The sequence below is a fragment of the Trichomycterus rosablanca genome, chromosome 13 (genome assembly GCF_030014385.1).
Source record: "Trichomycterus rosablanca isolate fTriRos1 chromosome 13, fTriRos1.hap1, whole genome shotgun sequence".
NCBI classification, from domain to species: domain Eukaryota; kingdom Metazoa; phylum Chordata; class Actinopteri; order Siluriformes; family Trichomycteridae; genus Trichomycterus; species Trichomycterus rosablanca.
In genome coordinates, this window is record NC_086000.1 from 5,103,493 (window position 1) to 5,247,671 (window position 144,179).

The window sequence follows — 144,179 nt, forward strand, 5'->3', positions numbered from 1 at the left end:
AGTCATGCTTGGATGCTGAGGTTAACTCCTGCTGAAAGAGAAAGCATTTCACTTGACTTGCTTTTGTTTTTGGAGAGTCAAAACCTATTACAGCATTTGTCAGTCTGTGAACGCACACACGCACAAAGACACACACACACACACACGTAAATTGAAAGTGGCACAATGGAAAACGTGCCTGGATCATCCGAGCCAAGTCATGTTGTATTCTCACATACAGAGCGCTAAAGCAAAGCTGTTTCTGTGGTGTGAACGGGAAGAATTGCTCACACAAAGCTCGTCTTGTAATTTTCTAACAGCATTATTTCTGAAAGTGTCACATTTGTTGCCAAGAAACCTGAACAATTTGAGTATATATTGCCAAAAGTATTTACTCACCCATCCAAATCATTGAATTCAGGTGTTCCAATCACTTCCATGGCCACAGGTGTATAAAACCAAGCACCTAGGCATGCAGACTGCTTCAACAAACATTAGTGAAAGAATGGGTCGCTCTCCGGAGCTCGGTGAATTCCAGCGTGGTACCGTGATAGGATGCCACCTGTGCAACAAGTTCAGTCGTGAAATTTCCTCACTACTAAATATTCCACAGTCGACTGTCAGTGGTATTATAACAAAGTGGAAGTGATTGCAAACAACAGCAACTCAGACACGAAGTAGTAGCCACGTAAAATGACAGAGTGGTGTCAGCGAATGCTAAGGCGCATAGTGCGCAGAGGTCACCAACTTTCTGCAGAGTCAATCGCTACAGACCTCCAAACTTTATGTGGCATTCAGATTAGCTCAAGAACAGAGTGTAGAGCTTCATGGAACGGGTTTTCATGGCCGAGCAGCTGCATCCAAGCCTTACATCACCGAGCGCAATGCAAAGAGTCGGATGCAGTAGTGTAAAGAACGCCACGCCACACTTCTCTGTCTGGCAATCCGATGGACGAGTCTGGGTTTGGTTTGGTTGCCAGAAGAACGGTACCTGTCTGACTGCATTGTGCCAAGTGTAAAGTTTGGTGGAGGGAGGATTATGGTGTGGGTTTGTTTTTTAGGAGTTGGGCTCGGCCCCTTAGTTCCAGTAAAAGGAACTCTTAATGCTTCAGCATACCAGCATAACTTTGGGGATTCCAACATGACTGCGCACCAGTGCACAAACAAGGTCCATAAAGACATGGATGAGCAAGTTTGGTGTGAAAGAACTTGACTGTAGACTGTAGTGATAGAACACCTTTGGGATGAATTAGAGCAGAGACTGAGAGCCAGGCCTTCTCGTCCAACATCAGTGTCTGACCTCACAAATGCGCTTCTGGAAGAATGGTCAAAACGTCCCATAAACACACTCCTAAACCTTGTGGAAAGCCTTCCCAGTGGAGTTGAAGCTGTTATAGCTGCAAAGGGTGGGCCGACATCATATTAAAGCCTATGGATTAAGAATGGGACGTCACTCAAGTTTATATGCGTGTGAAGGCAGACGAGTGAAAACTTTTGGCAATATAGTGTACCACCAGATTCCTTTAGAAGGCTGATGGTTCTAATGTATTGGCTTATCAGCGCACTGTAAAGCGATTCCCATTTACATAACCCCCACATAGGCATAAAAGTAACAACATTCTATGAAAAACAAACTTCCATCAGATGCGGTTCCTTATTTAGGTCACCGGCAAGTAATCTGTCATTTCAAAGCGTCTAAAAATGCTGCTGACTGACAGCCAAAGCGAGAGCGTATGCCTAATGGGAAGCTCCTGCCATTTAAAACCGTAAGGTCAGAGAGAGACATTTCTAGAAATGTCAGAGCCTAAAAACAGACAGTAATAACCAACAGTAAGACTCTAAATTAAAGGTCTAAGAATCAAATTATTATTGAATATATTTTCACTGGATATATGCAGCTCAAATGTACACACGCTGTCTCTCAGCTTTGCCTCTAAAAGTGTAAAATATACATTAAATACAACCCCAAATTAGAAAAAGTTGGGACAGTATGGAAAATGCAAATAAGATAAAAATGCAGTGTTCCTTACATTGACTTTGATTTTTATTTGATTGCAGACAGAATGAACCTGAGATATTTCATGTTGTGTCTGCTCAGCTTCATTTCATTTATTAATAAACATCCATTCCTGCATTTCAGACCTGCAACACATTCCAAAAAAAGTGATTGTAATCATGGTTTGGTACAAAAGCAGCATCCAGGAAAGGCTGAGTCATTGATGAGTAAAGATGATCAGAGGATCTCCAGTTTGTCCACAAATGTGTGAGAAAATGATTGACATGTTTAAAAACAATGAAGAAAGATTGGAAGGGTTTTGCATATTTCTCCCTCTACAGTGCATAATATCATTACACAATTCAAGGACTCAAGATGAATTTTTGTGCATAAAGACCAAGGGTGCAAGCTTAAGCTGAACGCCTGTGATCTTCGATCCCTCAGACGGCACTGCATCAAGAACCACCACTCAACAATAGCTGACATAACCACATGGGTGAGGGATTACTTTGGCAAACCTTTGTCCAGCTCTACAATACAGAGTTACATGCACAAACACCACTTAAAACCTTACTGTGCAAAAAAGAAGCCTTATGTTAACCATGTCCAGAACCAGCGTCTACTTCTCTGGGCTCGAAGGCATCTAGGATGGACCATCACACAGTGGAAACGTGTATTGTGGTCAGATGAATTAGCATTTCAGCACACAGTGTTCTTTGGACCAAAGACAAAAAGGACCATCCAGACTGTTATCAGGAAAAGCCAGGGTCTGTCATGGTATGGCGCTGTGTCAGTGCTTTTGGCAAAGGTCATTTACACTTGATGGCAGCATTGATGCAGAAAAGTACATTGAGATCTTAGAGCAACATGTGCTGCCTTCAAGTCCTCATCTTTTCCAGGGACGTTCATGCATTTTTCAACAAGACGATGCAAAACCACATGCTGCACACATTACAAAGGCATGGCTGTGGAAGAAGAGGGTACGGGTACTGGACTGGCCTGCCTGCAGTCCTGACCTGTCCCCAATAGAGAATGTGTGGAGGATTTTGAAACTGTTTTGTGTACTGCTGCACATCTTAAGACGTGTTTACAGAAAGAATGAGACAAAATAAAAGCTGAAACGCTAAATCACTTGGTCTCCTTGGTGCCAAAACGTCTTTTAAGTGTGGTGAAAAGGAATAGCAACATTACAAAGTGGTAAATGCTTTACTGTCCCAACTTTTTTTGGAATGTGTTGTAGGCCTGAAATGCAGGAATTGATGTTTATTAATACAGTAATCCCTCCTCGATCGCGGGGGTTGCGTTCCAGAACCCCCCGCGAAAGGTGAAAATCCGCGAAGTAAAAACCATGTGTTTATATGGTTATTTTTATATATTTGAAGCCCTTATAAACCCTCCCACACTCTTATAAACATTTCCCGCACAGTAATACAGCATAAAGTGGAATCTAACGCGTCTTTCCTTCGCTGAGCCAATCAGCACCCAGGATACTTAACCGCGTGCTCTGATTGGGTAGCTTCTCAGCCATCCGCCAATAGCGTCCCATGTATGAAATCAACTGGGCAAACCAACTGAGGAAATCCGCGAACCAGCGAAAAATCCGCGATTTATATTTAGATATGCTTGCATATAAAATCCGCGATAGAGTGAAGCCGCGAAAGTCGAAGCGCGATATAGCGAGGGATTACTGTAAATGAAATAAAGTTGAGCAGATAAAACATGAAATATCTCATCCTGTCTACATTTAAATAAAAGTCAAAGTAAATGTAAGGAACACTGCATTTTTATTGTTTGCATTTTCCATGCTGTCCCAACTTTTTCTGATTTGGGGTTGTATATAATCAACTATATATAAATAAATATATATATATATATATATATATATTAGTAAATATATTGTATATGTATTTTTATTGTTTTATTACCCCTCGCAAAGCTACCACAAACCCCTCTTTGGGTAACCCTGCACTGCACCGTGGGGAATCGGCCAGGTCATCTTGATTTTACTTCACATAAACAAGGGCATCGGTTGTGCAATACACAGCAGCGCTAATTCCACTCTTCCGCTATTATCGCCACCCGTTTACTACCACTCCAGGGCCAATTATAAGCACAGTTAATGAAGCGGAAAGACGAAAATACCCCGTGCAACGCGAATGATGACTGAAGCGTTAATTAAAACAGACTTGTGGATGACCTTTGTGTATAAAAACTCGAGAGGAGCGCTATGCTAACTGCGCTTTAAGGAGGAGGATGGACACAGTTTGTTGAGATTTGAATGTGACTCACCAGTAACGGTCTGGATGCTCAGTTTTGTCTTGGGCAGTGACAGCTAGGTATCCGTTTTTACTGTCTTTCGATCCATCAAAGATGAGCTCAAGCCCAGAAAACGCTGCAGCTTTTTAATAGTTTCAGGTTGTATTTCTTGTTGCAGCGGCGGACTGACACGATAACAATGATTTTCCGAAGTTAAATCTTTTCACTATATTATGTACAGTAAATGGTAAAAGATATACACTGATCAGCCATAACACCTCCTTATTTCTACACTCACTGTCCATTTTATCAGCTCCACTTACCATATAGAAGCACTTTGTAGTTCTACAATTACTGACTGTAGTCCATCAGTTTCTCTGCATGCTTTTTACCCCCTTTCATGCTGTTCTTTAATGGTCAGAACCCCCACAGGACCACCAAAGAGCAGGTATTATTTAGGTGGTGAATCATTCTCACCACTGCAGTGACACTGACATGGTGGTGGTGTGTTAGTGTGTGTTGTGCTGGTATGAGTGGATCAGTTGGTCCACCTTGTAGATGTAAAGTCAGAGACGATCGCTCATCTATTGCTGCTGTTTGAGTTGGTCATCTTCTGAATCTAGACCTTCATCAGTGGTCACAGGACGCTGCCCATTGGGCGCTGTTGGCTGGATATTTTTGGTTTGAGGACTATTCTCAGTCCATCAGTGACAGTGAGGTGTTTAAAAACACCATCCACTCAAACCAGCACAACACACACTGCAGTGCTGAGAATAATACCACCACCCAAATAATACCTGCTTTGTGGTGGTCCTGTGGGGGTCCTGACCATTAAAGAACAGCATGAAATTACAGTCAGTAACTGTAGAACTACAAAGTGCTTCTATATGGTAAGTGGAGCTGATAAAATGGACAGTGAGTGTAGAAACAAGGAGGTGATTTTAATGTTATGGTTGATCGTGTATATACTTGCACTCGTGCATTCACAGCCTACACCACACCTCTTTCTCCATGCTTACCTGTGTGAGAGGCGTTCACTGTCGTATTTCTCACCAGGTCTTCGAAGACGCCTCTCTGGAACATCAGATTCATGATTCATGACTTGATGTTTTTCTTAGACAGCAATGACTAACAGACAAATATCAATGTATCGATTAAGCAACATCTCGTTATTACTGAAGATCTTGAACTTACACGTGGACACTTAAACAGCAGCTGATTTGACCATGGAGAGCAATGCAAAATATAGTCTTCACTTGGATCTTTAAGGTTGTAAGCTCAGACCCCTTGTTGATGGACTGATTAGGATTGTTTTTCCTAGTATGTACGCCATTTTTCTTTATTGACAGTTATTATTATTATAATACTCCATATTTGCATATAGCTGAGTCCCTGTACAGCCCTCCCATCTATCTATCTAGCTCTCCATCCATCCATCCATCCATCTAGCCATTGCTCCGTGGTCCAGTTCCGATGCTCACGTGCCCATTGTTGGTGCTTTCGGCAGTGGACAGGGGTCAGCATAGGCACCCTGACTGGTCTGCGGCTATGTAGCCCCATACACAACAAGATGTGATGCTCTGTGTATTCTGACACCTTTCTATCAGAACCAGCATTAACCTCTTCAGCAGTTTGAGCTACAGTAGCTCGTCTGTTGGAGCCTTCGCTCCATATGTGTATCAATGAGCCTTGGCTGCCCATGATCCTGTCACCAGTTTACTACTGTTCCTTCCTTGGACTACTTTTGATAGATACTGACCACTGCAGACCGGGGATACCCCACACATCAACTTTGAGGATAAAATGTTCACTTGCTGCCTAATATATCCCACCCACTAACAGGTGCCGTGATGAAGAGATAATCAGTGTTATTCACTTCTGGTAGACACTACCTGCAGTTCGCTACCTACCTACCTACCTAAGTGCTGAGCCATGACCCCTCTTTGCTTGTAAAGGCTTAGGTGGACCCTCCTTTTCTACTCAGCCAAGATACCCTGACCTGTTCCCAATTTAACCATTTAACCATATAGTGGAAAAAGAAAAATACGTACATCCAGAGGTTCATGAGAGCCGATCAGGTTTATTCGATCTGCTTCCTAAAGGCAATGCCCGCGTGAACATAAAAAGTGAGATTCTTCCACAGAGTAACGGCGTTAAATTAATACTCCATCGTCAGCACCGTCCTTAATGTTGCCGTAATATTAGTATCATAATGCTCAGATTTATTTCAGAATTATTGACTCATCCCACCCCCTCCCCCCACCCCCCGTTTTAACCCCGAGAATGTACATCGAACGTTGAAGCGTCCGTTAAAAACACAAGTTGTGGAATCGCCAATACGGAGCAGCGTAAGGCCTTGGAGTGGTGGAGGAGTGATGGTTGCGCAACCTTGAGAGACGTCGGCTGTTCTTCTAGGGGCACTCGACACACACGCACACACACACACACACAGAGAAACATACACACACACACACACACACACACACACAATGTCATGTGACATAGCACGTTAAAAAAAGGCATGGTTTTTTAAGCATGGACGGCAGGTAGAGGGAGTAAAAGCGAAGAAGCGGGTGGTGGAGTGTGCCCGTGCGCCACACACGTGGCACGTCCGTATTCAGAGCGTAAAAAATGAGGACTGGAGTGCGAGGCTACTTAAAGGATACGTACAGAAGTAAAAGCGCGTGAGTTCGAGTCGGGAGTTCAAGTTTGAGAGGCAGTCTGGAGTGTTTCCTTTTTTTCCATTTTTTAAATCTTAAATAAAACAAAAGGTTCTTTGTTCAATTCCCCTTTTGAAAAAGTTCAGTCGGACTTTCCATAGGGAGGTACCTGCAGTTCCTGTTTGCTCCTGTCCGTATTTAGCTTGTCGGGTCTCTCCTGCGAGCCGCGTTATGTTCAAGTGCCAGGGTTAGGTTGCCAGACCCTGTAAATAATGCCCCCTTTCCAGACACACACAATGCACACACATTAACACACACACACACACACACACACACACAAAGTGCATTTCAATCCAGGAGGTCCAGGCGTCCTTCTCGCCTCTCGCCGGGTCGTCCTCTCTACTCCTTGTTGAGCAGCTTGTCGGCCTCCTGGTACGTTGGATACTTCACGGTCTCGATCTTCTCCTTCACCTTGTACGACGGATACAGCCCCGTCTGGCCGCTCTTGCGGTTCATGCCTTTGGAGTAGCCGTCCCAGTGGTTCCCGGCCACGCCCACGACGTCCCCGGGCTCCAGCGCGATCTCTCCCTGGCCTCGCGGACGGTGGGCGTAGATGGCCACCTGGTTGTGCGCGTTCTGGCCGCCGAAGTAGTAGATGTCGTCCAGCGAGTGGAAGTAGGAGGAGGCGTCCGGGTGCAGGGTCTGCATGATCTCGTAGGCCACGCGGCACACCTGTTCGGGAGGGAGAGTTTGAGGTCAGTTCTTGGGGTCAATACATTGGTTATAATATCACAACACTGTCGCGTTTGGCACAAAGTGATGAGCTTGTACAGACTCTCTGTCTCTGTCCCTATGTGTTTATTCTACAACGACTGCTTCTTTTCACCCGCACGAGGAAGGTTCGTCACGCACCCATCTCCATTATCCCCGTCTCATCGCGCAGGCGCCATCGATCAGCCGGTGGAGTCTGTAATCGTTATGAGGAATCCCTACGGCGCTCCCATCCCCGGACCCGAGCGCCCCAATACGCTTCTTTAAATGAATCATTTCACATTGTTTATTCTTATTTCGTTCACCAGCTTCATATCACAAGCAGAAATAATGAAGCTTTGTTTTCTCTTTTGCATGAGCAGCTTTGGTGATTAAAAATTCAGACAAATCGTTTGAACAGTAGTACTGCTAATATAAAACATTATTTTCAGTAAACAAATAAAAAAGCAGCTTCTTATTCCTTTTGAGGATTTTTTTTTATATAGGAGTGTTTAGTCGTTGTGGCCTTTAGCACAGTTGAGGTACTAAATACAACAACAACAAACTTCTTTTTTTTACAACCCCAAATCAGAAAAAGTTGGGACAGTATGGAAAGCACAAATAATAAAAAACACAGTTTCTTACATTTACTTTGACATTTATTTGATTGCAGACAGTTTGAACCTGAGATATTTCAAGTTTCAGAAATAAACCTCCGTTCCTGCATTTCAGGCCTGCAACACATTCCAAAAAAGTTGGGACGGGGGGCAACTAAATAATGATGTGATTTCAAACAGGTGATTATAATCAAGGTTTGGTACGAAAGCAGCATCCAGGAAAGGCTGAGACCTTGATGAGCAAAGATGATCAGAGGATCTCCAGTTTGTCAACAAATGTGTGAGAAAATGCTTGATCTGAACTCAATCCCTCAGACGGCACTGCATCAAGAACCGCCACACTCAACAATAGCTGATATAACCACATGGGTGAGGGATTACTTTGGCAAACCTTTGTCCAGCACTACAATACAGAGTTACATGCACAAACACCACTTAAAACTTTACTGTGCAATAAAGAAGCCTTATGTTAACCAGGTCCAGAAGCGGCGTCGACTTCTCTGGGCTCGAAGGCATCTAGGATGGACCATCACACAGTGGAAACGTGTATTGTGGTCAGATGAATCAGCATTCCAGGTCTTTTTTGGAAAAAATGGACGCTGTGTGCTCTGAACCAAAGACAAAAAGGACCATCCAGACTGTTATCAGGAACGAGTCCAAAAGCCAGGGTCTGTCATGGTATGGGGCTGTGTCAGTGCCCTTGGCAAAGGTCATTTACACTTCAGTGGTGGTGGCATTAATGTAGACACCTTAGAGCAACATATGCTGCATTCAGGGACGTCAGGCATTTTTCAACAAGACGATGCAAAACCACATGCTGCACACATTACAAAGGCATGGCTGCGGAAGAAGAGGGTATGGGTACAATGTGCCTTATTGGTCAGTAGCTAACTGGGGCAACGTTCAATCATCTAGAAGTTTGAGCGATGTGACAAGCAGGGAAATCAAAAGCAAATGTGGCAAATTGGCCCCAAGGAAGCAACAAAATTAATGGCACTGCATCACTCCACAGGTAACAATGGCACTGGCCAAAAAGCGCCAAAGGGGGCTGACAAAGCATGCAGAGAAACAGATGGACTACAGTCAGTAATTGTAGAGCTACAAAGCACTCCTATCTGGTAAGTGGAGCTGATAAAATGGACAGTGAGTGTAGAAACAAGGAGGTGGTTTAGAAGCTGGGGTCAGAGCACATGGTCAGCTGTTGTACGACATCCCTGGAGCCAAGAGGGTTAATGTGTCTTGCTCAAGGACCCAAATGTGGCTAGCGCACCATCCAAGTGGTGGCTCGAACATATATGAGTCGTTTTATCATGATATCAGTTTCTATAGTATAGTATAGTATAGTAATTAATTAGTAAAAGTATATTAATACTATACTTACATGTATGTGTTTTTGCTGCGTACCATGTAAATACAGCCTGAACCTAAATGAACCTAAATCTGGACAATTCAACAAGACAACAACCCTAAAACAGTCAAAAACAACAAAACTAGTTTTATAAGAAGCTTTAAATGCTGTTTAAAATGTCAGTCAAAGGAACCTTGTAACCTCAGAGCATTAAAGCCAATTTGCTGAACGCCAATTATTCCTCATCACAGACGTCTAAAAGCTTCAACTGCATCAAGGCGCTAACGTTGTTTGTTTATGGAGTCGAAACACTTTTCTTTCCTCAATTATCTGTTTACAAATGCAGGTACAAAGTCAAAGGGATCGTGTGTCATTTTAAAGTGGACACACGCAATAAAAACATATTAAATAACTAATAAAACAACCTAACACACATTTTTATCGACTGTATGCATTTTAGTATCAAAATGGTCTATCACGGAGCTTTGGCCACGCCTCCCCCTTTAGACACAGCCAATCACGTCCATGTAAATAGATAGAAGTCACATATATATATACACTGATCAGCCCTAACATTAAAACCACCTCCTTGTTTCTACACTCACTGTCCATTTTATCAGCTTTGTCAGCTGTTGTACGGCACCCCTGGAGCCAAGAGGGTTAAATGTGTCTTGCTCAAGGGCCCAAATGTGGCTAGCGCACCATCCAAGTGGATGCTCGAATATATATGAATCGTTTTATCATGATATCAGTTTCTATAGTATAGTATAGTATTAATACTATACTAACATGTACAGTACAGGCCAAAAGTTTGGACACACCTTCTCATTCAATGCGTTTTCTGTATTTTCATGACTATTTACATTGTAGATTCTCACTGAAGGCATCAAAACTATGAATGAACACATGTGGAATTATGTACTTAACAAAAAAAGGTGAAATAACTGAAAACATGTTTTATATTCTAGTTTCTTCAAAATAGCCACCCTTTGCTCTGATTACTGCTTTGCACACTCTTGGCATTCTCTCAATGAGCTTTAAGAGGTAGTCACCTGAAATGGTTTTCAGGTGTGCCTTATCAGGGTTAATTAGTGGAATTTCTTGCTTTATCAATGGGGTTGGGACCATCAGTTGTGTTGTGCAGAAGACAGGTTACTACACAGCCGACAGCCCTATTGGACAACTGTTAAAATTCATATTATGGCAAGAACCAATCAGCTAACTAAAGAAAAACGAGTGGCCATCATTACTTTAAGAAATGAAGGTCAGTCAGTCCGGAAAATTGCAAAAACTTTAAATGTGTCCCCAAGTGGAGTCACAAAAACCATCAAACGCTACAGCGAAACTGGCACACACGAGGACCGACCCAGGAAAGGAAGACCAAGAGTCACCTCTGCTTCTCAGGACAAGTTCATCCGAGTCACCAGCCTCAGAAATCGCAAGTTAACAGCAGCTCAGATCACAGACCAGTTGAATGCCACACAGAGTTCTAGCAGCAGACCCATCTCTAGAACAACTGTTAAGAGGAGACTGTGCAAATCAGGCCTTCATGGTCAAATAGCTGCTAGGAAACCACTGCTAAGGAGAGGCAACAAGCAGAAGAGATTTGTTTGGGCCAAAAAACACAAGGAATGGACATTAGACCAGTGGAAATCTGTGCTTTGGTCTGATGAGTCCAAATTTGAGATCTTTGGTTCCAACCGCCGTGTCTTTGTGAGACGCAGAAAAGGTGAACGGATGGATTCCACATGCCTGGTTCCCACTGTGAAGCATGGAGGAGGAGCTGTGATGGTGTGGGGGTGTTTTGCTGGTGACACTGTTGGGGATTTATTCAAAATTGAAGGCACACTGAACCAGCATGGCTACCACAGCATCCTGCAGCGACATGCCATCCCATCTGGTTTGCGTTTAGTTGGACCATCGTTTATTTTTCAACAGGACAATGACCCCAAACACACCTCCAGGCTGTGTAAGGGCTATTTGACCAAGAAGGAGAGTGATGGAGTGCTGCGGCAGATGACTTGGCCTCCACAGTCACCGGACCTGAACCCAATCGAGATGGTTTGGGGTGAGCTGGACCGCAGAGTGAAGGCAAAGGGGCCAACAAGTGCTAAACACCTCTGGGAACTCCTTCAAGACTGTTGGAAAACCATTTCAGGTGACTACCTCTTAAAGCTCATTGAGAGAATGCCAAGAGTGTGCAAAGCAGTAATCAGAGCAAAGGGTGGCTATTTTGAAGAAACTAGAATATAAAACATGTTTTCAGTTATTTCACCTTTTTTTGTTAAGTACATAATTCCACATGTGTTCATTCATAGTTTTGATGCCTTCAGTGAGAATCTACAATGTAAATAGTCATGAAAATACAGAAAACGCATTGAATGAGAAGGTGTGTCCAAACTTTTGGCCTGTACTGTATGTGTTTTGAATAGAAATACAGTATGTATGTAGGTGGGATACCTGCGAGGAGAAGGTGCAGACCAGGTAGTTGGTCCGGGACAGGAAATGGATGTCGAGGATGACTCCTCTTAGCGAGTTCTCGGTGTAGCGGTTGTGCAGACCGGCCGACCAGGAGATGGAGTTATCGCTGATGAACTCGTAATCGGGGTACCTGACGAACACACAAGGGAGAAAAAATAATGTATATTAAAAATAATCAATCACTGACATTTATTATCTTTTATTTATTATTTATTATCATTTTTTGTCAGGTTTTCAGACATTTGTGCTAATGTATTAAAATATCATATGTACACAAGTGTGCACACCCTTTGATATGACACCCAAAAGTGAGCTGAGGTGCATTTTGTGTTCACTGATACTGCTTGAGATGTTTCTACAAGATGTTTGGAGTCCACATGTGGTAAATTCAATTAATTGGACATGATTGGTGATTGCCAACACCTGCCTATATAAGGTCCCACAGTTGACAGTGTATATCAGAGCAAACTCCAAGCCATGGGGTCAAAGGAAATATCTGCAGACCTCAGAAACAGGACTGTATCAGGGCATAGATCTGGAGACGGGTACAGAAAAATTGCTGCAGCTTTACACGCCCCAAAGAGCACAGTGGCCTCCATCATTCATAAATGGAAGAAGTCTGGAACCACCGACTATCTTCCTTGGCCAGGGAGATGAGCAGGAACCTGAGGGTCACTCTGACAGAGCTCTGGGGTATCCTTGTGGAGATGGGAGAACCTATCAGAAGATCAACCATCCAGGCAGCACTCCACAAATCGCGCCTTTATTGGTAGAGCGACCAGACGGAAGTCACTCCTTAGTAAAAGGCACATGACGGCACCTAGAGGACTCTCAAACCATGAGAAACCAGATTCTCTGAACACCAAGCATCACCGTACAGTGAAGCATGGCGGTGGCAGCATCATGATGTGGGGATGTTTATCAGCAGCGGGACCGCGGCGACTAGTCCTGATAGAGGGAAAGATGAATGCAGTACAGAAATAAACTGTACATGGACAAACTATCGGAAGCTTAATACTGTACTGGCTTGTTCACGTGATGATCACGTGTGTAGAGAAGCACACTTTTACACTGACGGAATTATGGAATCCTCAAAAAGACAAAATGCACTCAATGTGTGAACACATACATCAAACATTGTAAGCACAGTTAGCATTCAGTTAGCAAACGCTCACTTGGACTTGGCCTCCTGCAGCAGCGAGGGGTCATCGGTGGCCAGGTAGACGCGCTTCTTGTCCACGTGCGTGCGGCGTGCCAGGATCTGGAACTGGTCCTCCACGTGCTGCATGTACTCCTCTATGGGGTGGAACGCCGCCTCGGTGCCCACCTTATCCGTCCGGCGCACGTGCACTCTGCGGAGAAGAGGAGAAGAACCTGAATCAGACGTGAATCAGTGCGCTAGGGCTGGAAGAGTGATATGGATTCTGAATATGGATTCTGAACTTAAGCTCTCAGGTTCGAATCCCAGACTGTGCTATCGACCTGGCCAGGTGGCCACACAGGCATGACTGGTTTTGCCTGGTCGAATTTATTGCTGCTGAGGCATTTAGCCAACACAGCTAAAATACAACTGAGGGTTAAGGGTGTTGCTGAGGGGCCCAACAGGGCAACTCGCTGGCTGTGGGGCTTGAACCGGCAACCTTCTGATTACTAGTCCAGTACTTTAACTACTTTAACAACACACTGTGACAGTATACAGTCTAAGCAATTAAGGTTTAAGGGCCTTGCTTGGGGGCCCAACAGGGCAACTTGATGGCTGTGGGACTTAAACCAATGACCTTCTGATTACTAGTCCAGTACTTTAACAACACACTGTGACAGTATACAGTCTAAGCAATTATGGTTTAAGGGCCTTGCTCAGAGGCCCACCAGTGACAGCCTGGCAGTGGTGGGGCTTGAACCGGTGACCTTCTGATTACTAGTCAAGTATCGTAACCACTAGCTTACAACTGCCCTACCTGTCCGATAGAGGCGCCTGCAAAAGTGACGTATGACCTGGAACGATTAGCGTGTCTCTCTGTACGCTATGCAGCTCTCTATGAGATTCCACCACTGACAGGTGAAAAGATGCAGCTGATGATCAGCCACCAGTGAGACGGGGGTGAGACGAGTCTGCGTCCCCCCCTCGGCCAGCGCCGGTGTTGTGCATTCCTTCTTTCTTACCCTATGATGGGATGTTTGAAGCCCAGCCTGCTGGTGGCCTCCTGCATCTCCTTCTCCAGCCAGGCCTGCGGTCGCACCAGGTACTTGACGAACTGGGAGACCCACCAGACGGAGGGGTCTCCGTGCAGACGCTGCAGGCGCTCGGACAGATCCTCGGGGATGGCCAGCGGCAGGTAGGGAGGACGCGGGTGCAGGCTGTCTACGATGGGCAGCTCGATCACTTGCACGTCCTTGTCGTTAGCTTCGCCTGCTCCAACGTACACACACACACACACACACACACACACACACACACACACACACACACACACACACACACACACACACACACACATTCAGCGCTACATCAATATAGTTGATTGCTGAAGTGCCCAATGTAAATGACTATTTTTTTCAGGATCAAGGTCGGACAGTAACAGAATCAATTACATTAATAAAAAAATGCCTACAGGGTCGAGACGTCCGCTAGAGTCAAACAAGTCATTTAATAGACATATTTTTAGGAACTTAATTGGAAAGGTTTTAATCAGCTGTTTGATTGCAGGAATTCATTCCTGTATTTCAAGCCTGCAAAACATTCCAAAAAAAAGGTTGGACGGGGGTAATTTAGGGCTAGTAATGAGGTTCATCCATCCGTCCGTCCGTCCGTCCATCCATCCATCCACCCACCACATATCTATCTATCATCCGTCCATCCATCCATCCATCGTCTGTCCATCCATCCATCCATCCATCCATCCATCTATCTATCGTCTGTCCATCCGTCTATCTATCCAATTACCTATCCATCCATCCATCCATCCATCCATCCATCTACTTATCCATCTATCCATCCATCCATCTATCTATCCATCCATCCATCCAAGTATCTATCCATCCATCCATCCATCCATCTATCTATCCAATTATCCATCCATCCATCTATCTATCTATCCATGCATCAATCCATCCATGCATCCATCATCCGTCTATCCATTTATCTGTATATCTCTGCCAGGCGCTACAGAGCCCTGCACACAAAAACCAGTAACAGTTTTTTCCCCCGAGTGCCATCAAACTATAACTGGCAAACAAGATTGGAAGGGATTTGCATGTTTCTCCCTCTACAGTGCATAATATCATTAAACCATTCAAGGAATCAGGAGGAATTTCAGTGCATAAAGGCCAAGGGCGCAAGTTTAAGCTGAACACCTGTGATCTTCCATCCCTTAGATGGCACTGAATCAAGAACCACCACTCAACAATAGCTGATATAACCACATGGGTGAGGGATTACTTTGGCAAACCTTTGTCAAGCACTACAATACAGAGTTACATGCACAAATGTCACTTAATATATACTGAACAAAAAAGCAGCGTTGAGTTCTCCAGGCTCTTGGATGGACCATCACACAGTGGAAGTGTGTATTGTGGTCAGATTAATCAGCATTCCAGGTCTTTTTTGGAAGAAATGAACCTCATGTGTTCTGTACCAAAGAAACGGGCCATCCGGACTGTCATCAGCGACACGTCCAACAGCCAGGGTCTGTCATGATATGTGGTTGTGTAATTTACACTTCTGTGATGGTGACATTAATGCAGAAAAGATTCAGATTTCAGAGCAACATATGCTGCCTTTTCCGGGGACGTCCCGGAAGGTGTGGCAGTGGATGGCTTAAATAATGTAATTATTATTTATGACACTTATGGCACTAAATGGTTTAAAAGCAGCTCTTCGGGAGGACTTTATTAAAAAATTCTCCTTCATACTTACATAAAGAAAGGTTTAGGAATGTAATTAATGAGCATACTGACCTTTCTCGTTTGCTCTCCGTGTGGAGAGGTGGTATTGAATTTCAAAGTGATATCAGAATGAATAATGCTGTACTGGTTAAAGAGGGGAAAATATTGAATCGTTTTGAATATATATATATATATATATATAAACACACTGATTAGCCATAACATTAAAACAACCTCCTTGTTTCTACACTCACTGTCCATTTTATCAGCTCCACTTACCATATAGAAGCACTTTGTAGTTCTAGAATTACTGACTGTAGTCCATCTGTTTCTCTACATACTTTTTAACCTGCTTTCACCCTGTTCTTCAATGGTCAGGACCCCCACAGGACCACCACAGAGCAGGTATTATTTAGGTGGTGGATGATTCTCAGCACTGCAGTGACACTGACATGGTGGTGGTGTGTTAGTGTGTGTTGTGCTGGTATGAGTGGATCAGACACAGCAGTGCTGCTGGAGTTTTTAAATACGGTGTCCACTCACTGTCCACTCTATTAGACACGCCTACCTAGTTGGTTCACCTTGTAGATGTAAAGTCAGAGACGATCGCTCATCTATTGCTGCTGTTTGAGTTGGTCATCTTCCAGACCTTCATCAGTGGTCACAGGACGCTGCCCACTGGGCGCTGTTGGCTGGATATATTTGGTTGGTGGACAATTCTCAGTCCAGCAGTGACAGTGAGGTGCTTAAAAACTCCAGCAGCGCTGCTGTGTCTTATCCACTCATACCAGCACAACACACACTAACACACCACCACCATGTCAGTGTCACTGCAGTGCTGAGAATGATCCACCACCTAAATAATACCTGCTCTGTGGTGGTCCTGTGGGGGTCCTGACCATTGAAGAACAGCATGAAAGGGGGCTAACAAAGCATGCAGAGAAACAGATGGACTACAGTCAGTAATTGTAGAACTACAAAGTGCTTCTATATGGTAAGTGGAGGTGATAAAATGGACAGTGAGTGTAGAAACAAGGAGGTGGTTTTAATGTTATGGCTGATCGGCGTGTACACATGTGCAGGATCACTGGATGCTTGCTTAAAAAAACCTGAGCATAGTAGTAAAGCGGTGCTTAATGTTTCTATTACCCAATCATGAATTTCCGCCCTTGTGGCTAAGACAGCCTCTACTACTCTGGAAAGGCTTTCCATAAAGGTGTCTGTTGGAATTTGTGGCCATTCAAGTCAAAGGAGTGTTGATGAGGTCAACACCTGACTCTAAATCAACGTTCCAATTCATCAAGGTCTTCAATAGGGCTATAACATGTCTTTAAGGATGTTGCTTTGAGGACAAGACCACAGGTCCTGAACCCTCCGCAAACTGTCGCCAAATTTAATAAACAGTGTAACACACTGTACAATACACACCTTGTAACTCAACGTCCTACTTGACTTATCGTGTGTGCGACTGCCGCATCATCAAAGTGTGAATATTCGTGTGGAATGACCGTCAGATCTACTCTCAAAGCGTCCACATGTATCTGTGTTTAGCTGGATTTCCCTCCTGTTTCACTTTTAAACTTGTGTTACAGCTCGGGATGTTGAGCAATTGTAAGAATCAGAAGAGAGAGTCTAAAAACAACCCCATTATTTTACACTAGCCTAAAATATATGCAGTTCTACAGGACCATGAAACGCATTAACAGGTTTCCCATACATCCTTATGGGAAAAAAAACCTTGGAACTGAACACCTTGTAAACTTGATGCCACTCCCAGAACCGACTGACGTTGAGTTTCAAGTTACAACTGTAATTCCATGGGTGTAGCTGAAGCACCTGAACTGAATGATGAATAATGAGAAGTGTTGTACACTTTACTGTTTTCTTTTACTTGCCCTTGTTTACTGGCCCATATAGAGCGGAGGCTCCAGACTTCAGAACAGAAGTGGTGGGAACTCCTGTCCTGTGGGAGCGAATGAAGAAAAAAGCCTTTCTCTGTTTTAAGGTCACCTCTTTTATGTTTAGAAGGCGTTCTCTCCTTGCCCCGGGCATCTTTGTTGAAACACACAGCCTGCTTTCTACTGGGAATTTGATTGAAAGATGCTAATTCTAATAAACCAATTAACAAAACAAATACTGTTGGTGTATTTTCCTATTATATTTTTACAACCCCAAATCAGAAAAAGTTGGGACAGTATGGACAATGCAAAAAAAGTTGGGACGGGGCAAATTAGGGCTAGTATGCGTGAGAAAATGATTGAAATGTTTAAAAGCAAAGAAAGATTGGAAGGGATTTGCATATTTCTCCCTCTACAGTGCATAATATCATTAAACTATTCAAGGAATCAGGAGGAATTTCAGTGCGTAAAGGCCAAGGGTGCAAGCTTAATCAAGAACCTCCACTCAACAATAGCTGATATAACCACATGGGTGAGGGATTACTTTGGCAAACCTTTGTCAAGCACTACAATACAGAGTTACATGCACAAATACCACTTACAACTTTACTGTACAAAAAAGAAGCCTTATGTTAAGCGTCGTCGACTTCTCTGGGCTGGGAGGAATCTAGGATGGACCATCACACAGTGGAAACGTTTATTGTGATCAGATGAATCAGCATTCCAGCACACCGTGTGCTCCGGAACAAAGACGAAAAGGACCATCCAGACTGTCCAAAAGCCAGGGTGTGTCATGGTATGTGGGTGTGTCAGTGCCCTTGGCAAAGGTAATGTACACTTTTGTGACGGCAGCATTAATGCATAAAAGTACATTGAGATCTTAGAGCAACATGTGCTGCCTTCAAGACGTCATCTTTTCCAGGGACGTCCGTGCATTTATCAACAAGCTGCACACACGAGGAAGAAGAGGGTACGGGTACTGGACTGGCCTGCCTGCAGTCCTGACCTGTCCCCAATAGAGAATGTGTGGAGAACCCGACCCCGTACTGTTGCACTGAAAACTAAATCACTTGGTCTCCTCGGTGCCAAAACATCTTATGAGAATAGAAACATTACAAAGTGGTAAATGCTTTACCGTCCCAACTTTTTTTGGAATGTGTTGCAGGCCTGAAATGCAGGAAGTAAATGTAAGAAACTTCATGTGTTTTTTTATTATTATTTGCATTTTCCACGCTGTCCCAACGTTTTCTGATTTGGGGTTGTATTTACTTTATTTAATTCAATAAACTCAGTTCTGTTACTTTCAGTTTCCTGGGATGGACCAAAACACATTCTGAGTAGTTACGTACGTGTGTGTGTTACTGGATTAAGTATTGAACTAAGATAAAAATGTCACCCGTTCGGTGGAACGGCCCCAGTGCTGTTGAAACTTGCTGATCCAACCAGTTTTAACCAGTTTAAATTTACACTTTCCCATTTCACAAGAGCTAACATTCCAACTGTAACTGCAGGTCATGCCTCGGAAACGTACCCTTGCCGCCTCTTGTTGGTTTCACTCTGTTTAGGCTCATTGATCCAACAGACGAGCTGCTGTAACTCAGATTGCTGAAGACGTTAATGCTGGTTCTGATAGAAAGGTGTCAGAATACACAGTGCATCACAGTTTGTTGTGTATGGGGCAGCATAGCCACAGTCCAGTCAGGGTGCCCATGCTGACCCCTGTCAACCGCTAAAAGCGCCAACAATGGGCACATCGGGACTGGACCACAGAGCAATGGAAGAAGGCGGCCTGGTCTGATGAATCAAGTCCGATCCATGGAGGCCCCACCTCACAACTTTAACTTAGAGGAGTTAAAGGATCTGCTGACATCATGGTGTCGGACACCACAGCACACCTTCAGGGGTCTAGTGGAGTCCATGCCTCGATGGGTCAGGGCTGTTTTGGTAGCAGGTGATCATGACAATAAAGGCGTGTTTTCAATATGTCGTGTTTTCAATATTTCCAGGTGTACGGTACGTACCTGACCAGTGTCCGGTGGAGGCCCCGGTCCGGTCGGTGCAGGTCTCGCTGACGGGTTTGAACACCGTCTCCCAGCCGCCGGTGGCGTAGCGCCAGTTCTGCGATTCCAGGATGAGCGTGCGCTGGGTGCCGTAGGCGATCATGAAGCAGTAGACCACGTGATGCAGCTGGCATCCGTAACCGCAGCCCTTATTGATGTTGCACACCAGCTTCCGGGCCTTGCTGCAGTCTGGCGGGTTCTATAAGGATAGCAAAGATATAAATACAAAGCTCTTCTGAAAAGACTTTTGAAGTGCATCTGTAGATATTAGTGTCTGTTAAGTCGAAAAAGCATTTGTGACCTGCATTGCGAGGAAACCGGTCCCACCGACACCGCCAACAAAGACGCAAGCACCTCTGAAAGCTCTAAAATCCCTTCACAACATACTCTTACCGGACACTTTATTAGGAACACCTAGACACCTGTAGATGCCCTAAACCTTTTCAAACCTTGGAATCAAGCACATAAGAGCCAATTATATATATACACACACACTGATCAGCCATAACCTGTCCACTCTATTAGACACGCCTACCTAGTTGATCCACCTTGTAGATGTAAAGTCAGAGACGATCGCTCATCTATTGCTGCTGTTTGAGTCGGTCGTCTTCTAGACCTTCATCGGCGGTCACAGGACGCTGCCCATGGGGTGCTGTTGGGTGGATGTTTTTGGTTGGTGGACTATTCTCAGTCCAGCAGTGACAGTGAGGTGTTTAAAAACTCCATCAGTGCTGCTGTGTCTGATCCACTCATACCGGCACAACACACACTAACACACCACCACCATGTCAGAGTCACTGCAGTGCTGAGAATGATCCACCACCTAAATAATACCTGCTCTGTGGTGGTCCTGTGGGGGTCCTGACCATTGAAGAACAGCATGAAAGGGGGCTAACAAAGCATGTAGAGAAACAGATGGACTACAGTCAGTAATTGTAGAACTTCAAAGTGCTTCTATATGGTAAGTGGAGCTGATAAATTGGACGGTGGGGTTCAATTCCCAGGTGGAGCAGCCCAGGTCTTTTGAGTGATGGACTGGCGATCTGCCCAGCGTGTTTCCAACCTATCGCCCAGTCAATTGGACCCACCGCAACTCTGAATAGGATAAAGCGGTGGTAAAACCAACAATGAATGAATAGAAAGACTCTTCATGAATAGAAGATTGTGGAATTCGATCCATTTTTTGTGTGTATCACTGTGATCAAATGAGCGATGCTCGGGACTTCTAGGTACAAATAGGTCAACCAGGCGTGGCACTTCTAGGAAAATGTCACAGCGCTCAAATGTCCGGTGTGTGTTTAATGTTGGTGAATAAGCGGTTATGCTATACATGAATTGATCAGCATGATTCTGCTGTGTAGCTACAAGTGGGTAGTGAAAAAAAAAACATCCAGTGAACGGCAGTCCTGCTATGAGAAATGGCCGGACTGATTTGAGCTGACAGTATAGGTAGAGTATCTGCAAATGACCACACTGTATGACTGTGGTGAACAAAATCGAATCTCTGAGTGCACATCGTTACAAACCTTGAAGCGAATGAGCTAGAACGGTAGAAGATCACATCAGGTTCTACTCCTGCCAGACAAGAACTTGCTGTTAACACCGAACTCTGATCCTATCATCTCTGAGATTCATCCGAACAGAGAGCTAGTGCTGAACGTAGCCTGTCGGAAGCAGAACCCGCTGAGGTCATTCGCTTCGAGACGCTTCTTCGCATTTCAGATTTAAGTTAGACGATTCCTTGAACGTTCTCATCAACGAAGCGATTCCGTCTGGAGAATCGCCACTTTCTTTGTTCTCAATGCAGCCTGTATGGCATCAACACCCAGCCAAGTCGCTCAGATCCTTATTTTGATGTCTGATGGAAACGTTACCAAGTTCTCAACCAGAGTCTATATGACTAAGCAGGTATACCGGTCCTCCAAACCCTCTCAGATACCAATTTAGAGAAACGAAAGCAGATTTTGCATGTAGCCATGTACATATACACCGATCAGCCATAACATTAAAACCACCATTTTATCAGCTCCACTTACCATATAGAAGCACTTTGTAGTTCTACAATTACTGACTGTAGTCCATCTGATTCTCTGCATGCTTTATTTTAACCTGCTTTCACCCTGTTCTTCAATGGTCAGGACCCCCAAAGGACCACCACAGAGCAGGTATTATTTAGGTGGTGGATCATTCTCAGCACTGCAGTGACACTGACATGGTGGTGGTGTGTTAGTGTGTGTTGTGCTGGTATGAGTGGATCAGACACAGCAGCTCTGCTGAAGTTTTTAAATACCGTGTCCACTCACTGTCCACTCTATTAGACACGCCTACCTAGTCGGTCCACCTTGTAGATGTAAAGTCAGAGACGATCGCTCATCTATTGCTGCTGGTTGAGTCGGTCATCTTCTAGACCTTCACCAGTGGTCACAGGACGCTGCCCACAAAGAGCTGTTGGCTGGATATTTTTGGTTGGTGGACTATTCTCAGTCCAGCAGTGACAGTGAGGTGTTTAAAAACTCCATCAGCGCTCCATGCAGCACAACACACACTAACACACCACCACCATGTCAGTGTCACTGCAGTGCTGAGAATCATCCACCACCTAAATAATACCTGCTCTGTGGGGGTGCTGACCATTAAAGAACAGCATGAAAGGGGGCTAACAAAGCATGCAGAGAAACAGATGGACTACAGTCAGTAATTGTAGAACTACAAAGTGCTTCTATATGGTAAGTGGAGCTGATAAAATGGACAGTGTGTGTAGAAACAAGGAGGTGGTTTTAATGTTATGGCTGATCGTGTATATACACTCGACATGAGGGGGTCTCAGCAAGCCTAGATGGGGGATCTATTTTAACCTGACTGTAGCCTACCTGGGTCTTTAAGACACATATGGACAGATATTTGATTTGCCCACCACAAATGTGCAAAGGTCAACGGACGACAACTATTCGGTGGTTGATGCAGATGCAGACATTGGGTCTGTCCGAAAACCTAGTGAGCTGCCTTGCTGCCTACTGCCTACCTAGACAGGATCATCAGTCAGATTATCACTTTGAAATAAGGCACCTCAGTAGGCAGCATTTTTAGGCATCCAAGAATTTAGACATGCCTTCTTCTCTATGTAGAGAGATCACTAGGTTTTCGGACAGACCCTATACCCTGAGAACTGAATTGCCCCTGTACTATTATATAAGATGAAGTCCATCTGGACACCTGATTATTTAATTCCATTCCTCGCTTAATCCTGATTGATATGAAACCGCTTGCCTGCGTCGCATTAATTACAGCCTCTACTTCTCTGACAGGGGTTTTCACAAGATTTTGAAGTGCGGCTGTTTTGTGCCCATTCAGTAAAAAGACCGAAATTGCACTTCATCATTAATCGCGTCTCTAAAGAAATGAATTCTTTATAAATATTACAAGCTGTTCGCTTTCAATACAGACATTCACTTCAACTCAATGCTATTGAAATGCTGCTTTGAATGCAGGGAGCGCAGATGAGCCAAACCTTTAAGACTACCCGTCTAATATGCCGTCAAAGCAGGTCTGACCCACTATGGACTCCACTAGACATTTAAAGAAAAGACTTCTGTGGTATCTGGTACCAGGACATTCTGGGGTGGATCGTCCTACAGTGCACGTGCAGGACTACATGGTCTTTATCAGACCAGCTGCTCTGTCTCCGAGATCCGTTGGCGCTTTGAATGACCTATGCGACTATACAGCCCCTTCCATAATAGAATTTGATGCAGTGTGTATTGTTACACCTCAGGATTACAATGATCTGCATTTTTTTGTAAACTTCATGTCCTCTGTAATTAATGAGTCTTGGTCGCCCAACAACCTGTCGGTGGTATGTGGCTTTTCACTCCTTAGAATTTCTGTGGAGATCTAATCAGTCGTTTGGCTGTACGATTTGGTCCTTTCCTCCCAATTTAGAGTAGTCAATCTGCTGCTGGGGACCCCTAGTGGTGCCCAAGGAGGGGGTGACTTGACTGACACACACTCCCTCCGATGTGAGCCACGCCCCGACCTCTGCGCTCCTCCACCGCTGTGCAGGCGGCCTGGGCAACCAGGATCCTTTCACATCCCCACCCCTCTGTTTAAACCGGTCATTTCCCACCCTAGCTGACTGGAGGCCAATTTGGTCTGCCGACCGGCGGCACAGCCGAGACTTGAACCCGGGAGTTCAGAATCTCGGCGCTGGTGTGCGACTTATCACGCTGCGCCATCTGCTGAGTTTGCACGTTCTCCCCGTGTCTGCGTGGGTTTCCTCCTGGAGCTCCGGTTTCCTCCCACAGTCCATAACCGTGCAGTCAGGTTAATTGGAGACACTGAATTGCCCTGTAGGTGAATGTGTGTGTGTCTATGTGTGTCTGCCCTGCGATGGGTTGGCACCCCATCCAGGGTGTTACTGTGTGCCTTGCGCCCATTGAAAAGCTGGGATAGGCTCCGGCACCAAAGCCCCGTGTAACAGCGGATACTTGTGTATCAGGCTTACTGTTCTAGAAAGACTTGAGCTGAGTACTTGTGAGCTCACACACTGGGTCTGTCTGAAATCCTAGTGAGCTGCCTTGCTGCCTACTGCCTATCTAGACAGCCTCCTAAGTAGAGATGATTCTAATAAGACATCGAACTCATAAGGCAGCGATTGCGTCACCACAGTTTGCCCTCGTGCCATTCAAATCAATAAGCAAGCCAGCTAACATCGCCCTGCGTGTACCAAAAACGGTTACTCTGGTGACTCTTCTCAATCAGAGCGGGGGTGACACAAGCGGCAAAGGGGTTGCTAACGGGAACTGGAAGGGACTAGACTGGGAGAACAGGACGAGCCGATTCAAGCTCTGAGCTGAACCTACACACACACACACACACACACACACACACACACACACACACTAATCACTAATTACTCTTTACCACTCATTAAATAACCACAGCCTATTATACCATTATTTGCTCACTCTCTCTCCACACACACACACACACACACACACACACACACACACACACACACACACACACACACACACACACACAGTGACAATGATGCTAATGGGATATGTTTAGAGAACTCAGCAGAACTCAGCCTGCGGCCCTAATGCATCCTGAACGCCGAAGAATCCGCTCGTCCCAAGCGACCGTCTCGTCCTAACCCGTCTTAACCCTGATCGAGTACACGCCCCCACACACACTAACGCACACTCTGTTTTCAGGAGGAAAGTCGTACTGACCGTGCAGTCGTGTTGTGCGTTATTGCCTGAAGTAGTGGAAATTTCTAACATGGACAGTCTGTCACGGAGCATTAATGTTACTCCTGGATGTTACGCAATCGAACAGAAAAGACGGTTCGAAGCAGCTGGAGAATGAAACACATTGGTATGTAGTGTACGTTCCAGATGTGCCTAATCGAGAGCTCGGTGAGTGTCTCAAGGAAGGCTCAGGAAAAGGGGGGTCTTATAAATATATATGAATATAAAAACCATTATACCCATAATCTAAAGCATCAGCTCACTTTGAGTTTTGTCTATACACCATAGGACTGTGTGTGTGTGTGTGTGTGTGTGTGTGTGTGTGTGTGTGTGTGTGTGTGTGTGTGTGTATTATACCTGGAGATAAGTGATCCTGTTTTGTACCAGGTTCGTGAGGTCGTTGGCCTCTTTCTCTCTCCAGTCTCCAGCTCCGTCTGCCTGGCTCAGATGGTACAAATCTGTCATGATGGACCTACAAGTAAAAATAAGGAATATTTTAATAATGATAATAATAAAACATTAACAATAAAACAATAATAATTAATTCATAATGAAATAGTAATTATAATAATAATGATGATAATTATATCAATAGTATAAACAATAATAATAATAATAATGGTAAAAATAACAATTACAATGATGATGATAATTATATAATAATAATTATAATAACATCAGGGACACACAAAATAAAAAATGTGTATAGAACTACACACACACACACACAGACACTGCACAAACACACTGACACCACACAAAAAGCACACACAGACACTTTATAAACATACACGGAAACTACACAAACACACAAATACACGACACAAACACACAGACACTATATAAACAGATACACTATACAAACACACACATACACTATGCAAACACACACAGACACTACACAAATACAGACACTACACAAAAGCACACAGACACTACACAAAAGCACACGCATACACTAAACACACATACAGACACTACACGAAAAACACACAGATACTACACAGAAGCACACACACTAAACAAACACAAACACTACACAAACATATACACTATATAAACACACAAACACCACACAAACACATACGCTATACAAACACACACAGACACTACACAGACACTATACAAAAGCAGACAGTACACACACACACAGACACTTCACAAGCACATAAACTACACAAACACACACAGACATTACACAAACACACATGGACACTACACTGACACCACACACAGACACTACACAAACACACAGAGACACTACACAAACACACACAGAGACACTACACAAACACACACATATACAGACACTATACAAACTCACACATATAGACACTATACAAACACACACACAGACACTACACAAACACACACAGAGACACTACACAAACACACACAGAGACAGACACTACACAAACACACACATATACAGACACTATACAAACTCACACATATACAGACACTATACAAACACACACACAGACACTACACAAACACACACAGAGACACTACACAAACACACACAGAGACACTACACAAACACACACAGAGACACTACACAAACACACACAGAGACACTACACAAACACACACATATACAGACACTATACAAACTCACACATATACAGACACTACACAAACACACACAGAGACACTACACAAACACACACAGAGACACTACACAAACACACACAGAGACACTACACAAACACACACAGAGACACTACACAAACACACACAGAGACACTACACAAACACACACAGAGACACTACACAAACACACACATATACAGACACTACACAAACACACACAGACACTACACATGATTTAGCGAGGGAGAGAGATTAAAAGAGAGAGAGAGAGAGGGAGAGCAACACCTTTCCTGGTGGCCCAGGTCCTGCAGCAGCACGTCGATGTGTTTTTGCAGCTCTACGGTCTCCACGTGACCCAATTTCTTCACCTCACTGCGCACAAAGTACCACAGCTCCCGCACCCCATTCTCAATCTTCCTCCGGAGTTCCTCCTGGTTCCTTCCAGGGCCTGAACACACACACACACACACACACACTTAGACATATTATAAATGCATAGATGGCATGAACGTGCTGCAATTTAACAGTGTCAGCACTACAGTCGGTAGCCCTCCATTTTTCACCCATGCTTTCTGCACAGGCACCTCTCTATCTGCCAATCAGGGTCCTTACACAGCGTTTGAAGACCCCGTCCACATGGTCCGGTCATCCCGCCCTAGCAGAAACGTGTCCATTTATGCCCGCTAGATGGCGCCCAGCCGACCGGTGGCAACAACGAGTTTCGAACCGAGGAGTTCAGAATCTCGGCGCTGGTGTGCTAGCGGAACGTCCCGCTGCGCCACCTGGGCACGGACCCGGACCTTCTTGCTGTGGGGCGACCATTGTTTTTAAATATGACAACACACCTCATTAGAAACCTGTTCGGCCTTCTCTCTCTCAGACACAGCCAGTCATATCCGTGAGGAGGTCCATACGATCGATAGCACAGCTAAGGTACTCAGCCTAAAACTGGAGCCTATCCCAGCTTTTCAATGGGCGCAAGGCACAGTAACACCCTGAACGGGGCGCCAGTCCATCGCAGGGCACACACACGTACACACCCATTCACCTATAGGGCAATTCAGTGTCTCTAATTAACCTGACTGCATGTTTTTGGACTGTGGGAGGAAACCGAAGCTCCCGGAGGAAACCCACATAGACATGGGGAGAACATGCAAACTCCGCACAGTAAGGACCCAGACCGCCCCGCCTGGGGATCGAACCCAGGACCTTCTTGTTGTGAGGTGACAGTGCTACTGTGCTGCCCACCATGCAATACTGTGTGTGTGTGTGTGTGTGTGTGTTGGTTCTCACCATCACCGGGCAGGCTTCGGTACGAGTTGATCTGCTCCTTGGCTCGGACTAGCTGCTCTTCCAGGCGGCGCAGCTTCCCTGCCGCTCCGGCGCCGACGTCCGCCTGACCCTCCGGCAACCTGGGAGAGGGGCGGAAACGAGAGGAACAATGACCCCAGGTGCTAAAAAGCTTCTCGGAGGATTACCCAGAAGGCTTTGCTTCTAGTTGTTTAATGTGGTGATCAGTTAAGATAATGGCGTTCAGCTCGGATATTCAGTTATCTACTCACAATTGCGCAGGGAATTTAGGAATGCGCCTGTGGGAATTAGTGCTGTGCAAAAGTATTTGGACATACCCGATTCCTTCTATTCTATTATTTCATACTAAATTTAATATGAAATCTAAATCTCCATGAAGAAAAAAGTAATTGCCCCCACCCCAGTCCTAATAACTTGTGATGGGTAGCTGTTGCAACGTCCTTTATTCCAACATCCAGTTATAAAGCTGGTGCAATGCAGGTGCATTGTGGGTGCTTTCAATAATGGACAGGAGTTAGCAGTTAGCATGTGCACTCGGATTGCATACACGAAAAGGCTCGATGCACCTCATCACCTGTGTTTAAATGATCAGCCGTTTGAGTCCTGGCCGCCCAACAACCTGTCGGCGGTTTACAACTCGTCCCTCTATAGACCCCTGGTTATAATAAATGGGTTTTGATCACAGTCCATCAGGCTGCATTCAAGGCCTACCTTGCTGTAAAAATATGAATTGCCCCCTAGTGGGGGTGGTCCTAATGTTTTGGCTCATCACTGCTTGATATATGACTTGATATACAACTTTAAAATTTGACAGATGGGCCGGGTTCGATTAGCGGCTGATATTGTATTGTATGATACACCGACCAGGCATAACATTATGACCACTGACAGGTGAAGTGAATAACACTGATTATCACATGGCACCGGGATACATTATGGGCAGAAGACAAGCCGATGGAGGCAGTGTCCTGCTGGGAAACCTTGGGTCCTGCCATCCATGTGGACGTTACTTTGACACGTACCACCTACCTAAGCACTGTTTTGAGACGCCTGGTCCTGGCACGTATGCATCACGTATGTATCTCCCCTCAGATGGCTGGGGTGGTGGGGGTTCACTGAGGTCAGGGCTATTTCCTCCAGACCTCCAGGCTTTGTGTACGCCAGCATGCAGAAACTAGAGGCATCAGGCTTACTGTGTACTGTTACCAATCAGTGTGACACAACGGCAATAATTTGGAAGGGCGGCTACATACTTCTGACTACACAGAAAATATAAATAAAAGGAGTCTGTGTATTAAGTAGCATTACTGTAGAAGTGTCTTGTAAATGGCTACTCATACATAATAGCGGCTGCTTGGGTGTATTTTGGTAATTAGCGATGAACAATTAGCCAGATTTGTGTGTGTGTGTGTGTGTGTGTTGCTAGTTTAATTCACTGTTAATTACTCTGTGATGCTTTCACTCCGAACGGCACAGCCAAGTAAATGCCTCGCTTTTTGCCCACCCCTAATTACTCACGTTCGGGTGCCGCTAATGGCTAGCGCGCGTTATCTGGGCGAGATAATTGCTGTGTGATTTGGCTTTTCGTTTACGTCCGTGCTGCTCTGAGCTGTGCTTATTGACTGTCTGATCGAACGTTAAAAATGGCTGGCGGTGCAGGGAAATAATGGGTGCGGAGAGAACATGATAAACAAATAAAATTAGCCACCCCTGAGCGCCCTGCTCGCTAAGACTGCTTATTTCCACCAGCCAGCAGTGGACTTTGGGGCACCATTCGATTGACTATTAACCCCAATCGACCGACACTCCCACAGGCACAGCCGACTATGCCTGCTGGACACTCGACTAGGCTGGTAGCAAGAGATACTGAGACTACATATACACCAATCAGCCATAACATTTAAACCACCTCCTTGTTTCTACACTCACTGTCCATTTTATCAGCTCCACTTACCATATAGGAGCACTTTGTAGTTCTACAATTACTGACTGTAGTCCATCTGTTTCTCTACATATCTTTTTAGCCTGCTTTCACCCTGTTCTTCAATGGTCAGGACCCCCACAGGACCCCCACAGAGCAGGTATTATTTAGGTGGTGGATCATTCTCAGCACTGCAGTGACACTGACATGGTGGTGGTGTGTTAGTGTGTGTTGTGCTGGTATGAGTGGATCAGACACAGCAGCACTGCTGGAGTTTTTATATACCGTGTCCACTCACTTTCCAGTCTATTAGACACTCCTACCTGGTTGGTCCACCTTGTAGATGTAAAGTCAGAGACGATCGCTCATCTATTGCTGCTGTTTGAGTCGGTCATCTTCTAGACCTTCATCAGTGGTCACAGGACGCTGCCCACGGTGCGCTGTTGGCTGGATATTTTTGGTTGGTGGACTATTCTCAGTCCAGCAGTGACAGTGAGCTGCTGTGTCTGATCCACTCATACCAGCACAACACACACTAACACACCACCACCATATCAGTGTCACTGCAGTGCTGAGAATGATCCACCACCCAAATAATGCCTGCTCTATAGTGGTCCTGTGGGGGTCCTGACCATTGAAGAACAGGGTGAAAGCAGGCTTAAAAGTATGTAGAGAAACAGATGGGCCTACAGTCAGTAATTGTACATAGAAGAGTTACATAGAAGCTGCATAGAAGAAAACAATGGACACTAGGTAGATGAAACAAAATTGGCCCTAACTCATCAATTAATATAAAAATCCCCAAAAACAGCATATGAACAATGAAGTATGGTGGCGGGAGCATCATAATATGGTAGTAAGGAAACCACATAGTGAGGATCTTGAAATCAGAAGAGCCTAGCGTAGCATCAAAAGCTAACTAAACTAAATAATTCTATTTGTAATCATAACTGTAAACAATGGATTAGCAACAATTGTTAATGGTTAAATCCCTAGTCGACCGTTACTCCCGCAGGCACAGCCAACTAGGCCTGCTGACACCTGGCTAGGCCGGTTGCAAGAGATGCTGAGATTGGAACTCAAACGCTGGAGCTTGCAGAGGCTAGAAATAGGAGAGTCTGGAATGCGGAATGCAGTCCTGCTAAAATGCAGTCGCTATCAGAAGGTAATCGTAGCCTTCATGATTAGCCAGAATTGAGCGTGGCGTGTCGGGCGTATCCGATTTGTGTGGGCCATAATGAAGCCAGAAGACTATCGTGGCATTCTGGAAGCTGTGCCTCAAACGTAGGTTATGGTTCTTTCATTACTACTCACTATACCATATTTTTAATTGCAGCTCAGTGGCGAGCTGTAAAAACCGTGTGGTAAAGCAGTGCATCAGCAAGTCAGCACAGCAGAAAGGAGCCGGGTATCATGTGAAGGCAGCCTTAGCAGCTACGTTCATAGTCTGCATCTGTAATTAAATGAACCAAAATGAATTCAGGCTCGGAAACCACGTAGCGGACGTCAACCAGGCCGGTTTCTAATATGAGGTGATCCTAATGCAGGCAGGAGTTCAGATTTGCATCTCTGCGCCTGCACAATTTGCCAACTCGCTGTTGTAATACGCCTTACTAGCCAAAAAAAGGACTGTGGGGATTGGGGACCTGTGTAGCACAGATGGCAGCGTGCTCCGTCTTCACAGGTTCAAATCACAAATGAAAGGCTGCTCTGAATTCTGAAATACACCTTAGTGCCACCTCATACCATAGCCACCTGAAGAACACAGTGAAATCGTTCTTTTGGGAGCTGGCACAGCTGGCACCAATCCACCACACATGCTCGATACCTGCAGGCAAGCCAGACTAGCACCCGTCCCTCAAACCTGGTCTTTCCACCAACCAGCGGTGGATTCTTACTGTGAGTCGAACTATGCCCTACGTGATCAGCAATAAGGGGAGACCCCATGAGACACCATTTGTGCCAGTTGTGTCTGTTGGGGTGCCCTGCCAGGTCGATAACAACGCTAAGATTCAAACTCCAGAGCTGGAATGTAGATTTTACTGGACCTTCTGCCACCCTCCGTACCCCTAAAACCTCCCCCATTCTGGAGACGTAGCCCATCAAGTCCGTATGTAGACGCCCGACCGGCTAATAGCACCGTTTGGGATTCAAACCCTGGATCTCAGCAGTACCCGTAATGGAAACAAGTCCATTGAGGAGCCTCTGGCCTATCCCTTACCCCTCAAACCCCCCTATTCCAGAGACGTAGCCAATCATGTCTACACATAGACGCCAGAACGGCTGATAGCACGGCCAGATTCAAAACCTGGATCCCAGCAGTATCCATAATGGATTGGTGTCCTTTTTTGGACAGGACACCAATCTATCATAGAGCCTTTGCCACCCTCCTTACCTCTCAAAACACCCCCATTCCAGAAATGTAGCCCATCATGTCTGCACATAGACGGCCTCCATACCCTTCCAACCACCCCATTCCGATGACGTGTATTAAGACGCCCAACTGGCTGATAGCACCGCTGGGGATTTGAACCCTGGATCTCAGCAGTATCCGTAATGGATTGTTGTCCTGTTTTTGGACAGGACACCAATACACCACAAAGCCTTTGCTACCCTCCTTACCCCCAAACCACCCCCATTCCTGAGACATGTCTGTGCCCAACCGGTGGGGATTCGAACCCTAGATCTCAGAAGTAACGGGCTAGTGTAATTTACCCCTGTGCCACCCGAGTGTGCTTATTTTTATTTAAGATATGCCTTTTAGATCATCGTACCTATAAGTATAATGAATTCAATGCTATAACAGTCCCAAATAAAAACCTTCACAAATGGGTAGTCATGCATGTGTCTGGTTTTGAACTTGCAAATACAAGTGCAGGATGTATACGAACTTTCTATGTGGTTAAAACCTCAACCAGATGTTCAAGTTCCAATGTTTTCAGTATGAATTCACACTCTGGTACCTTCAAGAAACAGCTTATGAGGAGCCACTCAAAAGTACCCAGTAGATAAATATTTGCGTGCCGTTTCCCGGGCGGCGAGACCCTAGAGACGCTCGCTTTTCTTCTGCTTGGCTTTGTAGCATCTCAGGTAATCACTGTACTGTATTATCCTTCCAGTCAAAGAGCAATATATTAGGAACACCCATCATTGTGTGGTTTATAATGAGAAGGTCCACCTAGCGTACAGATGATCTCTCTATACTGACACGTTTTACGTCATCATACTCACTCCTGAGAAGAAGGCATGTCTAAATTATTAGATGCATTAAAATGCTGCCTACTGAGGTGCCTTAATTCTGAGCGATAATCTGACTGATTAACGATGAAGCATCCGATGCTTACTTTGAAGGCTGTGAAGGCAATCCCAGCATTCTCAGCAAAAAATGACAAATATGGCGGACGAATGCGGAGCAACTAACGGAGTTCTTTTATTTATGCACGTGCACAGTCCTAGCGGACCACTTCTTTTCACCCATGCATTCTGCACAGGCGCCTCTATCTGCTAACCAGGGTCTTTACACAGCGTTTGAAGACCCCGCCCACATAGTCCGGGTATCCCGCCCTAGCAGACACAGTGGCCAATTTGTGTCTATGCTGCCAATTATGCCCGCTATATGGCGCCCAGCCGTCCGGTGGCAACCGAGGAGTTCAGAATCTCGGCACTGGTGTGCTAGTGGAATATTCCGCTGCGCCACCTGGGCGCCAAGTTCAATTTATTTGCAAATTTGGGCTTGTCAGCAACAGTTTAACCGTTTTCGGGACACAGAGGGAGATGTTAGCTGGCATGCTAGGGGTTGTGCCGCCTCAGCCCATTGGTTTGAATGGCCTGAGGCTAAATGTGTTAGCTTGGTACCTTATGTCTGCCTTATGAATTCAATGTCTTATTAGAATCATCTCTACTTAGGGAGCTCACTAGGTAGGCAGTAGGCAGCAAGGCAGCTCACGAGGTTTTCAGACAGACCCACTCTTGAAAATCCCAACAACACTGCTGCACCTGCTACACTTCCACCAAAGCAACTGAAAATGGTCCAGAACCCTAGTCAGGTCATGTCTTTCGACTGATAAATAGAGTACAGGGGGTATTAAAGTGTACAGAGCAAGAGATAGGCTACAGTCAGTACTTGTATACCCAAAAATGTATCTGTATAGTAGGTGTGGGTTAAAATCATCACAGAAACTGTAATACCCACCTGAGCGTCTCGGCCATCCGCCGCAGCTCCTCGTTCTGCTGCTTGAGCCGTTCGAGCTTAGCCAGGATTTTGGAGAGCTCGCGGCTGGAACGCTCCGGCTGCTCGCTGTCTCGCACCAGGTGCCCGCCGATGTAGAACAGCAGGGTGCCCCATGCCAGCAGCACCAGCGTGATCCAGCGCCACGAGCCCGTCCACGGCCGCATCTCTCTCTCTCCTCAGAGCGCGCCGAGCTCGCTCATTCTCTGTCCGGCCGCCGAGCCTCGCCGAAGGGGGTGAGGGGAGGAGACGGATCGGGACGCGGCCCCTTACGGAGATGCCCTGACTGCCGAAGTCTTTTCCGGCTGGGAGAAGAAGGTTGGTCTCTGGAGATCTTTCGGTGGGTGTTCCCTCACATTTAGCCTCCCTGATGTCGCCAAGTGATGAAGTCCGTCACACATCTGGACCTGCTGGAACAAAGCTGCGTTAGTGGGAAGTTAATAAAAAACATCCCATTCTGCACAAAATAGTTCCACACAAATGAGAGGAGGGGTCTGATCTGCTACATCCGACCGTTCAGAAAAGCTGTAAAAATTCCCCATGATCCTTCATTCTAAATATTACCAAAGATCTACTGTTTAACAGAAGCACAATAATAGAAAAAATTGGCAACCCTTATTATATATATTAAAATATTATATATTTTATATTATATATAATGTATTATATATTTATTATATATTATAATTTATATATATATTACATACAATTTATTATATATTGATATTTATTATATATAATATTTTATATATGAATATATTAATTATTATACATTTTATATATCATGTATTATTTACTATATATTTATTTATTATTACTGTATATAATATTTAATTTATTATATATTTATTCATTTTATATTATATATAATTTATTACATATTTATTATTTATTATATATTATATTATATATATAATTTATTATATATATAATTTATTATATATTTACTTATTATTTATTTTATATATATTATATACAATTTATTATATATTTATTTATTATTTAAAAATAATTAAAAATGATTTTGGTCGCATACTGAATACTGCATACTGATTTGGGGCCCTAGCAGTACGCAAGTAGTATGTATGAGGCTATTTTAAACACAGCCATCGTCTGTGTAGGCACCCAGCCTGGTTGTAAATGAATTTAAATGCCATTTTTAACCAATAGCGTTGACTTCTTTGTCAGTTATAAGTTAATCCTTAATAATATTGGCTGTGTTTGGATTATAAAGTATAATTTAAGGTCAATTTCTTTTGGATACATACAGCAAAGCTCTTGTATTTCTGGACTGTGTATTGAGTGCAATTAAATGTTTCACGTATTTAATTATCTAATGTAAACACCCATGTACATTATTAATTACAGGGCTTTGTACTGTGTCAATACATCTGAAAGAAACTCATCAGACCGGTGTCAGATGGGTCAGTCCTCAGAGCTTCCGCGAAAACGATTGGCTGCTCCATCGGAAAAAGAACATCTCTAGCCGAGCTTTACTAGAAATCAATGCTTATAATTGATGGCACATAATTTAATTATCGATCAGCCTGTCTATTGTTTATTTAATACTAACGCGGCTAATTATGAAAGCGCTGACCGGTTCTCTTGGGCACGCTGGCGTAAACAGAATCCCGAGTCCCCTGCCAATTAGTCCTTCGGTGCGCCACATACAGCAGAGCAAACAGTACAACCGAAGTCCTTTGTGATCATTTATTTGAGGTAAACACGAGTGTGCAAGCCACGATCACTACATCAGGGTATTGTGTTTATATAAATATATATACAGTGTATCACAAAAGTGAGTACACCCCTCACATTTCTGCAAATATTTCATTATATCTTTTCATGGGACAACACTATAGACATGAAACTTGGATATAACTTAGAGTAGTCAGTGTACAGCTTGTATAGCAGTGTAGATTTACTGTCTTCTGAAAATAACTCAACACACAGCCATTAATGTCTAAATAGCTGGCAACATAAGTGAGTACACCCCACAGTGAACATGTCCAAATTGTGCCCAAAGTGTCAATATTTTGTGTGACCACCATTATTATCCAGCACTGCCTTAACCCTCCTGGGCATGGAATTCACCAGAGCTGCACAGGTGCTACTGGAATCCTCTTCCACTCCTCCATGATGACATCACGGAGCTGGTGGATGTTAGACACCTTGAACTCCTCCACCTTCCACTTGAGGATGTGCCACAGGTGCTCAATTGGGTTTAGTCCATCACCTTTACCTTCAGCTTCCTCAGCAAGGCAGTTGTCATCTTGGAGGTTGTGTTTGGGGTCGTTATCCTGTTGGAAAACTGCCATGAGGCCCAGTTTTCAAAGGGAGGGGATCATGCTCTGTTTCGGAATGTCACAGTACATGTTGGAATTCATGTTTCCCTCAATGAACTTCAGCTCCCCAGTGCCAGCAACACTCATGCAGCCCAAGACCATGATGCTACCACCACCATGCTTGACTGTAGGCAAGATACAGTTGTCTTGGTACTTCTCACCAGGGCGCCGCCACACATGCTGGACACCATCTGAGCCAAACAAGTTTATCTTGGTCTCGTCAGACCACAGGGCATTCCAGTAATCCATGTTCTTGGACTGCTTGTTTTCAGCAAACTGTTTGCTGGCTTTCTTGTGCGTCAGCTTCCTTCTGGGATGACGACCATGCAGACTGAGTTGATGCAGTGTGCGGCGTGTGGTCTGAGCACTGACAGGCTGACCTCCCACGTCTTCAACCTCTGCAGCAATGCTGGCAGCACTCATGTGTCTATTTTTTAAAGCCAACCTCTGGATATGACGCCGAACACGTGGACTCAACTTCTTTGGTCGACCCTGGCGAAGCCTGTTCCAAGTGGAACCTGTCCTGGAAAACCGCTGTATGACTTTGGCCACCATGCTGTAGCTCAGTTTCAGGGTGTTAGCAATCTTCTTATAGCCCAGGCCATCTTTGTGGAGAGCAACAATTCTATTTCTCACATCCTCGGAGAGTTCTTTGCCATGAGGTGCCATGTTGAATATCCAGTGGCCAGTATGAGAGAATTGTACCCAAAACACCAAATTTAACAGCCCTGCTCCCCATTTACACCTGGGACCTTGACACATGACACCAGGGAGGGACAACGACACATTTGGGCACAATTTGGACATGTTCACTGTGGGGTGTACTCACTTATGTTGCCAGCTATTTAGACATTAATGGCTGTGTGTTGAGTTATTTTCAGAAGACAGTAAATCTACACTGCTATACAAGCTGTACACTGACTACTCTAAGTTATATCCAAGTTTCATGTCTATAGTGTTGTCCCATGAAAAGATATAATGAAATATTTGCAGAAATGTGAGGGGTGTACTCACTTTTGTGATACACTGTATATACTGATCAGCCATAACATTAATTGTACCTCTACAATTACTGACTGTAGTCCACCTGTTTCTCTACTCACTTTTTTAGCCTGCTTTCACCCTGTTCTTCAATGGTCAGGACCCTCACAGGACCACCACAGAGCAGGTATTATTTAGGTGGTGGATCATTCTCAGCACTGCAGTGACACTGACATGGTGGTGGTGTGTTAGTGTGTGTTGTGCTGGTATGAGTGGACAAGACAGCAGCGCTGCTGGAGTTTTTAAATACCGTGTCCACTCACCGTCCACTCTATTAGACACTCCTACCTAGTTGGTCCACCTTGTAGATGTAAAGTCAGAGACGATCGCTCATCTATTGATGCTGTTTGAGTCGGTCATCTTCTAGACCTTCATCAGTGGTCACAGGACGCTGCCCACATGGCGCTGTTGGCTGGATATTTTTGGTTGGTGGACTATTCTCAATCCAGCAGTGACAGTGACTGCAGTGCTGAGAATGATCCACCACTAAATAATACCTGCTCTGTAGTGGTCCTGGGAGAGTCCTGACCATTGAAGAACAGGGTGAAAGCAGGCTAAAAAAGCATGCAGAGAAACAGATGGACTACAGTCAGTAATTGTAGAACTACAAAGTGCTTCTATATGGTAAGTGGAGCTGATAACATGGGCAGTGAGTGTAGAAACAATGAGGTGGTTTTAATGTTATGGCTGATCGGTGTATATATGGATATACAGACGATGGGTAGCACTGTTGCCTCACAGCAAGAAGGTCCTGGGTTCAGTTCCCAGGTGGAGCTTTCTGGGTCCTTTCTCCCCGTGTCTGCTTGGGTTTCCTCCGGGAGCTCCGGTTTCCTCCCACAGTCCAAAGACTGAATCTTGTGTAACCAGTAACTACCGTTCCTGTCGTGAATGTAACCAAAGCGTAAAACATGACGTTAAAAATCCTAATAAATAAATAATTAATTAATAACTCATTAGGACTTGACACTCATAAAGATATGAAACAGCCACCAACTGATCACAATCATGTATCGGTTGAAAGAAAGCGATGAGATTTGCGTCCCTGCTAAGGAGGAATAAATATCATCGAAAGGATCTGATCTCAGCTCGCTGTCATTTGTTGTTAGCGATGATGACCTTTTAACTGCAGCGTTTTGCAGGTCGCGGAGCTGCAATGCAGCACAGGCTGCCACGGCATCATCGCTTGGCTGACTGAAGCCGAGTCTCTGATCCTCCCACCGTTATGAGCCGATATGAAATATAACAGATGAACCGTGTTTACTCACTGGGTCTGTCTGAAAACCGAGTGAGCTGCCTTGCTGCCTACTGCCTACCTGGGCATCTGCCTAAATAGAGAGGATTCTAATGAGACAACTAATCGAACTCATAAAGCAGATTATTTAGATTACAGCCACTACGTCACTGTAGTTTTCACCACAGGCCATTCATGTAGGTGTTTCACCATCTACCGTACATAATATTGTAGAAAGATGAAATGAATCTGGAGAAATGTCAGTCTATATTGAAATTTTGAGACATTGAAGCCCCAAACCATCATGCTACCGTGATAAAGAAAGGCACATGGGCTTGCAGAGTACTTCAGAAAACCATTTATACTTAACATGGTCTGCTGCTTCATTAATAAATGCAACCTGAAACTCAATTAGGCAAAGAGAAAGCCTATACAGATCAATTCTATACAGTTATGCCTTCTAGTTCTCTGGACCCGAGGTCATCTCAGATGGTCCGAAAGACAGTGGGAGTGTGTGCTATGGTCAGATGAGTCCAAGACCGTCGAGCAGCCGAAGCCCTGTATCACGCACCAATAGAGGACATTTCTGCTGGTAAAATGCCAACAATTAGCGTCTTCATGATGAAATATGAGGTAAACACACTTCTGTCCCAAGTTTTTTTTGAGTGTCTTGCAGGCAGCAAATTCTAAATATGTTTAAAATATTATTTTTACCAGTTAAATCAAAATTCAAGAGCATTTTAAAGAAAATTACTGCACATCTGAATAATAGTCAAATTATTAAAGGTTTTATTTCTTCCTCCTAAAAAGCAATAAGCTTTCTGGCAAGATCTTTATCGCAGTCCGCTCTGTCCAGCTGTTTCATCATCCTCGTCTATTATACAGTTTGGACGCGTGAGCCACAAAGTTTTCCAGTGGTGCAAAGCAAAAATAAATAAATAAAAAAAACTTACAAAAACTTCCTCTTTTGTAAAGTAGTCAATCATGAAATTGTTTATACATCGTGTGCTACGCAGAATAAAAATAAAAGCCTATTTGTTTCTAAAATTGTTTGCAATACCAGAGCAAAAGTGTGGCGACCCATAAAATACGGGAGCAGCCAAAGGGTCCAGCATCCAAACAACATCTGGTCATTACATTTTCCCTTTCCTCCCAATCTAGTCAAATCCAATTACCTAGTTAGGTGCCACAGCCAACAACCTCCTGCTCTGACATGTGTGCAGCTGCCAACCGCTTCTTTTCACCTGCACAAGGCGGGTTCATACAGAAATTGGTCACGCATTTATCCCCATTATTGCCTGTCTGTGTGCACACACCATCGACCCTAACTGCCTTGAATCATGTAAAATCTTAGCACTGGTGTTCTCGAGTGTTTTACCGCTGCGCCACCCGACACCTGAGAGGACAGGTCCTCTGTTTCAATGATAAATGAAGTACAGGGTACAATTTACCGTTTTAATTCATGTAGCGTTCAAGTGCCTCATGTTTACTGGTTAATTTGCATGAGGCGTCCTAGCAATCCTACGGCAATTCAGTTAACAATCGCTTAGTCAAAATGTCCAAAATGTCGAGGTCTAAAGCATCTAAAAACACAACTCAGGTAACTGAGTTTGGAGAACTCCCAATCGATTCTGTGGACACAGAGGGGGGGTCAAAACACGGACGAGAATTTTCGGATTTGAGACGGAGTTCTAGGTTTACATTCAATCATTAAAGTAGAACCCTAGTTATAAGCTGCGTCCGAAATTGCATATTTACATACTGAACAGTACGCGAAAGCGGTTAGTATGTCTGAATATGTAGTATACTGTATATTAAACAGTACACGAAAAGTACCCGGATGACCTACTGCCTTGGCAGCCTTTTTTGAGTATGCAAACAATTTATACTTACGGTATGATAATCTATCCCATAATTCAACTGGAGCTGCACAGGCGTTCGTAGCGAAGAAGACAGATGGCGGATGTAGTACGTACGAGGTTGGTGCATACTGCACACTTGCGCACTGAAAGAGCATACTGCTTTACTGGCCAAGCAGTGCATACTGCCTTCGAATCTAGTACGTACTGTTTAAGTATGCGATTTCGGACGCAGCCATAGCGTACAGTCAGTAACTGTGGGCTGGCGTGTTTTACCGCTGGGTCACCTGAGCACCCGTGGGAGTGGGGATTGCGTTTTAAATGACTGGGGGTGAACGTGTACAAAGCAACAGATATGTTACAGTCAGTAACTGTATACACAAAGTTCATTTGTACGGTAGGTAGATGCCAGAGAGGTGTACCTAATAAACTGCTCAGTGAGTGTACAGCTAGTCTACATAGGGGAAATGCTTCCTCTCCACCAATGTCGATCCCCGCTCTGATTGCGGAGAACGAAGCTAACCCACGCCCCCCTCCGAGATGTGGGCAGCAGCCGTATGCATTTTGTCACCTACACTTTGACGGGTGCAATGCGAATCAGCACTGTGTACAGAGAGACACACCCTGACAGAACTCTTTTCCTGTATCTGTGCAGGCGCCCAATCATCGATCTGCCAGCAGAGGTCGTTATTGCATTAGTTATGAGAGAGTCCATATTCGGCTTTAATAACCCACCCCTATCTAAACAACAGGCCAATCGTTGTTCATGTGGTTGCTCAGCCCAGCCGGCAGGCATAGCTGAAGCATTTTGCATAGCCAATTAGTCTCACACTGCTCATGATCACATCCGAGGAGGGTATATTCGCCTGGCACGCACTCCCTCCGACAAATGTGGATTCACGTGTGAGCCAGTCTTGCGCATGGAGAGTCATGTGCTGATCCCCAATTCTGTACAGGCGCCTCAGGCTACTAACCAAGGTCTTACACAGCGTCAAAGACCCCACCCTTCTTTTTTTTTAGTCTGGTCTTTTCCCACACAGCAGACTAGTGGCCATATACTAGGCGGTAGACTAAGGGGCGCCCAGCCAACCGGCAGCACAGCTGAGATTCGAGCTGAGAGCTGATATCATGGACATTTTGGTCCTTAGTCCCGTCTTGGCCTTGACTGAAATGAATAGACTACACTGCTACTGAACTTGCTCTTGCTGTGGTGTGCACTGAATACATAATACAACAGTTCTCTCTTACACTTACACACACACACACGTACACACACACACGTACACACACACACGTACACACACACACACACACACACACACACACACACACACACACACACACACGTCAAAAGCAAATACCCCGACCTAGTGCTAGAATTCTCTCTAGCTGACCACAAGCCTCAGTAAATAGCTAGAAGAACTGCACTCACTCTCACACAACACCCGAATCCCAGAGGCCGAAACGAGGGCATAAACGCCCCTGCCGAGCTGTTTAACTCCTGCGTATGAGCGCTAATTAAGGTTCAGCGTGCAGCACATGTTCAGCGCGAGCTCCGACGCATACCATGAACACATATCAAAGTCAGAGCTGGATCAGATCTCGGTCCAAAGCGGCCGCCTCGCTGGCTTTTCATCTGTAACGCTCGCTCACACGGGGTCGACTTGATTGCTGCGGAATTCGCTTTGATTCCGAGGTTCGGTGGCGGGTTTCCAGCGTGAAAGAAGTTCACGTGTTAATATACAGTGTATCACAAAAGTGAGTACACCCCTCACATTTCTGCAGATATTTAAGTATATCTTTTCATGGGACAACACTGACAAAATGACACTTTGACACAATGAAAAGTAGTCTGTGTGCAGCTTATATAACAGTGTAAATTTATTCTTCCCTCAAAATAACTCAATATACAGCCATTAATGTCTAAACCACCGGCAACAAAAGTGAGTACACCCCTTAGTGAAAGTTCCTGAAGTGTCAATATTTTGTGTGGCCACCATTATTTCCCAGAACTGCCTTAACTCTCCTGGGCATGGAGTTTACCAGAGCTTCACAGGTTGCCACTGGAATGCTTTTCCACTCCTCCATGACGACATCACGGAGCTGGCGGATATTCGAGACTTTGCACTCCTCCACCTTCCGCTTGAGGATGCCCCAAAGATGTTCTATTGGGTTTAGGTCTGGAGACATGCTTGGCCAGTCCATCACCTTTACCCTCAGCCTCTTCAATAAAGCAGTGGTCGTCTTAGAGGTGTGTTTGGGGTCATTATCATGCTGGAACACTGCCCTGCGACCTAGTTTCCGGAGGGAGGGGATCATGCTCTGCTTCAGTATTTCACAGTACATATTGGAGTTCATGTGTCCCTCAATGAAATGTAACTCCCCAACACCTGCTGCACCCATGCAGCCCCAGACCATGGCATTCCCACCACCATGCTTGACTGTAGGCATGACACACTTATCTTTGTACTCCTCACCTGATTGCCGCCACACATGCTTGAGACCATCTGAACCAAACAAATTAATCTTGGTCTCATCAGACCATAGGACATGGTTCCAGTAATCCATGTCCTTTGTTGACATGTCTTCAGAAAACTGTTTGCGGGCTTTCTTGTGTAGAGACTTCAGAAGTGGCTTCCTTCTGGGGTGACAGCCATGCAGACCAATTTTATGTAGTATGCGGCGTATGGTCTGAGCACTGACAGGCTGACCCCCCACCTTTTCAATCTCTGCAGCAATGCTGACAGCACTCCTGCGCCTATCTTTCAAAGACAGCAGTTGGATGTGACGCTGAGCACGTGCACTCAGCTTCTTTGGACGACCAACGCGAGGTCTGTTCTGAGTGGACCCTGCTCTTTTAAAACGCTGGATGATCTTGGCCACTGTGCTGCAGCTCAGTTTCAGGGTGTTGGCAATCTTCTTGTAGCCTTGGCCATCTTCATGTAGCGCAACAATTCGTCTTTTAAGATCCTCAGAGAGTTCTTTGCCATGAGGTGCCATGTTGGAACTTTCAGTGACCAGTATGAGAGAGTGTGAGAGCTGTACTACTAAATTGAACACACCTGCTCCCTATGCACACCTGAGACCTAGTAACACTAACAAATCACATGACATTTTGGAGGGAAAATGACAAGCAGTGCTCAATTTGGACATTTAGGGGTGTAGTCTCTTAGGGGTGTACTCACTTTTGTTGCCGGTGGTTTAGACATTAATGGCTGTATATTGAGTTATTTTGAGGGAAGAATAAATTTAAACTGTTATATAAGCTGCACACAGACTACTTTTCATTGTGTCAAAGTGTCATTTTGTCAGTGTTGTCCCATGAAAAGATATACTTAAATATCTGCAGAAATGTGAGGGGTGTACTCACTTTTGTGATACACTGTAGCTCAAATCCTGCATTTCAGGCCTGCAACACGTTCCAAAAAAAGTTGGGACGGGGGCAACTTAGAGTTAGTAATGAGGTGAAGAAACTAAATAATGATGTGATGTCAACAGGTGATTGTAATCATGGTTTGGTACAGAAGCAGCATCCAGGAGAGGCTGAGTCTTTAATTAGTAAAGATGATCAGAGGATCCAGTTTGTCAACAAATGTGTGAGAAAATGATTAAAATGTTTAAAAACAATGAACCTCAAAGAAAGATTGGAAGGGTTTTGCATATTTCTCCCTCTACAGTGCATAATATCATTTAACCATTCAAGGAATCAGGAGGAATTTCAGTGCATAAAGGCCAAGGGTGCAAGCTTAAGCTGAACACCTGTGATCTTCCATCCCTCAGACGACACTGCATCAAGAACCACCACTCAACAATAGCTGATATAACCACATGGGTGAGGGATTACTTTGGCAAACCTTTGTCCAGCACTACAATACAGAGTTACATGCACAAATGCCACTTAAAACTTTACTGTGCAAAAAAGAAGCCTTATGTTAACCATGTCCAGAGGCGGCGTCGACTTCTGTGGGCTCGGAGGCATCTAAGATGGACCATCACACAGTGGAAACGTGTATTGTGGTCAGATGAATCAGCATTCCAGCACACCGTGTGCTCCGGACCAAAGATGAAACGGGCCATCCAGGCTGTTATCAGCAACAAGTCCAAAAGCCAGGGTCTGTCATGGTATGGGGCAAAGGTCATTTACACTTCTGTGATGGTAGTATTAATGCAGAAAAGTACATTGAGATCTTAGAGCAACACGTGCTGCCTTCAAGACGTCCATGCATTTTTCAGCCAGACATTTACAAAGGCATGGCTGAGGAAGAAGAGGGTAAGGGGAACTAGACTGTCCTGCCTGCAGTCCTGACCTGTCCCCAATAGAGAATTCTGTGGAAAATTTTGTGCCAAACTTCCTCAATGCCAAAATGTCTTTTAAGTGTGGAGAAAAGGAACGGCAACGTTACAAAGTGAGTGGTAAATGCTTTACGGTCCCAACGTTTTTTGGAATGTGTTTTGGCCTGAAATGCAGGAATGGATAAATGAAATAAAGTTGATTAGACAAAACACTATGTTTTTTTTGTTGTTTTTTTTATGTGCATTTTCCATGCTGTCCCAACTTTTTCTGATTTGGGGTTGTACTTTCTCTAGGCTAATTTTGTCTCACTCAGTCATCGTCACCATAATAAGTATTATAATAAACTTCTCCCTTTTGCTGCCAAGCCACAATGAAGCAGGAGGGATTGTGTGTAGCTGATCTCCCGGGCTCGAGCCTCAATGCCAGCTCTCACCACAAGTGAAGGCTCTTTTCTTAGCATTCGCAGCACAAAAGAGGCCAGTGATCTCTTGACGGAGAAGCGCGAGAGCCGTTGTCTGATCACAATGAGCACAAGAGGAACAAAAGTTCAGGCTGACCTCTGTGAGGACGTAATCTTAGAACCACGATTGATGTCAATGAGGCTTTGTGGCGTGTACGCTGGTACGAAGCGGTTACAGGTTTCGGCCCTTTCTCCACCCCCGTCCCCGGAATACCCCGGAGTTCTGCCGTCACCCGGTGTGTATTCCAACTGTGAGTGTGAGTCAGTGTCAGACTGCTCTTCTCCAGATAAAGCACCCCCTTGACCTGGGATGGGGGTGGAAATGGAACCAGCCGCTTTCTGATCGCTAGTCCAGTACACAGCAGGTCATGAGGGTTCAACACTGTTCCAGCAACCTAGGTTCAATCCCTGACCACAGTGCCGTCTGTGTGCCCGGCTCCCGCCGGTCTGGTTCACTCTAGGTGCTCTGGACACCCGACTTCCTCCTGCTTCTGGGACGCTAAACTGTAAGTGCTAGAATAAGAACTGCAATCATGGTCTGATAATTGGGCACAGGGAAGTGCAAGACATTTGCTAGTTCACCAGGCAAGTGACCCTTGATTTGAAGAGGCAGCTGTAGCCTAGTGGTTAAAGCACAGGACTAGTAATTGAAAGGTCGCTGGTTCAAGCCCTACCACTACCAGGTTGCCACTGTTTGGCCCTTAAACCTCGATTGCTAAGACTGTATACTGTCACAGAACTTTCTTCAGCCATAACATTAAAACCACCTCCTTGTTTCTACACTCACTGTCCGTTTTATCAGCTCCACTTACCATATAGAAGCACTTTGTAGTTCTACAATTACTGACTGTAGTCCATCTGTTTCTCTGCATGCTTTGTTAGCCCCCTTTCATGCTGTTGGTCAATGGTCAGGACTCTCCCAGGACCACTACAGAGCAGGTATTATTTAGGTGGTGGATCATTCTCAGCACTGCAGTGACACTGACATGGTGGTGGTGTGTTAGTGTGTGTTGTGCTGGCATGAGTGGATCAGACACAGCAGCGCTGCTGGAGTTTTTAAACACCTCGCTGTCACTGCTGGACTGAGAATAGTCCACCAACCAAAAATATCCAGCCAACAGCGCCCTGTGGGCAGCGTTCTATGACCACTGATGAAGGTCTAGAACAGGGGTATTCAACTAAAATTTAAAGGGGTCCAGTTAGAGAAAATTTCTTGAAGCAAAGGTCCAGAATGTTTAACTATATATATATATATATATATATATATATATATATATTAGGGCTGTCGAAGTTAACGCGATAATAACGCATTAACGCGACCTCAATTTAACGCGATTAAAAAAATTAGTGCCATTAACGCAAATTCTAGTTCATGTTGACACTTGACTGGTAGAACAAACATTTTAATGTCGGACTTGCCACCGTTTTTCATTTGCGGTTTGTTAACATAATGTAACCGATCGTGGTAGTGATGCACTTGCATAATAAAGAAATAAATACACGCTATATTCACAAGTTGTCGGGAGCAGAACACTTTATTACACTTAATTAACTTCTTCTTCTGTACCGAATACCGGAAAGCTGAGTCAAGCACGTTAGTTCATGAACTATGGAAGCCCCAAAGGGTCAAAACACACTCACTTCGTGTAGAAACGGCCATCAAACCATTGTCACAATACAACCACAGAAAAGTCTGATACAATAACTACGCCTTATCCCACCTAAAGCACCGCTGATCTACAGTGTTTGCTGATGGAGAAATTCTAACCTACAATCTGACATTTACTGCCTAGTATGTGAGTGAATAAACTCCCTTACAGTTTTCTCTTGTCCCAGCAGTTTTTAACATCAGTACATTTAGCATAAAATGTGTTCACCATTTTAATTGTAACATTTCACTTAAAAATCCTTGTTTTCTATAACATTTACACAGATTTTTTTTTAATGCGATTAATCGCGATTAACTATATGAAATTCTGAGATTAATCGCGATTAAAAAATTTAATCGTTTGACAGCCCTAATATATATATATATATATACAGTATATATATATATATATACTGTACATGTATATATAATGTAAATATATTGATATTTACATTTACATTTTCAGCATTTAGCAGACGCTTTTATCCAAAGCGACTTACACAATGAGCGGAACACAATGAGCAATTGAGTGTTAAGGGCCTGGCTCAGGGACCCAACAGTGGCAACTTGGTGGTGGCGGGGCTTGAACCGGCAACCTTCTGTTTATTAGTCCACTACCTTAACCACTATAACATATATACAATATAGTATAATGTAGCCTAGTAGTTGTATCAACATCTGCATGTTATCAATAACTGTCAAATCAAATGTCTGTTTGTTTATTAGGATTTTAACTTCATGTTTTACACTTTGGTTACATTCATGACAGGAACGGTAGTTACTCATTACACAAGATTCATCAGGTCACAAGGTTATATCGAACACAGTCATGGACAATTTAGTATCTCCAATACACCTCACTTGCATGTTTTTGGACTGTGGGAGGAAACCGGAGCACCGAAGGAAACCCATGCAGACACGGGGAGAACATGCACACACAGGGAGGACCCGGACCGCCCCACCTTATAAAACCTTTCTCTTATCAAATTAAGAGAAAATAAAAATTAATTGTGCTCCAGTGGGAAGAACAGAGATGAGTCTCTCCATCACGGATTAAATGCTGTATTTTCGCTGTACACGTTTCTTTTTTGGAGAGCGCCATTTGTCTCCTGTCTCACTCGTCTTTTTCTCAACTTTCTCCGGCACAGTCGTCTGTATCTCTCCCTTCGTTTTTTCTACATTCGCTATCTTTCTTTTTCTTTCCACCGTCTTTTCACATGTAACTCGCCTCTAACTCTCTCATCTGTCTGCACTGTAGAGTCGCAGTGTTTACCGGCTAGAATGCACAGACTTGATTGGCTGAGTGGTGTCACGTGATTGGTTCTCATCCGCTAAACCGCTACCGTAAAGACTACAAAAGCTGCGCCGGTTACAATAGAAGCGCTCCGTCAGGTTTCAAATCATAACTTTCTGTTTTGGCTGTAGGTCCGGGTCCGTATGGGACAGCTTCTGGGTCCGGACCCGGACCGCGGTCCGCCTGTTAGTGACCTCTGGTCTAGAAGATGACCAACTCAAACAGCAGCAATAGATGAGCGATCGTCTCTGACTTTACATCTACAAGGTGGACCAACTAGGTAGGAGTGTCTAATAGAGTGGACACGGTGTTTAAAAACTCCACTAAAGAACAGGGTGAAAGCAGGCTAAAAAGAATGTAGAGAAATAGATGGACTACAGTCAGTAATTGTAGAACTACATCAATGCAGATCAAACTGACCACAGGATTTGTAAAGGAAGTACTGGTCCAGTTGCGTAAACAGTAAATAGAACCTGTTGACGTCTACCCGTCTGAGGTCCTCTCTTCTAAGAAAAAGTGCCCCAAGTCTCTCCGGATTACTGCCGCCAGCTGTTGCTAAGCAACATCATCACCCATTTAGTACGGCGAGTCCATTTATGAATCTAGATTTGATTTATTTATTTTAAAGGAATCCCGCACTGGGACTTTCAGCTGCCTGTCCATGGATTAATGAAATCATTGGTGATTTGCAGGCAGAAGTATGTGGACACCTTTTATAGGTTGGGTTAAGGTCTTTAGCCACACCCAAGAAATAAAACAGGGTTTGACAATTTTGGTGTGGACAAACCTCCAGTGACCTGAACAGAGCCCGGATCTAAACCTGTTGGGCTGAAACGGAATGCCGACAGTGAGCAGGGCCTCAGCGCCTGACCTCAAGAATGCTTACTCGACTCACAGGGGCGCTCCAAAATGTGGATCATTCTCAGCACTGCAGTCACACTGACATGGTGGTGGTGTGTTAGTGTGTGTTGTGCTGGTATGAGTGGATCAGACACAGCAGCGCTGCTGGAGTTTTTAAATACCGTGTCCACTCACTGTCCACTCTATTAGACACTCCTACCTAGTTGGTCCACCTTGTAGATGTAAAGTCAGAGACGATCGCTCATCTATTGCTGCTGTTTGAGTTGGTCATCTTCTAGACCTTCATCAGTGGTCACAGGACTCTGCCTACAGGGCGCTGTTGGCTGGCTGCTTTTGGTTGGTGGACTATTCTCAGTCCAGCAGTGACAGTGAGGTGTTTAAAAACTCCAGCAGCACTGCTGTGTCTGATCCACTCATACCAGCACAATACACACTAACACACCACCACCATGTCAGTGTCACTGCAGTGCTGAGAATGATCTACCACCTAAATAATACCTACTCTGTGGTGGTCCTGTGGGGGTCCTGACCTGAATCTAAACAAATCTGGAGCAGCATTTTAGTGGATCATCAACCCTGCCATTAGTGATTATCCTTAATTAAAAATCCCAGTCTGTCGAACCTAGGAACTGAACGTCCAGGATCATATTCTGCACCTGGTTCCAGTCAGTGAGTAGTTCATACACTTGACTGCGGTGCTACTGTCCCCTGTAATTGATTCATTAGTGTTGATGCACCGAGCTAACAACAGCAGGGCTGCAGTGACAAAGTCAAAGAGAGAGCGGGCGAGAGAGAGAGAGAGAGAGAGAGGGTAAAGTGAGAGTGCTAAGGGGAGTGCAAGTGGCTGCTGTCACGCTCTAGTTGGTCTGATGCTTGGAGCACATTAAAAAGAACAGAGAGGGAAAAATGGGTGAGAGCGCGCGAGGAGAGAGAGCGAAAATGGGCGGGGCATGGGGTACACCGTATTCTGCTGTCTAAGGACACAAGGCGGTAGCAATCTGAGCCTGCGTACAGATGGATGGACATTCATAGCCATCAGAAAATGCGCTGGTGTGTTTGTGGACGGAGCTTATTTTCAACGCCAATACAAAACTGCCGAAAACACACATTCGAGTACTACTTCATCCATTTAGATTCGTATGGTATGATGAGGGGCACAGCCCTTTCATTCCTTAAGATGATACGGTAGGATTGGGACGCAGCCGAACGTTTCGAAGTCGCCAGCTTGTCTGTATACGGGATATAAGGACGAATAATAACATGCTGGCTAAATCAGTAAAATGTGCATAATGAACTTCGCAGCTTCTCTGTAGCCTCACCCCACAAACCCTCGAACCCTTTGACCCCCCCCCCCCCCCCCTCCACACACACACACAGCAAATCACCTTTTCACACACGAGCACCCAAATACGCCTGATGTGACGTATAACGCTGACGAATTTAAGATGCAAATGCTTCGTCTGATAATAAAATTTCAATACTGAATCACTTGCAAATGATTCCTGACTCATTACTGAGCTACCAACAGCACTTTTATTTCAAAATCCTTTAAACTAACTGGCAACCATTGCCAAATACACTTCATGTAAATAAACCGCCAATATCGATTCGTTAGTAATGTTGATTATTTCAAGCTCGCTGCTCAGCGGTAAGCGGGAATGCACAGCTTCAGATCAGCGTAGGCAGAGTTTGGCGTGCGTTTAGACTTCATATGGATGTAAATCTGCTTCCTGTTTGTGATCTTGATGCAAAATAGTTCAGTCATTAAAAAAAAAAAAAGATCTGCAGCTTTGCTTTCTATTCAAATCGATCGTCGGTTGGTGGGAATAAATTTAAATGATGTTTTAGCTGACAGCACTGACGAAACAGTGACTAACTTGGTTGACCATTACAGTACTAACTAGTACTGAGTATATTGTGTAGTATTTTCTTGCATTACAAGTATCACTTAGCAGATGTAACAGATTAGATAGCACGTAGAGGTCAGATGGTGCAGCAGTCTATTGCGCAATCCCACAACCAGCAATTGAAACAGCAGGATTCAAATCTCAGCGGTGCTATCGGCCAACCGTGCGCCACATCCACACCTGACCTGCAACAATTCTATTATTTCATTTTCATGTTTTATGCAGCGCTTCATCCTGGTCAGGGTCTCAGTGGGTCCGGTTCCCGGTTCCCAAGAATCCCTGAGCTTAATGCCGCAACACACCTAGCAGAGAAGGCCACTCCCTCCCAAGGCCTCTAACCCCGAACCTAGGCAAAGCCACTTGGCTTGGATGTAGACGCCTGACTGGCTGATAGCACCAGGATTCGAACCCTGAACCCCAGCGGTAATTTAGCAATGAAAATTTAAAGCTATATACCTTTCCACACACACACACACACACACACACACACACACACACACACACACACACACACACACACACACACACACACACACACACATTCTAAAATCTGATCCGTCATTGAGCTTATCTTAACACACCTAGGAAAGGACACCAATCCCTCTCGGGCCTCTAACCCCCCACCTAGCCAAAGCCACTTATGCTTGTATGTAGACGCCCGACTGGCTGATAGCACCAGGATTCGAACCTCAGACCCCAGCAGTAATTCATCAGTGAAAATGCAAAGGTATATACCATTCCACACACACACACACACACACTCTAACATCTGATCCTGCACTGAGCTTATCTTAACACACCTCTGAGAGGCCTCTGACCCCCATCTAGACAGCCAATTATGTTTGGATGTAGACGCCTGACTGGCTGACAGCACCGGGATTCGAACCCTGAACCTCAGCGGTAATTTGGCAATGAAAAGTTAAAGCTATATACTATATCTACACACACACACACACACACACACACACACACACACATCGTAAAATCTGATCTTGAATTTAGCTTACCTTACTTTATCTGTTGAAGTGCCTCACTGGAACGTCCACCTGAAAAAAAAAGCAAAACGTTGCGTCACTGTCCGCTCTGGAAACTCAGTTTGAGGTGAGCAATTATAAGCGCGCTGGAGCTGTGCGAACTGGAACCACTCCTCCATCCCATATTGCCATCCCATAGTCCAACCTGTCCTCAAACGCTTCCATAGCAACCAAGCCAATTTAAGATTAGCCAGGGTCACATTAAGCAAATATCCAAACCAAATGAGCGCCGCACACGCCCTGGCACGCACTCGGAGAAGACGTGTTGTCTACCTGGCCTTGTGTTCCCCTACGAGTCTGAATCGTGGATTGGAAAAAACAAGTACATTATATGTAAAAGTCACAAGTATGTAGACGCCTCACCGTAAGCTCGACTTCAATCTCTAGAAGATTTAGCTGCACCAAGATTTAGCACCGCGTCTATGGAAATGTGTTCCTATTCAGTCAAAGTGGAGTTCCCAAGATGAAATAAGAAAAAATCTGGCTTGCAAGTAGGGCTGGGCGGTATATCGCAAACATCGATGTTGTAAATGACCGCATTCGATATATTGAGTATGCTTAGAATACACAGATTACCATTTGAGAACGTTTAAAACAGAGCACAAGCGCTGCGCGGAATGCTTTAAGCGGAAACTGAATCACTGAGTCAACGAGTGAGAAACGACTCTTTTCAAACGAATTATTCATTGGAATAGAATCCGGGAGCTGTGCTCTTATCTATGGTAAAAATTAATCGTTTTGCTCACTCCATTCAGATGTATGAACCAATGAGAGCTTCCGAATTATAAGTGACAGCTTAGTGAACGAATGACCAGTTTCAGCTTTTTACCGGGAAATACACCAATCAGCCATAACATTAAAACCACCTCCTTGTTTCTACACACACTGTCCATTTTATCAGCTCCACTTACCATATAGAAGCACTTTGTAGTTCTACAATTACTGACTGTAGTCCATCTGTTTCTCTGCATGCTTTGTTAGCCCCCTTTCATGCTGTTCTTGATGGTCAGGACCCCCACAGGACCACCACAGAGCAGGTATTATTTAGGTGGTGGATCATTCTCAGCACTGCAGTGACACTGACATGGTGGTGGTGTGTTAGTGTGTGTTGTGCTGGTATGAGTGAATCAGACACAGCAATGCTGCTGGAGTTTGTAAACACTTCACTGTCACTGCTGGACTGAGAAAAGTTCACCAACTAAAAATATCCAGCCAACAGCGCCCCGTGGGCAGCGTCCTGTGACCACTGATGAAGGTCTAGAAGATGACCGACTCAAACAGCAGCAATAGATGAGCGATCGTCTCTGACTTTACATCTACAAGGTGGACCAACTAGGTAGGAGTGTCTAATAGAGTGGACAGTGAGTGGACAGGTATTTACACCACCACCACCATGACAGTGTCACTGCAGTGCTGAGAATGATCCATGACCTAAATAATACCTGTACTGTGGGGGTCCCGACCATTAAAGAACAAGGTGAAAGAAGACTTAAAAAGTATGTAGATAAAACAGATGCACTACAGTCAGTAATTGTAGAACTACAAAGTGCTTCTATATGGTAAGTGGAGCTGATAAAATGGACAGTGAGTGTAGAAACAAGGAGGTGGTTTGATCGGTGTATATACAAGTCTCTCAAAAAAATTTGCAGTGTGTCTATGGAAATTTGGTCCCATTTAGTCAAAGCGGCGTTTCCGAGATCAGATAAAAAAAATCTGGCTTGCGAGTGCACTCCAGTTTATGCCAAGAGTGTTCGATAGGTCAGGGTCCGTCGAACCGAGAACGCTTCATACATTATTTAAATCAAACGTGAGCTTTATATCGCCGCCTTTATATCCGATTTCATCACCCGAGCCTCGATGGCATGCGCAGAAAGGAAATGGGAAAGATCCATATTTCATAGGGCCTCTGGAAGGACGAGCACGGACGGCGGATCCTCCCCCTGTGAGGCAGGATCGAAAGAGATGGCGCAGCTATTTATTATTGATTTATTTAAGGGCTTCTGAGAAGCGGCACACGTGTGAAACTTGTCTGCTTCTGGAATTTGGACCGGCGGAAGGAGGTTAGCGCCGTTTCCATGTGTACAGAGGGCGACTGTTTTGAGATAATGAAGATGAGCCTGCGTTAGATGGGACGCTCCCGTCAGGTGGAGGCTGGTGCTCAGGTGGCGCACGGTGCTCGGGTTTAATCCCTTGAGACTAAACGCTGCGAGGGCACCGCCTAACAATACACACATGCACAACGTTCAGCAAGTAAACAGATTTGTGTGTGTTTTTGTTGTCTTTTTGTTTTTGGCATCCGTGAGTCACCAGACTGGAGTTGAGAGGTGAAGTGTGTGTCGTGGGTGAGGTAAACCGGCGGTGTGTTGTTGCCGCAGTGGGCATCGGCTGCCGACTGGCACGTTTCTCTTCGGACGTACAGCGAGAGCAGCGGGGTTAGCTAATGATGCTCCTCAGTGTCGCTGATGAAAAACAACCTAGACGATAATGGTGATAAACAATACACAATAACTGACAGTGACGGAAGACAAACAGCCTGCGTCCCAGATAGCGCTGTGGAAAAGTACACGCTGCTAGGGTATACTGTGTAACGTTGTAGAGATGCGGCCTTAGGCGGCTTTTGCCTCTTTGCGCTTCGTTCACTGTGAGGCTGAGCGCATTTTCTAAACATTCTTTCCAAATCAAGTGTCTGTGCATCTGTCTGTCTGTCTGTCTCTGTGTATCTGTCTGTCTGTCTCTGTGTACCACTGTGTATGTGTGTGTTTCTGTCTGTATCTATCTCTGTGTATCTGTCTCTGTGTATCTGTCTGTCTCTGTGTATCTGTCTGTCTATCTCTTTGTATCACTGTGTATGTGTGTGTTTATGTCTGTCTTTGTCTGTGTATCTGTTTCTGTGTATCTGTCTGTCTGTGTACCACTGTGTGGGTGTTTGTCTATCTTTGTCTGTGTATCTGTCTGTCTGTTGGTCTGTCTGTGTGTCTGTCCATCTGTCTCTGTACGTCTATCTTTGTTTCTGTGTGTCTGTCTGTCTGCCTGCCTGCGTGTATCTGTCTGTCCATTTGTCCATCTCTTCGTTATTCTACCTGTGTCTATGTGTTTGTCTGCCTGTGTTTATCTGTCCGTCTCTGTTTATCTGTCTGTCTGTGTGTCTTGTCTGTCTCAGTGTTTGTCTCTCTCTGTGTGTCTGTCTGTATCTCTGTGTATCTGTCTGGTGTCTGCCTCTGTGTCTGTCTGTCTGTACCCGTCTGTCTTTGTCCGTCTCTGTGTATCTGCCTGTCTGTCTGTCTCTTTGTATCTGTCTCCGTGTTTCTGTCGGTCCATCTGTCTCTGTCCGTTTGTCTCTATGTCCGTCCGTCTGTCTCTGTGTTTCACGGCTGGGTTATACGTCCCATTTTGAGACATACAGAACGTAAAAACAGAGCTCTGTGGTGACTGTGCAGCACAGATGGGTGAACCAGGATGACTGCTTTTCGTGGCCGGGTCAAAAGCAGTAGGAGGTGGTGGCAGACGGTCGTGTGCCACCTTTTTTTCAATACGCCAAATGATTACACACGCTTTCTCTGTGTGAGCCCACACACTGACACGTACGCGAAAGCTCTTCGTAGAGTGAGAGAACACAAGGCACTCCAGAGTGGAAAAACACACTGAAAAACAGCAGGAAGAACAACACAGATATCAAGACTATTCCTTATAGGTATCCGGTATTAAGCACTTCATAAACTGTCCTAAAGCCTGCTTTTATGCCTGTGGACACATACTAGGAATACAGTCAACACAGTGGACACCCTGCCGGCCGATAGCACCACTGAGTTTGAAGCTGAATCTCAGGCATAGTAGAACAGTCTGTTCACTGAGATTCAAACCTGAATCTCAGACATCATGGACTAGCGTATTAGGCTGCCCACTGATAGTGGGTCAGAACAAGTTACAGTGTGGACGGCATTTAGCAGACGCCTTCACCCGAAGCTAATCACATTTGTGAATGAACACACCCCAGCGATTTCAGGGTCAAGGCACTTGCAACCGGGCAAAGCTGCTGGGGCTTGAACCAGCAACCTTTCAATAACTGGGTCAATATGTTAACTAGGTAGCTGAGATGAGAGGTACTGAGCTGTAAATACACATCACACATGATTTACAATTAAAGCACTGGAGCGAATGGGTTGCTCGGGTGGCCCACCATCGCATCGTCCGGCCGTGCATCAACACAGACGTGACACTGCGATGGACTGGGATGGATGAAGTGGGTTCATTTCTGGTAAACTGGTAGTAGGAGCATCCTCACCTTGGTCAACTTCAGGGAAATCTCCATAACATTAAAACCACCTCCTTGTTTCTACACTCACTGTCCATTTTATCACCTCCACATATAGAAGCACTTTGTAGTTCTACAATTACTGACTGTAGTCCATCTGTTTCTCTACATGCTTTGTTACCCCCTTTCATGCCGTTCTTCAATGGTCAGGACCCCCACAGGACCACCACAGAGCAGGTATTATTTGGGTGGTGGATCGTTCTCAGCACTGCAGTGACACTGACATGGTGGTGGTGTGTTAGTGTGTGTTGTGCTGGTATGAGTGGATCAGACACAGCAGCGCTGCTGGAGTTTTTAAATACCGTGTCCACTCACTGTCCACTCTATTAGACACTCCTACCTAGTTAGTCCACCTCGTAGATGTAAAGTCAGAGACGATCGCTCATCTATTGCTGCTGTTTGAGTTGTTCATCTTCTAGACCTTCATCAGTGGTCACAGGACGCTGCCCACGGGGCGCTGTTGGCTGGATATTTTTGATTGGTGGAGTATTCTCAGTCTAGCAGTGACAGTGAGGTGTTTAAAAACTCCAGCAGCGCTGCTGTGTGTGATCCACTCATACCAGCACAACACACACTAACACACCACCACCATGTGTGATTCTTTTTTACTCCCCTCTAGGCTGAGAGAACCACTGCTCTAGTACAGCTATTAAATGATATCTACATTTTATAGTTATTGTATATCATATTTAGCATATAATATCCCAAGAAATACATTCATACTGCTGCAAAAGTTGCACCCAGTAGTCAGCGTGCAGCTGAATGGAATTTTTACTTGCAGAATCTCGCGGTGTAGATTCATGCTCCTCGGTTTGTTGGTGGTTTCGCTTGGCTGGCACCCGTGCAGAAAACAAGCCCACTGTATTTGCATGTGTTCAGCCTAGTCTCAGCGACACTGGAAACAAGACATGACCTTTCGAATTTTCATAATACTTCGTTCTCTTAGTAAAATCCATTCATTCAGAGTCCAGGTCCTTTCTGTGCGGAGTTTGCATGTTCTCCCCGTGTCTGCGTGGGTTTCCTCCGGGAGCTCCGGTTTCCTCCCACAGTCCAAAAACATGCAGTCAGGTTAATTGGAGACACTGAATTGACCTATAGGTGAATGTGTGTGTGTGTGTGTATATATATTTATATTTATATATATATATGTGTGTGTGTGTGTGTGTGTGTGTGTGTGTGTTTGCCCTGCAATGGACTGGCGCCCCATCCAGGGTGTTACTGTGTGCCCCTGTGTGCCCTGCGTCCATTGAAAAGCTGGGATAGGCTCCAGCACCCCACCGCGCCTCTGACTGGAAAAGCGGTTAAGAAAGTAAGATTTAGGGCAGGTTCATACACATGAACAAGAATTGCTTCATCAGGTGCTCAGTTCGAATCTCAACTGGGCGCCTACACGCCCTACGTATGTAGGGAGAGTGTCAAAGGGGAATCCTCATAACTGATGCAATTACAACTTCTGCTGGCTGATTGATGGCATTGATGGCCTGCACAGAGATGAGGCATAATGCTGATCAGGGTGTGTCTCTCCGTACACAAAGCTGATCCACATATGAATCACATAGTGCAGGCGAAAAGATGCAGTCGGCTACTGCACACGTGTCGGAGGGGTGTGTGTTAGTCACGGCTCTCCTCGGTCAGAGTGGAGGTTAACATCAGCATAGAGGAAGCATAATGCAATTGGGTAATTGGATATGACTAAATTGGGAAGAAATTGGCCATGAACCCTCATTTGCTTGAATTGCATCCAATCATAATTGCAAGTCGCTTTGAATAAAAGCGTCTGCTAAATGACACAAATGTAAATGTAAACGTGAGGCTTGCGCAGCCAGACCGCTGAAGAGCGGAACAGGGCAGCGAGGGCTCGGGATTAGCGGCAAACATGGAGTTTTTTGTTGACACAAATAATCCAACTTGTATATTTTGAATGGATGCTCTAAACGTGTCTGTTATTGGTTGGCAATCAACTAAACAAGAAAACGGTTAACAAAAGGCTGTTTCTAGATTCAGCATGGCCTGAGTTAGCAACAGCCATAAAGACAAACTTTAGCACTATACTTAAACTATATTATACTACTGAACTGGAGCTTCAATTGTGAGCTTGGCATCCAGGAAAGGCTGAGTCTTTGATGAACAAAGATGATCAGAGGATCTCCAGTTGGTCAACCAATGTGTGAGAAAATGATTGAAATATTTAAAAACAATGAACCTCAAAGAAAGATTGATAGGAATTTGCATATTTCTCCCTCTACGGTGCATAATATCATTAAACCATTCAAGGAATCAGGAGGAATTTCAGTGCGTAAGGCCAAGGGAGCAAGCTTAAGCTGAACGCCTGTGATCTTTGATCCCTCAGATAGTTAACCATGCCCAGAAGCGGCGTCGACTTCACTGGGCTTGGAGGCATCTAGGATGGAAGTCACACAGTGGAAACGTGTATTGTGGTCAGATGAATCAGCATTCCAGGTCTTTTTTGGAAAAAATAGACGTTGTGTGCTCTGAGACAAAAAGGACCATCCAGACTGTTATCAGCAACAAGTCCAAAAGCCAGGGTCTGTCATGGTATGGGGCAAAGGTCATTTACACTTCTGTGATGCAGCATTAATGCAGAAAAGTTCATCGAGATCTTAGAGCAACATGTGCTGCCTTCAAGACGTCGTCTTTTCCAGGGACGTCCGTGCATTATTCAACAAGGAAAAACCACATGCTGCACACATTACAGAGGCATGGCTGTGGAAGAAGAGGGTACGGGTACTAGACTGGCCTGCCTGCAGTCCTGACCTGTCCCCAATAGAGAATGTGTGGAGAAATTTTGATACAAAAATGCGACACTGACGACCCCGTACTGTTGCACATCTTAAGACGTGTTTGCAGGAAGAATGAGACAATGAGGTCTCCTCGGTGCCAAAACGTCTTTTAAGTGTGGTGAAAAGGAACGGCAACATTACAAAGTGCTAAATGCTTTACTGTCCCAACTTTTTTTGGAATGTGTTGTAGGCCTGAAATGCAGGAATGGATGTTTATTAATAAATGAAATGAAGTTTAGCAGACAAAACATGAAATATCTCAGATTCATCCTGTCTGCAATCAAATAAAAGTCAAAATAAATGTAAGGAACACTGTGCTTTTATTATATTTGCATTTTCCATACTGTCCCAACTTTTTCTGATTTGGGGTTGTAGTAAAAGTGGGGGCAGAGGACAGATGTTAACTTCATATTAATGCCCCTGACTTTAACAGTAATGTCCAGCCGACTTGTGTCCACATACTTCCGACCTGTCTGCAAATCTAAGACATGATCACTGTGGATTTAAGCCCTACGCGCTCGGCACCGGACCGAGTAGCAAACTACAATCTTTGTGACCAAAATAAACTGCGACAGGTATGTACTGCTACAGCAATTGTTACCTAGACCAGGACTGACAGCTGGTTCTCACCAGGCTGGCGTCCAGGAAGAATCAAGCTGATTATATGGCGACTTTCACTATGACTGTAATAAAGAGGAATCCGCTGGGATGCTGGCATCATTATCCTCAAACTGTGAGCACAGCACAGACAGAGTCTCTTTATTAAGATACAAACAGAAAATATAGGAAATGTATACAAAATATTATATGAACGGCTAAAGTCAATATTTAGGGGCACTAAGCACATCATGAAGTCTTTTGGGCTTCTTTCAGCACTTCCCAGAGTTCTTCATTAGATTAAGTCTGCCTCTATAATATTCAGTTCTGGACTCTGTACAGGCCAGTCCATGCATTAGCACTGTGCTTGGGATCGTTATCTTGCTGAAAAATAAAACCATTCCCAATCAGACGCTTTACAAAAGAAATAGCATGATGAATTAAAGCCAGTATGTACTTTTTCAGCAATCACGATCCCATCCCATTTTCGGACTCTACAGAGTTGTAGTTGTAGAACTACAAAGTGCTTCTATATGGTAAGTGGAGCTGATAAAACAGTGATCGGTGTGTATATATAGGGAACTAAACCATCGCAACCAATTATATCTGTGTAGACGCCCAGCCGGCTGATAGCACCACTAAGATTTGAACCCAGATCTCAGCTGTAATAGACTTGCATAATAAACTGTGCCACCCGAGCACCCTTAATTTGTATATATACAAAAAACGCAATTAGTTGAACCATTCCAGTCTGAATTACTGTAGTGCATCCGGACCTGGGGCGTAACTTTTAAACATTAAATTGCCCCCACGATCAACATCAGCACTTTTTTTTTGCTGAGTTATATTTAAGTTTCTCTGAATCATTACTGTTTGTGCTCGAGGAGCTCTCTGACTGTAAGAACCAAAGGTAATCAAATTAGCATTGAACACGTCCGCGTCGATCCGGACTCGATCGCTTAATGCGGAATTCCAGCAACCGACCGTCGGTATTGGTATTAACGTACGCTAAACAAACAGCGGACGAATAGAAGGTGACTTGTCGTCTTTTCTTTCCTTTGTACACCCTCTACTTACACGCATACACAAATAAAACCACTTCACATAGGGATGGGTCAGTAGTTATTCAAACTCTTACCATTCACTGACTGACCTACTAATATTCAAATTGTATCATTTGCAAGGGTGGGTTAAGTAACAAGAGGTTTACTTACAGAAAGGGAACTGTAACTTTCAACTACAAGTGAGAGTAGTCAACCAAACACTCCAAATACTTTTTTTTTTTTGGAGTGTTTGGAGTGTGCCGGCCACTGTTAAGATCTTTTTGACACTGTGGTAGCATTAGCCCTCTCAGAGAGAGAGACAGAAGAGAGGCAGGAAAAGACTAAACAAGCTGGTCAAGAGAGCGAGATCCGTCGTGGACTGTCCTCTCGAATCTGTGGAGGAGGTGGGAGAAAGAAGGATGATAGCCAGGCTGCCATCATCCATCCTGGACAACACCTCACATCCACCGCTCGAGTCTGTAGAGGCTCTAATAAGCTCCTTCAGCACCAGACTCCTCCACCCTCTTCATTCCAGCAGCTATCAGGGCTTACAATAACAACCAGACCCTATAACCAATGATCATTCATCTGACTCTGTAATTCTGCAATAACATATACACCGAACAGGCATAACATTATCACCACCTTCCTAATATTGTCTTGGTTCCCTTTTGCTGCAAAAACAGCCCTGACCCGTCAAAGCATGGACTCCACTAGACCCCCTCAAGGTGTGCTGTGGTATCTGGCACCAAGATGTCAGCAGCAGATCCTTTAACTCCTCCAAGTTGTGAGGTGTGGCCTCTATGGATCAGACTCGTTTGTCCAGCACATCCCACAGATGCTCGATTGGATTGAGATCTGGGGAATTTGGTGCTTCTAAAACCGTTCCTGAAGCATTTTTGCTTTGTGGCAGGGAGCATCATCCTGCTGAAAGAGGCCACAGATATCAGGGAATAGCGTTTCCATGAAAGGGTGAACATGGTCTGCAACAATGCTTAGGTAGGTTGTACGTGTCAGAGTAACATCCACATGGATGGCAGGACCCGAGGTTTCCCAGCAGAACGTCGCCCAAAGCATCACACTGCCTCCGCCTGCCTGCCTTCTTCCCATAGTGCATCCTGGTGCCATGTGTATTTCTGCTTTGCGCCCAGTGTTTTGCCACGACCTTAACCAAGATAAAGCAGTTGATGTAAATATAATTTTTAAAATATTATTGCATTGCTTTCTGACAGTTTAATTGCTTTTAACACAGTTTGAGACTAGTGGAGCTCCCCAGTGATCCGGTGATAAAGTTATGAACAGTCGGACGCTGCAATCCAATTATGTCAGTCTGCTCATATCCCAGTGAATCCTCTTATCTACTAAAGACCTGATCGTTTTGATGAAAGATGACCACACGCTGGACTGAATTAAACACAAAGGAGTAAATAACATGGATCCACTCGAGACCCAGAAACACTTTGGTCTTACTCACAGACCTGGCAGCATGAAGAGCCAGGACTGACCCTCACCTACGGACGGGATCTCGCTCTCCGCTGTGCATTTTTATGACTATCCTACAGGCGCTCGCTCACCCTCTGCGGAGCTCCATCAATCACCGAGAGATGCTTAATAGTCCCAGAGAGGCCCTTAACGAGCCACAAGCTATTTTGCATGCCATTGGGTATGCTCCAGTTGAGCTGAGGCAGCAGATGAGTGCAGGGGTCTGTGCTGAACGCTGCAGTCTAAGGTGCAGGTAGGAGGGGTGCATACCAAACGCTTCTTTACCTCCTGGCCTTACCTTTAGATGTAACACTGTTTGAATTTTAGTCGGTCTATTTTTCTGGCTAGATAACTCCTCTCCTCTTTTTTAATGCCTGTTTGAGTGTGGGAGCATGCCCAAGGGTGTGACTAGGTAAAGGGCAGCCAAAATTTGGATATACACCGATCAGGCTTAACATTAAAAACACCTCCTTGTTTCTACACTCACTGTCCATTTTATCAGCTCCACTTACCATACAGAAGCACTTTGTAGTTCTACAATTACTGACTGTAGTCCATCTGTTTCTCTGCATGCTTTTTTAACCTGCTTTCACCCTGTTCTTCAATGGTCAGGACCCCCACAGGACCACCACAGAGCAGGTATTATTTAGGTGGTGGATCATTCTCAGCAATGCAGTGACACTGATATATGGTGGTGGTGTGTTAGTGTGTGTTGTGCTGGTATGAGTGGATCAGACACAGCAGCGCTGCTGGAGTTTTTAAACACTGTGTTACCTCACTGTCCACTCTATTAGACACTCCTACCTAGTTGGTCCACCTTGTAGATGTAAAGTCAGAGACGATCGCTCATCTATTGCTGCTGTTTGAGTCGGTCATCTTCTAGACCTTCATCAGTGGTCACAGGACGCTGCCCACGGGGCGCTGCTGGCTGGATATTTTTTAGGTTGGTGGACTATTCTCAGTCCAGCAGTGACAGTCAGGTGTTTCAAAAACTCCAGCAGTGCTGCTGTGTCTGATCCACTCATACCAGCACAACACACACTAACACACCACCACCATGTCAGTGTCACTGCAGTGCTGAGAATGATCCACCACCCAAATAATACCTGCTCTGTGGTGGTCCTGTGGGGGTCCTGACCATTGAAGAACAGATGGACTACAGTCAGTAATTGTAGAACTACAAAGTGCTTCTATATGGTAAGTGGAGCTGATAACATGGACAGTGAGTGTAGAAACAAGGAGGTGGTTTTAATGTTATGGCTGATCGGTGTATATGTACTTATGACAGTAGAATTAGAAAAAAAACTAACTGAAGCCCGATTCTGATTCGGTGACATCAAACTGCACTGTGTTGAAAACCAATAAATAGAACCACACTGGTTCAGAAATGCTTCAGAAAGCACCCTGTCAGTAAACACAATCTACAAGCACAAGTTAAGATTCAAAGGCGCAAAGCAGCAACCATACAAACAACAACATCCACAAATGATTGGTGCATTTATCTGTTAAGTTTACTCTTCAAATTGTTTCTGGAATCAATAGAGTTTGTGTTCTTCAGGCTAAAGACAATGTTTATAACAAACGCCAAGATTAGACGCCACAGTCATAATAATATGGAAGTGCTATTACCTATTACCTATAATATGGGTTTCTCGTGTATCTGTGAGGGCAACATTAATAATGTGGAGTACAAACACATTGCGAGTGAACATGTGCTGCCATCTAGACAAACCCTCTCTTTTGTTACAATGTTGTGGCTTTGATTTAAGAATGCAGGTGCAACGGTGCTCAGGTGGCGCAGCGGTAAAACATGCTAGCACACCAGAGCTGACATTTCATACTCATCGGTTCGAAACTCAGCTCTGCCATCCGGCCAGCTGAGCACCTACATGAACAACGATTATATAGAAGAGAATAGAATAACAGAATGCCTTTATTTGTCATATATACATATACACGTCATACGAACTCCTCTGGAGCTGAGAGGGTTAGGGGCCTTGCTTAAGGGCCCAACAGTGGCTGCATGGCAGAGCTGGGATTTCAGTTGATAGCCCACAGCTCTACCCACTAGGCTACCACTGTCCGATTAGCTGTTGTTCAAGGGATGCAGGAAGCATTAATTTATATAATAAATACCATCTTATAGAGTCTAAGCTTACTTATTGTTTAATCCTAACATCAGTGCTTGCAGAATTCTTTTCAAACATTAGTCTCATGTCTAAAGTCTTTCTTTTATTGTTCTGAGTTTGTCTAAGCATTATTCCGGTCTGGTTCAGCTGAATAAGGTAAGACAAAACCTGTTCTAGTCTGTGTGCTTAAATAGATTTAAACAATTCATAATCCAAACAGGATTAGCGCTAAATGGCTTGAATTTATTCTTACATGTAGAATAACGTAGTATATCCTTGCCTTTCTTTGGTACTAGTAAAATAATTGCTTTCCCTTAGAAGTGAGGTCTCTTTCCTGCTTCCGATGCTCTATTTAAAGCTGATAATACAGGCATGAGCTGTGTTTACAGTGATTTATACCACTTTGATGGTATAAATCAGCCGTCTGTACCTTAGGATTTCCGAGGGTTTAATCCATTAATGGCCAGATTCAGTTCCTCCACTGCTATCTCTACTTTGGCATTCTTAATTGCTCTGAGTAATGGTCGTTTAAGAAACGTGAAAACAGTAAATTACTTAAATTTACAGGTAAAAACAGCCTCTTGTTTCTTGTATTCAGGTTCCTAATCTTATTCACATTTACGTTTTTGGCATTTAGCAGACGCCTTTATCCAAAGCGACTTACGTTACAGTGACAGTATACAGTCTGAGCAATTGAGGGTTAAGGGCCTTGCTTAAGGGCCCAACAGCAGCAACCAGGTAGTGGTGGGGCTTGAACCAGCAACTTTCTGATTACTAGTTCAGTACCTTAACCACTAGGCTACGGCTTGTCCCTAATCTTATAAACAGTGTTACACACTAGCTGTCATTTGTAGACCTAGCTTTGTAACCAGCAAAGCCAACCAGCGCTGACATACCGGTTAAAATCTTAGTGGTGCTACCAACCAGCCGGGTGTCTACACAGACATGGTTGCCTTTGACAGACAAGGTGGAGTCACCGGCGCCCTACCCCGGGTGTTCCTGTGAGCCTGCCCAGGATAAAGCATTTGATAAGAATTAAATCAGAAGCGTGAATCCCCACAGAATGACCGACGTGACAGGTGTGACAGCCAACGACAATTAAACACTAATAGCTGTGTGTGAGGGAGGGACGGACAGACAGGGTCTCTTCCTACTGCTGCTGCAATATGCGATCTTCGAGATTGGTCCGGGCGCCTGGCACGACTGGGGTTCTGTACCTTAAGGCACACAGTAACACCCACACATACACACGTGTTCACCTATAGGGCAATTCAGTGTCTCCAATTAACTGCATGTTTTTGGACTGTAGGAGGAAACCGGAGCTCCCAGAGGAAACCCATACTGACACGGGGAGAACATGATCCACACAGAACTGCCCTTGATGAGCTGAGCTGACTGTTCTTGTACTGATTGTTTGCATTGGGGTACATGTTATGCATCACGGGACACAAGACTTTTTTTTTTACAAGTTGCTCAGATATACTGTATATACTGTTAATATACAGTACATCCATTCCTGCATTTCAGGCCTGCAACACATTCCAAAAAAAAGTTGGGACGGGGGCAATTTAGGGCTAGTAATGAGGTGAAAAAGCTAAATAATGATGTGATTCCAAACAGATGATTGTAATCATGGTTTGGTACAAAAGCAGCATCCAGGAGAGGCTGAGTCTTTAATTAGTAAAGATGATCAGAGGATTTCCAGTTTGTCAACAAATGTGTGAGAAAATGATTAAAATGTTTAAAAACAATGAACCTCAAAGAAAGATTGGAAGGGATTTGCATATTTCTCCCTCTACAGTGCATAATATTATTAAACTATTCAAGGAATCAGGAGGAATTTCAGTGCGTAAAGGCCAAGGGCGCAAGCTTAACCTGAACACCTGTGATCTTCCATCCCTCAGACGGCACTGCATCAAGAACCACCACTCAACAATAGCTGATATAACCACATGGGTGAGGGATTACTTTGGCAAACCTTTGTCCAGCACTACAATACAGAGTTACATGCACAAACACCACTTAAAACTTTACTGTGCAAAAAAGAATTCTGCCTTATGTTAACCATGTCCAGAAGCGGCGTCAACTTTTTAGGCTTGGAGGCATCTAGGATGGACCATCACACAGTGGAAACGTGTATTGTGGTCAGATGAATCAGCATTCCAGGTCTTTTTGGAAAAAAAAGGACACCGTGTGCTCCGGACCAAAGACGAAAAGGACCATCATGTTATCATGTTATATAATCATGGTATGTGGGGGGGGTGTCAGTGCCCTTGGTAAAGGTCATTTACACTTCTGTGATGGCAGCATTAATGCAGAAAAGTACATCGAGATCTTAGAGCAACATGTGCTGCCTTCAAGACTCGTCTTTTCCTTTACAAAGGCATGGCTGTGGAAGAAGAGGGTACGGGTACTGGACTGGCCTGCCTGCAGTCCTGACCTGTCCTCAATAGAGAACGTGTGGAGGATTTTTGAACGGAAAATGTGACGACGACGACGACCCCGTACTGGTGCACATGTTAAGACGTGGGACAAAATAAAAGCTGAAACACTAAATCGCTTGGTATCCTCTGTGCCAAAACGCCTTTTAAGTGTGGTGAAAATGAATAGCAACATTACAAAGTGGTAAATGCTTTACTGCCCCAACTTTTTTTGGAATGTAAATGTAAGAATTTGCATTTTCCATGCTGTCCCAACTTTTTCTGATTTGGGGTTGTAGACAAAATAAATACAAAAATAAACAAATTATACAGCTTTACCTTGAATGTGTCCCAAAGAAAAACTCATCTACTTTGTAGCTTTGTATATATGCGATCGAAAATCTGTTAATCACCGCATGGTCCGAAAAAGAGCTCAAAGCAACATCACAGAAAGCAAATGACTCCTCTAGCAGGTGAGCGTGTTAACAACGCGTTAACATGAAGTCTCCAGCCGGGATGCTGTAGGCTGTTAACTATTTTCGGGGAAAATAAAGGCGCGTTATTTGTGCAGGCTTGTGGTTGATCTCTGTGGTCGGTCTGTTTCTGACCTTGTGCTAGCTGGTGGGTGGTGGCATATTGAATCCTCTGCAGCTGCGAGACGAATGCAGGAAGGTATTTATAGCCGACGCGGAAAAGCGTAGCGTTATTGCTAATTGTTAAACGCGGTCAGTCCGTAACCATGAGCCAAAAAAAAAACCTGCCCAGACAAACACGGCATCGTAAGCGAAGATCCTTTTGAAAGAGCGGTACTGGCGCTCGGGTTTATCAGGCGAAGAAGGTCCATGCGACAGCCATTAGGCTCCCTGCCAGAAATCCAGTCTGTGTGATTAGCTTCCCCACTCTGCTGTTGTTTTACTTCATCATCCATCACACACACACATACACACACACACACACACACTGGCCTTCCCTGCGTTTCCAATACCCTGCCTGACTCTACTGAATACCAAGCAATCCGCTCTCCCCAGTCTAGTCGTTCATTCTCGATCACAAACCATAACGTTCACGACTGGGTTAATCATTTCTTATTACCGTTCACCCCAGGCGGCAGGCGTCTAATCATGATAGTTATCTGACTCTTTACTTCATTTTGAATACCCCCGAATGTGACATGACACGTGCGAAGTGAATCGAAGAACCATGATGAATGAAGATCATGAGGATACAGAACAGTGCAGAACCTCACACGGTCGTGATTCGTTACCTACAGCGGTACTTCTGAACCCTTTTATTAAACCAGGACGCAAAAACGGCGCCTATAGAAATTCATACATCTTAAAAATAGACGCGTCTTATCCTGCGGGCTCGCCGACAGCGATGTGACAAAGCAACCGACTCATTCATTTTTAATTAGAGATGCAATTTCCAGTAACAAAGTTAAGCAAAGTTGAACTATTTTGTTCATGTTTATTAGTCCTCCATTGCTGGTGACCCTGATCGGGTCCAAGGTTTGTTTGTTTTTGTTTATTGCCATTCCAGCTCAATTTGGCTATGTACATGGCATTAAATGTGGGTTCAAAAACCAAGTTTAAGTTAAATCAAAATTGATGTACTATATTTGGTTTTTTATTTTTAGATAATTCAAGAAATTAAGTATTTTTTGTGGATTATTGTGGATCGGGTCCAAGGAGGGTAGATTTTCCTATTTTATATTTACCTTAGACAAGTGTGTGGGCCACGACCCCGTTTTATTTGCCTACACTTTGGTGGATTCGCACGTAAAACCAGTCGCGTGCATGGAGAGTCATGCACCGATCTTCACATACCTCCACTTTTGTATTGGTATCTCTGGCTACTAACTAGAGTCCGTGCATGACCTACGTCATATTTGTGTAAAAGTTAAAATAAAAACAGCAGTTTTGCATAAGTGTGATGATGTAGGTTCTGTATTTATTCCTTTAGAATATTTATTTCACAGTCTGAGCATTGTTATTTAGATAGCTAGTTTAACCATGGTGCATTGAGACTACTGCTTAGTTGTTTGAGAGGAGAAATGACGGTATCGGATTGGTATTGGTATCGGACATAAAAAAGTGGTATCGAGCCAGCCCTACACAGTATAATGTAGTGAATAGCGTAGTACTGTAGAACAGTAAGAAAAACATTAGCACTGTGAGCAGAACCAGTTCAGCATGCTGAATGTAGATTAAAACAGGGTCTGTAGTAAAAGGTTCATTACAATAGCTAACCATAAGATGCTAATCATAATTATTAAAGATGCAGTCGGAATATTAAGTGAAGTTATTATATTACCGCTGAATTGAAACGCAACCACTACAGCGGAAAAAAGTGAAATCCAATACACGTCATTGCTTCTACATAATGACATGCAGCATACGTACCAAAATGAAAAGCTAAATATCCAATGCATTGATTTAACGTTGCTCAGCCTGTTAGCAATAAAAAACAATACATGTAAATGCTGAATTCAATACAAATCAGCTTGAAATGCAATCAACTCGTGTGGTGCTTTGAATGAGCACTGTATTTCAATCCAAGCAGTGCTGTATTCGTGCCACAATGAAAAGTAAGCACTGTCCAATCGCAATCCTCTACCGAATTTGGGGCGTGATTTATGGGCTGTGCAGACGCAATCGATCACATGATACAAGCAAAGTTCAACTGCAACGAGGTGTCCATTAGCCCATAGCTATTTTACTGCGAGGACCTGTCCCGTGTTGTCTAAGAGCCACTCAACTTTGAAAAGCACATAGTCGCCTGTATTTAGGCAGTAGGCAGCAAGGTAGCTCACTAGGTTTTACATACATAGTGATTGGAGTTCAATCTAGGTCTCACCTGATCTTAAATAATTTGCAAATGCCGCTTGGTGGTGCTTCATCATGCCATGCTGCCACACAGATGCCAGCCTCATGTAAAGCTTATACGATTGCTGTCACATGCACAGACCAACCAATCTCAGCCATAAACACCTTTAAAGTTGCCATCAGCTTTCCTGGTCGATATTGAGAGGGCCTGATCTAGGTATGAATTCTAAATACTCCTCTGAACGGTACTTTTAGGAACTTGAGCCTTTCCACAAATTCAACTCCCAAAGCCGTTTCGTTACCTACAGCGGTACTTCTGAACCCTTTTATTAAACCAGGACGCAAAAACGGCACCTATAGGAATTCATACATCTTAAAAATAGACGCGTCTTATCCTGCGGGCTCGCCGACAGCGATGTGACAAAGCAACCGACTCATTCATTTTTAATTAGAGATGCAATTTCCAGTAACAAAGTTAAGCAAAGTTGAACTATTTTGTTCATGCTTATTAGTCCTCCATTGCTGGTGACCCTGATCGGGTCCAAGGTTTGTTTGTTTGTTTGTTTTTTGTTTATTGCCATTCCAGCTCAATTTGGCTATGTACATGGCATTAAATGTGGGTTCAAAAACCAAGTTTAAGTTAAATCAAAATTGATGTACTATATTTGGTTTTTTATTTTTAGATAATTCAAGAAATTAAGTATTTTTTGTGGATTATTGTGGATCGGGTCCAAGGAGGGTAGATTTTCCTATTTTATATTTACCTTAGACAAGTGTGTGGGCCACGACCCCGTTTTATTTGCCTACACTTTGGTGGATTCGCACGTAAAACCAGTCGCGTGCATGGAGAGTCATGCACCGATCTTCACATACCTCCACTTTTGTATTGGTATCTCTGGCTACTAACTAGAGTCCGTGCATGACCTACGTCATATTTGTGTAAAAGTTAAAATAAAAACAGCAGTTTTGCATAAGTGTGATGATGTAGGTTCTGTATTTATTCCTTTAGAATATTTATTTCACAGTCTGAGCATTGTTATTTAGATAGCTAGTTTAACCATGGTGCATTGAGACTACTGCTTAGTTGTTTGAGAGGAGAAATGACGGTATCGGATTGGTATTGGTATCGGACATAAAAAAGTGGTATCGAGCCAGCCCTACACAGTATAATGTAGTGAATAGCGTAGTACTGTAGAACAGTAAGAAAAACATTAGCACTGTGAGCAGAACCAGTTCAGCATGCTGAATGTAGATTAAAACAGGGTCTGTAGTAAAAGGTTCATTACAATAGCTAACCATAAGATGCTAATCATAATTATTAAAGATGCAGTCGGAATATTAAGTGAAGTTATTATATTACCGCTGAATTGAAACGCAACCACTACAGCGGAAAAAAGTGAAATCCAATACACGTCATTGCTTCTACATAATGACATGCAGCATACGTACCAAAATGAAAAGCTAAATATCCAATGCATTGATTTAACGTTGCTCAGCCTGTTAGCAATAAAAAACAATACATGTAAATGCTGAATTCAATACAAATCAGCTTGAAATGCAATCAACTCGTGTGGTGCTTTGAATGAGCACTGTATTTCAATCCAAGCAGTGCTGTATTCGTGCCACAATGAAAAGTAAGCACTGTCCAATCGCAATCCTCTACCGAATTTGGGGCGTGATTTATGGGCTGTGCAGACGCAATCGATCACATGATACAAGCAAAGTTCAACTGCAACGAGGTGTCCATTAGCCCATAGCTATTTTACTGCGAGGACCTGTCCCGTGTTGTCTAAGAGCCACTCAACTTTGAAAAGCACATAGTCGCCTGTATTTAGGCAGTAGGCAGCAAGGTAGCTCACTAGGTTTTACATACATAGTGATTGGAGTTCAATCTAGGTCTCACCTGATCTTAAATAATTTGCAAATGCCGCTTGGTGGTGCTTCATCATGCCATGCTGCCACACAGATGCCAGCCTCATGTAAAGCTTATACGATTGCTGTCACATGCACAGACCAACCAATCTCAGCCATAAACACCTTTAAAGTTGCCATCAGCTTTCCTGGTCGATATTGAGAGGGCCTGATCTAGGTATGAATTCTAAATACTCCTCTGAACGGTACTTTTAGGAACTTGAGCCTTTCCACAAATTCAACTCCCAAAGCCGTTTCGTTACCTACAGCGGTACTTCTGAACCCTTTTATTAAACCAGGACGCAAAAACGGCACCTATAGGAATTCATACATCTTAAAAATAGACGCGTCTTATCCTGCGGGCTCGCCGACAGCGATGTGACAAAGCAACCGACTCATTCATTTTTAATTAGAGATGCAATTTCCAGTAACAAAGTTAAGCAAAGTTGAACTATTTTGTTCATGCTTATTAGTCCTCCATAGCTGGTGACCCTGATCGGGTCCAAGGTTTGTTTGTTTGTTTGTTTGTTTTTGTTTATTGCCATTCCAGCTCAATTTGGCTATGTACATGGCATTAAATGTGGGTTCAAAAACCAAGTTTAAGTTAAATCAAAATTGATGTACTATATTTGTCTTTTTATTTTCAGATAATTCAAGAAATTAAGTATTTTTTGTGGATTATTGTGGATCGGGTCCAAGGAGGGTAGATTTTCCTATTTTATATTTACCTTAGACAAGTGTGTGGGCCACGACCCAGTTTTATTTGCCTACACTTTGGTGGATTCGCACGTAAAACCAGTCGCACGTAAAACCAGCAGTGACAGTGAGGTGTTTAAAAACTCCATCAGTGCTGCTGTGTCTGATCCACTCATACCAGCACAACACACACTAACACACCACCACCATGTCAGTGTCACTGCAGTGCTGAGAATGATCCACCACCTAAATAATACCTGATCTGTGGTGGTCCTGGCCATTGAAGAACAGCATGAAAGCAGGTTAAAACAGTATGTAGAGAAATAGATGGACTACAGTCAGTAACTGTAGGATTACAAAGTGCTCCTATATGGTAAGTGGAACATGAGTGTAGAAACAAGGAGGTGGTTTTAATGTTATGGCTGAGTAGTGTATCACTTTGTCATTAAGGTTTGTGTGTTAAATGCAGCTGTGACATGTGACACGTGTGAGGACTTTACTATGCTACGATGATTTTCTATAAGCAACGTAAATCTGAAACACCACACAGCCCTAAAACAGGCCTATTTAGCAGGCGGCCGCAGGCCAGATGTGTTCTGGCTCAGTGATTCATGCAGCCTGCTGGACTGCAACCGATTAACAAGTCATCCTGGTCAATAATAATACGGAATGCAGAACATTCAAATGTTCAAATCGGACTTCCTGACATGGTACGTGTGAGTGAAATGAATGAAATTCGGATGCAAAGAGTAGCCCGGCAGAAACGAAACCTTAAATGGACTGGCTGTCTCCCGAACGCAGCACGTTAATTTCTAAACAGTTTATTAAAACAGACACCAGTGAGAATATAATAATTTGAATGTAATAAAGAGCCATTAAAGCCGGTGATGGAGCGTTTGAGAGTGAATTACAGGAATAATGATGAGCGCTCACTGTCACACATCCAATGTGGATATTGAGATACATACAGCCTATATACATTTTTATTGCTCTGTCTTTGTCTTTCACGCTTTCACAGCATGTAGAACAGATGTACAACCCCAAATCAGAAAAAGTTGGGACAGTATGGAAAATGCAAATAAAATAAAAGTGCAGTGTTCCTTAAATTTACTTTGACTTTTATTTGATTGCAGACAATTTGAACCTGAGATATTTCATGTTTTATCTGCTCAACTTCATTTCACTTGTTAATATACATTCATTCCTGCATTTCAGGCCTACAACACATTCCAAAAAAAGTTTTGGACAAGGGGCAATTTAGGGCTAGTAATGAGGTGAAAAAACTAAATAATGATGTTATTCCACTGTGTGAGAAAATGATTGAAATGAACCTCAAAGAAAGATTGGAAGGGGTTTGCATATTTCTCCCTCTACAGTGCATAATATCATTAAACCATTCAAGGAATCGGGAGGAATTTCAGTGCGTAAAGGCCAAGGGTGCAAGCTTAAGCTGAACACCTGTGATCTTCGATCACTCAGACGGCACTGCATCAAGAATCGCCACTCAACAATAGCTGATATAACCACATGGGTGAGGGATTACTTTGGCAAACCTTTGTCCAGCACTACAATACAGAGTTACATGCACAAATGCCACTTAAAACTTTACTGTGCAAAAAAGAAGCCTTATGTTAACCATGTCCAGAAGCGGCGTCGACTTCTCTGGGCTCGGAGGCATCTAGGATGGACCATCACACAGTGAAAACGTGTATTGTGGTCAGATGAATCAGCATTCCAGGTCTTTTTTGGAAAAAAATGGACGCCGTGTGCTCCGGATCAAATACGAAAAGGACCATCCAGACTGTTATCAGGAACAAGTCCAAAAGCCAGGGTCTGTCATGGTATGGGGCTGTGTCAGTGCCCTTGGCAAAGGTCATTTACACTTCTGTGATGCAGCATTAATGCAGAAAAGTACATCGAGATCTTAGAGCAACATGTGCTGCCTTCAAGACGTCGTCTTTTCCAGGGACGTCCATGCATTTTTCAACAAGATGATGCAAAACCACATGCTGCACACGAAGAGGGTACGGGTACTGGACTGGCCTGCCTGCAGTCCTGACCTGTCCCCAATAGAGAACCCCGTACTGTTGCACATCTTAAGACGTGTTTGCAGGAAGAATGAGACAAAATAAAAGCTGAAACACTAAATCACTTGGTCTCCTCGGTGCCAAAACATCTTTTAAGTGTGGTGAAAAGGAATAGCAACATTACAAAGTGGTAAATGCTTTACTGTCCCAACTTTTTTTGGAATGTGTTGCAGGCCTGAAATGCCTATTAACAAATGAAATAAAGTTGACCAGACAAAACATGAAATATCTCAGATTCATCATGTCTGCAATGAAATAAAAGTCAAAGTAAATGTAAGGAACTCTGCATTTTTACATACTGTCCCAACTTTTTCTGATTTGGGGTTGTATTTGGTAAATAGAAACAAAGTTGGAATTTGATGTCTGCAACACACTCCAAAAGAATCGGGACAGAGGTGTGTTTGTCACTATGTTGCATCAACTTCTGCAGACAAACAAAAGCGCTCTGTGTCTACAAAGCCACGCGATTGTGGCGTGTGGAAATGAGACCTGGTATCATCTTGCTGAAATAACATTCCGGGAAAATATGTCACCTTAATGGCAGCATGTGTCTCTCAAAAAATCCATCAATGGTACATTCACACATATGCAAATCACTCATGCCGTGGGCACTGATGCATCCTCATACCATGACATGTTGGCTTTTAAACAGTTGCTGATAACAGTATGAACGGTCCCTTTGTCTTTGACCATGCCTTGACGGGTCAGGGCTGTTTTAGCAGCAAAAGGGGGACCAAGACAATATTAGGAAGGTGGTCATAATGTTATGCCTCATCGGTGTAGCTCACTGTGCTCCGACTCTTCTTCACGTCCATCACTTAACTCCGTTCTTAACTCAACTCAAGACACGTAGAGCTTTATAAGACAGACAGTAGCGCAGTAGCCCATTACAGAGAGTTCAAGCTATTAAGTGCAAATCTCGGCGATACCGGCCTGGCCGGCTACTTACCAGCCACAATTGGCCATGTCTGAGGAAGGGAAGGTCAGACAGGGTTTCTCATTATTGCCATTAAAAAAACGCCAACATCTGATGCCTGGTAGAGGATTCAAAGCATGGACTTTGTGTATGCGGTACAGCTCAGTGTGAGGATCCACTGCTGGCTGGAACAGGAATTGGAGCAGGGAATTGGAAATGACTAATCTGTGAGGATAAGTGTGAACAATGCAAGAAAGAAAAATAAAAGAAGCATCACAACTGTTTGCTTTGTTTTCTCTGTGTGTGTGTGTTTAGAGACTTTACACACCACTTGCGGATTATGATCTTCAGCAGAGTCAATTCTCCTATCACTAATCCTAATTCCTTGTTGATGGTTATGATTTTCTATCTGCCCATATAATTAGGGCCATTCTGAATGAATGTACCAGACGCAGCCAGACGCATTATACAACGGGAAAGTCGAGGAAGATCACTGTACGCATTTTAAAGCAAGTGAGTCTGTAGGTACAAAGTACACTGATCAGCCATAACATTAAAACCACCTCCTTGTTCCTACACTCATGCTCCACTTACCACATAGAAGCACTTTGTAGTTCTACGATTACTATCTGTAGTCCATCTGTTTCTCTGTGCTGGTATGAGCGGATCAGACACAGCAGAGCTAGTTGGTCCACCTTGTAGATGTAAAGTCAGAGACTCATTGTAAATTGTGGATTACATTGTCGTGGGTTTTAAGGCTGACTTGCAAGAAGCTGACACCTTCAATCTAAAGTCCAGATCAGATCAAGTTGCCTGACCACAATGACCAGAAGTATGTTTGGACCGGAGGACACTGTAATTGCCGTCAAGCACAGTGGGGCTATTTTAAACGTGCACTGCAGAAACCTCAAAAATGAAAGTAAGGCAAGAATAAAACGTGCAGTTTCGGGTTGCGGTACTTGTAGTCAAATTTTAGCAGTATTGGTTTTGACTTTCGTAAGACTTAGGGACCATAACTGACACGTTTTACTGAGTTCCGCAAGAGCACACAGAAGAAGCAATGCCCTACATCAGACGAGTCTAAAATTCGAACCCAGGTGGACCCACGTGCCCCTTCCAACATGAGCCACTTCTTTTCACCTGTCTGAAGCGGGTGCACACAAAGAGCAGTATTTGCATACGAAGTGTCACGCACTACTCTCCATTATTCACCACCTACCTCACCAGAAAGAGCAGATGTAGCTCAGTGGTTAAGGTAGCTAACTAGTAATCATAAGGTCAATGGTTCAAGGCTCAGCACCGCTTAAACAGGCTTTGTTTGTTTATTAGGATTGTAACGTCATGTTTTACATTTTGGTTACATTTATGACAGGAACGGTAGTTTCTCATTACACCAGATTCATCACCCAGTTTAATGTCAAACACAGTCATGGACAATTTCGTATCTCCAATTCACCTCACTGCATGTGTCTGGACTGTCGGAGGAAACCGGAACACCTGGAGGAAACCCACGTAGGCACGGGGAGAACATGCAAACTCCACACAAAGAAAGGACCTGGACCGCCCCACCTGGAGATCGAACCCAGGGCCTTCGAACAGGCTTTGTAAATGTTTCAGGTAAAACACAACACGGTCAGCCTACTTAAACATAATAGCACCGGCTGTGGTTGTAAACTTTGATTGCTCTTTCCTTATCTCCCATGTCCAACCTTATTCAGCTACAGCTGTCACTGAGGATGACGCACTTCGTTACTGGTACCGGGAAACTCAGTGTGTCTAGATGCACTGATCTCATAGCATGGCAAGACAGCATGGTAAATGTCCAGTATGTGTCCGTTGTTTACATAACGAAGCGCAATACAAAAGATCAGAAGGGCCGCGAATCATAGTTTGAATAATGCTGTCGGTTCAAAAGCTCATTTGGAATCATTTCCAACATCTGATGGTTGATTTCAACTGACAGTGGCGGCTCTGATCTCTACACATGAGAGCTCAGACTACTAAATTGAGACTCAACCTCAGAGCACACGAGCGTCATTCTAACTTGAGCAGAAAGCTTTATGGACTTAAAACTCCTGTGCATTAAAATCACCAACGGAAGCTGCTCAGTGTTAGTATGTACACCGATCAGCCATAACATTAAAACCACCTCCTTGTTTCTACACTCACTGTCTATTTTATCAGCTCCACTTACCATATAGAAGCACTTTGTAGTTCTACAATTACTGACTGTAGTCCATCTGTTTCTCTGCATGCTTTGTTAGCCCCCTTTCATGCTGTTCTTCAATAGTCAGGTGGTGGATCATTCTCAGCACTGCAGTGACACTGACATGGTGGTGGTGTGTTAGTGTGTGTTGTGCTGGTATGAGTGGATCAGACTAGAATAGAGAATAGTCCACCAACCAAAAATATCCAGCCAACAGAGCCCCGTGGGCAGCGTCCTGTGACCACTGATGAAGGTCTAGAAGATGACCGACTCAAACAGCAGCAATAGATGAGCGATCGTCTCTGACTTTACATCTACAAGGTGGACCAACTAGGTAGGAGTGTCTAATAGAGTGGACAGTGAGTGGACACAGTATTTAAAAACTCCAGCAGCACTGCTGTGTCTGATCCGCTCATACCAGCACAACACACACTGACACACCGCCACCATGTCAGTGTCACTGCAGTGCTGAGAATGATCCACCACCGAAAAAAAAAAAGAACAGGGTGAAAGGGGGCTAACAAAGCAAGCAGAGAAACAGATGGACTACAGTCAGTAGTTGTAGAACTACAAAGTGCTTCTATATGGTAAGTGGAGCTGATAAAATGGACAGTGAGTGCAGAAACAAGGAGGGGGTTTAATGTTATGGCTGATCAGTGTAGATCTAAATGTACTGATGTGGATATTTTGTATCATGTTCTATTATAAAAGGTAAAATTCTGCATATCATCGTATAATAACAACTAAGTCATTATAATTAACAAGTTTAGTCAGCGCTTGTAATGAATTGTTCCCTTCTGGCTACAATATATATAAAATCTCCATTTATAATGCTGAACTGCTTCTGCTCACAATGCTAATGTTCATCTAACCGTTCTACATCACTGCCCTGTTTACTATATCATGCTGTTTTTCATTTGCTAAAGTATAAATAGTAGGGATGCAATTTTGCTAATTCTACTAACTGATAATTGAAAAGCTTTTAGTGCCCCATTACAATATAGAATACATCACAGAGCTTCATGTCAACAAGTCTTTAGGCTTTACATTTAATAAAAAACAGCACAATGTAGTGAACGTGGCAGTGATATAGAACAGGAGGATTGACATCAGCACAGTGCAGAGTCGGTAGCCAACAGTTCATTACGAGTGCTAAGTAAACATGCTAATCATAGTGAATAACGCAGACGTGGTATACTAAAGCGTTACATTATTAGTGTAATTATAACAAGATAACAAGCAGAGTTTAACCTTTATACTGGAACATGATGCAAAATATCCATATCATTACATTCAGATCTACACTGATCAGCCATAACATTAAAACCACCTCCTTGTTTCTACACTCACTGTCCATTTTATCAGCTCCACTTACCATATAGAAGCACTTTGTAGTTCTACAATTACTGACTGTACTCCATCTATTTCTCTACATATTTTTTAACCTGCTTTCACCCTGTTCTTCAATGGTCAGGACCCCCACAGAGCAGGTATTATTTAGGTGGTGGATGATTCTCAGCACTGCAGTGACACTGACATGGTGGTGGTGTGTTAGTGTGTGTTGTGCTAGTATGAGTGGATCAGACACAGCAGCGCTGCTGGAATTTTTAAATACAGTGTCCACTCACTGTCCACTCTATTAGACACTCCTACCTAGTTGGTCCACCTTGTAGATGTAAAGTCAGAGACGATCGCTCATCTGTTGCTGCTGTTTGAGTCGGTCATCTTCTAGACCTTCATCAGTGGACACAGGACGCTGCCCATGGGGCGCTGGACTATTCTCAGTCCAGCAGTGACAGTGAGGTGTTCCACCCAATGATGATCCACCACTTAAATAATACCTGCTCTGTGGGGGTCATGGGAGAGTCCTGACCATTGAAGAACAGCATGAAAGGGGGCTAAGAAAGCATGCAGAGACATATATGGACTACAGTCAGTAATTGTAGAACTACAAGTGCTTCTATATGGTAAGTGGAGATGATAAAATGGACAGTGAGTGTAGAAACAAGTGACACTAAACAGCTTCTGTTTGCAATTTAATTAATTAATTAATTCATGGTTCAAATCATATAAATGCATTAAAAAGTTCCGATTCAGAATCTCTAAATGCAGCGATACACAAAGCTGGCTCATACACACTGAGGGTGGGTGAGTGTGTTTCAAATCGGTGTTTTAAATCTGTACAGACGGTAACTGCGCTCTCTCTTGAAATCAAGCATCAGCAATTGGAAATTCATTTAAATGACATTTTAACCAATAGTATTCATCTCTGTCCGTTAGTGGTTAACCATTCCTTGCTAAAATAGTAAAATGTAAAACGTGGTTTGGGAACATTAATAATAAATTCAGTCTCTGTATATAGACTGTTTTATTATAAGGAGGTAAAAGAGGTGGCTTTATTTTTCTGTCCTGTCACATTCTTGGAAAAATTGAAGCAAATTCCCACTGCAGGTACTTTGTGCTTTTAATTACAAAGTCTGCTGTTCGGCTGGAGCGCTGTATGAATCTCCCCTCGTCTCAGCCTGCAACTACTTTATCTCTCTCAGAAATAATAGAGATGTGAGGGAAGAAGCACTGTGACATCATTAGATTTTTGCTGGAAACTATACAACAAACAATATATAGTTAGAGAGAGAGAGAGAGAGAGAGAGAGAGAGAGAGAGCTTCAGAATTAATACATTCCTCTAACTCTCAGTAAGGACAAATAAAGACAAACAACCAATATCACTGACATCATTTTAGACTATGCTTTTTCCCTAACTAGGGACAGTGGTAGCCTAATGGGTAGGGCTTTGTGCTACCAATTGAAAGGTTGACTCTGCTATGTAGCGACTGTTGGGCCCTTGAGCAAGCCCTTAACCCTCTCTGCTCCAGGGGCGCTGTGCAATGGCTGCCCCGGCACTCTGACCCCAGCTTTCAAACAAGCTGGGATATGCAAAGAAAGAATTTCATTGTACTGTACATGTGTATATGTAAATATGACAAATAAAGGCATTCTATTCTATATTCTACACACCACAAAGTCGACTCAAAACTGCTTCTTACCCTGCATACTACAGACACAGTGATGCCAATGGTCCAGTTTTCAATTGCTTTCCTTATGAATGCTTTAACTAAAAGCAATGACTTGTTTTACAAGGATCTGGCATTAAACAGCTGTTCATATAAATATATAGAAGCACTTTGTATATATAATTAAATAATAATAATAACCGCTCGGGTGGCGCAGAATGCTAATGCGCTATTACACCACTGTGAAGTGTTCAAACTTGCAAGTTTGAATGCCAGCAGACATTCAGCAGACAATTTGCTGTGTTTGAGGTTGGGAAGGCCTGGTCCGAGCGCCTGCACGAATTGAGGGGGGGTGTCCACATGGAGCTTAACAAGGGTCTGCATATGCGATAGGTCTCTGTGTAGGAACCCGACACTGGCAGGTGATGAGAAGCAGCCACAGATTAGACACAATTCGGATATGACTAAATGGCAAAATATAGAGGGAAAAATACAGAAACAACCCAAACGTGGTTGCCAAATGAAAATAAATGGGGACTGTAATGGCTGTGATACTGATACACAGTCTCCCATTCCTCAATGATGGCACGGACTGAACCATTCAGGCTCCAAGACTATAACAAACCCTGTCGAATAGACATGAGAAATGCAAGGAGAAGCAAAGTATAGACCACACCTGGGCACTGTACGGCCCGCGGGACACATCCAGCCTAGCATGAGGTCAGTGGTAATTAAAAATCAGACGTAAATAAATGTAAATCACAAATGCAATACAACAGGATTGTTTTTATTTTGAAGGGACCGCTATTTCTATCCAGATTCACCGTAATGTGTTGGCGAACTGAGTGTGATTAATAGAGACGGTAAAGTTAGAACAAGACATGAACTTCTAAGTATCTTCTTTACTGAAATCAGATGTAAAGCTGTTTAAGGATCACACTCTACATCTAGGGTTTAAATCGCCATTACGGTTCTAGAACTTGAACCATGCAGTGTGTCACATCTGAAGCTTCGCTAGCTAAACAGCAAAAGCAACAAGGCCTTTTTATATAGTTTTACTCATCAACGACTGGAGCAGTCAAGATCGGCTCTGTAATATCAAACAATAACGAAGGACTGAAAAACAGCAAACAAAATAGCAATAGGACCTTGTGTATAGTTCATTTAATAGTTAAATAGTTAAATGATTAAATAGTTAAATTAAAATATTGATGATGTTTTTACTGCTTCTCATTTTTATTGTCTGATTGTAACATTCATACAAGTAACAGCTTATCAGAACTGTACAATTTACTGCTTTTTAATAAAGAGATACACCGATCAGCCATAACATTAAAACCACCTCCCTGTCCATTTAGAAGCACTTTGTAGTTCTACAATTACTGACTGTAGCCCATCTGTTTCTCTGCATGGATCACTCTCAGCACTGCAGTGACACTGACATGGTGGTGGTGGTGTGTTAGTGTGTGTTGTGCTGGTATGAGTGGATAAGACACAGCACAGCTGATGGAGTTTTTAAAAACCTCACTGTCACTGCTGGACTGAGAATAGTCCACCAACCAAAAACATCCAGCCAACAGCGCCCCGTGGGGAGCGTCCTGTGACCACTGATGAAGGTCTAGATGATGACCAACTCAAACAGCAGCAATAGATGAGCGATCGTCTCTGACTTTACATCTACAAGGTGGACCGACTAGGTAGGAGTGTCACAGTATTTAAAAACGGTCAGTGTCACTGCAGTGCTGAGAATCATCCACCACCTAAATAATACCTGCTCTGTAGTGGTCCTGTGGGGGTCCTGACCATTGAAGAACAGAGTGAAACAGGCTACAGTCAGTAATTTTGGTTTTAACGTTATGGCCGATCAGTGTAACTTTGTAAACTGATGAATCTACCGTTTCTGTCATGAATGTAACCAAAGTGTGTAAAACATGTTAAAATCCTAACAAAACAAACAAACAAACACCAAGTGCACAGGCTGTGCAAAAGGTTTACTGCAACATTATCACTTAAGGCATTATATTTCACAGCATGACTGACAAGTCAATATAAAACACAGATCCTCTGGGCTTTTCATGCTGGCACTCACCACTCACACTGGATTGTCTTATTGGGGAAAATATCATCATTTGTTTGTCGTCTGTCTTCGGAATGCAAGACAACAGATGCCAGGATGATGCTTCATGTCCAGTACTGTCCACTAGCCGTGCTTTGATTGCTAGCTCTATTAAAACCGCAGACACACGAAGACAAAACGCTACACCAGGCCAATAGCATTGACAGCATACACGTTCGTGTGTACATACTGTATTTCGTTTGAATATGGCAGTCGGGAACGGTTATTGCAGCGACCTTTGGTCCTGGTGAACACAGCACAACCGAGTCTGGTTTTATATTATGTATCACTGCTGTTCAATGGTTGACACATTAAGAGAGATGTGGAGCGAAATAACAGCTTGGTGTCTAGAAAACACAACATTTATATATATTTTAACACATTTAGTGTTGTTATTGTTTACCACACGACGACAGGACGCCCACTGTAGCGGTAGCGTTAGCGCGAGCGAGCAGAACGGCGTCCGTTATTTTCGCTCCCTTCAACGGTCGAAGCGGCTAGCAACAGGCCGGGCAAAACACACGTCTTTCTGACCGAACCAACCCCGATTTCTGCCTCTCTGGACCGTACGCGAAGACAAAAAGGCGCTTACCTCGCTCCAGCACCGAATAAACGCGAATTCCTCGAGTGTTGACGGAGATGCTGGTGGCAGGAGATGTATTGTGGAGCCTCGGGCGGAAACAGGAACTGAGAGGAGACCGCGAGCCGGAGACAGGGGGGGACGTGCCGCTGTGTGAACAGTCACCGCTTTAGCTCGCGACAAGTCCTCAGTGCGCATGCGCGACATACAGGGCTCCTTTGAATGGGTTGAATGGACAGTGAGGGGAAACAATGGCTGAGCGCTTTTGTGTTTGTGTCAACTTTCAATGAGCACACAAAATGACGCATGTATTTGTAAGCAAACATTGTTCTTCTTTGTTACACGAATGCGCACAGTTTCAAGCAATGAGTAGCAATCAAGGTAGTTCGCAGAAGAAATGATTAGCCTACTTATAACACTTGACAATAAACAAACATCCTTGTCAATAATAAATATCAAGTACAGTAGACATTTACATTTTCTGCTCTTATCCAGAGCGACTTACAGAAGTGCTTCCATAGTAAACATTTCATCTCTCTAGTTTAAGTAAACAGTCGAAGAACACAAATCTGCTGAAACCTGTTAGAACCAAAGTGGGGTTTTTTTTAGTAAAAATGTTTTTAAAGACAGCAAGAGACTCGGATGTTCGGACAGACAGAGGAAGTTTGTTCCACCACTTGGGTGCCAGTACAGAGAAGAGCCTTGATGCTCGTCTTCCTTTAGTCCTGGGTGGAGGATCAAGTCAAGCGAGACTGGTGGCTCGGAGGTTGCGCGGTACAGAGCGGGGTTTGATTAGACCTCGAAGGTAGCTTGGGGGTAGCTGGTCCGTTTTTGGCTTTGTAGGCGAGCATCAGTGTTTAAAACTGAATGCGCGCAGCTACAGGAAGCCAGTGAAGAGAACGCAGCAGTGGGGTGATGTGGCAGTGTTTAGGTTGGTTAAAAAACAGACGGGCAGCTGCATATTGAATGAGCTGCAGGGGTTTAATAGTAGACCCTTGACTTATGAATTTAATTGGTTCTGAAGGGCTGTTCTTAAGTCGAAATGTTCGTTAGTTAAACCTATTTTTCCCATAACAGATAATGTAAATAGAATTACTCTGTGCCAGACCTCCCAAACCACCCCCTTACCTAACCTCTCTAATGTCTTAAATGCTCTTTTTTGTTATAAATACAACTATATTTTCCCTTAATATTAAATTATAGAATAGACATTACTGTAATAAACAAAAATAAACAACAATACACAGTAGTACTGTACATAAAAAAAACACATCACATTTCAGTACAGTACGTGTGCTGTACCATACACCATAATACATTTCCTTCTATTCTTTTGTGTAATTGCATGAAAGAATAACTTCCTTCTTCTCTCTCACTGACTGTCCCCTCTGTCTGATACACAGTGACAGCTACTGGCAGGAGTAATTATACAACACAACAAAGAGTAATAGATTTGTTCATTTTCTCACCACTACACTTTCTCTGCACCTTCTTTGGGGCCAACAGAGCAACAGAGATATTTGAGGACAAACGAAGCGCCAGGATCTCTGAGGCACGTGCAAAAAATAAAGCAGCAGTAGCAGCACTGAAATCTCCAGGCCAGTTTCCCTGCCCCCAATGTGGACGTCTTTGCCGTTCCCGTCTTGGACTCCATAGCCACCTCTGAGCCCACCCCTGCACATAGATGTCATTGTCGAACTCGACGGACCACCTGTTATAATATAGAATGTTATATAAAAATATAAAGAAAACATCGCCTGCTGTCCGAATGTTCGCTTACGGTATATATATATATATATATATATATATATATATATATATATATATATATATATATACAGTGTATCACAAAAGTGAGAGTTCCTGAAGTGTCAATATTTTGTGTGGCCACCATTATTTCCCAGAACTGCCTTAACTCTCCTGGGCATGGAGTTTACCAGAGCTTCACAGGTTGCCACTGGAATGCTTTTTCACTCCTCCATGACGACATCACGGAGCTGGCGGATATTCGAGACTTTGCGCTCCTCCACCTTCCGCTTGAGGATGCCCCAAAGATGTTCTATTGGGTTTAGGTCTGGAGACATGCTTGGCCAGTCCATCACCTTTACCCTCAGCCTCTTCAATAAAGCAGTGGTCGTCTTAGAGGTGTGTTTGGGGTCATTATCATGCTGGAACACTGCCCTGCGACCCAGTTTCCGGAGGGAGGGGATCATGCTCTGCTTCAGTATTTCACAGTACATATTGGAGTTCATGTGTCCCTCAATGAAATGTAACTCTCCAACACCTGCTGCACTCATGCAGCCCCAGACCATGGCATTCCCACCACCATGCTTGACTGTAGGCATGACACACTTATCTTTGTACTCCTCACCTGATTGCCGCCACACATGCTTGAGACCATCTGAACCAAACAAATTAATCTTGGTCTCATCAGACCATAGGACATGGTTCCAGTAATCCATGTCCTTTGTTGACATGTCTTCAGCAAACTGTTTGCGGGCTTTCTTGTGTAGAGACTTCAGAAGAGGCTTCCTTCTGGGGTGACAGCCATGCAGACCAATTTGATGTAGTGTGCGGCGTATGGTCTGAGCACTGACAGGCTGACCCCCCACCTTTTCAATCTCTGCAGCAATGCTGACAGCACTCCTGCGCCTATCTTTCAAAGACAGCAGTTGGATGTGACGCTGAGCACGTGCACTCAGCTTCTTTGGACGACCAACGCGAGGTCTGTTCTGAGTGGACCCTGCTCTTTTAAAACGCTGGATGATCTTGGCCACTGTGCTGCAGCTCAGTTTCAGGGTGTTGGCAATCTTCTTGTAGCCTTGGCCATCTTCATGTAGCGCAACAATTCGTCTTTTAAGATCCTCAGAGAGTTCTTTGCCATGAGGTGCCATGTTGGAACTTTCAGTGACCAGTATGAAAGAGTGTGAGAGCTGTACTACTAAATTGAACACACCTGCTCCCTATGCACACCTGAGACCTAGTAACACTAACAAATCACATGACATTTTGGAGGGAAAGTGACAAGCAGTGCTCGATTTGGACATTTAGGGGTGTAGTCTCTTAGGGGTGTACTCACTTTTGTTGCCGGTGGTTTAGACATTAATGGCTGTATATTGAGTTATTTTGAGGGAAGAATAAATTTACACTGTTATATAAGCTGCACACAGACTACTTTTCATTGTGTCAAAGTGTCATTTTGTCAGTGTTGTCCCATGAAAAGATATACTTAAATATCTGCAGAAATGTGAGGGGTGTACTCACTTTTGTGATACACTGTATATATACCCCTAAGAGACTACACCCCTAAATGTCCAAATTGAGCACTGCTTGTCATTTTCCCTCCAAAATGTCATGCGACTCGTGTTACTAGGTCTCAGGTGTGCATAGGGAGCAGGTGTGTTCAATTTAGTAGTACAGCTCTCACACTCTCTCATACTGGTCACTGAAAGTTCCAACATGGCACCTCATGGCAAAGAACTCTCTGAGGATCTTAAAAGACGAATTGTTGCGCTACATGAAGATGGCCAAGGCTACAAGAAGATTGCCAACACCCTGAAACTGAGCTGCAGCACAGTGGCCAAGATCATCCAGCGTTTTAAAAGAGCAGGGTCCACTCAGAACAGACCTCGCGTTGGTCGTCCAAAGAAGCTGAGTGCACGTGCTCAGCGTCACATCCAACTGCTGTCTTTGAAAGATAGGCGCAGGAGTGCTGTCAGCATTGCTGCAGAGATTGAAAAGGTGGGGGGTCAGCCTGTCAGTGCTCAGACCATACGCTGCACACTACATCAAATTTGTCTGCATGGCTGTCACCCCAGAAGGAAGCCTCTTCTGAAGTCTCTACACAAGAAAGCCTGCAAACAGTTTGCTGAAGACATGTCAACAAAGGACATGGATTACTGGAACCATGTCCTATGGTCTGATGAGACCAAGATTAATTTGTTTGGTTCAGATGGTCTCAAGCATGTGTGGTGGCAATCAGGTGAGGAGTACAAAGATAAGTGTGTCATGCCTACAGTCAAGCATGGTGGTGGGAATGCCATGGTCTGGGGCTGCATGAGTGCAGCAGGTGTTGGGGAGTTACATTTCATTGAGGGACACATGAACTCCAATATGTACTGTGAAATACTGAAGCAGAGCATGATCCCCTCCCTCCGGAAACTGGGTCGCAGGGCAGTGTTCCAGCATGATAATGACCCCAAACACACCTCTAAGACGACCACTGCTTTATTGAAGAGGCTGAGGGTAAAGGTGATGGACTGGCCAAGCATGTCTCCAGACCTAAACCCAATAGAACATCTTTGGGGCATCCTCAAGCGGAAGGTGGAGGAGCGCAAAGTCTCGAATATCCGCCAGCTCCGTGATGTCGTCATGGAGGAGTGGAAAAGCATTCCAGTGGCAACCTGTGAAGCTCTGGTAAACTCCATGCCCAGGAGAGTTAAGGCAGTTCTGGGAAATAATGGTGGCCACACAAAATATTGACACTTCAGGAACTTTCACTAAGGGGTGTACTCACTTTTGTTGCCGGTGGTTTAGACATTAATGGCTGTATATTGAGTTATTTTGAGGGAAGAATAAATTTACACTGTTATATAAGCTGCACACAGACTACTTTTCATTGTGTCAAAGTGTCATTTTGTCAGTGTTGTCCCATGAAAAGATATACTTAAATATCTGCAGAAATGTGAGGGGTGTACTCACTTTTGTGATACACTGTATATATGTATATATATATATACTGTATATATATATATACTGTATATATGTATATATACATATATATATATATATATATATATATATATATATATATATATATATATATATACTGTATATATATATATATATATATACCAAGTTGAAATAATCCACAAATCCTTGGGACAGAGGTCGCCTACTGCAGGAGTGTCAAACTCATTTTCACAGAGGGCCACGTCAGCATTATAGTGGCCCTCAAAGGGCCGATGTGACGTATCTTGCTGTGATTGCAGTGTGCCTTTTAATTCGTGAACAATGTGTTGTTTTTTTGGAGGCTCAATTCTGTCTTCGGTGTCAAAATGCCCAATTTTTACTGTACGTATATTTATAATGTACAGTATATCTACATTTATATTGTACTCCTTTACCACAGAAACGGCCTCATAACACAAGAGACGTACCGGTTTCTCTTCTTAAAGCACAAACTTGTTTTCACTTTCCCATTTTTCATTAAATTACTTTTAAATCTGCTTCAATTTCCTCTTCTTGTACATTTTGGGATGATTTGTAAATATTTCTCAACATCACTTGTTGGAAAACCGCCCCAGTTAAACACTGATGTTGAAACACCGGCATCTAGTGGCGGGATGCGGTCACTTTGCGAGTCACAAAATCGGCATGCATTGTGGGAGATGCAGTTTATGTACTTTAATTTTACAATGTATTTTAAGACAATCATACATCTTTTAAGCTCTCGCGGGCCACATAAAATAATGTGGCGGGCCAGATTTGGTGGGTTGGGCTTTGCGCTATCAACTGAAAGGTTGAGAGTTTGAATCCCAGCTCTGCCATGCGGCCACTGTTGGACCCTGGAGCAAGGGGCGTCGTACAATGGCTGACCCTGCGCTCTGACCCCAGCTTCCGAACAACAAGCTGGGATATGTGAAGAAAGAATTTTGCATATGTATATATGACAAATAAAGGCGTTCTATTCTAATTTGTGGCAGCAGTTTGGGGAAGGCCCTTTCTTGACCCATTTCCGCACAATACCCGAGTAAGATGGTTGTTGAAGTATTTCAATGATCTGCATAATTTTGTTTGTTTGTATATGTATAGGGCAGCACGGTGGCTCGGTGAGTAGCACTGTCGCCTCACAGCAAGAAGGTCCTGGGTTTGATCCCCAGGCGGGGCGGTCCAAGTCCTTTCTGTGTGGAGTTTGCATGTTCTCCCCGTGTCTGCGTGGGTTTCCTCCTACAGTCCAAAAACATGCAGTTAGGTTAATTGGAGACACTGAATTGCCCTGTAGGTGAATGGGTGTGTGTGTGTGTGTGTGTGTGTGTCTGCCCTGCGATGTACTGGCGCCCCATCCAGGGTGTTACTGTGTGCCTTTCACCCATTATAAAATTGGGATATGCTCCAGCATTCCCCCGCGACCCTAATTGGATAAGCAGTTAAGAAAGTGAGTGAGAGAGTGTATATGTATATATGACAATATACTGTATATGTCATTCTATTAAATTACAGAATACATAGGTGCTCTTACCCTTCAGGTGGGTCCCTAACATTGATTTATGAAGAGTAAAAAAGAGTCACACGTGATAAGACGTGAAAATCAATAGGCTATTGGCGTTCTTGTGATGCCATATAGATCTGTATTAAACTGCCTACATTAGGTCTTTGAGAATGCTCACATATTCGATATGCCTACCACAAAAGTTCAAAGGTCAATAGGCAGTGAATACAAAAGATTCCAATTCAGTTGTTGATGCAGATATGCCTGCTCTGATTGAGGAGAACAAAGCTAACCCACGCCCCCTCCGACACGTGGGCAGCATGCCGTGTGCATCTTATCACCTACGCTTTGACGAGTGCAGTGCAGTGCAGCTCAGCTCAGCGTTGTGTACTGAGAGACACACCCTGACAGCACTCTTTTCTCATCTCTGTGCAGGCACCATCAATCAGCCAGCAGAGGTCGTAATTGCACCAGTCATGAGTGAGAGAGAAACCCCATCCGGCTAAGTCCAGCCCATATCTGAACAACAGGCCAATTTTTGTTCATGTGGCCGCTCAGCCTTAGCCGGCAGGCAGAGCTGAGATTCAATACGATGTATTCGAGATCCCAGCTCTGGCTCCAGTGTGTGTTTATACCGCTGCACCACCTGAGCCGCCCTGTATATGCGTAATTAAAAGTACAATGGTACCTTGTAACTGAATGTCCCATAAACTCACCTTTTGTCCCATAAACTCACCAAAAACACCTTTTGTTGAGAAATTTGTACCCTTAATACGTCATTAAAGTGCGTATATGAGACGAATCTGTATTTGTGTTACAGCTCAGGTTTTTGAGAAATTGATATTTAAATATATATATATATATACAGTGTATCACAAAAGTGAGTACACCCCTCACATTTCTGCAGATATTTAAGGATATCTTTTCATGGGACAACACTGACAAAATGACACTTTGACACAATGAAAAGTAGTCTGTGTGCAGCTTATATAACAGTGTAAATTTATTCTTCCCTCAAAATAACTCAATATACAGCCATTAATGTCTAAACCACCGGCAACAAAAGTGAGTACACCCCTTAGTGAAAGTTCCTGAAGTGTCAATATTTTGTGTGGCCACCATTATTTCCCAGAACTGCCTTAACTCTCCTGGGCATGGAGTTTACCAGAGCTTCACAGGTTGCCACTGGAATGCTTTTCCACTCCTCCATGATGACATCACGGAGCTGGCGGATATTCGAGACTTTGCGCTCCTCCACCTTCCGCTTGAGGATGCCCCAAAGATGTTCTATTGGGTTTAGGTCTGGAGACATGCTTGGCCAGTCCATCACCTTTACCCTCAGCCTCTTCAATAAAGCAGTGGTCGTCTTAGAGGTGTGTTTGGGGTCATTATCATGCTGAAACACTGCCCTGCGTCCCAGTTTCCAGAGGGAGGGGATCATGCTCTGCTTCAGTATTTCACAGTACATATTGGAGTTCATGTGTCCCTCAATGAAATGTAACTCCCCAACACCTGCTGCACTCATGCAGGCCCAGACCATGGCATTCCCACCACCATGCTTGACTGTAGGCATGACACACTTATCTTTGTACTCCTCACCTGATTGCTGCCACACATGCTTGAGACCATCTGAACCAAACAAATTAATCTTGGTCTCATCAGACCATAGGACATGGTTCCAGTAATCCATGTCCTTTGTTGACATGTCTTCAGCAAACTGTTTGCGGGTTTTCTTGTGTAGAGACTTCAGAAGAGGCTTCCTTCTGGGGTGACAGCCATGCAGACCAATTTGATGTAGTGTGCGGCGTATGGTCTGAGCACTGACAGGCTGACCCCCCACCTTTTCAATCTCTGCAGCAATGCTGACAGCACTCCTGCACCTATCTTTCAAAGACAGCAGTTGGATGTGACGCTGAGCACGTGCACTCAGCTTCTTTGGACGACCAACGCGAGGTCTGTTCTGAGTGGACCCTGCTCTTTTAAAACGCTGGATGATCTTGGCCACTGTGCTGCAGCTCAGTTTCAGGGTGTTAGCAATCTTCTTGTAGCCTTGGCCATCTTCATGTAGCGCAACAATTCGTCTTTTAAGATCCTCAGAGAGTTCTTTGCCATGAGGTGCCATGTTGGAACTTTCAGTGACCAGTATGAGAGAGTGTGAGAGCTGTACTACTAAATTGAACACACCTGCTCCCTATGCACACCTGAGACCTAGTAACACTAACGAGTCACATGACATTTTGGAGGGAAAATGACAAGCAGTGCTCAATTTGGACATTTAGGGGTGTAGTCTCTTAGGGGTGTACTCACTTTTGTTGCCGGTGGTTTAGACATTAATGGCTGTATATTGAGTTATTTTGAGGGAAGAATAAATTTACACTGTTATATAAGCTGCACACAGACTACTTTTCATTGTGTCAAAGTGTCATTTTGTCAGTGTTGTCCCATGAAAAGATATACTTAAATATCTGCAGAAATGTGAGGGGTGTACTCACTTTTGTGATACACTGTATATATGACCATATCAAATATGAGGACATTCTAACATTAATGTATTTAACTTATAATTAATAAAACAAAACCTGAGCATTTCTACATCTGGTCTCAGATCTTTGGTCCTCATGTATATATACTGTATGCAATGACCTTTACTAGTAAGGGTTTCGTAATGGCAGCCACGCCATGAATTCCAGCTTTGTAAAGCTTATAGTGTAATTTTTTGCTACATCCTGTTAAGTAGCAGTGTGGAACTGTGGCTGTCCTTGTAATAGTAAATTCGATTATGTTACATTAAACACAGACTTTGAATAGCCAGCTGGGGGTCCAGAGGTTTTAAAATAACCATACTGTTTCTATAATTTCATTGTACAGGAGCCCCTTGGCTGCGCCTGGTTTTGACCTCTAGGACCAGAACTGCACACTCCAACTATAGACAAAGCCACAGAGCTTGGGGGTTCACGGTCAATGAGATTTATGGTGATCAGGGATGTTGGGTTGCTGTCGTTCTTCCTCTCTTGTGGGATTACTCAGGTTTGTTGACAGGTTTGGTGTGGGAGGTTGGCGCTGATGTCCTGTGAATGCCCTCATGGCTGTGCTACATGTAGTTCTCCTTTTTAGTTACACTGTAATAATTAGCAGGTCTGACAAAGGTGATTTTGACAGGAACCTTTTTACCCTCCTGAGGCTGAAGTCTGCAAGTTTGAGACTGCCATGCCAACAATGCCACTCATGCTGGATATAATGGAAATCTGCCATGTCTACACTTAAATTGTCCAGAACGAACTACTGACTTGATCATAGACTGGCCTGAAACGTGTGTGAACCCCTTTGGTAACGTCAGGAACATGGTTTGCTATTTCTGTCAACCCACCTCCTTATGAGAGAGAACTAAAGAAAAACTGTCATTGGAGAGCCACCTGGTGGTCTGACTGGGAAAACGCAAGGCAGTGATACATGACAAGGACCAACGATTGTGGGCTTTGTTGGCCTGAAAGTCTTAATACCAGGCATGTGCAGGGGCAGGATGGCTGCAGGTGCCATTACAAATACCTTCTACAGTACATTGGGCATTTTAGCCTTGGGGATTCCAGCCTTTCCAGTTTGTGGTTTTGACCACATGGTCTGGTGCAATCCAAGAACCACTAAATGAATTGCCATAAATATGGGTAAAATTGTCCATAGCTGTCCATGAAGTGAGTCTGACATTGAGATTAGATCCTGACACACACACAAAAAGCCCCTGAACCACTGTTTCATGTCATTTTTAATGAGCTCAAAAAAACTGGTCTTATCCATGTAGTACAGAGGCCATGCCACACAGTTAAAATACATTTTACAATAGTGTCAGTATTAACATATAGTATTAGTCTGGTGATATCAGTCAGCTCCTGCTTTTTGGCATACAGTAGATTCCGGAGATGGGACTGGGGCTTGGTTATGGAATCATGTCCTTTTGCCTTGCCAAATATGGTCGTCAGCTGGAGGTGCAGATGACTGACATGTCAGATCCTCTAGAACTAAAACTAACAGTCTACCATTGGTTAAACTGAATCTACAACCAGTGTAAACAGTTTCAGTGTAATTAAACACAGGATTAAAAGAATCCATCAGGATTTAGAGGATCAGTGGAATTCAACACTGATTACAAAAGGAATTAACCTCAGTATAAACTCAGTATAATCCACTGGAAGTCAGAAGTGAGTGCTGAAGTTTCAGTATAATCCACCGATGGTTCAATGTTCAAGTTTAGAGATTCGGTGTAATTTAACAGAGATTCAGTTTAATTCACTAATCTACTAGTGTTCAGTATTAATCAAGTTTCAAAATGAGTTTCCTCTGGGAGCTCCGGTTTCCTCCCACAGTCCAAAAACATGCAGTCAGGTTAATTAAAGACACTGAATTGCCCTATAGATGAATGGGGGTGTGTATGAGTGCTTGCCCAGTGATGGACTGGCGCCCCGTCCCAGGGTGTTACTGTGTGCCATGCGCCCATTGAAAAGCTGGGATAGGCTCCAGCATATAGACAGGTAAGATGATGGATGATGTGTAGACTTAATAGACAAAGGTACCTATTTTTATTTTATTTTATGTTTATTAAAAAACAAAATGCTTTCCAAACTTTTTAAGTGCTGCAGTCATAAGGTCTAGACAGGGTGTGTGTGTGTGTGTGTGTGTGTGTGTGTGTGAAGTCTGATGCTTTAACACCAGAAAGTGAATTTTTTTTGCTTTCCTGGACAAAATCCCACCTGAACTGTGGGCCAAAGATGAATTTGATTTTGGCAGGATGAAAAATGCACAACCACTACAAATGGTTTCTAAATCGAATCCTAAATCTACTTATAGGCTCTACATACCACGACTCCCACTCTCAACAAAAGCTTATCAAGGCTTGTATGAGATTATTGACTTACTTTTGGAGAAGGGGGCAATTTTTCCTTGCTCCTGCTCACCCGTTTTAAAGCCCCCCTGGTGGCCACAAAGAAGCAATCTGGTAAATATCACATGGTGAAGAGACTGACTTACCCATCCAGTACCCGTACCCTCTTCGTCCTCAGCCATGCCTTTGTAATGTGTGCAGCATGTGGTTTTGCATCGTCTTGTTGAAAAATGCATGAACGTCACTGAGAAAGATGACGTCTTGAAGGCAGCATATGTTGCTCTAAGATCTCAATGTACTTTTCTGCATTAATGCCAAGGGCACTGACACAGTCCCATACCATGACAGACCCTGGCTTTTGGACTTGTTGCTTTAACAATAACATTTAACAGTAAATTTTGTCAATAAAAATGAGACACAAGAAACATTAATTTAAAAACAGTTTATTTAATTAGAAATAAAAACACAATACACAAGTTAGCAGTAAAGAAATGACCAAACATACTAAAATGCTTTAAACCCAAAACACATATATATAATAATTCATTCATATTGTCAAAATACTATCATTCACAAACAATATAATAATATAAATCACACTAAATATCTTAAAAGTATAATTATTATCAATAGTAATGATGACTGACACAAGAGCTATTAAATACTCTGATAAACCTGTAAAAAAGAATAAATGTTAGTGATTGTTCATTATAAAAATGTAATAACTGCATACTTACCTCTGAGAAACCTGAGCAAGACAAGAAATTGTTCCTAATAAGGTGGCCTGTTAAATCTAAACATTATATCTATGTAAAGTACTGTGTAAGAATGAAGGAAGGAAGAGATTAAAAGGTTGCTCAGAATTTCTTCATGGTCTTCAGCATCTGCTGGACGTGCAGCTTTAGGAGGTCCAGCACCACATGAGCCAAGCCTTCAGGATCTTCATAAAGCTCCAGTGGCTGTGAGAAAACCACCTGGAGGAATTCAGTCAGCTGATCCTATTAACAAAAAACACACACATTTCCAACATGACATCACTGAGAATAAAAACTCTCCTTTATGATGTGTAATATGGGGTGAAATGAAATGTTGGACACTTACTTGAAGAACCGTGAAGCACTGCTGAGCTGCAGGTTCCCAGATCTCGATGTCCCAGCTTATGATGTGCTTTAACAGTCTATCCAGGAATCCTCCATCCATCTTTGGGAAAGAAGAATAAGATACTTCAACAATTTGAATGGACGATTATCATAGGACAAGATAAAAGCTGCTGGTAAGTCACTTACAAACTCAGGTGCAGAGTCATAAATGAACCACCCGAAGAGGACGAGTTCATACAGCACATCAAGTAAGTTTAGGTGCAGCTGAAAGGAGAAATGTTCAGTTGTGGAACACATACCAGCAAATGTTACATGCAGTAGCTTTAACAAGGTAAATTCAAAGTTTACCTGAACCTCGAACATCTCCAGCTGAACTGAGCTCTGATTGGCTGCTTCTTTTAGGAAGCGAATCAGAGCCTCATATGAAAGCTGCACCTCGAGCACATCCTGTCCAAAAAAGAATCACATTCTTATTACACACTGCTTTGTTCCTTTAGGTAACTGCTTCAGGTAACCTGGTGAAATCAGTCACCTGCTTGTTTAGAGCTGCTAGGTGCATCACCAGCTCTTTGCCGCTTATAAATAATAAGTTTTGGAGATGGATGCTGGTTAACAGGGTCTGAACAAGTGATGAAGCACAATGTCAGAACAGAATGAAATCTGCAAGTGTGGTAACACCTGGTTATCAGAAAGACGGCAGAAGTTTAAGGTGTACTCACAGTGAAGACCTCATGGAGTGCAGGCAGCTTCAGGGCGACGTCTGTGATGCCGCAGTCTTTGAGATGGCAGCTAAGAACAAAGACGTAATGAATCTTTCTGTGAAACGTAGTCAGCCATGTTTAAAATACTACTAAAATGACCTGAAGATGATCCTACCTGATAAAGGGCACCTCACTCTCCTCAGGAGAAAGACTCTCCTCACTGCCCTGTAGTGACCACAAGTAATGGATGAATTAGACAGTAATTTGAATTAGTAATTTAAACTGAAGTGAACGATGCTCGAGTATAATTGTATACACTGTACATGTTATATTACCTCAAATTCTGACTCAGAGTCAGTCTCGGAATCCATGTCCGGTGTATAACAGGTGGACTCCTTCACCCAGTGAGCAGCATCCTCTTGTCCATCAGCCCAAAGCTGCCTGTAGTCCTTGATCACCTTGTGGAAGGTTTTCTGAAAATAAAACAAATATCAAGACGATAGACAAACCAGAGACAAAATGCACTTCTGTACTGTAATCACATCTGGGCAGTGTAATGAATTTACCACACGGTCCTCCAGCAGGACATTAACGAAGGTCTCCAAGCGGCGACAGGATACAAATTCAGTCACCGTTCCAGAGATACTCTAAAAGGAAAAATTCGACAGATTTAGACACATTTGCACTTTTCAGAATGTTTAAAGCCACAATAAACAAGCTCTCACCTGTATGCCAGTGAAACAAACCTCACTGGTGGTAAAGTAAGGGAATCCCTGCAAAAGAGCATTTCAATTTAAACTCAAAATCTACAACTGCACACAAATTCTCATCTAATTAAAATGAAGCTGGATGTGAATAATCTTCTCTTACAAGATTATTCAAATGGCAGGTCTCAGCAATGGTGAACCACCACTGCTGGATCTCTGACCCTTCTACCACACATACAAAGTACCGTCTGATCTGAACTGACTATTAAACAAACACAAAAGCATAGATTCGTAGTTAAAAACTACAGGGTATGTTTGTGTTAATGTTGCAACATTGCTTATGAATATTTGAATACTTCAGACTGAGAACGGTGGGATTCGTTAGAAAGGAACTGGATGGTTCTGGATGTGCTGTGCAGTTCACGTTCACCAGAACGCTGTAGAATTACAGCACAAAGACCATAAATGTTTCATTTCAAAGCAGTTTCATACCACACACATCAAACAATCTAAACAATTAAAATTCGAGATGAGAGGGACCCTGATCCATCACTGGGCCTCGAATGATTTTTGAATTTATGGCCATTTAGGGCCTCCGATGAAACCACAATGATTTTGTTCACTAATAATGTGTCAGAAGTAATGATCATTACATCTCTTACATCCCTAATCTAAAATACAAGAAATACTACCAGAATCACAGGTTCCTCAGTTGGTTGGTCAGGGGCCACCAGCTGCCAGTTTGGCATGTCGACCTTAAAAAAAGAACACATTTACACAAACAATAAATATAAAGTAATACCATGTAATTGTAGTGTTACAGTTTTATCCTAAATTAGATATACCTGAGGATCACTGGTCTCATGCAATCCTTCTTCGTTGTCTATAATAAAGAATTATTATATTATTATTATTATTATTGCATTAGTTTATTTGTGGTAAGTGCACAAACATTGTTAAAGCAAGTGGAGAATTTATATAGATTAATAATGTATGATCTAAATAATGCGTGTTCTGAAATAGGGCGTGTTTAGAAATCGACTGCAGTGTGCAACATTGGGTGTGTTCTGAAATAAATCGTTTTTATGTTAGTCTGGATACAAAGTTGCTATTTACAGCAAATCACTCATTTATTCGTTAATGTATTAATTAATGTATTCATTTATTTATCAGTGTTCTGTACAGAACGGACTCAAGCCAACCAAAGTGCACAAAGCTTATTAGCTAATGGCTAATAGCTAATTGACCGGGGAGGAGGGGGGGTGTTGTTTACCATTTGTGGCCGGCTGAGAGAGCTCAGGAGGCGGGTTGGTTCTTTGCCGGTGCCGGTAATACATCCAGCCGGCTGAACCCAAAACTACCACCCCGGCGGCGCACGCCACCTTCCACAGACTTCCCTCTGTGAGTTTGGGAAGAAATTTGGCAAGGTCCATGAATTTTTATTCAGTAAATTCGCTGTAAAAAGAGATTTTTCTGGAGCGCAGAGAGACACGTCTTTATCGTAGGGATAAGGAATCACTAATGAGACTGGTTACTAAGGGCACTGCTTTTAACGGCCTTAGAATGGGTCACGTGATTATCAACTAGGAGATCCGTAATCATTTAATCAAATGAGAGATAAGTTTTATTTTACTTTATATATTTAAATATATTTAATACGTTTTTGAAATTAGATTCGTAATGATAAAAAATAATAGAAAATAATAATAACATTAATTGGTTTGATTTTATGGGTCGATAGGGTCAATGCATCGATTCCACGCTATAACAATGAAGAGTCGATTCCTTGCCAAGCGTTCCAAAACGAACCGATTCCTCTGAACTCCCCAGTGTTGAATGGAAGCGAAACGGGCATTATCACTTTAAAAACATTAAAAAGCTTTTAATAATAGTATTAGATGTCAAAAATTATTAGAAAACTACACGTTTTTAGAGGCAGTCAAAATTTTAATGATTCAAATGTGCTAAAACAAAAAGAAAGAACAGACTCAGTGCCCCTGATGATGCCAGCATTGCAGACAGTGAAACTTGTTTGGAGAAGTGGGAGAAGGGCACACAGAGAGTTATTAGAAAATGACTCATTTCTCTGCTATAGGTATATCTTTTATATACTGTATATCAGTATACTGTCTCAAAGTCACATTTTGTTCATGAGTCTCAAATTTGGTCCCAGTTGGACAAACTATGGCTGGGGTATTTCACAAAGACTTTTAAAAGCTCCACCCAGATGGGTTGATTGACATACTGTAGCTACACTCAGTAAAAAAAGATCAACCTGCACTGTCTTATCAGTTGTAGATGGCATGGAGAATAATCAAATGTAAACTCTAGCAGTAATTTGAATGTTTAAAAAACATTTAAATCAATAGGCAGTAGCAGGAAAACAGTAAAAGTTGCGAAGTGACTTATTGACAAATTTATCAAGCTCTCAGGGATACATTGGTAGAGAGTAAGTGCATGAGTATACAATCAACTACATAAGATCCATTGTTAAAGATGCATTTCAAGTTCTGTGGTGATCAGCCAGTTATTTGTGAAAGTTCTACTGATGGGTTTATATTGGTATTTTGGAGAGACATAAGCTGCTGTCATTAAAACACTGAATATCTCTGTCCTTTTGTCTGTTAAATAAAGGTTTAAGTGAATTAACAAATTACAGATTTCAGGTTTTATTGCATTTTTAGGAAGCATCTCAACTTTTCTGGAAATGGGTTTTGTAAATGTGTGACAAGTCTCAGTCAGACTAAAGCTCTTCAAAAGTTAACTTAAAGCATATATTGTATACTGTATATAAACTAATGTCTCTGTATGCTTCAGGCTTCAGTGTGGAGCTACTGTACATCATAATATCTATCATGGTTTAAATGTAAATGTATTTAAATGCTGTGATCTGTTTGTAGGCCTCAGTGTGGAGCTGCAACACAAGACTTATAATGATTCAAGTGCAATTTGTGTGCACTGATGTGTATGAAGGTATCTGTGTAAGTTTCATTTTGGCTGTGATGTATTATTGTCTGTGTAATAAATTATTTGTTTAGCCAAAATGTTTTAGATAAGTAAAATTTACATGGAAGCCACTAGTTAAATAAAAAAGGATTTTGGTTACAATTTATTGTTCTTACATAATATAATGTTACAATCTATTTCCTCAAGGTTATTCCAGTGTAGATGGTAGTACTTACAAACACACCTTGACTTTCTAACTCATTATAAGATCTGGAGTTACAATACGTCTGGATAAGAAATAAAAATCTGTAAAACTGCAAATGCTTATTAAACACCTAACTTCTATTAACAGTGCAATATTAGTATGTGTGAATATCATTTTAATGCTAATAATATTAATGCTTTTAGATAGAATCTGAAACCAAATCTGCTCAAAATCTTCCATTTGTTATAGGCTAAAATAAAAAGTCATACACTTTTAATACTTATTTTACATTGCATTGTTTACATCATATGCTTGTTTTATATTGGGCTTTGACCCAAATCTCACACATCGCTCTATTTCCCCGGCTGCTCTTGTTAGGGGTCGCCGGCAGATCGTGATCCACATTATTGATTTGGCACAGTTTTTACACCGGATGCCCTTCCTAACACAACCCTCCCTATTTATCCGGGCACTGCAATGCACTGGATTATGCATCCTAGCGACTGGGTACCTATTATCCAATTAGCCTGCAAGAGTTCGACAAGGGCCAAATTGTGATGGCTGGACGACTGGGTCAGAGCGTGTCCAAAACTGCAGCTCTTGTGGGGTCTGCAGTGGTCAGTATCTATCAAGAGTGGTCCAAGGAAGGAAGGAACAGTGGTAAACCGGCGACAAGGTCATGGGTGGCCAAGGCTCATTGATGCACGTGTGGTCCGATCCAACAGACGAGCTACTGTAGCTCAAATTGCTGAAGAAGTTAATGCTGGTTCTGATAGAAAGGTGTCAGAATACACAGAGCATCGCAGTTTGTTGCGTATAGGGTTGCAAAAGGGGGACCAACTCAATATTAGGAAGGTGGTCATAACGTTATGCCTGATCGGTGTAGTTGAGCTAGTTTGCGCATGCGCGTTGGGTAACGCTTCTCATATGACCGGACATGCGCACAGCTGACAGCTGTCTGAAGGAATTTGGTAAAGTTGTTGAGAGAGCAGATAACAGCTGGAATAGCAGGAAATTCCGTTTTTATTCCACCTACAGCAGTAAGTAGCGAGCGAACACCTCTCAGCGACAATTACACAGTTTATTTACAGTTTATTTACTATGTTTGTATTCTGCTGCGTTTTAACGTAAAGAGGAACTAACTTAGCAACTCCGGCTAGCAAAAAAAAAAACTCAGCTATGCTAAATTATTAGCATGCAGTGAAACGTAGTTGACGACTGTTTATTTTGGACTGCGTAAACACGAAAGCAGGACAGAGTGAAACGCCATGAAAAAGCAGTAAGTACGGACTTCAGGTTAAAGTGAGTAAACTGGTGGACACAATGGATAACAAACTGATTTTCCTTACTAACCAGTCGGATTGGAGCTGATGCTGGTGTGTGTTGTTGGGTGTGGGCCGTCAGTGACTCGACATTCATTCAATGTCTGTTTTTACCACCGATTTATCCTATATAGGTGGGTACAATTCACTGGGCGAAAGGCAGGAAATACCCCGGATTGGGCAGTTGTTAAGCAGTACTGTTAAGGTACTGGACTAGTAAGCAGAATGTTGCTGGTTCAAACCCCACCACTGCCAGGTTGCCACTGTTGGACCCTTGAGCAACACCCTTAACCCCCGATTGCTTAGACTGCAAGTCGCTTTGGATAAAAGTAGGGCTGGGCGGTATTCGTATGGATTTTTTCATATACCCCAACACTGTAGCATAGTTAATACAACAGCTCTAGGCTTCATTAGGCAGCAAATCATATACAACCCAAAATCAGAAGAAGTTGGGACAGTATGGAAAATGCAAATAAAATAAAAACACACTGTTCCACCTACACAGAAAGGACTGACACGCTCTACCTAGGGATCAAACCCAAGCGACAGTGCTACTCACAGAGCCACCGTGCTGCCTCTCGGTGGAATTACTGATTAACATGACACATGTCTGTGTGAAGCTGAGGAACACCTATATACCACAGACCGCTTTGGCAAACATTAATGTTTGTGATCTTGTGTCTAACCACTGTGCCACCCTGCTGGAGAATGCTGGCATGTAGGGATGTAATGATACACTCTACCCTCGATGCGATGCGATTCACGATACTGGGTTTCACGATATGATTTTTTCCCGATTTTTTTTAAACAAAGTGAAATTGAAGACAGATTATGACAAAGTTTCCTTTTATTATTTCTCTTTAAATAAAATAAAATACTGTATTTGTGCTTATCTTTTATTTATCTAAATAATAAATGCCCTTTTATTACAAACTATGCAAAACAATGCTGCACATTTCCCTTTTTGTGTAAAAATAAAAACAAATCCCACATTAAATAAATAAATGAATAATACAAATAAAGAAAGTATCATGCCAGCTGTAGCCTAGTGGTTAAGGTACTGGACCAGTGATCAGAGGGTCGCTGGTTCAAGCCCCACCAATGCCAGGTTGCTGCTGTGTGGCCCTTGAGCAAGGCACTTAACCCTCAATTGCTCAGACTGTACACTGTAGCTGTAATGTAAGTCGCTTTGGATAAAGGCGTCTGCTAAATGCTGAAAATGTAAATGTAAATAAATAAATTAGGCTGGAAAATTCCGAACCTGGCAACCCTGTCGTCAACCAGGTGAGGTAAATTAAAGTGAATATCTCTGCTGTTTAAAGTGAATATCGATTCATTATACCTGTAAATCGATTTGAATCGTTACACATGTGAATCGATTTTTAACTGTCTTGTGCATTGTTACATCCCTACTGCCACGGTAATGCAAATGATTAATATTTATAAAGCAGTTCATGCAGATACTCATCTATATCTAATGATCTTATCTAAGAGTTTCAGAGCTGTTTGTATTTTTATACAATTTGTACATAATCGACATCTAAATATACATTATGTGCATCAAGTAGTTGGATTTAAGCTTAAAACTGCTGATTGGTGGAATCATGTGATGGTCCTGCATGGTCAGTAGTGGCTTTCTATGTAGGTTAACATCAAAGCTAATTTTAACTAATTTAAATGTCTGCATGCATCATGTTGTCTTATCACTGTCTGAGTGTTTTGCATTAAACGGTGCCCCAGAAGCAGAGTCTTGACATCTCGGGAAACCAGTTTATGTAGAAAAACTGGAAGAGTTTTTTAATGTCTAATAAAACGCAGCGCACGTGTGAGCAGAAATTTTGCGACAGAATGAGTAATTTTGTGAGGTCGGACTACTGAACAAACTAGGACAACATATGCAACCGTATGTTGTGCTGTAAACCGGATTTGTTTTGAATCAAAAGCATTTATGCGTTTGTTCGGTGTCCTGTCTTAGTATCTGTACCGTATGTTGCAGTTCTACATGGCACACAAAAAGGAAATAAATGACAGTTGAGAGGAACTGAAGAGGAAACGTTGTTTTTCCTGTAAAATTGGAACCAGAAATTTTAAACTGGTCATTGCTTCTTTTATAGTATTTTCCCCATAAACTAAAGAACTGGTCGTGCCACCTTTAGCAGCAACAAATACAACCAAACACTTTTGGTAACTGGAGATTCGTCTTTTTTATTGCTGTTGAGCTTTTAGGCCTTCAAGCATAAACCGCCCATTTAAGGTCCTGGAACAGTGTAGGGATTTAATTCAACACATTGTCACTCTGTGTAGATTGTTCTTTGGATTGTCTTGTTGCCACACCACCATGCCTTAAAACAGCAAAGCGTTCCAACACCATCGCACAACCACCATCACTTTTAACTGTTGATCTCATATTTTTATTGTAAGACGATGTTGGCTCTGTTACCAATGTGGTGGCACGGTTGCCTCACAGCAAGAAGGTCCGGTTTCCTCCCACAGTCCAAAGACATACAACAAGTGAGATGAACTGGAGATGAATCTTGTGTAACCAGTAACTACCGTTTCTGTCATGAATGTTACCAAAGAGTGTAAAACATGACGTTAAAATCCTAATAAATAAACAAACAAACTATTCCCAATGCGATCAATATTTTCTAAATTGTTACTCTTTTGACTAATCAGTTCCAAAGACATTATTCTTAAGGGTATGGGAGTCAGGTCAGTCCAAAATACCTCCATCAATGGTTCCTTCACACATATGCAGTCACCCATTATTAGTGCTGGTCCCAAGCCCAGACAATAATATGGGGGTAAGGGCTTCATTAAACTGCTTTTTTCTTTTAATGATTTAGGTTTAAAAGTCCTATTTGTACTGTGTAATGTTTGAGCTTTCTTAAAACACCTTGACCAGTTCAGCAAAACAACAGGTTTCCTTACAATCCTAATTTAAATCCATATTCATTTAGCCGTCTACCTTACATGCTAATAATGCAGGTGAGCACCATACTTACTGTACACTAGAATTTTATTTTTTCCAGTGGTCTGAATACACTGTTGGTTGGGCAGTTCCAGCGTTAGGTGACGTTTAAACTCGTTGACTTGCAAATGCCTCACTGCCCTCACTAGCCCAGTCAGCAACATTGAAGCGATTTGCATATCAGCTCATGTCACCTCCCAGAGAGAACTGGTGTCGTATTAGAATGTGTTTTGTTTGTTGGTAATCGATTAGGCCGATTAATTTCTTTACTTGAGGTCAAGTGTTAAGCTGTTATTTAGATCTGATAGTTGGAATGGGACGGACATGTACCACCAAGAACATTAAAGTACAGAAAACCCAGTTTGAACGCAACATACAGTGTATCACAAAAGTGAGTACACCCCTCACATTTCTGCAAATATTTCATTATATCTTTTCATGGGACAACACTATAGACATGAAACTTGGATATAACTTAGAGTAGTCAGTGTACAGCTTGTATAGCAGTGTAGATTTACTGTCTTCTGAAAATAACTCAACACACAGCCATTAATGTCTAAATGGCTGGCAACATAAGTGAGTACACCCCACAGTGAACATGTCCAAATTGTGCCCAAAGTGTCAATATTTTGTGTGACCACCATTATTATCCAGCACTGCCTTAACCCTCCTGGGCATGGAATTCACCAGAGCTGCACAGGTTGCTACTGGAATCCTCTTCCACTCCTCCATGATGACATCACGGAGCTGGTGGATGTTAGACACCTTGAACTCCTCCACCTTCCACTTGAAGATGTGCCACAGGTGCTCAATTGGGTTTAGTCCATCACCTTTACCTTCAGCTTCCTCAGCAAGGCAGTTGTCATCTTGGAGGTTGTGTTTGGGGTCGTTATCCTGTTGGAAAACTGCCATGAGGCCCAGTTTTCGAAGGGAGGGGATCATGCTCTGTTTCAGAATGTCACAGTACATGTTGGAATTCATGTTTCCCTCAATGAACTGCAGCTCCCCAGTGCCAGCAACACTCATGCAGCCCAAGACCATGATGCTACCACCACCATGCTTGACTGTAGGCAAGATACAGTTGTCTTGGTACTTCTCACCTGGGCGCCGCCACACATGCTGGACACCATCTGAGCCAAACAAGTTTATCTTGGTCTCGTCAGACCACAGGGCATTCCAGTAATCCATGTTCTTGGACTGCTTGTCTTCAGCAAACTGTTTTCGGGCTTTCTTGTGCGTCAGCTTCCTTCTGGGATGACGACCATGCAGACCGAGTTGATGCAGTGTACGGCGAATGGTCTGAGCACTGACAGGCTGACCTCCCACATCTTCAACCTCTGCAGCAATGCTGGCAGCACTCATGTGTCTATTTTTTAAAGCCAACCTCTGGATATGACGCCGAACACGTGGACTCAACTTCTTTGGTCGACCCTGGCGAAGCCTGTTCCGAGTGGAACCTGTCCTGGAAAACCGCTGTATGACCTTGGCCACCATGCTGTAGCTCAGTTTCAGGGTGTTAGCAATCTTCTTATAGCCCAGGCCATCTTTGTGGAGAGCAACAATTCTATTTCTCACATCCTCAGAGAGTTCTTTGCCATGAGGTGCCATGTTGAATATCCAGTGGCCAGTATGAGAGAATTGTACCCAAAACACCAAATTTAACAGCCCTGCTCCCCATTTACACCTGGGACCTTGACACATGACACCAGGGAGGGACAACGACACATTTGGGCACAATTTGGACATGTTCACTGTGGGGTGTACTCACTTATGTTGCCAGCTATTTAGACATTAATGGCTGTGTGTTGAGTTATTTTCAGAAGACAGTAAATCTACACTGCTATACAAGCTGTACACTGACTACTCTAAGTTATATCCAAGTTTCATGTCTATAGTGTTGTCCCATGAAAAGATATAATGAAATATTTGCAGAAATGTGAGGGGTGTACTCACTTTTGTGATACACTGTATGTTCAGGAATTAAGCTAGGTATAAATAAAACATGTGAAAACACTTTAGTCTGTTATATCATCGTGGAGTCATTTTGGCCAACTCTTTCCATAAACTGCCTGTTTAAGATCCTGCCACAGCATCTTAACAACTTTGACCAATTTTTAACCTTAATTTGATTTTTTGCTGCTATGGGTGGCATGGTGGCCTGTCGCCTCACAGCAAGAAGGTCCTGGGTTCGATCCCCAGGCGGGGCGGTCCGGGTCCTTTCTGTGTGGAGTTTGCATGTTCTCCCCGTGTCTGCGTGGGTTTCCTCCGGGTGCTCCGGTTTCCTCCCACAGTCCAAAAAATGCAGCCAGGCTAATTGGAGACACTGAATTGTCCTATAGGTACCTGGCTGCTAGGGTGCATAAACCAGTGCATTATAGTGCCGGTCCCAAGCCTGGATAAACAGATAAATGTGTCCAATAGACAATAGTGCATGGCGCACGTGAATGAACCCTACCTGAACTCACGAAGGAATACGGTATTCCAAGACATTCGCGGTTAAGAAGCTTAATGAAACAACATAGACATGCAACATCGCGATAGTGCTGCTGTGGTATCACATTGTACAAACCACATTTTTGTTTTGTGCCAGTTTTAAGTATTCCCAAACTTTTGATGATTTTACAATCTGCCTCTGACTCACATTTTTTAAGACTGCGCTTAATGCTGCCAACCCGTGACTGGACCAAATACGACTTAGGTCATGTACGCAGCAAGTAGTGCTGAGGGAAATCAAATCACTGCACTAACAGTCTAATATGGTGGTAGTACAATGTTTTGATCCTTAATGCTTTTTAAGGTTTTCGCCAGACCTAACAGACCCACGTCTTCCAAAAAGTGTTAATGAGACTTCATTGTGCTCTTGGGAGATGCTAACAGTGGTCGCATTGTTGTTCACAGTTTCCCAGAGCTTTGTTTATTGTTTATTAGGGTTTTAACGTCATGTTTTACACTTTTGGTTACATTCATGACAGGAACGCTAGGAACACAAGATGCATCAGTTCACAAGGTCATATCGAACACAGTCATGGACAATTTAGTATCTCCAATTCACCTCACTTGCACGTCTTTGGACTGTGGGAGGAAACTGGAGCACCCGGAGGAAAACCACACGGACACGAGGAGAACATGCAAACTCCATCGAACCCAAGAGGTGACAGTGCTACCCACCGAGCCACCATGCTGCCCTCCCAGAGCTTTTTTTTAGAAATTACTTAGTAATCGAAGTGCCTAAGTGTTAACCTTTTAATAATGTTTTCTTCCTCTTTAGGAGAATTTAGTTTGATATTTAAAACTTTGTAAAAATGTACTTGTGCTTACTTGTGTGTCTGTGAAAGTAAAGCACCACAATACCACAACATAAGAGGCTGAGCCGGAACTTCACTTTCACACAAATTTACACACATAAACAACACACTGCACTTCAAATGCATCTTTCCCACAATGCATATTTCTTTTATTCTTCACTTTGAAACATTGTTCATGGGTTTTAAGTATTGACATGAACGAATTTCAATAATGGCTTATTTGTCCCATAATGACACAGAAAAGACTCATACAACCTTAATTCGGATGTCTAGCATTCAAGATTAATTAAAAATCCACTGAGACATACTCACTAATGCATGCTTTGATGATAGTCCAGTGCTGGTTTTGGAAATGGCCTAATTATTGTTGATGGGAAATACATGTCTGGTAAAACAATGGTGCTAGTATGTTCTGTTGTATGAAGGTATGATATGGACCAGTAGATCAGCTGCCCTTAGCACCCAACTTGAAAACAAATCAGTTTAAACATTTGTTGAATTCCAAAGGGTTGGGACATGAGGTAAACTGCTAATAAAAACAGAAAGCAGTGATTTGTAAACTGAATTAAAAAGATAGAAGACATAAAAGAGATAGCTAATGTTTTACTGTAATAGTTTGATAGATTTTTGTAAATATATGCCATTTCTAATTTGTTGCCTCCAACACATTCCAAAAAAAAAAAAGTCCTAAAGGGCTAAAATTTCTACAAAGTGATGTAAAAGACTCGTGCGTTATCCCAAACGTTTTTGGGTTTCAATGAAATCTCTGTGGGTAAAGGGCAAGGCTGAAAACCAATATTGACAGTCTATAGCAATACCTTCAACCAAGCCAAAATAAAAACAATCCCCAATTTCTTGGAAAAATTGGTCTAAAAGAGCTCATTTAAAAAACAAGATATAAGAACAACACTTGACGAGAACTATAGACCGACAGACGAGAATTACCTGCAGTGAATATAACCACTGGGAAGTATGAATTAACGAATAAATACAAAGCATAGCATGTTTCTATAATGAATACAACCACATGGGCTCAGAAATACATCAGAAGACCCTTGCCAGTCCCCACATCTGCTAACTCAGATGAGTTTTAAGACTCTACTATATCAAATAACAGCAATCGATAATATCCAGAAATGTCTTCATAGCTTTTTTGACTGTTTGGCAGTTTAACACCACCAATCCAAAGCAAATTCTGATATTTCAAACAATAAACCTCTCTCTGTCGCCTCTAGTATACAGAAGCCTTGTGTTTTAGCTTTACTAAGTTAACAAAGAAATAACTTTGGTCATGTCTGTGGGTGGGCCTGTGACATTCACACTTATACACACACATAAACCACATATAATCTCCTGTTGTGACGTTTTCTTATCAAACTGCGAAGCATTTGGCCAAATACTAGCAGCCCAGTAGCAATATGTGTTTTAGGGGGTCTGGTGTCTTTTGGTTTCATCTCTACCATTGTAATAACATCTCGTTTCATTGTCATTAAACAATAAGAAGACTCAAATAGAGTATAATGGATATCAAGAATTTAACGGTCTACAGATTTCTTCAAAATTATAGTAAAACAGGTTGTACGTATAATTTGGTCCTCCCACAGTTGCTTCACAGCAAGAAGGTTCTGGGTTTGATTCCTAGGTGCAGCAACCTGGGACCCTCCTATATGGAGTTTGCATGTTCTCCCCATGCCTGTGTGGGTTTCCTCAGGGTGCCCCGGTTTCCTCCCACAGTCCAAAGACATGCAAATGAGGTGAAATGAAGATACAGAATTGTCTGTGATTGTGTAATTACCTGTCCTGTCATGAATGTAACCAAAGTATGTAAAACACGACATGAAAAATAAAAAATAAATGAATTCCACCGTAGAAAATCTTTGTTACATCTATATTGGATTACTGCAACTTTATCATCTTTCGTTTTCAAAACTAAGCCTAAAACACATTTATGGATTAGCTTTTAATAGCTGTTATGAATTATGGGCTGTGGTTACTGACGCTGTATGTTACGTTTGTTCAACATAAATGTGTGGACGTGGTGAACGGAAGGGGGAAATCTCTAAGCCTTAGGTTTTAAATGTGCTATTTAAATACAGTTTTACTTACTTACTGATAACATGGTAACATTTCATATTCTTGTACTAAACATTTCTTATTCATGCACTAAATGTTATGATTTTGGTATCTGTTTGGTTCCTATTTTCCATGTGTTTTCTGTCACGTTTTGACCTCCCATTTCTGTCCCTCAGACCCCAGAGTTTAGAACTCGGTGCCAAAGACAAAGCGGACAATTTTGACACCAGCAAAATGGCAGAAATGTCGGTGGAAGAAATGACAATGAGAGCCAACCAAGTGACCGATGAGGTATGTACGTTCAGTAGTCATTAACCATTAACTCCGAGTCTGTTGAGCACCACCTGTTGGTGGCTGACACAAATGTGCAGGTTTTATTCACATTAGTTGTAATCACAGACCCTGTTTTCCTGTTTAGCTCCATGTGAGAATTATTCACCCACTGTAATTGTCTGTTTTCATATCTTTTCCCTGCTTTTTTACTCTTATGCATTGTTTTTTTTTCAGCTGTTTGTGTTCCTCCCATGTCCCATGTTACTCTCAATTCCTATACTTTTTATTCCTCTTATCATATCTCTATTGTCTTTTGTTTTCCTCGTCTTATATTTTCCCTACATTGTTTTTCGTGTTTCTAATATTTTTCCCCCTCATTCTTGCCTTCCATCTTTAATCCTGCACAGCCTATAAATGTTAAATACATTTTATTGCCTTAAATTGCATAATAATGTACTTTCCTGTGCTGTAATCTAAACCTTTCTGAACTTTGTTTGACCAGCTTTTACCCTTTTCTGCATTTTCTCTCTCTTTTCTCTCTGCCTTCCGAGCGACTGAGAGGAGCTTTTTCTGCTGTGCATAATCAATGTTGGGTACTAACAGCATGAAAGATGCCTGTTGCCCTTGAAGGACAGCTTGGGTGACATGGGGTAAACTAATAATATAATAATAACACCTTTACTACTGCTTATGGAAGATTGATCGTTTTGTTTGGTAGATTTCACTGTTGAAATTTTCACTACTGCATGACCTCTTCCCACTATCAAGTGTGTTACACACACACACACACACACACACTATTCGAATGTATATTGGAGTTATTGAGCTTGGCTATTTGTATCAGTAAATCCAGTATGTTATACAGCCCTACATTGGTTGCCCATTTGAGCAGAAATACAACATCTTTTAATACATATTTAACTATCATGATTGCTTAAATGCAGCAGCCAATACAATCAAATAAAGTTTATTATAGTGCCTTTGCTCTTTGTGTTTGTCTTGCTGTTTTACACGGTTCCTTTGTTTGGTCAGCCATGTAAAGCATAATTTTTAAATAAGTCTTGTGTCATTAGCCAGCAGGGGAACTAGTATAAGTTCCATGACATTTGCAGCTCAGGACCTGTGCATACTATGAGGCAAACTAGTAACCCCATTAAACCTCATTGAAATCTCTAGATGAAGTTTTTGTGCACCATGTGACAGTACGTTTACAGCTGCAATAGAGATCCCTCCTCACTGCAGCAAACTCCTATCCTGACGAAGCAGGGCTGTACTTTCACTCACTTTTTTTACCGCTTATCCAATCAGGGTCATGGGGGGTAGTTGCTGGAGCCTATCCCAGCTTTTCAATGGGTGCAAGGCACACAGCAACACCCTGGACGGGGCACCAGTCCATCGCAGGGCAGACACTCATACACACACACACACACACACACACACTCATACACACACCCATTCACCTATAGGGCAATTCAGGGTCTTCAATTAACCTGACTGCATGTTTTTGGACTGTGGGAGGAAACCGGAGCTCCCGTAGGAAACCCACATAGACACGGGGAGAACCTGCAGACTCCACACAGGAAGGACCTGGACCGCCCCAACTGGGGATCTTTTCTGTACAGACTCATGCCTAAAAGCCTTGGAAACACCTTGACACAGACCACCACATTATATCTGAGATATTGACCAAAGACAAAGAATTAAAAGAACAGCTAAATGAAGTTGTCTACTGTTGGATTCCAAGCCACATTGGAATTCCAGGCAATGAAAGAGCAGAACGAAGTGCTAGAACGTCGATGGAAGATAAGATCACAACTCGAACAAACCCCCACACAGACACCTTTCCAAAAAACACACCCCGTCCAACACTTCTTTTCACCCACAAATGGACGGTGCGAACAGGGATCAGTATTGCGCACTGATCACAAGTCAGGCACTGATCTTTATTATGTCCTGTTTCTGTGCATGTGCCTTCAGCCAGCCAGCAGAGGCCGCTGTTGCAACTGTAATAAGGAATGCATTTGGTCTGGCTGCCATTAGACATAGCCAATGATGTCTGTATGGACGCCCTGCTGATCGATAGACATGATGATACCAACATGTAAAACGAAATATAACACATTTAATAATTAATTTACCAGGGTTTATAGAGCAGTGACAAAAACACAAATGTCTACTGACTTTGTAAACTGTCATTACAAAAGGTTAATTTCACTAATGAATTATTAATATAAATGCATTTTAGCCATGATAACACATCACACCCAGGCTCCATGTCCTTCATTTGTGATACTCTAGTAGGCTTAAGTAAAATTAAACACCTTATCCCCATAATCCTGTGTGCTTTTATACATGTTGTGGAGATTTTTTTTAATGCTTATTAATGTTTTTTCCCCCCCAGTCACTTGAAAGTACAAGGCGGATGCTGCGCCTGGCAGAGGAGGTGAGAGCTTTTATGCCTACAAGTCTCATTCTGCCCAAATCAGCTTAACTTGGCAGCTGAGAAAAAGAGTATAATTATTAACTAATTGACCTATTCTTAATACGTCTGTATTTCAGAGCCAGGAGACGGGAACCAAAACCATGGTCATGCTCGACCAGCAGGGAGGTAATTCCAGCTGCTAAAATTGGGAAGGGAGCGTTTTAGCAAATGTGTATTTTCAAGCCAGTGATATCATAGTAACACGTTTGACCCACGTCTGTTGGTGACAGAGCAACTGAAGCGTGTGGACCAGGGCATGGACCAGATCAACAAGGACATGAGACAGGCTGAGAAGAATCTGACTGACCTGTCTAAGTGCTGTGGCCTCTGTGTCTGTCCCTGTGATAGGTAAGAGCTGGGCTTAACATTTGTTTTATAAACTGCCAGCTGCTTGTGATTGTATTGTATTATTTAATGTCGGTAATGCTTAACTTTCAGAGTACGGTCCATTGAGAATGACGGGCGGTATAAGCGTGCCTGGGGCAGCGGAGGTGACAACAGCTCAGAGGGAGGTCAGGGGGGCGTGATTTCTAACCAGCCGTCGAGCCTCCAAAATGGCCAGACTGTGACATCTTCCGGTCCTTATATCAAGAGGTGATTAAAAATGGCTTTACTGCAGTTACACTATAGAGCTCATCTGAATATTGTGTGTTTGTAATGTGCAATGAGAACGCAAGATACGGGGTGAGGGGAAACCTGGGGGGAGGAGTGTAAAAACGTGACACAGGGGCATAATATAGTTTCTGTCCGAATACATCAGCACACAAGCTTTACAGTATTTGTGATCTTATCGTCCACGCCAAACCATAATACGTATGCTGCATTGCAAACATAATTATTAACCTCCAACTCACTACAGAACAGACGATCCCTGCTGGTCGCGTAGTGCTTTTACGCTGCACATCATCGCTCGCTTATTGTTGACGTGAACTGTACAGTGATCTGACGACTTGGAAAGTCGTGTAGTGTCATTAAGAAAACCATTAATCAGCTAAAACAAGACTGCTAAAACAAAGATCCAAGTCCATAGTACAACCCCAAATCAGAAAAAGTTGGGACAGTATTAAAAGTGCCAGTCAAACCTTACATATGTGTTTCTTACATATACTTTGACTGTTATTTCATATACAGGCCACTTCTCAGCGTCTGTCTGCCGTCTTAGTTTGTACTGTTTACTGTCAACTACAGTCTGTCTGTTGGCTGCACTGTATTATCGCTGCTCTGTTTATTGCTTACTGTCTTATGCACTAGAACCAAAATACATTTGTATGAGCACTTCAGCCAGGCTATAAAGATCTTATGATTCTAACCATGGACATGTGGTTGCAACTGATGGTTTTATGATTTCTTGAGATTTGCTTTAGACTCAGGAGTTTCAGGAAACTGAATCAAGTTAATGAATGAGCAATTAAACACTTTATAAAGCAAAATGCTTTTCTTTCTCTGTGTCAGGATAACAAACGATGATCGTGAAACTGAGATGGAGGAAAATCTAGATCAGGTGGGCAGCATCATCGGCAATCTGAAGACTATGGCTCTAGACATGGGCAATGAGATCGACAACCAAAACAAGACCATCGACCGCGTTACTGAGAAGGTAATCCTACACATAATTCAGTTTCTCTTGTATAGTGTTAAGTGTTTGTTGGTGCTAAGACTAACACCTATTTGACAAACAAACACTTCATGTATCACTACAGCAAACAGTCTGAACACACAGTGACACACCCTCTTTTCAGCTATAACAGCATCCAGGCTTCACAAGAGAATATATGTTTAACTAAATGGCCGGATGGCCTGGCAATACGTGTTCCAATTCATCCCAAAGTGAAACAGATGTCCACATACATTTGGCCATGTAGTGTATGACCAAGCAATGAAGCTGTGCCACAAAGCTGTACTAAGCTGTAACTAAACAAACGTTGGTAAACAGTGGTAAACCGGCGACAGGGTCATGGGCGGCCAAGGCTCATTGACGCACAAATTGCTGAAGAAGTTAATGCTGGTTCTAATAGAAAGGTGTCACAATAGACAGTGCATCACAGTTACAGGGCTGTTTTGGCAGCAAATTGGGCACCAACACAATATTATTAGTCATAATGTTTTGCCTGATCGGTGTGTATTGATTTTTTTCTTCTTCTCTTTTTAGGCGGACATGAATAAAGTTCGCATTGATGAAGCCAACCAGAGAGCCAACAAGCTTCTGTAGAGAAGAGATGTCTACAAAATATTACGCGATCTTTTCTTTTCCTCTCTCACACACACACACACACACACACACACACACACACACACACGTCTGGGGTGTAACGATACACAATTTTTATGAGAAACAGCTGTATATTTCAAAGAACTATTATAACATCTAATGCAAATCAATTAGCATATAGCTACTTTCTTCACAAATAAGTAGTAAACTTATGCGTATATAAATCTTAGTCACATATTAGTGTATGTACCTTGTATGATATAAGCCCTAAGCCGTAGATGTGCTGACTTTGTGTGCTCAAGCTTTTTTTTCTTTTGAACTGATTTTTGTGAGCTCAAGCTTAAAGTCCAGCTTGCACCAACGATGCAGGGGTTGTACCACCCATATGTGCATCATTCCACCTTTTATATTCAGCTGTACCCACATTTAGCATTAGAAATGCCTTATTGTATCACAGCTATTCTGTAAATAGAAATAAGCACACTCGCTGCCTCGGTCAAGTGTACTTATCTGCGAGACAAATGCTGGACACGTGTAATTATGCTAGCATCTCTGTTTTATTTCTGTCCTGTCTCTCTCTATAATTGGAGGATTGCTGTTTCGTTTCACGATGTCTGGGTCAGCACTGAGTATTTCATTTTATATTTCTAAAGAAGTTGAAGACCTAACGTTTCTCATATTTACCCACTCTAGGATAATTTGTTATCTGATTATTTTAATGAATATTTGCCATCGATTGTCTACATATTTAGTTATGAAGGTTTTATCACCTGCCTTGTGAATAACAATAATAAAGTCATGTTTATTTAATGACCTCTCAGAGCCCATCCAGTCGTTTGTGGCCTAAAATAAATAGATCTATTGGGTGGGGGCGATGTAAGAAGTTATCTATTATTGATCTAATAAAGCCAATACATTTACTGTACTTGGAATCCTTACCAGCAGAGGGCGGCATAGCTGCTGTTTAATTTAGGACCAATAGAACGCCCTTATTTACATTTTAAGCAGACGCCTTTATTCAAAGTGGCTTACAGTACTAAGCAAATGAGGGTTAAGGGCCTTGCTCAAGGGTCCAACAGCAGCAACCTGGCAGTGGTGGAGCCTGAACCTACAACCTTCTGATTACGAGTCCAGTACCTTAACCACTAGGCCACAACTGCTTTTATTTGTCATACATACATACATACACACATACAGCACAATAAAATGTCTTCATTGGGGTCAATGAACCTGAACCTGTGGTAGTGTGTGTTGTGCAGGTATGAGTGGATCATAACATGTACACTCACTGTCCACTTTATTAGACACTCCTACCTAGTTGGTCCACCTTGTAGATGTAAAGTCAGAGACGATCGCTCATCTATTGCTGCTGTTTGAGTTGGTCATCTTCTAGACCTTCATCAGTGGTCACAGGACGCTGCCCACGGGGCGCTGTTGGCTGGATATATTTGGTTGGTGGACAATTCTCAGTCCAGCAGTGATAGTGAGGTGTTTTAAAAACTCCAGCAGCGCTGCTGTGTCTGATCCACTCATACCAGCACAACACACACCAACACACCACCACCATGTCAGTGTCACTGCAGTGCTGAGAATCATCCACCACCTAAATAATACCTGCTCTGTGGTGGTCCTCTGGGGGTCCTGACCATTGAAGAACAGCATGAAAGGGGGCTAACAAAGCATGCAGAGAAACAGATGGACTACAGTCAGTAATTGTAGAACTACAAAGTGCTTCTATATGGTAAGTGGAGCTGATAAAATGGACAGTGAGTGTAGAAACGAGGAGGTGGTTTTAATGTTATGGCTGATCAGTGTATATATATTTGTAAATATATAGAAATATAGAATTTGATTTCTATGACACACTCAAAAAAGTCCCTCTTGTCTTTCCCAGCCTGCTAGTCACAAGACCAATTATGGCTGACTGGGTAAAAATGACTGATTTACAGCAATTTGAGTTACAACATAGTAACAAGAAACCACATGATGATCATTTCAAATCATTAAACATTTTTCTAATCATTACAGTTTTCTAATAACTTGTTTCAGTTGAAGACCAAGTTTCTTTCCTTGTGCTATTTGCAGTCAAAAGATAAACATTTACAAAACTAAAACAGACAAAACAAAGATGGTGCCACCACCAGCATATTTCACCTATGGTTGGTATTAGACTGATATAGTGATGTTGTGATTTTTGCCAGACATAGTGCTTGCTGTTCTGCTTAGACAAATATTTTTCCTTACGTTGCAATAGCTGATTATCTGCCCTACAGCAAACTCTGGTGGGCTATCATACATCTTTTAACATTGGAACATCAGCCTCCGTCGTTACACTCCGCCACTTTGTACCAAAGTACAAACAATCTTTGTATGTAAGATAGTTTAGTGTAAGGTGGCACGGTGGCTAGGTGGGTAGCACTGTCGCCTCACAGCAAGAAGGTCCTGGGTTTGATCCCCAGGCGGGGCGGTCCGGGTCCTTTCTGTGCAGAGTTTGCATGTTCTCCCCGTGTCTGCGTGGGTTTCCTCCGGGCGCTCCGGTTTCCTCCCACAGTCCAAAAACATGCAGTCAGGTTCATATGAGACACTGAATTGCCCTATAGGTGAATGTGTGTGATGGACTGGTGCCCGTCCAGGGTGTTACTGTGTGCCTTGTGCCCATTGAAAATCTGGGATAGGCTCCAGCAACTCGCAACCCTGATTGGATAAGCGGTTAAGAAAGTGAGCACTGGATTAGTAATCAGAAGGTTGCCGGTTCGACACCCAGGTGGCGCAGTGGGATAATTCGCTCGCACACCAGCACTGGAATTCTGAACTCCCCGAGTTCGAATCTCAGCTCTGGGCATAACTGGCAGACAAAATTGGCCATTAAAAGTCAATAGTCAATAGGAAAAGACCAGACTGAAAGTGGGTGGGGTCTTCAACGCTGTGCAAGGACCCTGGTTAGTAGTCCAAGGCGCCTGTACAGAATACAGAATACATGCAAATACTGTCCTCATGCACGAATTCACTGAAAGTATGGGCGGATAAGAAGGGGTCGTTAAGAGGTGAAAATACCCTTGTCAGACAAGACCGGAGTCTCCAGCAGCACTAATTGGCTATGCTAGAATTGGGAGAAAATGCATAAATAAAATACCAAAAAAATAAAACAGAAGGTTGCCGGTTCAAGCCCCACCACTGCCTACTGTTGTGCTCCTGATCAAGGCCCTTAACCCTCAATTGCTTAGACTGTATACTGTCACAGCTGTAAGCCGCTTTGCATAAAAGGTATCTGCTAAATGCCGAAAATGTAAGAGTAAGTCTATGGTGTAGACTAACAGGTATAGTCGTGGTCCTTCTGTTCTGCTACCAGGAGATCAGAAAGTGTATATATGAAGTGAAAAGTAGGAAAGTTACCATCTGCTACAGGTGCAGACAAGTAAAACTGGTTTCAAGAGACATAACAAAACCCGAAAACAGCTCCATGTAGTGTAAACAAGTGAGTGTTCTATATATACACCGATGAGGCATAACATTATGACTACCTTCCTAATATTGTCTTGGTCCCCCTTTTGCTGCCAAAACAGCCCTGACCCATCGAGGAATGGACTCCACTAGACCCCTGAAGGTGTGCTGTGGTATCTGGCACCAAGATGTCAGCAGCAGATCTTTTAACTCCTGTAAGTTGTGAGCTGGGGCCTCCATGGATCGAATTTGTCTGTCCAGCACGTCCCACAGATGCTCTATTGGATTGAGATCTGGGGAATTTGGAGGCTCCTCAAACCATTCCTAAAGCATTTTTGCTATGTGGCAGGGAGCATCATCCTGCTGAAAGAGGCCACAGATATCAGGGAATAGCGTTTCCATGAAAGGGTGAACATGGTCTGCAACAATGCTTAGGTAGGTGGTAGGTGTCAAAGTAACATCCACATGGATGGCAGGACCCGAGGTTTCCCAGCAGAACATTGCCCAATGTATCACGCTGCCTCCGCCGGCTTGCCTTTCACCCATAGTGCATCCTGGTGCCATGTGATCCCCAGGTAAGCGACGCACACGCACCCGGCCATCCACGTGATGTAAAAGAAAACGTGATTCATCAGACCAGGCCACCTTCTTCCACTGCTCCGTGGTCCAGTTCCGATGCTCATGTGCCCATTGTTGGTGCTTTCGGTGATGGACAGGGGTCAGTATGGGCACCCTGACTGGTCTGCGGCTATGCAGCCCCATATACAACAAGATGTGATGCTCTGTGAATTCTGACACCTTTCTATCAAAACCAGCATTAACTTCTTCAGCAGTTTGAGCTACAGTAGCTCGTCTGTTGGATTGGACCACACGGACCATCCTTCACTCCCTACATGCATCAATGAGCCTTGGCCGCCACTAACAGGTGCTGTGATGAAGAGATAGTCAGTGTTATTCACTTCACCTGTCAGTGGTCATAATGTTATGCCTTATCGGTGTACATTTGACCCCAATTTTGTGTGATGTTTGTGAATTTCTGCTGTAACACTTGCACCATCGATCAACCAGCAGAAGTCAAAATTGCAGCAGTTATGCGGAATCCCCTCTGACAATCCCACCCTACGGATGAGCCAATTACTGTCCGTATAGGTGCTCGGCCTGTTGGTAGCACAGCCAAGATGTTTCAACGTGTTTAATTTTAAATTAATTATTTTATTTTTTGTTTAGCAATGTGATATAAATTGTGCTCTTATTTGTAGAAAAATACCATCATTAATATTTTTTCTATTAAGATAAAGTTTATGTTTATTTATTTTTACTTTTAATCAATTTATACGGGGGTGTTCAAGCTTGATTATGTAAAATACCTTTTTGTTTTTGTAGATTGACACGGTATTTAAGTTTTGTTGTGTTATCATGTTATCATTTGGGGTCTAAAATTGCTGGTTTGAGGAGCAGCTGTGTTTTAAAGGGTGGAGTTTTAGCCGAGCTTGTAACAACATAAAGGGGGAGGGGGAGTTAGGTTTTGGAAAGTATGAGTGGCCCTTCTGGGTAAGTGAGTCAAACCCTCCTCCTCCTCCTTCCTTCCTCAGATCTCAGGATAATCACTGCTGAGCTGTGATACTAATACTGTTACCACAAGTTACTTCCTCCTACACTGAGGGAAAAAATGTGTGTCCGGCACATACACTGTCGAGTCACATTATTATGACCAGCAGCTAGACGGGCTCGGAGTGACTCAATAAGGTCCTGGTAAGTTGTCATGCTAACTGCAGTGCGTCCCACAGCTGCTGGAGGGTGAGTGGGGGAGAATCAATAGAGCTAACATGACCATCAAAGTGGTCCCACAGATGCTCAGTTGGGTTCAGGTCTGACCTGGAAGTCTTAGTCATGCCCAATGTCGAACATCTCTAGCCGTGTGATCCCATCCGCCCCAGGGAAGACAAATGTACCCATGACAGCTACGAGGGATGTACTGTATGTGCAGACAGCCTATCGCACACCTTATATATCCACCAAGCCAGCTCATGAAACGCTTCTTTTATGAGCTACGTGCTGCCACCGTCGAAAGTAGGAAGTGGTCATAATAATGTGACTGTGTATATAAATATAAGTGTGTGTGTGCATGTATATATACAGTGTATCATAAAAGTGAGTACACCCCTCACATTTCTGCAGATATTTAAGTATATCTTTTCATGGGACAACACTGACAAAATGACACTTTGACACAATGAAAAGTAGTCTGTGTGCAGCTTATATAACAGTGTAAATTTATTCTTCCCTCAAAATAACTCAATATACAGCCATTAATGTCTAAACCACTGGCAACAAAAGTGAGTACACCCCTTAGTGAAAGTTCCTGAAGTGTCAATATTTTGTGTGGCCACCATTATTTCCCAGAACTGCCTTAACTCTCCTGGGCATGGAGTTTACCAGAGCTTCACAGGTTGCCACTGGAATGCTTTTCCACTCCTCCATGACGACATCACGGAGCTGGCGGATATTCAAGACTTTGCGCTCCTCCACCTTCCGCTTGAGGATGCCCCAAAGATGTTCTATTGGGTTTAGGTCTGGAGACATGCTTGGCCAGTCCATCACCTTTACCCTCAGCCTCTTCAATAAAGCAGTGGTCGTCTTAGAGGTGTGTTTGGGGTCATTATCATGCTGGAACACTGCCCTGCGACCCAGTTTCCGGAGGGAGGGGATCATGCTCTGCTTCAGTATTTCACAGTACATATTGGAGTTCATGTGTCCCTCAATGAAATGTAACTCCCCAACACCTGCTGCACTCATGCAGCCCCAGACCATGGCATTCCCACCACCATGCTTGACTGTAGGCATGACACACTTATCTTTGTACTCCTCACCTGATTGCCGCCACACATGCTTGAGACCATCTGAACCAAACAAATTAATCTTGGTCTCATCAGACCATAGGACATGGTTCCAGTAATCCATGTCCTTTGTTGACATGTCTTCAGCAAACTGTTTGCGGGCTTTCTTGTGTAGAGACTTCAGAGGAGGCTTCCTTCTGGGGTGACAGCCATGCAGACCAATTTGATGTAGTGTGCGGCGTATGGTCTGAGCACTGACAGGCTGACCCCCCACCTTTTCAATCTCTGCAGCAATGCTGACAGCACTCCTGCGCCTATCTTTCAAAGACAGCAGTTGGATGTGACGCTGAGCACGTGCACTCAGCTTCTTTGGACGACCGACGCGAGGTCTGTTCTGAGTGGACCCTGCTCTTTTAAAACGCTGGATGATCTTGGCCACTGTGCTGCAGCTCAGTTTCAGGGTGTTGGCAATCTTCTTGTAGCCTTGGCCATCTTCATGTAGCGCAACAATTCGTCTTTTAAGATCCTCAGAGAGTTCTTTGCCATGAGGTGCCATGTTGGAACTTTCAGTGACCAGTATGAGAGTGTGAGAGCTGTACTACTAAATTGAACACACCTGCTCCCTATGCACACCTGAGACCTAGTAACACTAACAAATCACATGACATTTTGGAGGGAAAATGACAAGCAGTGCTCAATTTGGACATTTAGGGGTGTAGTCTCTTAGGGGTGTACTCACTTTTGTTGCCGGTGGTTTAGACATTAATGGCTGTATATCGAGTTATTTTGAGGGAAGAATAAATTTACACTGTTATATAAGCTGCACACAGACTACTTTTCATTGTGTCAAAGTGTCATTTTGTCAATGTTGTCCCATGAAAAGATATACTTAAATATCTGCAGAAATGTGAGGGGTGTACTCACTTTTGTGATACACTGTACAGGGGTTGGACAAAATAACTGAAACACCTGGTTTTAGACCACAATAATTTATTAGTATGGTGTAGGGCCTCCTTTTGCGGCCAATACAGCGTCAATTCGTCTTGGAAATGACATATACAAGTCCTGCACAGTGGTCAGAGGGCTTTTAAGCCATTCTTCTTGCAGGATAGTGGCCAGGTCACTACGTGATACTGGTGGAGGAAAACGTTTCCTGACTCGCTTCTCCAAAACACCCCAAAGTGGCTCAATAATATTTAGATCTGGTGACTGTGCAGGCCATGGGAGATGTTCAACTTCACTTTCATGTTCATCAAACCAATCTTTCACCAGTCTTGCTGTGTGTATTGGTGCATTGTCATCCTGATACACGGCACCGCCATTGGATGCACATGGTCCTCCAGAATGGTTCGGTAGTCCTTGGCAGTGACGCGCCCATCTAGCACAAGTATTGGGCCAAGGGAATGCCATGATATGGCAGCCCAAACCATCACTGATCCACCCCCATGCTTCACTCTGGGCATGCAACAGTCTGGGTGGTACGCTTCTTTGGGGCTTCTCCACACCGTAACTCTCCCGGATGTGGGGAAAACAGTAAAGGTGGACTCATCAGAGAACAATACATGTTTCACATTGTCCACAGCCCAAGATTTGCGCTCCTTGCACCATTGAAACCGACGTTTGGCATTGGCACGAGTGACCAAAGGTTTGGCTATAGCAGCCCGGCCGTGTATATTGACCCTGTGGAGCTCCCGACGGACAGTTCTGGTGGAAACAGGAGAGTTGAGGTGCACATTTAATTCTGCCGTGATTTGGGCAGCCGTGGTTTTATGTTTTTTGGATACAATCCGGGTTAACACCCGAACATCCCTTTCAGACAGCTTCCTCTTGCGTCCACAGTTAATCCTGTTGGATGTGGTTTGTCCTTCTTGGTGGTATGCTGACATTACCCTGGATACCGTGGCTCTTGATACATCACAAAGACTTGCTGTCTTGGTCACAGATGCGCCAGCAAGACGTGCACCAACAATTTGTCCTCTTTTGAACTCTGGTATGTCACCCATAATGTTGTGTGCATTGCAATATTTTGAGCAAAACTGTGCTCTTACCCTGCTAATTGAACCTTCACACTCTGCTCTTACTGGTGCAATGGGCAATTAATGAAGATTGGCCACCAGACTGGTCCAATTTAGCCATGAAACCTCCCACACTAAAATGACAGGTGTTTCAGTTATTTTGTCCAACCCCTGTATATACACACACACATACAGACGCATATATACATATACACACACACACGAGACGAAAAAACTAAATAATAATGTGATTCCAAACAAGTGATGTCAACAGGTGATTATAATCAAGCACAAAAGCAGCATCCAGGAAAGGCTGAGTCTCTGATGAGCAAAGATGATCAGAGGATTTCCAGTTTATCAACAAATGTGTGAGAAAATGATTGAAATGTTTAAAAACAATGAACCTCAAAGAAAGATTTGAAGGGATTTGCATGTTTCTCCCTCTACAGTGCATAATATCATTAAACCATTCAAGGAATCAGGAGGAATTTCAGTGCGTAAAGGCCAAGGGCTCAAGCTTAACCTGAACGCTTGTGATCTTCGATTCCTCAGACGGCACTGCATCAAGAACCGCCACTCAACAATAGCTGATATAACCACATGGGTGAGGGATTACTTTGGCAAACCTTTGTCGAGCACTACAATACAGAGTTACATGCACAAATGCCACTTAAAACTTTACTGTGCAAAAAAGAAGCCTTATGTTAACCATGTCCAGAAGTGGTGTCGACTTCTCTGGGCTTGGAGGCATCTAGGATAGACCATCACACAGTGGAAACGTGTATTGTGGTCAGATGATTCAGCATTCCAGGTCTTTTTTGGAAAAAAGTCGAAAAGGACCATCCAGACTGTTATCAGGAACAAGTCCGAAAGCCAGGGTCTGTCATGGTATTGGGCGGTGTCAGTGCCCTTCAAAGTGCAAAATTTACAAAGTGGTAAATGCTTTACTGGCCCAACTTTTTTTGGAATGTGTTGCAGGCCTAAAATGCAGGAATGGATGTTTATTAATAAGTCAAAGTAAATGTAAGAAACTCTAATTATTTGCATTTTCCATACTGTCCCAATTTGGGGTCGTGTAACTATAGCATTTTTTACTTGGTTGTCTTGGTTCTTTTTCTCATCTGACACCCAATGGAGTGTGGAGGCCACGCTTCACTAACAGGAAACATCTGTGGGTCTAGCTTAGATTTGGGACTCCAATGAAGTGATATACTTCAAAACCCTCCATGTAAGTCTTCACTACAGTCGCATTTAAGGCATATTAATTATACAGAATACTCAAAGGCAGGCGGTAATGAGCTGTTCTGCTATTCTGATCAAATCCCATCAGGTCTGAACACGCTCAGTAATGCAGCTGCCAAAGTTCAGCTGTGTCTTGTGATGAGTTGAAGCTGAAAGGGCTGGGCTGGGCTAGGCTAGGCTGAGCAAAGGCTCCGGCATTGAAACTAAACACATGTTGGGCTAAATTCCTCGTGATTCCTTCTCGTCTTCTCGTCATCTGGAGCTGTTTAGGTTCAAATACCCCAGGGGAGCCTTCCAGCTCACGAGTGTTTTTGTCTGCTTCATATAGGTACACGATTCTACACTCCTTTTAGATGTAGGTATAATGAATGTATGTGCTGTATATGTATAGGTATGTATTTGTATATGAGAATGTCTGCATACATCTGCAGCTATGTGTGGTAAAGGGCTGGCTGACCACCCTGGACAGCCCCTTCCTGAGAGCACTGCTGTTCACAGACAGGAAGTCGAAGCAGAGACTAGGACGGCAGAGAAAGAAAGACACTCATGTCTGTGAGATTTTACTCCTGAGTAAAGAGTAAAGGTAAAGGACATGAGAAGCCTCCTGCCATGGGAATGAGGGAATGAATTCTGGATGTAGCGTGAACGCAGACACAAAGAAGTGAAAGCTCTGAGAGTGTACAAGGCAGCACGATGAAGAAAACAGCTGTTGCAACTCTGGATCGTAAAGCATCAACTGGGTGAGTTTCCAAACATGCCGAGAAAAAAAAAAGAACTTCTTAACAGCCTTCTTTACCACACAGATTTAGTCTGCATCTATCGAAAATAAGCAAAACAAACAAGGGAAAAGATATAACGCTTACACTGTATCCTTGGGAGACATATTTGTTTAGTAGGACAAGGGGAAGAAAAATGATTGCATGCCAAGAATGGACTGCGAGCGGAAAGTTATAGGAATTGACGCCAGACCAGGAGCTTGTTTGACTCATTCTTGCGGGTATGACAGCCTTAGTTCGTCTGGGCTTTCTGTATACAGTGGTACCTTGAAACTCAACATCAACTGGTTCTGGGAGTGGCGTCGTGTTTAAAAGATGTTGAGTTTCAAGGTATTTTTTTTCGTAAGGATGTTTGGGAAACCTATTAATGCATTCCATGGCATCCTAGAACTGCATATATTTTAGGCTAATGTAAAATAATGGGGTTGTTTTTGGCACTTATGCACTTTAGCTTTACTTCTTTATTGTTTCCTTATGCTTCTTAATCATGGAGATGCTTGTTCTTGGAATACCGTATTCCCTAGCGATTTCAGTACCAGCGCATTCACATTAGAAGTGACAAAACCGCTTTTGCTCTGGCCGTGCACAAAGCTTAACGTGACTCATTGTACTAAAACAACAAGCGAGGAATTTCATCAGTGGAGAGAACTTATGAGCAGTAATAATTAAGAGACAGTTCAGTGTTTCTATGTCGTTCTTCTAATACATTACGTCACATTAAGCTTTTATTTAACAATGAGCGTTTTAGACTCCTTTCGAAAAGCTTCTCGAGCTGTAAGGCAAGTTTAAAAGTGAAACAGTGAGGAAAATCCAGCTAAACACAGATACAAGTTGACTCTTTTAAAGTGGATTTGACAGTTATTCCACACGCGAATGTAGATTCGTCTCATATTCGCACTTTGATGACGTTTTCCCGTACCGTTCAAGCCGAGCGCTGAGCAAAGCGGCAGTCGCACACACATTGAGTTTAAGGGAAACGGGTACAAATTTCTTGACGAAGGGCATCGAGTTTCAAAAATTCCGATTTTAGGGGACGTTGAGTTACAAGGTACCACTGAAATTTCTTTGCTAAAATTACTGTTATCAATGGATGTAGCTAAAAGAATCAAACTGAATGATTATAAGGGGTCTCAGTGCCCTTCGTCGAGAAATTTGTACCCTTAAACTCATTGTTTCCCTTAAACTCAACGTGGTCAGGTTGTTTTTTAAAATGTATTTATTTAATTTTAAATAAACAATGAACAGCCGCTTTGTTTAGTGCTTGGCTTGATCGGTGCAGTGATACATCATCAAAGTGAATAACCGTCAGGTTCACTCTGAAAGCGTCCACATTTATCTGTGTTTAGCTGGATTTTCCTCCTGTTTCACTTTTGAACTTGTGTTACACCTCGAGTTGCTGAGAAAATGTAAGAATCAGCCTTTCCAAAAGAGTCTAATCGTAAAAAAAGCTTAATGTGAATGTATTATTACTGCTCAAGTTCTCTCCACTAATGAAGTTACTCGCTCGTTGTTTTAGTACAATAAGTCACGTTAAGCTTTGTGCACCGTCACACTCCATAGGAAATAACAACACAGCCGGCGCAAAAGTGGTCATGTAAATGCGCACTTACTGAAAGCGCTCAGGTGGTGCAGCTTGATAATCCGCTAGCACACCAGTACAGAGATTCTGAACTCCTCGACTCTGCTACCGGTTGGCTGGGCGCCCTCTAGCAGACAAAATTGGCCTCCAGTCTGCTAGGGTGGAAAATGATTTAACAGAGGGGTGAAGCTGTGTAAGAATCCTGGTTGCCCCAGGTGGCGCAGTGGGATATTCCGCTATCACACCAGCCCTGAGATTCTGAACTCCTCGGTTCGAAACTCGGCGTTGCCACTGGTCGGCTGGGCGCCATCTAGCGGGCATAATTGGCATGCGTGCCTGCAGCAGACACGGTTCTGCTAGTGCGGGATGACCGGACTATGTGGGTGGGGTCTTCAAACGCTGTGTAAGGACCCTGATTGGCAGAAAGAGAGGCGCTTGTGCAGAATGCGCGCGGGTCAGAGGAGGCGTGAGCAGCAATATACCCTCCTTGAATTCCTTGAAACTCAACGTCTTTTAAACTCAACGTCACTCCCAGAACCAATTGCTGTCCAGTTTCAAGGTACCAATGTAATTATAAGGGGTGTCTACATACTCTTTGCTATACACTGTATATAGAATATAGCTTTTAGGCTTTGTAGGGTGTTGGTGCCATGTTTTTACTTTTGATATATATTTAATACATCTAATACTTCTGTCTCTTACAGGTTGGCCTTTAAACTCTTCTAGACCTCCAAACCAAAGATCCACTCTGATCTCCTTAATCATTATGAATCATGATGTCCTCAGCTACTGCCACAGCACCCGCAGCCATCCCCAAACCCTCAAACGTTTCTCCCCCACGTTCCAGCTGTCCTTCCTCACCACCTCTACTGGTCGACATTTCGGTAGCCTCAACGTCCCCAAATCTCCCTAGCTCACCTCCTTATTCTACTAGAAAAACCCCAAGTTCTCCACCACCACCTTTAATCTCCAAACCTTCTGTCTCTTCTCTCCAGAGGCCTATATCTCCACATGTACCAAAACCCATCTGCCCACCTCTCCCGGCACAACAGCCATCAGCAATCCCTAAAATGTCATCTACAGCCATGAGCTCTCCCAGAGCCCCTCCGAGACCCTCATCACCACCTCTTCCCAGACCCCCACCACCACAAATTGTAAAACCTCCCATCCTACCGGCCCCAGCTGACCAAACCCAGAAACCTGTCAATCCTGACATAAGCATCTTGGAGAAGTTGATCAAGACTTGCCCAGTGTGGCTGCAACTGGGAATCATGGGAGAAAGAGCCAAGTCGATACTCAGCAGTGAGTCGCCTGGGGTAAGGTGTAGTTGAGTTTTCTTTGGGTACCTATTTTCAAAAAACATGCAGAATATAAACTCATGACTCGAAATTTCTTTGGGGCGAGTTGTGAATGGGTAAATGCACTTTGTAGTTCTACAATTACTGACCGTAGTCCATCTGTTTCTCTATATACTTTGGTAGCCCCCTTTCATGCTGTTCTTCAATGGTCAGGACCACCACCATGTCAGTGTCACTGCAGTGCTGAGAATGATCCACCACCTAAATAATACCTGCTCTGTAGTGGTCCTGGGAGAGTCCTGACCTTCAGCATGAAAGGGGGCTAACAAAGCATGCAGAGAAACAGACTACAATCAGTAATTGTAGAACTTTAAAGTGTTTCTATATGGTAAGTGGAGATGATAAAATGGACAGTGAGTGTAGAAACAAGGAGGTGGTTTTAATGTTATGTGTTTTTAACTGCTTCATCATGTACACAGATCTTCTTAGTGAGAAGAGAAATCGGCCAGAAGTTGATGGTGATGTCAGTTCGCCTCCCAGACCAGCAGGGGGAACCACAGGTCCAGGAGTGGCATGTGAAAGAGGAAGGGTCCTGTAAGTTTGTGGAATTTAAGACAACTTCTCTTTCTACTAATAAAGGATACATGTGCAGTCAACAAAGCAAACAAACTTGCATCTAACATAAACTAGCGGTGGGCTGTGATGGAGGGGAGTTGACCACCGGTTTCCTGTCCCAAGCCCTGATGTTAACAGTGTTTGACTTCCTGACCCCTCCCCCGCGTATATGTGTATGTTCTGTTTTGGGCAGGAGGTAGAGACGGGGCTTTTTTTCTATCCTGCTAGCTTGCTAGTCTAGGACAAAAGTATTGGGACACCCCTTCTAAATTTTGAATTCATGTGTTTCAGTCACAACAGCTGCTAATAGGTGTAATAAATCAGTTCCAGCATGACTGTGACCATGTTCACAAAGCAAGCTCTATACAGACAATCCAGTCACCTGTACAGAGCCCTGACCTCAGACTTACTGAACAGCTTTGGAATGAACTGGAACAGCAGTTGAAGCTTTCTTGATCAACATCAGCACCCAGCCATATAAACACTTTTTTAAGTGAATGAGCACAAATTCCCACATACTTCAAAGTTTTGTGAGATGCCTTCTTAGAAGAATGGCACTTGTTTGAAGTGGAATGTCCAACAAGCTCTTGATCGGGTGTCTTAATACTTTAATCCATCCATTCATCCATCCATCCATCCATATATCCATCCATCCATCCATGTCTGGTCAATAACTACATATGGATGGCAGCGTCCTGTGACCACTGACGAAGGTCTAGATGACCATCTCAAACAGCAGCAATAGATGAGCGATCGTCTCTGACTTTACATCTACAAGGTGGACCAACTAGGTAGGAGTGTCTAATAGAGTGGACAGTGCGTGGACACACAGTAGTGATCCACTCATACCAGAACAACACACACTAACACACCACCACCATGTCAGTGTCACTGCAGTGGAATGTCCAGCAAGCTCTTGATCAGGTGTCTTAATACTTTTATTCATCCATCCATCCATCCATCGTTTACAAGTGATGAAAAACTTGATCTGGCCAATTACTGCATATGAATGTGAAGCCTGGGCATTCTATCCATCCATCCATCCATCCATCCATCCATCCTTCCATCCATCCATCCATCCATCCATCTATCAATTCAGCCATCCATTACAACATTCCATAATTTTGGGGAACTTAGGACATCAATTGCTGTCATTTAAAAGAACAATTGATGTACAATTGATGAAAACCTTGGTCTGGTCAAAAACTACATATGGATATGAAGCCTGGGCATTGAAAAAAGGAAGAAAAAAGAAATGCATTCAAACTTGAGAACAAGTGCATTATAAAACTGCTAAAATCTCATAGAGGAAGATGATGACCACTGAGTCGGTGTACTAGATGGCCAGAACAAAAAAAGGAGCTATGAACCACAGGAGAATAAGCTGGATTGACATCACCACAACATGACAACACAAGAAAGAGGGCTTTGGAGAAAGCTGTGTTATTATTGTGTCCACTTTGTTTCCTTTTTCTTTTGATATTAGTGAGTGTTACATTTATACTGAAAGTTGGACAGTTGCTGCTTCTGAGAAATCCCAGACATTTGTAACCATAAACATGATAATCTCTATTTTCTCCCACAGTGCAGTATCTTGATGGGTCTGTCCTGGTCTTCGACAACATCTTCAAACTTGTGGCTTTCTACTGTGTTAGCAGGTAAGCTATGCTTCCAGTTTAGTATATCCATATGGCTTCTATATATATTTTTTACTTTTAAAGTACATTAATTCTTTCTGTATTTAGGGACATCCTGCCCTTTACCCTGAAGCTTCCTCTGTCCATTGTCAGGACGTCTAAATATGAAGACATGGAGGTGATCTCCACGCTAGGTTTAGGTAAGATTCTATTTTCTCCTGACTTATGAACACTAATGTTATTTATTACATTTTATTTGAGGTTGAGGTGTTGGTAAAGTAGTATATTGTATGTTTAACTGTACACTGACTAGGCATAACATTATGACCACTGACAGGTGAAGTGAATAACACTGATTATTTCTTCATCACGGCACCTGTTAGTGGGTGGGATATATTAGACAGCAAGCGAACATTTTATCCTCAAAGTTGGATGAGCGTGAGGATTTGAGTGAGTTTGACAAGGGCCAAATTGTGATGGCTAGATGACTGGGTCAGAGCATGTCCAAAACTGCAGCTTTTGTGGGGTGTTCCCGGTCTGCAGTGGTAAAAAAAAAAAAAAAAATGGTCCAAGGAAGGAACAGTGGTAAACCGGCGACAGGGTCATGGGTGGCCAAAGCTCATTGGTGCATGTGGGGAGTGAAAGCTGGCCCGTGTGGTCCAATCCAACAGACGAGCTACTGTAGTTAATGCTGGTTCTGATTGAAAGGTGCCAGAATACACAGAGCATCACGGTTTGTTGCGTATGGGGCTGCATAGCCACTGACCAGTCAGGGTGCCCATGCTGACCCCCGTCCCCCGCCGAAAACACCAACAATGGGCATGTGAGCATCGGAACTGGACAGCAGAGCAATGGAAGAAGGTGGCCTGGTCTGATAAATCACATTTTCTTTTACATCACGTGGATGGCCGGGTGTGTGTGCGTCACTTATCTGGGGAACACATGGCACCAGGATGCACTATGGGAAGAAAGCAAGCCGGAGGAGGCAGTGTGATGCTTTGGGGAATGTTCTGCTGGGAAACCTTGAGTCCTGTCATCCATGTGGATGTTACTTTGACACCTACCACCTACCTGTTGCACTGTTGCAGACCATGTTCACCCTTTCATGGAAACGCTATTCCCTGATATCTGTGGCCTCTTTCAGCAGGATAATGCTCCCTGCCACAAAGCAAAAATGCTTCAGGAACGGTTTGAGGAGCACAAGAACGAGTTTGAGGTGTTGACTTGGCCTCCAAATTCCCCAGATCTCAATTCAATCGAGCATCTGTGAGACGTGCTGGACAAACAAGTCTGATCCATGGAGGCCACACCTCACAACTTAGAGGAGTAAAAGGATCTGCTGCTGACATCTTGGTGCCAGATACCACAGCACACCTTCAGGGGTCTAGTAGAGTCCAACTTTTAATGGTGGTATAAATATTTCCTATTGAAACTGAGAAGGTGTTCTGCTTTATTGTGAAACTGTGACAACTGGTCAGTTGCTAAGAAATATTGTATGTGGATGTGGTGAATCTATGACTTCCTCCTTAGGAAGCCACTTCATGTAGCAATACTGTTTTCTGCTCTGTATTTAAATAACGCAGTTAGACTTGCATAGTAAGTACAGACAATGACAAATGCATATGCCTGGTAACCTGACTTGGAATTGTTGCTTTTTCGATAGAGTTTTGGAGCTCAACACTGAATAATAATAATCAAGATGACGGGGAACAACCTGCAGACCACAGCAGTAACAAGCATCTCTGGTACATCAATCCCACCTTCATCGAGGAATACTATAACAGTCTGCCTACCACCACTTCAACTCCCATTCTCAGGTCACAGAGCCTAAACGTGCCCGTTCAGGCTCCGCCCAAATACAAGCGGCCCCCGCCGCTGCCTCCGCGTCCGCAGATCGTTTCTGAAGACGTGCTGGTGCAAGTTTCTGACAAGGAGGAAAAAGAGGAGCTTACGTCAGACGAGTCTTCACTTCTCTTACTGAGCTTCGCTCCCCCTGTGCCGAAGAAAGAGGAAGGAAGCCGACGTGTTTACGCAGAGAGAGAGACTACACTGGAGGCAGTGACGGTCAAGCCAGAAGTTGTACATCCGTGTCTAAACAAACCAGCAAAGAATGCGAGTGGTGGACCTTCACACAGAATTCCCCCGGTTCCTTTACGTCGCAGGATATCAGATAACCAACCGTCCAGAGGAGAAATCAAGCTGGAATCTTCTAAGCAATTGATTTGTGTTGATCCTGTGGAAACTCTCTTTCTTGATGACACTAGCATGGCACAGTTGGAGAGACCAGTAAATCCACAGGAACATCAGAAGTCACCACCCGAAGAGGGTCTAACAGATCGGCCTAAGACACCAAACGGGATACCGATTGCAAGTACATCTCCAGCTGGCATGAAGAAGCCTGGTGTTCCAGTGCCACCCCCTAGGAGGAAACGTTTCACTCAGAATACCAGCAAAGCCTCTGGAGCTTCCCAAAAACTTGGATTTACTGTCCAGCAAGTCAATGCAGACAACCCCAAAGTTTTGGACGTCTCATTATTTGCCCCTGAAGGAGGTGTTCCCCAGGTCGACCATGACTCCTACTCCACAAGTAGCACAGAGGAAGAGGCTGACGCTATCTCCAAGAGTGCTGCTGTAAAAAGGACATCCACCATCATGCTAGATCGTGCTAAGCAACGCCTCTCCATAATGAACTTCTCCACGGTCTTTACGAACTTCATGAGCGCTGACTGCAAGCTACAGAGGAAAATCGTGGAGCTGGCTAGAGACGGGAGCACTTACTTCGGTAACCTGGTGAAGGACTATCGTGGTTATACGCTGGATGCGATGAAGAGGCACTCCTCCAGTACAGAGATGCTTCAGGAGATTAGACAAATGATGACACAGCTCAAGAGCTACCTGATCCAGAGCACAGAGCTACAGAATCTACAGGAACCTGCCACCTACTCTGAGGAGAAGCTGGGTAAATATACTGCAAAGTTTCATTACTAAATGCATTAGCGTACTTGGCTTTAGGGACACTTTAGGCTAGAGTCCGAGTCAATTCACGAGTCTTTAGGCTAGAGTCCGAGTCAAGTCACGAGTCTTTAGACTAGAGTCAGAGTCAAGTCACAAGTCTTTGGGCTAGAGTCCGAGTCAAGTCATGAGTCTTTAGGCTTGTTTCCGAGTCAAGTCACAAGTCTTTAGGCTTGTTTCCGAGTCAAGTCACGAGTGTTTAGGCTTGTTTCCGAGTCAAGTCATGAGTCTTTAGGCTTGTTTCCGAGTCAAGTCACGAGTCTTTAGGCTTGTTTCCGAGTCAAGTCACAAGTCTTTAGGCTAGAGTTCGAGTCAAGTCACGAGTCTTTAGGCTAGAGTCCGAGTCAAGTCACAAGTCTAGTTGGTACCCAGTTGGTCCACCTTGTAGATGTAAAGTGAGAGACGATCGCTCATCTATTGCTGCTGTTCGAGTTGGTCATCTTCTAGACCTTCATCAGTGGTCACACTGATGCCCACTGTGTCCTGTTGGGCAGCAGTGACAGTGAGCTGTTGTGTTTTATCCACTCATACCAGCACAACACACACCAACACACCACCACCATGTCAGTGTCATTGCAATGCTGAGAATGATCCACCACCTAAATAATACCTGCTCTGTGGTGGTTCTGTGGGGGTCCTGATCATTGAAGAACAGCATGATAGTGGGCTAACAAAGCCTGCAGAGAAACAGATGGATGACAGTCAGTAATTGTAGAACTACTAGGTGCTTCTATATGGTCAGTGGAGCTGATAACATGGACAGTGAGTGTAGAAACGAGGGGGTGGTACCTGACCACAATCTGTAGTGCCATAGCAAGGGGGCTAAATGTATGATCATTAGTGATTAAGTAAAATATAGACTGGCAATACAATAATATTTATAAACCCCCTCAAGACTAGTACAACTAATGAATTCTAGTGTATGCAGTGGCTTGTTTAGTTGAGGAAACTATAGTATCATTAGGTTAGATGTTCATGAGGGTGATTCATTTTCCACCTCAGGATATTGCACCTTTGCAAAATGAGTTCCTCTCAGTTGTGGCCACAATGAACTTTAGACCATAAAACAGCATTGTGAAGAATGAGTCTACTATAGTAGTTTTTAATTTCTGCTGTGGTCATTACAAAAAAAATTCCATCAGGCTTAGCAATACGTTTTAAAATATGATAATTGTAATGGTTTTCCTTACACACACGTGCACACCAACATTTTTAAACTCTAAATTGACTCCCTCCAGTTCTAATATACTGTATTTATTCATGTATGTCTTTCCTTCCCAGAGATAATCGTCGAAGCTGCGATTTGTAAGAGCGTCCTGAAGCCTCTAAGAGAGCCCGTATACAACGTGCTGAAGGACATCCACTCCCGGGCAGGCACGATGAAGAGGCTCAAAGAGAACCAGCAGACAGTGTTGGGCACCACCACGACGGATTTGGGCGTAACCACCTGTGTCCCTGACTCGCATGTCATGGATAAGATTCAAGTGAAGTTGGGAAGCCTTCATCAGGAATACTCACCTCAGAAGAAGATCGACCTGCTTCTTAAGACTTGCAAGATAATCTATGAATCCATGTCTGTGGGCTGTCCAGGTAAGACCTTTCCTATGTCTCAATCTACACGATAAGAGCAGAAGTATGTGGACACCCCTTAAATTGGTTGAATTGGAATCAAAAGGTGGCACAGCGGAATATTCCGCTAGCGCACCAGTGCCGAGATTCTGAACTCCTCGGTTCCGCCGTTGCCACCGGTCGGCTGGGCGCCATTTAGCAGGCATAATTGGCAGTGCCTGCAGCAGACACGTCTCTGCTAGGGCGGGATGACCGGACTTTGTGGGTGAGGTCTTTAAACGCTGTGTACGGACCCTGAATAACAGATAGAGAGGCACCTGTGCAGAGTGCACAGGGTATATGCAAAAAGGGTTCCGCTAAGGGCTGTGCGTGGGTTGGAGGAGGTGTGAGCAGCAATATACCCACCTCGACTGCAATTGGGGATCCCCCATCAGCGGAAGACAAATTGACTACACTGAATTGGGAGAAAAATACAGAAAAGCTAGGCATTCTGCACACCAGAGCTGGCATTTCGAACTCGTCGGTTCAAATCTCCGGCAGGTTGGGCACCTACATGAACGACGAGTGGTTGTTGTTCAAGGGCAGGGTGCCAGAGGGGACCTTATAACTGATGCGACAACGACCTCTGCTGGCTGATTGATGGCGCCTGCACAGAGACGAGGGATGATGTGGATCAGGGTGTGTCTGTCCGTACACACACACTCGCCTCATGCAGGTGAAAAAATGCAGTCGGGTACGGCACACGTGTCAAAGGGGGCGTGTGTCAGTCACGACTCTCCTTAACCATGGTGGAGTCTTTCGTAAAATGCCAACACACAATGCTTAGGCTGCACTTAGCGTAAGACCATAGTTTGACCTTGCTGTTGAATAAAATCTGTCGATCTGCTTATGATTCATTTATATTCATTAATGTATTTGATGAAATTGAATTTTTACCATTTTTAATGTTGGCTATGGTGGGTTTGCCAAGATTTTGGTACCCTAAAAAAACCTCCTAAAGCAAATGTCTATGAGGCCTACTATAAATTAATGCAATCTAAGCAGTTTAATACTTGTTTAAGCATTATAGGGCTGTAAAATCCACCACTCCTGTCTGTTTAATATTTAATACTCAATTGAACAACAGAATTGGCTCATAAATGCCCGTGCTGTGCGTTCCCTATCATTTGTCCAAATATACACTATTTAAATAACCTATCAGTGTTATATTAGGATTTATATATGCCCAGTTTAATCATTCATTCATTCATTCAGCCATGTGTCTGCCTTGTGCCTGGTTTTTACCAATATAGGCTCCAGATCACACTAAGTACCCCCCACTGATCTCAGAACAGCCTCAGAGTTGGACATATTTGAGCTTCTTTGAGCGTCTGGCCTATGTCGACATGATTGCATCATGTAACTGCTGCTGTTTTGCCAGCTGAACGTTCATCCGTTAAATCTTGTTCTCTGTTGGATTCGGTCCTGGTGATCAGGACGAGCCGTTATAAGATGGGTAAATCGTGGCCAAAAAATGGATCCACAATGTGGACTACTGTTGTTTTAACTCATCTGGCTTGACTTTTGACCCACCAAGACAAAGTGTCTGTGTGAAAACCAAGTGATATCTCTACATCAGGGGTGCCCATACTTTTGGTTGGCCTCATCATTCTTCAAAAATGCTTTGTAGCTTTTTTAAATGCGCTTCAGTTGCCTACATTGATATTCAGCATTACAGGGCAAGCATGGGTCCAGTGTCATAAACACTGGGCAGGGCGCGTCAAACCATCGCAAAGCATCACACGCTCATTTATCCTTTCACTCACACATACAGGTGCAATTTAGAGCAGCTACTACACCTACTGGCACGTTTTCAAACCCGGAGAAAAGCCACCCAGACCTGTAATAAACTGCATTTCTCAAGATGTCCACTAGGTGGAGGTGCCGCAAATTAAAGAAAAAGTGGCATTTCATGTCGATCACTTTGACCTGTTAGAATGCGGCGCGATCGACTGGTAGATCGCGATCGACGTATTGGGCAGCCCTGCTCTACATAGACATTTAACATCATCCTACACTCCCAAGAAGAATTCATGGATGCCTTAAAATGCTGCCTACTAAGGTGCCTTAATATTAAGTGATAATCTGACTGAATAATGAGGGAGCGTCCGATGCTACCTGCAATTCCAGAATTCAGTGTGGCACAGCTTTTCTCATAAAAAATGACAAATCTGGTGGTTCTTATTTATTTTAAATGTGTATAAAGGTGCACAAGTGTCATTTATTTGCAAATTCGGGCTTGTAGTGACAATGTAACGTTTGGTGTTTTCGCTACACTCATTCAGTCTATTTTCCCACCACTTTATCCACTTTATCTGGGTCATGTTGCATCTGATTAATTGGGCGAAAGGCAGGAAACACCTCGGACAGGTCGAAGTCCATCACACGGCAAACACAAACACAGTCATGCTTCCTCTCCACCAATGCCGATCCGCGCTCTGATTGAGGAGAACGAAGCTAACCCATGCTCCCTCTGACACGTAGGCAGCAGCTGTATGCATTTTGTCAACGAGTGCAATGCGGATCAGCACTGTGTACAGAGAGACACACCCTGACACCACTCTTTTTCCGTCTCTGTGCAGGCCAATCGTCGTTCATGTGGCTGCTCAGCCCAACCGGCAGGCAGAGCTGATATTCGATACAATGTATTCGAGATCCCGGGCCTTTCTGTGCCACTGTGCCTATATTAAAATGATGGTTATCTGAAATGTTTCATTGTCTGCTGTTCAAAATTATAACTGATACAGGATTTAGTTTTCTGCTATTGTTAAACTGACATGTGCTTTGATCATTTTTTTGGCAGATGTGTATAATCTGTATAATCAGTAACCTAATCTTCACTTTAAAAATAATGAACTACTTACTTGCCCTGTGGTTTCGCTAGCTTCCCCTTTTTACATTTTAAATGAGATAAATGATTTCACTATGGTAAACCTTTGTGAGCAGGTTCAGTTTTTGTGATCATATGCATAAGGTGTAATGTTCTACATGTTGGGTTTGTGTAGGAAAGGCTCATGGTGCAGACGACTTCCTGCCTGTGTTGATGTACGTGATGGCTCGATGCAACATGACTGCACTGCTGCTGGACGTCGAGTATATGATGGAACTCATGGATCCTGTACTTCAGCTGGGAGAAGGTAAAGAACGCGCTGATAATACACCCATTATACAGTACTCTGATCAGCCATAACATTAAAACTACTTGTTTCTATACTCACTGTCCATTTTATCAGCTCCATTTATTATATAGAAGCACTTTGTAGTTCTACAATTACTGACTGTAGTCCATCTGTTTCTCTACATGCTTTGTTTCTTGCTGTTTTTTAATGGTCAGGACCCCCACAGGACCACTACAGAGTAGGTATTATTTGGGTGGTGGATGATTCTCAGCTCTGCAGTGACACTGACATGGTGGTGGTGTGTTAGTGTGTGTTGTGCTGGTGTGAGTGAATCAGACACAGCAGTGCTGCTGGAGTTTTTAAACACCTCACTGACACTGCTGGACTGAGAATAATACACCAACCAAAAATATTCAGCCAACAGCGCCCCGTGGGCAGCATCCTGTGACCACTGATGAAGGTCTAGAAGATGACCGACTCAAACAGCAGCAATAGATGAGCGATCGTCTCTGACTTTACATCTACAAGATGGACCAACTAGGTAGGAGTGTCTAATAGAGTGGACAGTGAGTGGACATGGTATTTAAAAACTCCAGCAGCGCTGCTGTGTCTGATCCACTCATACCAGCACAACACACACTAACACACCACCACCATGTCAGTGTCACTGCAGTGCTGAGAATGATCTACCACCTAAATAATACCTACTCTAGTTGTCCTGTGGGGGTCCTGATCATTGAACAGCAGCATGAAAGGGGGCTAACAAAGCATGCAGAGAAACAGATGGACTACAGTCAGTAATTGTATAACTACAAAGTGCTTCTATATGGTAAGTGGAGCTGATAAAATGGACAGTAAGTGTAGAAACAAGGAGGTGGTTTTAATGTTATGGCTGATCAGTGTATGACTCCAAATTCACTGTATCAAATTTCTAGGCTCGTATTATCTCACCACCACGTACGGAGCTCTGGAGCACATCAAAAACTACAACAAGCAGGCAGCAACCAAGCAGCTGAGTCTGGAAATCCAGGATTCTATTCATCGATGGGAGCGGCGTCGCACTCTCAATAAGGAATGCGCCTCCAACTCTTCCGTTCAGGTACGATACATGTTCACATCTAGCAGTATCAGTTACAGTGCCAGTGCTCAGTTTGTCCAACGTCTTTGCATAGCTGGAATGTCTGTCTATAACTAAGCATCGTATTCGCATTTAACTTTCAGTCTTTTATCATACAGGATTTCATCAGTGTATCATTCCTGGAGGCCTGTTCCAACACCAAGACCTTGGGTGTGCACCCCAACACGACGTCCTGGGAGCTGAGCGTCCAGTGTGCCGAGAAGTTTGAAGTGGCAGACCCTGCTTCCTACTGTCTGAGTGTCCTAGTGGACGGTACCTACCGAGCCCTGACCCCCGAGGAGCTGCCGCTCGTTATCAAATCCGAGCTGCACAACGGCGAGCCGCGCAAAGAATATTACTTTGTGTACCGCCACGGACTCTGGCCGGAGGAGAAGCCCGGGGAGGGAATGCAACAAAGCCCTGAAGATACACCCGCCCTGGAGGACAGTTTAATTTGAAAGAGCATCATACAAAAAGCTGTTGGGACAGAAAACATTACATAATGCTGCACAGTTTTAGGATCCCTGGGGGTCTGGGTTGGAACTTTGGTCACCGTCTGTAAGGATGTTGGAATGTTCTTCTCGTGTCTGCGGCTACAGACCTCCCTGAAATATAAAGCTGTACTGGCTACCCATGTTCCCCCATGTGTGAGAGTAAATGGGCAAGTTTGTGGTGCCCTGCAATGATTGGAACCCTATCCAGGATGTATTTGATGTATTCTATATGGCCATAAGTATGTGGACACCTTATCACGAGCCTCAAAGCCATTGATGTTATTATGGAGTCCACCCCCACTACTAAACATTAGTGAGGTCAGGTACAGATGTTGGATGAAAGCCTGGGTTAAGGTTAGAGCTTTCTGGAACTTCAGGACACTGAAGTTAATCCACGCCAAACTTGTCACACCATGTCTCACATTTGACCACTTTTGTTTTTATTTAACACCAATTTAATGATGCATATTATATTTATATGTAAAAAATAACAGAATGATAGAGTGCAGTACCGACTGCCTCTTTTCACCTGCACGAGGCGAGTTCATATGCGGATCAGCCTTGTACATGGAGAGCCACACCCTGATCAGCATTATTCGCCATCAATCAGCCAGCAGAGGTCATAATTGCACCAGTTATGAAAAACCCTGGTCTGGCTTGTCCCACCCTGTGAACAACAGCCAATCGTTGTTCATGTAGCCGCCCAGCCCAGCCGGATGGCAGAGCTGAGATTCGATACGATGTATTCAAAATCCCAGCTCTGGTACGCTAGCGTATTTTACCTCTGCGCCACCCGAGTGGCCTGAGGTTACTGTCTTGTTAAAGCATCCACATTCAGCTGCTCATAGCATGTCTTTCGGGCCACATGAGATGAGCTTGAGTCTAGAGGACTCTTAGGCATGCAGTTTAAGGCTGCATTTTTGATGCAGTGGTGGACTGTGATAAGTGACAACTGTTTTCTGAAGTACTTCTGAGCACATGTGGCTTCATTTATCACAGTAGCATGACAGTTTTTCATGCAATGCTGTCTTAGAGCTCAAAGGCCATGCACATTCAACAGTGTCCTGAGATTTCTCCAGATTCCCTGCATCTTTTCACAATATTATGAACAGTAGATGGTGAATCTTGCATTGAGAATTGTTCTTTTTAAATGGATTGGCAATTCTTTTCTGAAGCTTGGCACTAACTGGTGAGCAAGAACCCATCTTTGCTTGGAGGATCCTCCTTTTACAACCAATCAGGATTCCCTTACCTGTTACACCTGAATGTTGTGGACGACTGTACGAGTGTGTTGCAGGCACACAAGGCAATGAATTTTATATTAGCCTATTTTTGTTGACACTTATAAACACACAATATGTGTACATTCGAATATGATATATGCACAGTTAGTACAAAAATGACAAAAACAAAAGTGGCTGATAAAGATACTTGAATGTATTAAAATGCAACCTATTTTTGCTTTTATGCTTTTCTTTCATACAGCAGTGATATACACTGATTAGGCATAACATTATGACCACCTTCCTACTATCATGTTGGTCCTCGTTTTGCTGCCCCATATGCAACAAAGTGAGATGCACTGTGTATTCTGACACCTTTCTATAAGAACCAGCATTAACTACAGTTGCTCATCTGTTGGATCGGACCTCACGTGCATCAATGAGCCTTGACTGCCCATGAACCTGTCGCCGGTTTACCACTTTTGATAGATACTGACCACTGCAGAGTGGGAACACCCTACAAGAGCTGCAGTTTTGGAGATGCTCTGACCCAGTCGTCTAGCCATCACAATCCTTATGGTTGTCCATTTTTCTGCTTCTAACACATCGACTTTGAGGATAAAATGTTCACTTGCTGCCTAATATATCCCACCTACTGAAAGGTGCCGTGATGAAGAGATAATCAGTGCTATTCACTTCACCCATCAGTAGTCATAATGTTATGCCTGATACCTGTACCTACACAGTTTAATTATAAAAGACAGTGACACCTGCATTCCACAACCAAATGACTAACATTAATGTTCAAGCTGTGACTCCGGACAATGATTGTACGTTTGAGGACCTGCTAGTTGTTGCTAGTTGTTCATAACGTCCATGTAGACATAACATAAGCTCATGTTGCTTTTGTTATGTCTGTCACATCGCTACACACCAGAGCAATATTCTACTAACAATGCATTTTGGAATTGGCTTGTCTGAATAAGCAGTATTCTTTCAATTCATTCCAATACACCAGCTTGTTACTTTAGATATTTTAAGATATTAGAAATGATGAACAAAGGCTTTATTAGAATTCCTACCGTGACAGACCTGGACAGAGACCAGGACCTAACTTAGTGTATTAAATATTGTATATTGAACGCTTTTGAGACGTCATCTATTAAGGAGCCTTTTCAAAAATGTATTTAACCGTACTCTTAACTCTTATCTGGGAGGGATTTTGGAGTCTTTGGCGGTCAGGCAACTTATATTGGATGAGAAAGCCTGGCTAACAATCATTGCTTTAATTCTTCCCAATGGTGTTTATTGTATACGGGTCAGGGCTCTGTGCAGGTCACTGGAGTTCCACCACACCAAACATACACTATATGGCCAAAAGTATTTAAACACCTAACCGAACCGTGAGCTTAGTGGACATCGCATTAAAAAAAAAAATGTATGAAAATAGAGACCTCAATGTAATCTTTGTGGGATGTCTGTGGGAATTTGTGCCTATTTAGTCGAATGAACATTTGTATGGCTGGGCACGGCGTTGGTCAATGTTCCAGTTCATGTCATTATAGACCTTGCTTTGTGCACAAGGGCACAGTCATGTTAAAAGCATATAATTTGCTATACACACCGATGAAGCATAACATTATGACCACCTTCCTAATATTGTGTTGGTCCCCCATTTGCTGCCAAAACAGTTCTGCAACTGTGATGCACCTTTCTATCAGAACCAGCATCGTCTGTTGGATCGGACCACACGGTCATCAATGAGCCTTGGACGCCCATGACCCTGTCGCTGGTTTATCACTTTTGATAGATACTGACCACTGCAAACTCACTCAAATCCTCACGCTTGCCCATTTGTCCTGCTTCTAACACATCAACTTCGAGGATAAAATGTTCACTTGCTGCCTAATATATCCCCCCCACTAACAGGTGTCGTGATGAAGAGATAATCACTTCACCTGTCAGTGCTCACAATGCTATGCCTTGTCGGTGTATTGATTGATTCATTACACGTCAGCAATTGTTCTGTCTGAAAGACATGAATTCAAAAATTAGAAGGGGTGTCTACATACTTTTTGCCATATAGTTTATCAAGATTATGTGTAAGATATACGTGGCAAACAAGCTTCCTATTATTACTTTAATTTTGCATATTATGTTACTTGCATGCACAGTTTATCCAGCACCAAACGTACACACTGGTGACTTCATACTGGTTACAGTCCATGTGATATTCATGGTAAACAGAATTCAGGACAGGAGATCAGGAAATGAACACGTGCCTGTATAATATGTGTATTTCCAATATCCTATATGTAAATGTCACAATATAATACAATGTAAAAATTGCACATCTGTACACAAGTATACATACAGTTTTCCTATTATGCTGTTTATTTGCTAAACCTAAATAAAAAATAAATAAATTTTTAAAAGCACGGCTAATCTGTGTTTTTTACCAAAACACCTATAAATCTGAAAGATCCCTTTCCAATTTATATTTATTTAATTATTTTTTATTAGGATTTTAATGTCATGTTTTACACACTTTATGTTAGTGTGTGTTGTGCTGGTATGAGTGGATCAGACGCAGCAGCGCTGCTGGAGTTTTTAAATACTGTGTCCACTCACTGTCCACTCTATTAGACACTCCTATCTACTTGGTCCACCTTGTAGATGTAAAGTCAGAGACGATCGCTCATCTATCGCTGCTGGTTGAGTCGGTCATCTTCTAGACCTTCATCAGTGGTCACAGGACGCTGCCCATGGGGCGCTGTTGGCTGGATGTTTCTGGTTGGTGGACTATTCTCAGTCCAGTAGTAAGAGTGAGGTGTTTAAAAACTCCATCAGTATTGCTGTGTCTTATCCACTCATACCAGCTCAACACACACTAACACACCACCACCATGTCAGTGTCACTGCAGTGCTGAGAATGATCCACCACCCAAATAATACCTGCTCTGTGGTGGTCCTGTGGGGGTCCTGACCATTGAAGAACAGGGTGAAAGGGGGCTAAAAAAGTATGTAGATAAATAGATGGACTACAGTCAGTAATTGTAGAACTACAAAGTGCTTCTATATGGTAAGTGGAGCTGATAAAATGGACAGTGAGTGTAGAAACAAGGAGGTGGTTTTAATGTTATGGCTGATCAGTGTATTGCGTACAGTAAGAATATCTGTGTGTTCCTGTGCTTGTGTAACATCAGTATCAGTGTATAGAATTGTCCTATGCTAAGCTGCGCACCACCCACTGAGCTATACCAACATCAGCAGCAGAAGCAAACGATTGTTCCAGCTGTTTACACACACACACACACACACAATATTAATGAAACGCATCAAGCGAACAGTGCAGAGAAATCTCGCCTAGATGAACGTGAACAGCCCCCGAATCACCTCAGCAACACTGCTCACTTTCGATAATAATCTCTAATTAAAACATTCAG

General features: G+C 43.3%; 4 protein-coding genes across 10 annotated transcripts; 2 read left to right on the forward strand and 2 right to left on the reverse strand.

Annotated features, from left to right (window-relative positions):
* Window positions 1-6,291: 6,291 nt before the first annotated feature.
* On the reverse strand, window positions 6,292-83,490 carry fut8a (fucosyltransferase 8a (alpha (1,6) fucosyltransferase)). Of its 5 annotated transcripts, none has more exons than XM_063007340.1 (11): window positions 83,355-83,409; window positions 52,188-52,221; window positions 34,200-34,642; window positions 28,069-28,187; window positions 27,061-27,223; window positions 25,540-25,654; window positions 19,892-20,129; window positions 14,251-14,497; window positions 13,263-13,439; window positions 12,067-12,217; window positions 6,292-7,623 (listed from the first exon to the last, which is right to left on the reverse strand). In XM_063007340.1, exons 3-11 carry the CDS (start codon window positions 34,400-34,402, stop codon window positions 7,291-7,293), a joined length of 1,746 nt encoding a protein of 581 aa, XP_062863410.1. In that variant the 5' UTR covers window positions 34,403-34,642; window positions 52,188-52,221; window positions 83,355-83,409; the 3' UTR covers window positions 6,292-7,290. The 5 variants fall into 5 exon arrangements, with proteins under 5 accessions (XP_062863410.1, XP_062863409.1, XP_062863413.1 ...); XM_063007339.1 differs by having other exon boundaries at window positions 52,183-52,221; window positions 83,355-83,403; XM_063007343.1 differs by lacking the exon at window positions 34,200-34,642 and having other exon boundaries at window positions 83,355-83,490.
* An 11,609-nt stretch (window positions 83,491-95,099) lies between these two features.
* LOC134325529 (uncharacterized) lies at window positions 95,100-98,239 on the reverse strand. Its single transcript, XM_063007758.1, has 13 exons — window positions 98,208-98,239; window positions 97,780-97,817; window positions 97,627-97,689; window positions 96,953-97,000; window positions 96,794-96,874; window positions 96,563-96,700; window positions 96,403-96,452; window positions 96,246-96,315; window positions 96,059-96,145; window positions 95,875-95,973; window positions 95,713-95,790; window positions 95,528-95,626; window positions 95,100-95,424 (listed from the first exon to the last, which is right to left on the reverse strand). Exons 3-13 carry the CDS (start codon window positions 97,681-97,683, stop codon window positions 95,284-95,286), a joined length of 948 nt encoding a protein of 315 aa, XP_062863828.1. The 5' UTR covers window positions 97,684-97,689; window positions 97,780-97,817; window positions 98,208-98,239; the 3' UTR covers window positions 95,100-95,283.
* Window positions 98,240-101,029: 2,790 nt separating this feature from the next.
* LOC134325456 (synaptosomal-associated protein 23-like) lies at window positions 101,030-115,533 on the forward strand. 3 transcript variants are annotated; one of them, XM_063007656.1, is made up of 8 exons: window positions 101,030-101,125; window positions 109,933-110,047; window positions 112,431-112,472; window positions 112,589-112,637; window positions 112,742-112,859; window positions 112,950-113,105; window positions 113,964-114,108; window positions 114,661-115,533. In XM_063007656.1, exons 2-8 carry the CDS (start codon window positions 109,991-109,993, stop codon window positions 114,718-114,720), a joined length of 627 nt encoding a protein of 208 aa, XP_062863726.1. In that variant the 5' UTR covers window positions 101,030-101,125; window positions 109,933-109,990; the 3' UTR covers window positions 114,721-115,533. The 3 variants fall into 3 exon arrangements, with proteins under 3 accessions (XP_062863726.1, XP_062863725.1, XP_062863727.1); XM_063007655.1 differs by lacking the exon at window positions 101,030-101,125 and adding an exon at window positions 101,148-101,364; XM_063007657.1 differs by lacking the exon at window positions 101,030-101,125 and adding an exon at window positions 101,150-101,387.
* A 9,301-nt stretch (window positions 115,534-124,834) lies between these two features.
* rin3 (Ras and Rab interactor 3) lies at window positions 124,835-140,455 on the forward strand. Its single transcript, XM_063007469.1, has 10 exons — window positions 124,835-124,995; window positions 127,315-127,926; window positions 128,388-128,502; window positions 130,109-130,181; window positions 130,269-130,360; window positions 131,824-133,119; window positions 134,454-134,762; window positions 137,786-137,917; window positions 138,835-138,998; window positions 139,136-140,455. The coding sequence occupies exons 2-10, from the start codon at window positions 127,384-127,386 to the stop codon at window positions 139,472-139,474; spliced, it is 3,063 nt and encodes a 1,020-aa protein (XP_062863539.1). The 5' UTR covers window positions 124,835-124,995; window positions 127,315-127,383; the 3' UTR covers window positions 139,475-140,455.
* The last annotated feature ends 3,724 nt before the right edge of the window (window positions 140,456-144,179 follow it).

What these genes read in the sequence shown, in the direction of transcription:
- fut8a (XM_063007340.1), bottom strand. Translation starts at nt 34,402, where the DNA reads ATGCGGCCGTGGACGGGCTCGTGGCGCTGGATCACGCTGGTGCTGCTG. An exon ending in CCGAAGCCTGCCCGGTGATG is followed by an intron (nt 27,224 to 28,068) that starts GTGAGAACCAAC and finishes GTGTGTGTTCAG; the next exon opens with GCCCTGGAAGGAACCAGGAG. An exon ending in CTGCAGGAGGCCAAGTCCAA is followed by an intron (nt 12,218 to 13,262) that starts GTGAGCGTTTGC and finishes TGTGTTCGTCAG; the next exon opens with GTACCCCGATTACGAGTTCA.
- LOC134325529 (XM_063007758.1), bottom strand. Translation starts at nt 97,683, where the DNA reads ATGCCAAACTGGCAGCTGGTGGCCCCTGACCAACCAACTGAGGAACCT. An exon ending in CTGAGGAACCTGTGATTCTG is followed by an intron (nt 97,001 to 97,626) that starts GTAGTATTTCTT and finishes GCTCTTTTGCAG; the next exon opens with GGATTCCCTTACTTTACCAC. An exon ending in AGTGAGGTGCCCTTTATCAG is followed by an intron (nt 96,316 to 96,402) that starts GTAGGATCATCT and finishes CTTTGTTCTTAG; the next exon opens with CTGCCATCTCAAAGACTGCG.
- LOC134325456 (XM_063007655.1), top strand. An exon ending in TGTGTCTGTCCCTGTGATAG is followed by an intron (nt 112,860 to 112,949) that starts GTAAGAGCTGGG and finishes CTTAACTTTCAG; the next exon opens with AGTACGGTCCATTGAGAATG. An exon ending in TCCGGTCCTTATATCAAGAG is followed by an intron (nt 113,106 to 113,963) that starts GTGATTAAAAAT and finishes TCTCTGTGTCAG; the next exon opens with GATAACAAACGATGATCGTG.
- rin3 (XM_063007469.1), top strand. Translation starts at nt 127,384, where the DNA reads ATGATGTCCTCAGCTACTGCCACAGCACCCGCAGCCATCCCCAAACCC. An exon ending in CTACTCTGAGGAGAAGCTGG is followed by an intron (nt 133,120 to 134,453) that starts GTAAATATACTG and finishes TTTCCTTCCCAG; the next exon opens with AGATAATCGTCGAAGCTGCG. An exon ending in CATGTCTGTGGGCTGTCCAG is followed by an intron (nt 134,763 to 137,785) that starts GTAAGACCTTTC and finishes GGGTTTGTGTAG; the next exon opens with GAAAGGCTCATGGTGCAGAC.